Source organism: Lytechinus pictus, chromosome 3 (assembly GCF_037042905.1).
Source record: "Lytechinus pictus isolate F3 Inbred chromosome 3, Lp3.0, whole genome shotgun sequence".
In the NCBI taxonomy this organism is placed as follows: Eukaryota; Metazoa; Echinodermata; class Echinoidea; order Temnopleuroida; family Toxopneustidae; genus Lytechinus; species Lytechinus pictus.
The window spans coordinates 36,502,106-36,642,258 of NC_087247.1; the positions used below are offsets into that span (position 1 = coordinate 36,502,106).

The 140,153-nt window shown below is 35.6% G+C and overlaps 4 protein-coding genes across 6 annotated transcripts; 1 reads left to right on the forward strand and 3 right to left on the reverse strand.

The window, feature by feature from the left end:
- Nucleotides 1-58,422: 58,422 nt before the first annotated feature.
- On the reverse strand, nt 58,423-93,608 carry LOC129257339 (isoleucine--tRNA ligase, cytoplasmic-like). 3 transcript variants are annotated; one of them, XR_010293065.1, is made up of 26 exons: nt 93,290-93,608; nt 83,318-83,457; nt 82,218-82,374; nt 80,080-80,199; nt 79,562-79,696; nt 78,770-78,854; nt 77,750-77,966; nt 77,307-77,367; nt 76,458-76,553; nt 75,560-75,679; nt 73,891-74,081; nt 73,368-73,568; nt 72,609-72,701; nt 70,526-70,630; nt 69,805-69,975; nt 68,197-68,341; nt 67,600-67,720; nt 67,220-67,311; nt 66,482-66,681; nt 65,692-65,878; nt 65,108-65,395; nt 64,521-64,616; nt 63,837-64,013; nt 63,067-63,376; nt 61,692-62,424; nt 58,423-61,445 (listed from the first exon to the last, which is right to left on the reverse strand). XR_010293065.1 is itself a non-coding variant. In XM_064096948.1 (25 exons), the coding sequence occupies exons 2-25, from the start codon at nt 83,434-83,436 to the stop codon at nt 62,354-62,356; spliced, it is 3,558 nt and encodes a 1,185-aa protein (XP_063953018.1). In that variant the 5' UTR covers nt 83,437-83,457; nt 93,290-93,608; the 3' UTR covers nt 58,423-62,353. The 3 variants fall into 3 exon arrangements, 1 of the variants encoding a protein (XP_063953018.1); XR_010293066.1 differs by having other exon boundaries at nt 58,423-61,478; nt 61,654-62,424; XM_064096948.1 differs by having other exon boundaries at nt 58,423-62,424.
- Nucleotides 93,609-96,934: 3,326 nt separating this feature from the next.
- On the reverse strand, nt 96,935-107,685 carry LOC129255653 (selenoprotein K-like). Its single transcript, XM_064096950.1, has 6 exons — nt 107,492-107,685; nt 103,111-103,195; nt 102,911-102,929; nt 101,803-101,873; nt 99,826-99,927; nt 96,935-98,624 (listed from the first exon to the last, which is right to left on the reverse strand). The coding sequence occupies exons 1-6, from the start codon at nt 107,511-107,513 to the stop codon at nt 98,621-98,623; spliced, it is 303 nt and encodes a 100-aa protein (XP_063953020.1). The 5' UTR covers nt 107,514-107,685; the 3' UTR covers nt 96,935-98,620.
- Nucleotides 107,686-113,572: 5,887 nt separating this feature from the next.
- Nucleotides 113,573-118,900, reverse strand: LOC129256345 (protein artichoke-like). The gene has a single exon (XM_064097878.1). The coding sequence runs from the start codon at nt 118,887-118,889 to the stop codon at nt 116,046-116,048; it is 2,844 nt and encodes a 947-aa protein (XP_063953948.1). The 5' UTR covers nt 118,890-118,900; the 3' UTR covers nt 113,573-116,045.
- A 9,246-nt stretch (nt 118,901-128,146) lies between these two features.
- Nucleotides 128,147-138,355, forward strand: LOC129257334 (NADH dehydrogenase [ubiquinone] 1 alpha subcomplex subunit 5-like). Its single transcript, XM_054895635.2, has 5 exons — nt 128,147-128,292; nt 134,204-134,248; nt 135,670-135,786; nt 137,075-137,140; nt 137,634-138,355. The coding sequence occupies exons 1-5, from the start codon at nt 128,272-128,274 to the stop codon at nt 137,730-137,732; spliced, it is 348 nt and encodes a 115-aa protein (XP_054751610.2). The 5' UTR covers nt 128,147-128,271; the 3' UTR covers nt 137,733-138,355.
- Nucleotides 138,356-140,153: the final 1,798 nt, after the last annotated feature.

A 140,153-nucleotide genomic window follows, 5' to 3' on the forward strand; every position in this document is an offset into this window, starting at 1 on the left:
CTTAACCCCGTACTTTCGCTCTTAGCACCGCAATTGCTGGGATAACCCTGATTTTTTTGCAGGGCCAAATTATCCCGTACTAAAGGTGGGGTTAGCCCACTTTGCAAAAATGGTGTGTAAAAAGAAAGTGGGCTAAGCTTAACCCCGTACTATAGGTGGGGCTAAATGGCAATTTAGCCCCACCTATAGTAAGGGGTTAAGGAAATTTCAGCATGTGTAAAAAGGGTATTAGACAACCTGTATGTGCTGATAACTTCCATGAAACCATCCCCATCAGGAATTAGGCAAATGAAATACATACATGTTCATTTCTATTCCAGAATACTGGTATTTTACACCTCACGTGCAATGACACCATTCCTCAGATGAAAATATTATTTATTATTAACCGTATCAGACATCTGAGCAGGGCAACTTTGAAACATTGTTGCCTGCTTAAGACTGGGATCAAATGGCCGGTCAATAAAATTCCAATTGTTTATCCCGGGCCCAATTTATTGCCCGCTCAGGAAAGTCAATGAGAAAACGCGTGGAAATGTAGCGGGCAATAAAAGGCAGCGCTAATATCCGGGTATTCTACGCGTTTTTGCACGCGTCCTTGAACCGCGCAGTGCTATACGTCATAATGGTAATCAAGTTAAGACAACGTTGGATACTGCGTCCCTAGGCCAGGGACGCGTCATTTCAATTACGTCACAATGGTAAAGTTCAGAGGCCCAGTCTGCTCAACATGATGAACTAGATTCTCATTCTAAAAATTTAAAATATCTAAATTTTAACGATTTTCGCTCTAGATGTCTGATTTGGTTAATAATAGCAATATTGACTGGCCTGGGGGCGAAAGGACATATATCGCCCTCGCTAAATTGATATCACCCTCGTCTACGACTCGGGCGATATAAATCTAGTTTGGGCGATATATGTCGTATCGCCCCGAGGCCAGTCAATATTGCTTTAATATCACACTTTTCATAAAGAAAAATAAACCGAGTTGATTAAAACATGAAAGAGTATAAATAATTTTTATCAATTGTGCTCACTTTATATATATACATGTACCAGCATGCAGGTAAACACATTTTCTACTTCTTGTGAAGTAGGACATTAGGTCAATTGTATGAGTGGTGCATATATGTAGACATTATAAATAAAATAATTTCTTGTTTATATATGAATATTCCCAATACAAATTAAACTTGACATTTCATAAGCTGACTTTTTTTGCAATTATCACTAAGTTTGTGAGTCCAACATCATAAATTGCCATTACTGCATATCAATTATGCAGGATAATAAAGGGGAAAATATGAATATATTGACATGCTAAAATAAAATATTGGTATTATCTCATCTATCCATGAAGAAGAGATACATACTGTACACATGCAAACATTCTCCCACTCTGTGTAAATATATATATCAAAGATCAATATCAGATTTGATAAAAACAAAGCCTTAGAGGTTTATCATAGAAATTCAACACAGTAAAATTTGATATATCCACAGAAGATACTAAATTCCCTTTGTAAACTGATGCTGTACATTTAGGTCAACTTTAGGGGTATCAATATCATGATAAAATTGATGAGATGATATACATGAATTGCATCCATCTCTTTCTTTTTTATTAATTAAAAAAAAACACTTTTTTTCTGCTGGATGGCATCACATATTTGCAACATTAGTTAAATAATTTTGTGTAGTTTAGAATGCATAAAATATTCAAACTTAAGCCAAGAATATTACAAAGTTATAAGAAATTCTTGGCGAATAAGGTGAAAAAAATAATCAAATTAGGGCAAATGTTATAGAGCAATATTATGTAGTATGCATATAATAATTGAGAAACAATTTTTCATATTACATTTTGTTCTATTTCTTAATAGTAGTACATTCTCACTGTAGTTATTTTTTCTATGGGTATAACATTGGAACATTTATAATATTAAATAGAATAATAAATTGATTATGAATTAATTTCTTTGTCTATGAGGTGACCAAATTTCACTATGCTGTTACGGCTGGAAGGTGACAAAACATATCTTCCTCCAAAAAATACTGTAAAAACACATGATTTACACGTGTACTCTGGACATTTAAATTAAAAAAAACAAGGTGGTCAAATTAGATTCAATGATATCTCATAATAACTTATTCTCTTATGTACAAAGTGAACATGAGATTTTTTTTCACCTATAAATGTATTGTGCACAGAAGAAGGCCCTACCATTGTAAATTTTATATCCATCATCAAGTGGGATCAATGATTGGAAAATGTAATCTGTGTGGGTACAGTACCAAAGTGGTGAAAGAGGACTTGGACTTAAAGTTTGCATGAAGACATCACAAAAGATTTCCCTTTTCCTTTTTTTTTTGGGGGGGAGGGGTTAAGTAAAGAATCTACTTTCTACAGGATATCATTATTTCTTTTCTTATCCCCTATTAACATGACATGTACAGTGTACAGCCACTTAAAGAGTACATTTTGTTTTCCCCTTACGATCTTCATCAGAATTAAAAGTAGAATCTACATAAATCTTAAATCTATTGATTAACTCTGAAAGTACAAAATTGTAGTACTTGTACAGGTAATTCATCAAAGTATAATCAAGTCTGTAATTCCATTGATAGTGTCAAAGCTACTTCCACCCCCCCCCCCCTTCCCCCACATGACGTTAACTATATACGTCAAGTGTGTACCCTTTATAAATAAAAAACATCATGAATTTGATAAAAGTCAAAATGAGGGTAAAACTGTCTTAAATTACTCTTATTTGGTGAATTAGTCATTTCTCTTCATATTGTCATAAAAAATACAAATGTAACTCCTACACCAACGCATCTAAAATAAGCAAATCCCACATCTTCTGACGTCAATATCTTAAGGATTTGTAAATAGTGATCCCTCTAATCTACTTTTAGATCTGATCAGTATCGTGTAAGGTACAAAAGGGGGATTTACTCACAGAAGTTGAACCATGCTGGTAGGTCCATGGTTAAACTAAGATTGATAATTAGGTAATGTATCATTAAGGCTATTTATATGTCCCTTAAAACTTTGCACATAAGCTATCAACTCAGTGCACTTTTGTGATAAATTCTATAACCTTTGGAAGATCGCATGCTATATATATTGAACACTCTTGCGATGACAAAGTCAAATTTAGGTCAATTAAAATACAGATAGGGCCTGTTTGATAGAACTTTATGATCAATCAAAATGGCAACTTGAATATTCAAGAGCATGCATTCATAGGAAGTAAACAGGCTCAATATTCATATTAGATTATTATGCACATGCTTGAAATGAGAAAAAAAAATTATACCAATCAGAGCTTATCTGCCAGCTCGAGATACTAGAGCAGCCATTCTCAATTAATTTTGTTGAAGCGCCAAGTTTCTTTTTGAGAATCTGGACTGCTCCACTTTCCAACACGCGACGAGCGAAATATTGTGGTATTGGGGGGATGCAGGATCACCTGAAGAGCTTAAAGGTCAAGTATTCCAGAAAATTTTTGATTTGAATAAATAGAGAAAAATCACACTAGCAAAACGCTGAAAATTTCATAAAAATCGGATGTAAAATAAGAAAGTTATAACATTTTAAAGTTTTGTTTATTTTTCACAAAACAGTGATATGCACAACTCATATGAGACATTCGATGATGTCCCTCACTCACTATTTCTTTTGTTTTTTATTGTTTTAAATTATACAATATTTTCATTTTTTTCATAGATTTGACAATAAGGACCGACTTGACTGAATCATATAGTATGAAACAATGCTCATTCCACATGTTCAGGGAGGAATTAATCGTTGTCTCGCTTGACAATGAGGAGAAAATTAGAATATTCTCTATTTCATATAATAAAATACAAAAGAAATAGTGAGTGGATGACGTCATCAGTCTCCTCATTTGCATACCCACCAGGATGTGCATATAACTACTGTTTTCTGAAATTAAGCAAAACTTTAAAATGTCATAACTTTCTTGTTTTACATCCGATTTTGATGAAATTTTCAGTGTTATGCTTGTTGGATTTTTCCCTTTTTATTCACATCAAATTTTTGTTGGGGTGGACGTGTCCTTTAAGTAGAAAGCCTTTTAAATGGCCGAGAGGGGTTCTCAATCAACAGAAGATATAAAAATACCAACATACTACACAATTTATTTTTAAAAAATGATAAGTTAATTGCTCAAATTAGTGTTAATTATTATGTTTCTGTATTAAATTTTCTTCTTGATGAGGGTCGTGTTTGAAAAGCAAACCGGGTATGTTGATTAGTGGTAGAGAGTCAGCTTCATGAACGGGAGGCCGTGGGTTCAATCCCCAACAGAGTCATACAAAAAAAATATATATAGGAATGGAACCTTCTGCCTTCTTGCTCGGCGCTCAGCATATAGATTGGAGAAGGGTAGTAATAACATACATGGAAATGCAGGGCCCGCTGCAAGTCCCTAACCGAAATGGCTACCCTGAGTAAGTAAAATGTAATTATGATTATTGTTATTATTAAAATCACTGTTCACAAATCTATGTTCACATACATAGTCTTTGACTCTTTGTACCAATCGTAAATGAATACATTAAATAGATCCTCCATAATAGGGGTTATCGAATACTAGATTACACAAATCAGAGGAAATCAAATCGCATTTAGATATATCTAACGCATATATGCAAAGTTTACATGATAGGAAAATCCTGTAATTATTTGTCTAAATGTATAACCAAGGCAATATTCTTTTTCAAATTTATTAATGTCTAGTAGTTACTCATAGGTATTATGTATAGGCCTACATAAAGTATATAAACAATTAGGCCGATGGACAGTTCAAACATCCAGAATACACGTATGTGAATGGTATAATTATTGTCAGTCTTATGCAAAGACCTGTTAGCAATCTTTAAATATCGCTAATAAAGACCAACTTCCTGTATTTTCTTCCGACAATGTACCCCAGACACATCATCATCATTTCATTGCTAGCATTATTGCATCCCACTGATAATTTACAATTCAAATATTCGCTCGTTATTCAGCACCTCGTGTGCACACAGAGCACCCATCTAGGCATGTACATCTAATGAATAGCGCAGGCTCTCCTTCCACACAATCTCACGTTTCCATTTTCCACTTTTCAGTAGTATGCGTGACTTTTCACACATCAGCTGCGTGGTTGACGTAGATGGCTTGCTATAAATAGAGACCATGTTTCTCTGGTGGGTGCAAAAGGAGCTACTGTCTTTGTCGGGCCAGCCCCGACATGTGATTTTCTATCCCTGGGAATGTCACTTAATGTTGGCTCCAATAAAGGTAAAGAAAGGTCTCTCATGTAGGCGGCCTCCAAGAGCCATTTATAATTCACCTCCAACAGGGTTTCAAATCCGGATTAAGTCCAGACCAGAGCAACAGAACTGCGCTAAACGATTATGTCTTGTCAATTAAATGGGAAGTACTTTCATTAGTTACATGAGAAGTACATGGAAGTCAAGACTCCACAAGTATTCTAGCCATCTTTGTAGAATATATTCTTTTCATCTTCTTTATTCAATTTTTATGACAAGGATAATTCACCAAATAATTCATTGAAACTCAGTTAATCATATTTTTCTCCTCAATTCAAAATGAAAATCTTTGAATGCAGGTATAACATACCGGTAATCTGTATTTTGTATCTGAAATGAAGGAACAGGCAAAAGTGCTGCTTCCTTTTGTCACAGCAATGGGATACCAACTAAAGGTCACCGCACACTTTACGTCTGGGCCACGATTCGATTTTGGAATAAATCGCATTTTGCTCATTTTTTGAAAATGTGAATGAAAAGTATCTTTTCATTTGAGGTTCAAATTGTTTGAAATAATACTAATATAGCAATACGACTGCTATGACGTCATTATGACTAAAAATTACATTCGCTTTTATTCTAATAAGGAATATACCACAGTCACAGATTTGAACATAGGTATTCGTATGATGATTTAGAATATTACACAGTAAGTTATTCCATGCCTCAATATTAGCATCAAATTCTACTACGTTTTTATTCAAAAATTGGGTCGCAGACAAATCGTAAGGTGTGCAGTGGCCTTACTGAAGTAAGGCAAGAGCATACCAGAGGGTATAACATAAGGAGATACAATAATATTTTCAACTGTCAATTTTACAGAGCCAAGGTAGGACAACACCTTTGGTTGGAACGTAGTTTTGATGGCTGCAAATTCTGGTCTGGATTAAATATGGACCTAAGAATACCTCATTAACAAAATAACAAATACACCTGTATATGATTATGTATGACTTCAGAGCACTTTAAAATCAAGCAACACAGTACGTATTTACAACTAATAGAGCTTTTTTGTGCATGGAATTACTATTACCCTTCATAGAATCATTGATACAGAACTCAAGCCTGTAACATATATAGAGATGCTAGCAGTATATACACTGTAATATGTGTACATATGGTTTTATACCATAGACACAATTATAATCAATCACACAACTGATTGTATATTTCATGTTTCAAGGCCCTGATCAACTCATATAAAGTTGATGGTAAAATATTATTCTGAACTTGACATTTTGATTGCAAGAGCATCTCGCTACATTAATCATATTCACTTTTGACTTTTAGTTCATATCACGATTAAGCATTTGCGTTACATCAATTTTTAGCCAGTCCTAAAAATGAACAGCTTTCAAAATGCAAAGATTATACGCTAAAAAGGGGTGCATGGGTTTCAAAACGCAATTCTACATAAGCATGGATGCCAGAACATTGATCAAATATGATGGAGACTTCAATCATGATTGTACTAATAATCTGGCCTCCTTCCAGATCGCAATGTACTTACATATGCTCCCAAGATTGACCTTTACTTTCTGGATCAAACTCAATGATCTAAAACAGGAGGCTTAAATGAAGGGTAGACAGTGTAATTACAAACAATTTCCCAAATTAACATTGTTTGTGTTTGTTTTTGATCTTGCATAAGAAAACACACCTAATAGTCTTTTTTTCTGCCAAGAGTCATTGTTCAAATCTGCCTTATGAACTTTACATATATATGTATATTGGTATGCAACACAGATGTCTGACCTTTCAGCTCCCATCTTGGTATTCCCATTCCAATATCTTAATGTGTCTCTCAAAGCAAACTAGACATTATAGAGAAGAGCAGGTCTGGTTTATCATCCAACAAGACATGGTGCATTGAGATCAATAGATGGCGCTAAGCATATATAAGAAGCCATAAACTTGAATATGATCCCATAATCTGCTTTTGAATTGTAACAGGGGTCGGCGTTTACATGTTATAAGGCTTCTAGCTCTTTTTGTCGTTTCCAATTCCTAAAAAAAAACATATGGTATGTAGTTGTATTTCCTTGTCTTCTTGCCTTCATTTGTTTTTGTGTTTTATTAATTGTTTTTTATAATTCTCCTTTTTATGTACTCATATTTTTATGGTCTCATGTTTTCATGGTGAATGAAATAAATAAACTTGAACAGGGGGCACTATCAACCCATCATTCAATACCCTTCCTTAGTTTTGTTTTCATTCAAATTTCTACTCATGAACAAAATATTGAAACAAATGAAGACTTAATAGAATTATTTTTCATTTCTGTGAGCCATAACATGTACTCTGGTAATCAATGGATTATGTGTACTCTTTAAACAGTTTTCAATCGTGAAGTAGCTGCCACATGCAGGCCACTAAAGTATTGTTTACAAAAGAAATGACATAATGGTAAAATACCAACATACCAAATAGATATATCATTTCTACTTTCAGGGTTTGTTGGCAAATAGCCTCTATATAATGTGATCTAATTTCACATTACCTCAGCAGTTGCTCTAGATATATGTTAACTGGGATAATTTTTACTCTTGTCACTCTTAGGGGGGGGGGAGATTTTAAGACCTGAAGATCTTGGCTGCTGATTGCACAATACTATAAATCATTTATGCTTATTCATAAAATCCTAATTTTTGCTTTAACTTAAAGCTCCTAGAATTTTTTTTCTGGTATTACAACAATAAAAAAAATTATACATATACAAAATTCTGGTACCAAAATCAAGTGTTTTATGCATTTTATTGTTTTTAATTGTTTTTTGTTCTTAAATTATTTTTTTTCCAACAAAACTAGTCGGTGTTAGCATCAAATTAAATGAATGTTAATCGCTGATGTGGTTTACGGTACACCATGTGAAGTGTTATAGAAACAGTGGATAGAAGAAGAGAAGAAATGGATAAGCGAAAAAGTGGAGATTTGAGAGTAGAGTATTCTTTCTTGAAAGTAGTCCTGAAAAGGACTGTAAACCAGGAAAGATTGATGAGTTGAGAACAGCTTGAGTAGTAGAGCTAGTGAGGAGATGCTGGCTTGAGTCGGCGAGTAGAGATGATGAGTAGTAGAGAGACTCGACGTTTCGGGCAGGTTGACTGTCCGTCTTCAGGAGTGAGTGTTCGTTCGGCGTGCGGCGGTACTTATGGCGTTCGTGCGGACGTGGGGGAAAGCGCTGGGCCGGCGGTCACGGCGGGCTGACGTCTCCACTTTCTCGCCTATCCATTTCTTCTCTTCTTCTATCCACTGTTTCTATAACACTTCACATGGTGTACCGTAAACCACATCAGCGATTGTACATACCACCATGCAAACCTTCAAACAACATCTAAATGAATGTTGTCGGTAAAAGAAAAATGTAACTTCTCATTTAAGATACATATGGGTGATTCCATGGTCAGTCGCTAACGTTGGGGGCCCAGAAGGAGAACCCGGCTTGAACCCGCACCGGAAGGTTTAGCAAACAAATTTTGGGGGTCCTGGATCAGCCTGGAACTCGGAGCCACCACACAACACTGCCGCTGCAGTGCCTAGAATTAGAAGCCTGGGCTCGCTCAATGCACGCTAGCGCTAGATCTAGGCCCAAGTGCACCTTAGCATCCCGCAATGTCGGCAAACTAATTTAACCTAAATTTTTGTCCGAATCAATTCCCAAGTATCGATTTTAACCTGATTTTCAACCTCATCGAGAATCGGGAAGGCTTTCATTCATCGTTCAAATTCTCAGATTTATGGGCTCAGTCCGCCATACATTCATTTTGTGATAAGTGCTGAAATTAGCGATTACATGTAGCAAACATGAAGTCAACAAACAGTGTTGCTGCCCTCTACATTCGTTTGGCAAAAACTCGAACAAAGATGTCGAGATCAAAGCCAAAATAATGCCGTTTCTGATGCTCGATGTGGCTGAAATTCATGTTAAGGATCGATTAAGTTAGATTATTTGGGAAAATATATGAGCTCAGTTCATGCATGGAGGGAAATGGTCACATTATCTTGCTGTCTAATTGGTATTTTTTCTGAGATATAATGCCGGGCTTGGCCCGGGGGAAATCCCCCCAACTCGCCAGTCTCCTAGTTCCAGCCCAGCCCGGCTCGCAGTCGCATTACACTTTTACTTGTCTTTTCTAATGCTTGGTGCGGTCAGTTTTACAGGGGTGAGTCTTTCTGTCCAGTTTATACTGTCAATTTATCTTGACAACCGGAAACTTTAAAACATACAGAAAGGTTGTATGCTGTATATTGTGGACGCCATGACGTCCCAAAAATCAGTCAGTCGCATTGGATATGGTAAAAAAAAGACTGATAACTTTTTAATAGTTCTTTCAAATCAAAACACTTTTACCAATTTCAATATCTGCAAAACATTACTGACATAATTATAGAAGTCTCAAATGAGACATTTGAATTTGGGAAGCAAATTCGAGTTTCTTTTGTGGATACAAAAACGTTGGTCAGTCGCATTACACTTTGTCCAGCACCACAAATGTCAGTTTTAATAGAAAATTTTGATCCAGATTTGAAATTGAGTCAATATAAATATTTGGAAAAAGTCCGCTTTTGCTTGGAATCCCCCATATGCATGCATGAAACCTGAATATCATATCTGTACATGTGTCAAAATTTAGGCACAGCAAATATATGGAAGACTTGACTGTAATAAATACATTCAGTGGATATTGTCAAGAACCCTTGAATTGATTGACGTCATGACATTATGTCAACATAAGACTACAGGACCATTATAAATTTTATTTAATTTGCATGTACAGGTGTAACCAAGAATAGAACTTTGCACATCAACTGATACCAACCTCGAGTTTACCTTTCATCATGATTATACTAAGTAATATTACTTCTATTAGGACTTTATGACGAACCATAAACAGATCCAAGAAAACATTTTTTTTTATGGTCTGGAAACTTAAATACTGTATTAAAAAAGTTGCTGATATAATAGAAGGAAGTACATGTAGGCCAATTGTCTATCATTACCAATCAAGAAATAAGCATTGTAATTTAATTTAATACAATTAATTGCATCCCCTTTATGTAAACTGTATCCTCAGATAGAATTCTTATGATATCAATGTTTAGTATTGTACCATATAAGGCAATATACAGCAGTTTTCTTTCAGTTGACCCCCCCCCCCTCCACAATAATCAACCATTTCATCTGGGTACCAAATTATCCACCCAGCATACATGCAGTTCATTAACATACTAGGAACAAAATGTACCGGGAATGTATAAAGTGAGGAAAAAAAATGTTTTTAAATTGATTTTATGCATATATATGTATACATGCATTTTTTTCTTTTGATATTCTAATAAACTACTTCTTGGCAAAATCTCATAAAATCTCTTCATTGTGCAATGGACTATTGATAGGTATCACCACTTTTCAATAGACAATTGTAGTTATTTTATATGCACTTCTAATGAAAACTGATCTCTATGTTTTAAATACTACCAAAGCTCTCTTAAGTGCCTCTGGGGGGAAAAATGTTTTTTTTCAAATGTAACAAAGTTTAACCTCTCAGGACTGAAGTACATATAATCATGAAATATTAATTAATGGCTCACACCATGTATATATATTGTTAAACCTATTACACATTAGAAATCACTACCCATTGCTTCAATACTCGCTCTCTTTCTCTCTCCCTGGGCTCTCATGTGGTCATTTTCAAACATAAGTGGACATGGGGGTGAAAATTAAAACTTGCTCAAAATCAGTAGGCTTCAATGGTTTTTGAAACTAGACATCTCAAAGTATGTTTTTTCATTTCAGTTACATAAAATTATTAATTTTGTCTGGAAATACAGTGAATTTAGTGCAAGGGAAATTTAATGTTACAAAATGCTGATTTTTGCATTAAAATTCACATATTGCCTATCACAATATAAAATTTGTATTAGAAGCCTATTTGTTGGTAAGATACAAGTTCTGTATTGTATCTAACTCCTAAATAAGAAAAAAAAAATATCTGAAGTGTTTTTCTGAAAAAAGTAGATCTTTAAAGTTTTCAAAACTGGATGTCGTGTCACTCACGTTTAAAAGACAAAAAGTTTTCTAGACCTGTGTATTCTGAAAATTAATTTATCCCAGTACAGGAGCAAATACAGTTTTCCCATACCTTATTGTATATAAAGTAACTTGGTCCAATGTGTTAAGGTTAAGCTATAATTAACTGTTAAAGTTGTGTTGTGTCACTCACAATGTCGTGTCACTCACGAAATGTCGTGTCACTCACGGTCTCATATTGTGTATAAAAAAGGACATCAAATAATTCTTAAAGCATTTTACAAGATAAATTCAGGGATGGAGTCAAAATGTTGTTCCTGACATCATTTAGGCCTATGAAAGGCTAATATTTTTTTCCATTTTCCCAACTTCACCCCTATCAATGGAAATATTGAATTTGACGTTGAGTTCATCTATTTTCTTTCCTCTCCATGGTTTCCTCAGTTTCAAAAATCCTGACAACTTTCCATTCGTGTGAAGACTCGGATCCTAATTAATATTTTAATGATGTACTGAGATAAAAGAATATAACAATCAATCAAAACAAAATTATGAATATATCAAGAGAAAACCACTATACATAGTAATGAACATATTTATAGTGCATAAAGATTTGGCGATGGTTCAAGTTAGTCAGGTATGACTTGAACATTCTCTGTCTCCATTTACAGAAATGAGCAGAACGTTCACCTATCTTTTTAGGAATGTTATTTCTTTGTCTTACTAATTAAGAAAGGTTAAAAGCTACACAAGGTCAGGGATCTTATTTTGAAATTTGCAGAAATAGATAAAATATTCTTATGGTAGAAAAGAGTATGAAGAAATCTCTGTGAACACCAAACATTCTTTCAAAATCAGAAAAACCTCTTATCTTCTGATTAATTAAAATTAACCTTTTTTGCCACAAAGCATGTGTTCGAGGACATGAAATAAACAATTTTTTTGCAAGAACATCTCAGGTGAGAATACACTGAGATTTAAAGAGCATTCTGGATATTGCTTGAAGTAGCTACATGCCTGGTTCAAAATCATTCTTTGTTCGGCCACCATTCATACCCCTAGTGATGAACTAGGGTCTACACAGCAAACTACCGTGAGCGGGCCAATGTGGGTTCGGAGCAGATTTGCATTACACAAAAATTGATAGAGTAAATTAGGTAGGTACCAACAAGTCCCAACCAAGACCGAAAATTTGCATTTAAGCAACTTTGGTGAGTTGCCTTGTTTTCATGTAGATCAATTTTTCTTGGGGGGTACCCTGGTTAGAACTGAGCTGGACCTCGTGGGAAAAAGCTATAGAGGTATAGGGGGAGTATTTGATGGTTGGGGATGCTGAATTGAATTTCAGTGTAACATCCAAGGGCTCATCAAAGGAAAGTCTAATGATATGAAGTTGTACATGTAGGTAATACTAAACAGACTGTGCTGTGGCTTTTTGCAAGAATCAGGTACTAACTATGCGTCTTTCACCTCGTGGCTTTCCATGTATTACTCGTGGTTTGGTTTATTATCAGATATGATAATTAGCAATGAAAAACAGCTTGCAAGATTCCTGCTAAAAAATCATAACTCTGAATTTTGGTACAGTGCCTTTGGAGGGGTCCACATACAAGCAGTGTTCAGGAGAAAACCAATGCTTGATGAGTTGAACTTGATCCCTATTAAAGTTTCTCACGGATTTATCTATCTGAAGTGTGCAGCCAAGTAACTGTGGTTTGGTACAGTGTACAAAAAAAAAGACATTGAAGCTGCCAAGTCCTATTTGGACAAGGCCTAAAATATTTAAGGAGGATAATATTGTAATCCAATATTTCAAGAAAAAGGAGTCATACATGACATCATTGGCTACCAAACCATGCCAGATGGTGCGAGTGACTATTGAGAATACCTTTCTTACAAGGAAAAAATATTCCATCATTTGTGGATGCTGAATTGTAAACCCGTAAACTGTCAAATACAGATAAAGAGTTAAAGTTTTGAATGAAATCAGGCCACAAAAAGAATGTTTGAGTTGATGTCAATGCCAAGACCACATAACACCTCCTTCAAGTGCCTCCTCCTCCAAAGAGGAGAGTGGTAGAAGCCCGAGTGTGACAATAATGCGGTATGGTATAGGGAATGTGAGTTGATGGGCAAATATGACCATAAACCAAGAATAAATCATTAGGATGACACATTATCAACTTTGAAAAGGCAGGTGTTATGTAATTAAGCTTGTTTTTTGGTTGATGGGATTTAACTCTTGTAAATCATGCCTAAAATACTTTCGTTGTTGAGATAAATGTTGTATTTTTGCACTTGTCGTGTCACTCACGTTTTGGATGTCGTGTCACTCACGGTATATGGGAGGGCACCATTTTCCATAGAGAAGGTTTGATTGATTCTGACTATATGTGCTAAATAGGTACACTATTTACGTACATGTATTGGTACTCACAGTACTCCTGGACCGCTACTTGGGCACGAATCCAATCATAAGTGATAATGGTCAGAAACCCATGTCCAAAATTTGTCGTGTCACTCACGCATCATTTTTCAATCATATCTACTAAACAAATTGTAGCATTCAAATCAAACTGGTAGTGGCCCATGCCAGTCCTGCATTGTACATAATAGGGTAGTCATGATTGATTCATAACCTTTAAGTTTAAAGATATGAGCCCTTAACTCTCTCCAATTGTCGTGTCACACACGTTTGAAAATGACCACATATATTTTTTTCTTGCTCGCCAGCAGGTATTATCATTCCATACGGGTAGCATATGGGTGGTAAGTGTATTGAATGTATTGTTTGTAATTGCATTAGTTTGTGATTATCTTGCTAGAACCCATGAATTATGAAATACCAAACGAGGAGTTCAGCAAATGTATGCTCGTTGATAAGAGGGTGAATGCATGGCATAGAAGGTCTTTGTAACAAACTACAATGCATACATGTATGTGCTCTCCGTGGAAACGTTATAAGGACTTACATGTAATAACTTTTTGAATATATAAGTTATGATTTTATATAAAATGATTTACATATTGTGTAAATCTTATCTATTGATATAAATAACTTAAGGCTCTTAGCTCTGATTTTTCTTTGCAAGTCCGCAATTGAAATCTGACATGTAATTTGTATAGACTTATTTCTCTCTAATGTCTACTTTGTTAATATAAACTATTTCATTCTTCACATTTGAAGATGTGTAATTGACTATTTTTTCTTCATCATTTTGTATCCTTCAATTCTGAAAAAAAAAAACATGTTAAATTGCACTTTAGATGCCAAAATCATCAATCTACAATTTTTTATTTTTGTATGAGTAAAAGATAAAGTACATTCCATAATAATCAATAAAACTCATATCAAACTACAAGGATTTGTTTGGTCTATCCCTCTCTCCCAATTCATCTACATAAAATAAAGTACTGTATGTTCAACCTTATACAGGAAGAGCTCATCCATGACAACAAATTGCCCATGAACAACAAGTAACATAAAATAAATACAGTTCTTTGATAACATGAGCACAACAGTTACACTACTGGTTTTCAATTTCAAATATTATTCTTTCTTTTATATCAAAGAGGAAGAGATTTCAACATTTTTTAATATGAAAAAATATATCATGACGAATATAGATGTGATAAATGGGTGATAAGCATGCCAACACAAGACCATGTTTAAAGAAATTCACAATCACATGGCTGTTCACGAGACGAATTATGATGAAAAATGATATATTTTAAAAATCACAAAATGACTAAATGAACCAAATATATTTATAAAAGCCCTCAAATTTCTAATTCATGCATGCACTATGAAAGAAACAAAATATATGACACCACATGAATAACACAAATATTACATACATGTACAGGTAACATAACAGTTAAAAGTTTATACATGGAAGTTAATCTTACCGAGAAATTTTTTTTATGAAGCCTTATCAGAAAAGGCAGCTCCTCCTCGTCCAACCCCAACCTATCAAAATGGAGATATAAAAGATATGAAAAAAATAATTGTTTTATTATTTTGTCACATACATGTACAATTGACAATACAAGAGGATTTTTTATCAGCTTATACTCTTAATACTCAGTCACTAATGGGGTGTTGCCAGAAAACATTTGTAATCAATTGCAAATATTCTGTTGCAATTTTACAATTGATAGATCAATCTCAACTTTAGCAAATCAGATTACACTGCTTGTTTCAAGAACAAGACTAGCAATCAATTGTAAATTTGCAATTAATTTCAAAACTCATGATTGATTTAGGGACCAAAAATACACTTGTAACTGATTGCAAGTTTCTTGCAACACCAATAGATGTTACAATGCTCCAGGTTCTCGATTTCATTTTTTTTAGCCAGTGACTTAAAAATATCTATAAAGACTTAAAATATAAATAACAAGGGTTTTAATCATCATAATTCTGATACAAAAATGCATACACGTCTATTTAATGTATACATCACTCACATTCCATGTCTACTTGTGAAAATTCAATTCCAGTTCAAATGTAACTAAACAAAATCAAGCCCAAGTCATAATTACGCATATCTGATTTGCCCCTGGTCATAAGACTAAATTCTGGAAGAAACTGTCACAAGGTAATTGAGACATACAATCATGAAACATTATATGTCAGCATGCAAGAATTATTGCAGGAATGAGACAGAGAAATATAAAAAAATAGGAAAATAGCTGCTTGGGAGCGGCGCGACTGAACAATCTGGGGATGTCAATGGGGTAGGGAGGGGGGTTTCCCCTCACACAGCATATTGTGTGTGTGTTTGCAGAGTTTACAGATAATTTCATGTTTTAATGTATTTTAGAATAACATTTTTAGGGTGCGTTTATCCGCCACTTTTTCACCCTAGAATCATGATCTGAATCATGATTCAAATCATGATTCTGCAGAATCACGATTGCGTTTAGTCGAAATTGAATATAATCATGATTAGAATCACAAACATGAAACACGAAAAAAGGGGCGTTTGGAAAGACGTTTCTGCAGAATCACGTACGAAAATGTTCGAATAAACGATATCGTGATTTGAATCATGATTATATGACCTCACTGTGTCGTCGGGCTACGGCTTTCGGTTGACTCTTGCCAAGCTTATGCTCATTGTATGTACATGATTACTCTGCATGCATTTCTTGTCATGTTCAAGTTCTGTGTTGGTCTTCGCATCGTCCACTACTTTTCATTTTTTGGTCATGTCTTCAACTTCAAGTTCTAGTAAATTAATTAACTGGAGACAATGATGAGTATAGAGTGTCAATATTAAATTGGATCTACGCTGAAATTCACTTCCGAACACCATTTTGGATTAACTAACAAGATGAATAGAAGCATATGGACCCTATATGATAGAAGTAAACAAAATTAGGTTGAATTCTGGAAGCAAAAGATTTTTCGAGAGCCGAAACACGTGCGAAAAACTTCCTCTGTCAAACTGCGCACTAGTGATGCGCACTGGATTGGCCCGAATCTGAGGAGAAACAGCATTGGAATGACGGTCGTCTAAACGCTGATTCTGTGATATCGTGATTCATGTTTGTGTTTTGAATCATGATTCAAATCATGATTCAAATCATGATTCTGGCTTGAGGTCGCATAAACGCAGCCTTAGACATGAATACCGGTAACCTCTTTTCTAAGGGTTTATCTATAAACTTCTGAAATGTAATACCAACCTGATCACAGACTGTAGTTAACTAGTGCTAGTGCCATTGAGATCATTAAATGAAGTAAAACAATGGTGTCCATTATTCAAAATATTTCAACATATTTCAACATAGTTCTAAATTAGGCCTTCAGTATCCGCGGAAACACAGCCACGCCGCTCCCCCCAAAAATGAAGTCAAATCATTCTTTTTTAAGGAGTTAAAAATAAGCGGAAATTGGCAGACCATTATTTGGCCACTGTTAAAATATGTTGAGACTCTTGCAGAAAAAAAGTGTTTGCTTCATAAAAATTGAATTCAACTTGATAAATCATAACTCCAGACTCCAGAGTGTAGGAAATTACTGAACATAATTTCCTGACTTAGGACAAAAATGCCCTGACAAAAGTTGACCTTGAAATTCATCATACAATATCAGGCAGCCAACATGGTTGGATCACAAAATGAGATAGAAATGGACCGTATAATTAATCCATCAAATGACTCCTGTATAAAATTTGTAATCTATTAACAATTAGCGAAATAAGCATGGCATTCTGCTGAGTAAATTTGCTTTCAAAGCATCATTATACTAACAAGGGTATTCTGTGTTGGCAAACTTAACTGCATACTCTGTTTCAACCTATATGCATAATTCATCACTTCATAGCTATCGATTTTCAAAAGCCATGTTAGAACTAACTGGATTTAGAAATCTATGACAGTTCTAAGGCTTTCTCTTAAAATTATTGCTATCAGTAATATCACTTTTATATTTTCTTTAATTGGTGGCACGACTCATCAACAACACTTTTTAAACCTAAGCAAAACTAAAAACTACATGAAATTCCATAACCATCTCCTTTGGATTTTAAACCTGACTTCTTCTTAGAGACAGACAGACGATCTGAAAATGATAATACCCCTGGCAACCACCTACGGCAAGCAAAGGCATAATAACTATGTATAATCTTAACCTTATCGAATTAGAAGATGAGTGCCCTATATATTATACTTAACATGCTTTTCAAGAGTCAGCTGATAGGGTCCATCCTACTTCCTTTACCTCATTTCCTATTCATAACCAAACCCGATGACAATGACTTTTTGCCACTGACTTGTGATAGCACATTTCTACGTCAATGGAGGTTCCTGTTACCGATTTACACTTGTGTAGATTTTGGCTTTGTATGAATGCGGAGGTGTTATAAGCATACATAGTACATGGAAGGAAACACACAGTTCAGAGAGACAATCAACATCATGTATAATGATGGTATAATAAAAACTATCTACTAGGACTTTATAATAGGGCAATTCAACAACACTGCCAAAAATAGGTTGAGAACTAGTAGAAAAGCCTTATCATAGAATGGGTGACATGAACTGGTACAGTATACAGGATTTTTCTCTTTTTCAAGCAGCCAAATATTTTTTTTGCACTGAATTGAGTAAACAGATGATATATATTAGATAATAAATGAGATTTTCAACTTTGAAATAATAATCGCTAGAGGGTATTCATTTGTCTCACAATCTACTATGGTCAACAAGGAAATTTGTGATCACTCTCGCAAAAAGTGTGCACTAGCTTTCTAGGAAATTCGTGATCACTCTCGCAAAAAGTGTTTTCTAGCTTACAAGTTCACGAGCTTTCGAGTGCCGCTGCAACTCTTTATCAAGTGACGAAAATTATCTGACGAAAATTATCTGAATTATCCTAGAAAGCTAGTGAACACTTTTTGCGAGAGTGATCACGAATTTCCTTGTTGACCATAGTAGATTGCGAGACAAATGAATACCCTCTAGCGATTATTTCATTCCGCAATAATGAACCTATTTAGTATTTTTGAAATAATACTTTGAAAATGGTTGATGTTTCTCTACTTGCATTTGGATTTAGGATTTAAAGTTATTGTTTTTGTCAATATTTCATAAACCATTGAATTCAGTGGAAGTCATTTGTAGTATGTAAAAATACAGATCTTCTGTCTTGCCTTTTTCATATTTCATACTAAATTTGTATACAGAAGCATAAAAATATCAAAATACTTCTTGGCAGTTTTATGACTGAGATAAACTGAACTTGACCTTGAAACACACATCCAACCAGTTTTACAAAATGTATCAGGATTTTTCTCCCATGGTGAAATAAAGTAAACATCGTCTGATTTTAAAGGGGGCAGTCATTCCCTACACGTAAATGAAGTTCATATCAATATAAAACCTCTTTGGACCACAAAATTCTGTTTGATAATTTGATTTATTCAATTATTCGACTGATGGAAGGAAAACTTGTCCGCTACTTTTCATTACTCTTATGTGTCTTTTTTTTTTTACAGGACAACAAAACTAATGAGGGGGAAACTTTTCAAGATGAAAGAGCCAGGTCAATGGTCACCTGTTTAAAGAGTGGATAACCAATACAATAAGTATGTCCCCACTCCCCCTGCCCCACACCATACTCCATTTTGAAAACAAACCAATCAACCATGTCACAGTTCAGCTCCTTCTGTCTGGACATGAATGCCAAGAAGTACCTGGTATTTGAATGCCATGCATCACAGAATTCCTTCAATATAATTTTACATGAATTCAACTAATAATTACAGGAAGATAAAATCCATAAAGCAGGCAGTCTGCTGCTGAACACTCACAAAGCAACAAACATATATGAACCTCTTCTTCCATGTACAATGTACATGAACATTGCTCTCCCCTTAAAATTATTTTTAAATCTAATAGCAATGTTTGGCCAGGAGATGGCACATTGTTAACAAAATCTGCAGATCCAGCAACATGTACATGTATGTGTTTCAAAAATTTTATCTTGTTAATGACAACCAATGGAATACCGATTTGGGAGGGGGGGGGGTACACGGCCAAAAAAAATATGGGAGAAAAAAACCGGAAAAGGGGTGGAATGTAATATCAATTTCTGAAAATTAAGTCAAAATTAGATTTTTGTCTGGCCCCCCTAAATTTCCTGCCTCATTACTCCCATGATAACAACCTATACCATTATCTAAATGTTTTTATACTTAGATGAAATTCTATCACTATTATCTTAACATTATTTTTTTTTAATAAAATAGATATTTTGTGCATATGTAGCTTTTGTCATTTGGTAGCACTCCAGCACTGACTGTGCATTGAACATACATGTACATGTACAAAAGTGAAAATGAGAAATATATTTAGTCCCCCCCCCCCACCTATTTCAAAGCTTGTAAAAAAAAAAAAAGAAGCCTAGATTAAAGATGGAATTGTTGAATTATCCATGCTCCTTGTAGTTGTACACTAGGAACAGGATTTGTTTACTGGCTCACTCAAATGTAAACTAGCAGTGTAACAGAGTTCTCATTCTAATTTCTATCACCTTTCTTCTTGATTAGAAACCAATTGAGCCTAGTAGCCTTGGCCTTCATTCAAGGCTTATTGACTTGTAATCAGTACATGTGAGGCAAAAGGCTTGCTATGAATGCTATCACAGGGAAAACATTACATCAATCCTGTTACTGGAATTTGAGTTGAAATAAATTTAAGAAGGCCTACGTGTAGGCCTATACATGTATGCTGTTTGAATCACAATATTTTTTTTTACAAATTGTTCTTAAAAAAGGGGAAAAACAGAAGAACTACATCATACATGTACAATGTTGTAGTTTTCTTTGTTCTCAATGAAAATAAACTAGTTAAAACAAAATTTGGTCCATTATCTATCTTTAAGCAATTGATCTTTCAACAGTTTGGTACCTAATTCACATGTGTCGCAGTATATACCTGTAAAATTAACTGGTATATCAAATCATGGGACAATTCACCATGGCATCAGTTATAATCAAAGCAGAATAACAAAAATAACTGAACTTGAGCAGGTACATGTATACATGTAAATTCCATTGACATAGCATTTTTTTCTACAGTATTTGATTTTAAAGAATAAATGGTTCTAAAATTCCTGCAAAGTGATTCGGCAAATACAATACATTATATGTAAATTTCTAATACTGAAAAGTGAAGATTATTCATATCAAATTAACTTTTTCTTATGATAGACACTAAAACATTATATTGTGCAAGCAGGTCATTAACAATCTGATTTGCATGATTTCAGTCATGGAAACTAAAAATTTTTCAGGATCTGTCTTTTGCAGACCATTCAATGTACAAGTAAAAACATTTTTTTTTCACACACATGAATTGCTGCTTTCCCCAGGTCTTAAATTTCTGTATTTTTTATGGCAAGGCCAATTTTCTTTTGGCCACATTTCTATATTACAGTAAAAATGGGACGAATTCAAGAATGCACAAAAACAAGAGCATCAGGCGGTGCTGCACCAGCCCGAGTTTGCTCAATCTCGAGATTTAAGCCCGATCGGCCCTCTTCGCGATTAATCTCGAGATTCAAGAAACCCAATCTTCACCATCGCAAGAAGAGCGATTCCTGCTCGAGCGAGGCATCGATGCATTATGGTCTGATGCCGTGAATAAATAATACCGAGTGCGTCTGCCCCTGCGTATTAGCGGGATAATTCGTAAAATAACGCACTATTTTGCAAATAATCCCAAGTTGACTTAGGATTGCAATCTCAAGATAAATCCTACGAACTATCGCGATAATTGCGTCTCCATTACAAATAATCTTGAGATTAATCAGATCAGGATAATTTACCAGATCAGAAATAGCACTCTAATTTGAAAACTCGGGCTGGTGCAGACGGCCCTATTGAGGCTGATCACTAGGCATCTACAGCCATGGCCTTGATGGCCTTGGATTCCATTTTAGCTCTGCTATCCTATTCTTGAGTAGTCTCAGGGCGTGTTTATGCTTCCACTTTTCAGGCAAGAATCAGCGTTTCCATACGTGATTAGTCCAAAACACGTTGCGTCCATGCTTACTTTCATTTAAACGACGTTTCAGAACGCTGATCGTAAAATCACAAAAAGGTACGTTTCAAAACATTGTTAGACCAGAATCAGGGTTTCTGGGGAAGTATAAATAGAACCAAGTTTGTAAACGTGTTTAAATGACGTCATTTAGTACATGCTTCCGGTGAGATGAAAATCCGCAGGCAAATATAGTTGCATGTTTACCTTCACAGAATTACCTCTCATTTCCCTGGTTCGTAAATGACCAATATACATTTGCATGTGTGATTATTAATTTAAGTATGCTTTTCACACTGCACTTTTTGTCCTTAACCCCGTGAAATTGGTGGGGCTAAGGGGGGGGCCTTAGCCCCACCAATTTCCCGGGGTTAAGCTTAGCCCACTTCATTTTCATACTATGTTTTAGCAAAGTGGGCTAGCACAGTAAATAGTACGGTACTATCTGGCCCTGCAAAAAAGCAGGGTTAGCCGGCTTATTGTAGTGCTAGCACCACAATTGCAGTGCTAAGAGATGCAGTGTGAAACAAAACAGGGCTAAGGAAAAGTGGGGCTAAGCATTAGCCAATCACAGAAGTCGAAATTGCACATTAATTGCGCTGTCTGGTAAAATCATCAATATTCATGAGTTGTGTGATAGTTCGGGGTAAGGCATTAACCCCGGCTAAGCAAATAGTATGGGGTTAAGAAAGACAGTGTGAATCGAAAAAAAGATAGTATGGGGTTAAGGATAGTCCGGGGTTAAGGATAGTATGGGGTTAAGGAAATGCAGTGTGAAAAGCATAATATTACTACTATTCTACTTTGTCATCACGATGAATGTCGAGGGATTTACAAAAAATAAAAACCCGGAACATGAGTTATGATGAGGAGACATCGCTGAGCCAGAAGCCCCAGTAGCATAAACAAATAAATGTCTTATTATCTTATGTACACTTTTCTTTATTTGTCTCACCATGGTGGAAATTCTATGGCTATGTCAAGTAGCTCCATGCAATTACTAAAATATTGGAAATTGTTTGATGTTTAATAATAGTCAACCATAACAACACTCAGAAAAAATACACTTTCGAAAAAGAGCGAGCCCAATTTGACCTAGCTTTCCTGCTCAACGAAAATTATGATGCGAAGCCAGCTGGAGATCGTGATTTCGCCTCTGAAAAGTTAAGCATAAACAGCACTTCCAGAACCACGTTTACGATCTGCATTCTGAAACGACGTTTGAAAATGCTGATTCTGTCTACGCAAAGGAAGCATAAACACACCCTCAACTACATGTAGTACTATGGCAAAGCTAACATATAGGGCATCATTGATCAGGGATGGTGGGCAGTCCTATCTTTAAGCCTGTAACCTACATGCAAGTCCTGGGCCAAGCCAAGTTGAGGGTGTATCTGCCATTCTCAGCATAAAGTCATAGGCAAGTAATATAAGTTTAAGGCATTCCATGAGTCCGGGAATTACTGATGCACGATTGCAATAATATATACATGTAGGCCTATATAAATAAAATACTCTTCATCAAAACCAAAATGGCAAATAGGGAAGTGGTTACATGATAAATTTGATTATTCTTTGAATGGATTTTTGTCAACTTTTCAATGATGTTATTTTTTTCTGCTCTTATCAAATACCAACTGAACATACTTAAAGAATCAGATTAACTCTCAGTATACATACAGCATACTAGTTTTACCAAGATAATTATCTACAAACCTAAGGGGTGTGTTCTACTGTTCTACATTTGATTAATCTTATGATCAAACAAACACCCTGTATGTGCATACAAATTGGAATAATGATCTGTGTGATTCATATCTGAACATCTCTTTTCTAAATCACACAGGTGAAGAATGTACTGACAATCATCATCATCAAAACCCATGATGAAATTGCAGCCTGGAAAAAACTTGACCAGCTGGAGGAGCCAATTCTGCTTGATTCAGAATGCATGTGATGGGGACTGGTTTCAAACCACAGATTCACAAACCATCTTGGTGAATTCATGCCATACATGTAGTAGAGATCATATTATAGGCCATACAGTTCAGAATTATTGGCCATAGATACACAGAACTTTTATTCAGGTCTATATTTTAGCTCCTCAAATATTTATTCTCACCCCTAGTTTGAAAATAAAGATGGAGTAAGTGTCAAAATGCAGGATAAAACTTTGACTACAAATATCACAATTGGATTTTTATATGGATACAGGCCCTACAACAACACGAAGTGCATATTAATATCAGGCCAATTTACAGTATCTGATTCATTTTTATACAACTGCTCGTACTAGAATTGACCCCAAAAAATATGCTCATGATGTAATATAGGCCTATACTGTAGTGTACATGTACATATTGCAAATGCATGGCACATGTACAGTGCATAATATAGTATGCAGTACTAAAGGTAGAAAGTCATAATAATAATAATAATCCGTTTTTATATAGCGCTTTACATCGGAACGATGTGTCTATTAAAGCGCTTTACAGATGTATTATTACCCCGGTCATCGGATTCAATCAGTCATTCCCACACACAATGTATGCGCATTCTCCACTCCCTGGGAAGTATTCCAGTCAGTCGGCGGTGAAGCGCACACAGTACTGGACAAGCTACAAATGACTTTCACATCCTACCGGGTACCCATTTATCACCTGGGTCGAGAGTGGCAAAGTGTGGATTAACTAACGCCTTGCCAAAGGATGCCAGATCACGGTAGCCTTTGAACACACGACCCTCTGTTTACAAGGCGAGATTCAGAACCACTACACCACGGCTCCTCCACATCACCCACACTGCTCATCTTCTAAGGATTACAGTACATACATTTGCCAGTACTGTAACCGTACCTAGTCCTACATGTCATACAACCACTGATGCTGACATTAAGACAAATACGCATAGAAAATCAACAGAGACTACTTACCTTTGGAGCAAAAATTACTTTGGCCTCTTTAAATCATCTGTCAAAAACAGTAATCCATTTCATCTTTTTAAAAATTCATTGTACTAATTTATTAGGTCACCAGATCACCGCGCACACATGTGTGCATATTATGAACTACATGTATACATGTCTATGTTAAAAAGATACATTGATGTACACAGGCATCCTGGAATATTGACTGTGTATTCGTACTGTTAAAACCCTCATCACGCAAGCAGGCTTTCCAACTACTGCCTCGCATAGTCTTGATATGCAGACATTATCACAAATTAGAAGAATGAATGGGAAGAATATGCATTATTATTCCTACATGAAACCTTATATCAAATCCAAGGAAAACAAAGTACAGGCCTACATATCTTTAATCCAGTCACAGGCAATTCTCGCTACCCCAAATAGCGATTTCGCCGAGATCCGGGAAAAATCCCTGTAACGCGCATTGCATTATGGGATAGCTTTTCGGTATTACAACTTCCTGTTCGGAAGTCCAATGCACTGTTTTGCCATTCAGATCAACAGTGCCGTCATCCACAACAACACAACGTCGCTTTCGCTCGGAAAGTTCGTGATCACAACCCTCTTTCACGATACAGTTTAACGGCCTTTTCTGCTAAAGTCACTAATTCTGCCCGACGCTTTCCATTGCACGGTATTCCTCTGTCAGTTAAGATTTTTTTAAGTTCCGAAACTGATTTTTTATCCATTTTGTGGTCGACGAAAAATTGAACGGAATGAATGCTGTATTATTTAGCGTCTAGTCGAATACGATCGTGATGTCAGGCCGGTCGCTAAATGCAAAATTTTAAGATATTCATTTTTGTTTTATTTTTTTATAACCAAATAAAAACATGAATAAAAATTATTTTCACGTGAAATGTATTTTCTATTTTTATTCATAATTCAAATAGAATCAAAACTGACCAAATAAAATAAAAAGTATTATAATTAGTACATATTACGCTGGTTGGCATCGATTTCATCGTGGTGGAAATCTCAGTATCGCGAACCTCGCGCGAGCATGACTCTGAACCGGAAGTAGTGATGACGACCCGACGGAGTGAAAATTATCTCGTCTCGCGCATTATGATATTTTTGTTCCTATTTGGGGTAGCGAGAATTTGTTCTTCACTTGATAAAGCTCCCTCAACAAACTGGGCCCATGATGCAGATGCACTTATATTATCCATTCATTCAAACATGATAGGTCAAGTCCAACCCAGAAAATTTTGATTTTATTCTATAGAATTTCATATAATGAAATACAAAAGAAAAAGTGAGTGGATTATGTCATCTGTCCACTCATTTGCATACTGACCAGGATGTGCATATAACTGTTTTGTGAAATCAAGTGAAACTTTAAAGTGTCATCACTTTCTTATTTCATATCTGATTTTGATGAAATTTTCAGAGTTATGCTTGTTAGATTTTTCTCCTTTTATTCAAATCAACTTTAAACGGGGGTGGACTTGTTCTTTAAGAGCAACATGTGATCACTGTACTTTATTCAGGGACTTCCCCTACAAGATCCCTTGTTATTGAGGCTCAAAAGCAAACCTATAGGCTATAAATCAATTAGTTACACTACTTTGGTCAACTTCATAAATATACCAAATATTATGACTTCCAATTAACAGTTGCTATTTATTTCTCTGTTTAATTTCTGCGAAGGAAATCCTCTAATTTAAGAAATTTTGTTAAATCCAAAATGCCATCTACAATGTATACAAATTTCATGGGCAAAGAGTCCATTTTGATGGCAAACTTACAATTTTCAGATTATATTGTTTCACATAAACATTCAGCTTGTGTACTTCGCTCACTTGCAGTGAACATCCCCGTTACTAATACCGGTGTTTATTTTATCATAAGCCACTTAAAAGGCTGCTGTGGCAATTGCATTAATATATCTACGTATACATGTAGGTGCCACGTACATTATAAATCAGACTTCACTGAAAAATTTGTTCAATCACTTACAAAACAAACACAATTGCAGATATACGGATAGAGATACACATATTAGTGTGTTTAACATGCACTCTGCAGTATACCAGTCCAATGGATATTCTAAAATCTTTTTATAACTTTAAAAAAATGCACCATGAATCCCATGTGCTAGGAAGGGATAAAACTTGACTGCAAGAACTGAACAACACTTTCATCACATCATATCATTCAACACAATGATTTCAAAAGGAAAATTCATGTTAGGGAACAAGGACTCTGAGTCACAAGCAATTTGTATTGGCATAATACCCAAGGTTAGAGGCATTCTAGGGTGAAAGATTCATTGAATAAAAATATGGAATGCTGTTCTTGTAATTACATGAATAATTTTTCAAGGGTAACTCTAATTCCTTTTCCTCCAATTTTGGGTTGAGGCAATTATTGTCAAACAAGCAACTAACTCTTGTAGTTCCAATGACCAGTGACAAAGAGATACACAATCCTGAAGATGTATGTGTAGGACCTACATGTCTGTGATGACGAAAATATATTTCAAGATCAGGTCCGACAATTATCAATAATAAAAAGGAAAATATCAATCCGTATGTGATAATTTTCAGAAAACTGCATATTTTTTAAATGAAGTATACATGTACAAGTATACAGTGTATGTATCTATTAGTATTATGACACAACACAATCAATTTTTTTTTCTTATAGAAAAGAGGCATGTAAATTACAACCATTGATACAGTTTGAGGCAGATAAAAGTATTCATTCAATAACTTATTCTGGGATTATCCACTGGTACAACATGTATTTTATGCCTAGATATAAATGACATTCTTTGGTTGCTTTTGCCAGATTGTGATCTTGTCCCACATGTACATATTGATGTAAGTTAGAGAAAAAAAGGAAATACCGATATTCCTAATTTTCTTGGTACATGTAGTTTACATTATATCAAAATACTGTCATATACATAAAATGACTCAGGCCTAATCCCTTCATTATTGAAATAACAATTTGAACGAATACATGTAAGAATACATGTAAGACAGTGAAATTATTGGGAAGACCCTTTGACTGTTCATTTTCCAATCCCATTAGTTCTTTGTTAGAGTTTTCCGTGCCGTGATGTAAAACATTAAAAGATCCAGGATTTACTCCAAATAAAGGAAAGCACCGTTAAACCAACATGTACTACAAAGAGGTGTAGGTCAAGATGAAATAGGGTTTGGTGACTGAGACTATTTCACCCCTGACATTTCCATAGCAGCAGAGACTGCAGCTAAATATGGCATCCAGGCATGTTGTACTGACTCACTGGAGGCTAGCAGGAGCAAGGTCCATGGATGCACTAAGAAGTGGAAGAGATGGAGAATGAGCAGGAGGAGGAGGTGGTGGAGGTGGTAGCATAGTGGCGGTGGGGGTAGATGGAGTTCATGAGGGCTATAATATCAACCACGGGCTATGGTATCAACAACTAATAATTTTAGAACAAAACTCTGACAATTCAAATAAAACAATTTCACACCTTTTTGCCACAGATACTCTTTCTCATTTTATATGATTCAATGCTTGTTTCCAAAATATATTGTTGATTACTTCATTTTAATTTTCCCAGAGAGCCCTTCCTCCTTCCCTACTACCAAGAATTTCCCTGTTACCACCATCACTTCCCATCTGCCATGTTCAATTCCAACACTACTTAATTTAAAGGGCAGAGTGCGCTTGTAAGATGATTTATTCACAGGAGGCATCTCTCAGGTGAATTTTCAGGGCCAGAAAACCATTGCCCATTCAATGAACTGACGCATTAAGTAGAAAACAATGCAACCATGCATGATACTAAGGAAAGTGGCAGACCTGTACACAGCGATGAACATGCCACTATGGATTCACATCCTGTACTTGGACAGTAGCTAGCTCGAGATACATATATTCAGATCTGCTTACTAAATGCTATTCAGAATAAAGAGTCTTGCTTTTTAGGAAGTGGAATAGCAAATGTTTGCAGACAGCAAAATAGTATGCGGTAAATAAGTTGTATTCAGACCACCTCTATCTCCAGAATATCCGTTAAATTATAAGAACTTGTTCAGGCCTCAAAATACCCCATAATTTCTGCATTCACACTAAACCCGAAGCAGACCATATAAGCATGCGCACTGTGGTTTGATAAGCAGGCAAGGCCACAGTGTTCACGCCAAATTGCTCACACGGTTGAGATAGTTGTGGTAATCTACTTTTACACTTTCGAAATCCCCATGACCTTAGAAAAATCCCTGTGAAAGTTCTTGTTATTTCGACAAGAACCTACTATTTAGCTGGTATTTTCTTTTGGGGATATTACAAGTAATTTTCTTTCACATTGGCAAAAATAACCTGGAATTTTCTGATCGGGGTAGATAAGGGCATATTTTCCTATCAGTGAATACCTGGAACTGACGAACTTCAAGGTTATCTGAATATGCCTATCACCTCAATGAAACTGATCCTAGACCCCCAGACCAATCAAAATTAAATTATTTTGAATGTTACATCATTGGTCGATTTGGAGGTTATTTCATTGGTGTAACTGCAACATAACAGGGTAATGGACAAAATCTGAGACAGAACTACATGTACATGTTCAGGGGTTTAATTTGGGAAATTGAAATTCTAATTAGGGTATAGGGTTCCTTATGGTAATGTTTTCCTTTAAACATATTGATTAACGTTGATCTGTCTGAGAAGGCTTCTTTGATGTAACTACAACATCAATCTGCAAATTTCTATTAAATTTGTTCACTCCAAAGGCTGTTTCACAAAGAAAAATTATGACTTGGAGTCATGTATGAATGCAAAGCAAAGACTTACACAGTATTTAACAGGGTCTCAGTTTTAAGGGGAGCAAGAGCGGTCACTCACTTCCGCTCGCCTTAATCGATTTCAGGTAGAGTGATTTGTTGCTCGCCTAAGCGAATTTGATTATTTGTGAAATAAAATGATAAATGCAGAAAAACTAGATATCAAGCAACACTTGTACAACATTTCACTTCCATGTATAATCTGTACTCTGACATCACTTTCCTGAATGTAGAACAAGTGTCAGTCAATGATCGAACTGTTAGAGCCAACCTTGAAAACTTCATTCTCAGTCAAGGCTTAATAAATATTAAAAACACAATTACATTTAAGCAATTTAACACACATTTTAAAGTGAGATAAATATTGTATATATATTAAGAGCATCTGATTGTTTTCCTCCTTTGGTTGTGGGTTGTAACTTAATGTACATTCCTCTGTCCATTTTTTAATCGGAAAAAAAAAAGCTCCCTTTGTATGTCAAAAAAGAGCTTTTTTGCAGTGCTCCCCTACAACTCCTCTTAAAAGTTTTAGGAGAGCTCTTTATTGCTCCCCTTATAATTATCTGAGACCCTGATTTCATGCATAATCTCATTGATGAATATGAGATACATGTAGTGCGCATCCTCTAGGCATGATCTAACGTGATGAGTCAATCTCACTCAACTGAGAATTTAGGTGACATTTTTTAAATCACACTTCAATGTTTGTGAAACATCTCCCTGACCCTGTACATTTGAACTTTTGAAGAACAACAATCAAATGCAAATAAATTCAGAGTACAAGTCGTTAGTCTGGTTGTGATAGGACGTCATTTGATTATTTGCATTTGATTGTTGTGCTTCAAAAGTTCAAATGTTAACAGGGTCAGGGAGATGTTTCACAAACATTGAAGTGTGATTTTTTTAAATGTCACTTAAATTCTCAGTTGAGTGTGATGTACTCATCACGTCATTGGTTAGATCATGCCTAACCTACACTTAAACCAGTTTAACAAGGCAAAGCGGTTTTGAGGTGGCTTTCCAAACTGGTTTGAAAGACCAATAAGATCGAAGCTTCCAGGACCACTTCAAGAGTCCCCATTACATGTTAAAACTTGTTTCCACTAAGTCTAAACTCATTTACGGAGGTAAATGTGAACACGGAATAAAGTTTCTAAAAAATGTCCTCTGTTTTTTTTTTTTTGTAACTCCATCCCAGACAGTAAAGTTGTTTTATTAGAAGCAGAAAAACAGAGAACATTGATGAAGGTTTAACGAAAATCAATCAAAGAATAAGACAGTTTTGAATTTCTTAAATTTGTTACAGCATAGCCTACATAAATTCCATAAATTCTCATTATTTAATGGTTCACAACTGAAAATATTTCCAAAATAGAAGTGGATATACAGACAGATATGCACAAGTAACATCTTTCCCAATTTTCTCAAAAAATTTAATTTTACAGGACATAACCAATAAGGGAAATGATAGCATGCTAGGTCACAAAACTTTTAAATATCTATTTGATGGATTTCACAAAATCTTCAACAATATGTTTGTTTGTTTTTCTGCTAAAAAAAATTCAAACAAAGATTAACTCAGGGATGCCAGTGGCATATGGCTCCAGGGACTGAAAAAAAAATTTAGAAGGAAGATTATGCGAGCTTTGCGCATGACACGAGCCCAAAACGCAAGCGCAAATAAGACCCATCAACTGGGATCCCTTGAAAAGTGCAAGCTCGAGATGCTCTCTGTTGCAATCTGGGCAATATCTGAGGGGTCTTTACTCCTCAAATCTAATCATATTTAAGGACAAGTCCACCCCAACAAAAAGTTGTTAGGAATAAAAAGAGGAAAATCCAAAAAGCATAACACGGAAAATTTCATCAAAATCGGATATAGAATAAGAAAGTTATGATCATTTTAAAGTTTTACTTAATTTCACAAAACAGTTATATGCACACCCTGGTCGGTATGCAAATGAGGAGACTGATGACGTCATCCACTCACTATTTCTTTTGTATTTTCTCCTCAATGTCAAGTGATACGATTGATTTCTCATTGAACATGTGAAGTCTGTAAAACAATGAAATATTGTATAACTTAGACAATACAAAACAAACGAAATAGTGAGTGAGGGACATCATCGACTATCTCATTTGCATGTCACAGAGATTTGCATATATATTACTGTGTTGTGAAAAATAAGCTAAACTTTAAAATGTCATAACTTTCTTATTTTACATCCGATTTTGATGACATTTTCAGTGTTATGCTTGTTGGATATTTCTCTTTTCATTAAAATCAACATTTTTCTGGAGTGTACTTGACCTTTAATGGGCAGATCTCTATCTAAAAGAACGAGGCTCATATAATTTATTAACTAATTTCAAATTCTAATTCAAGCCATCAAATTTATTGTTTACACCAGCGACTCTTCAAGTGTCCATTTTTATAGGTGATGTAGTCAAATAAAGTTGAAAAAATTGCATTGTGTCAAAGTCATTACCAAAAATGCGCCTCTTGACATCTGAGCTGAATTATAAATTCATGAGGAACGTCTTCCTAATGAATATACATGAGTCATGATATTACCGGTCACCTAGTAAACCAATGAAATGTCAAAGCTGTTTCGTCCGGGGTTCGGAATACTATAGTAGTCCACTATTCTGGAGGGGATTCATTTAGTTGCGGGACACTAAAGGGGATATACCAGCAAAATGCTACAAATAGTGGTACTACTACTACTACTACTAGTACTGGCCGTAACAGACCCATCACCGCCCCAAAACTTCCCGGGAGATCGGCCTGGTCAGCCGCTGGTCAGACTCGAGTCAAGGGGAAGCAACTCGACTCCAGCATTCCCTCACTGCACCGCGGAGATCGATAATCGACGCATAGTGGAATCGCATGAAAGATTACATTTTTTCCATATCTTGTGGGTAGATTTACAAAAACATCTCGTCCTTTCAGTGCAGATTTAATTTCATCGACTTGCAAATCCTTAAATTGGTCAATATTCAGCATTTTAGAGGCATATTCAATGCTCTTTGATATTTCGTCGTCACTCTTCGCCAAGAATCCACGGGTCGCCATTCAAGATGAGCTCATGAATATTCAATATGACGTCATAGCAGCCTGCGCTCTCATTGGATGATTTTCACTGACCAGTTTTTGGTTGGAATATTGGTAAAAACAATTAAAAAAACAAAATAAAGTCGGTGAAATTCGGCTCAGATGTCAAGAGGCCCTGTCTCGCGGCGCTCTCCTTAGCTATATCCCTTGCTTCGCCATGTTCGCGCGGAAAGCAGCCGACAGGGCCTCGACAAGAGGCTAGCTCGACCCCAGTACATGCACCACCACTGACACATGGACGCAAGATGATCAAAGCAGCAAAATTAAACCCATAAGTTGCATACTCACAAGATAAATGTCCTTAACATCATTTAAGCGTGCAACAGCAAGGATCTCTAAGGGCTCCAAAGAGTCAATTGCTTGCCATAAACTTAAACAAATTCATCCAGATCTCGCAAAGAAAATTTCATGCAATAGAGATAGCTACATGTAGTTTCCATTTCAGTCATTTTGAGATATATGGCCATGCCAATGCATATGAACATAACATACTATGAACATAATGCGCAATTAAGTCACTGCAAGAAACACCCTTGGAGAAGTCTAATTTTTGTTTTGGCTGTCTCATAGTTTCTTTGCTTTATTTTTTGTTTTTTTCAATCTCTATTAAATTTTCCGGCTAATCAGTGGTGGGATCAAAGGAAAAGACTGATAATTATTGACAAAGCCGGAATTCATGGTTAAAAAAATGGATAGCCGAAATTCCAGCAATAGCTGGAAAACCGGCGTCCCTGTTAACTCTCCCTTTAATGCATAAACCAAACAGAGGATAAGCCTTGGACATCATATGCAGAAACATATATCCTACTCAGAACTACATATTCTGTGTAGAACCCTGCCGTGTTTGAGACCAAAGTAGCATTTCACTGAGTGGCAAATTCCAAAGTTTTAAAAGAATGGGAAGCTTCTCTTTGACAGAACCACAACTTACTCATGCATGAAAATGTAAACCCATACTCTATACATGTACACACCCCTACATGTAAATTAGTGAGTGAAAAAAACTCAACTTAAACGTACTGTAGGTGTAATAAACCGAGCATGTTCAGCCCTATGCATGTAGATATGTCTGGGTATGATTATTATCTAGAATCAAATATTCATTTATTTTAATTGTCATGGATAGTATCGAATAGAGCCTTTACAGAGAAAAGGCACTGGGGTCAATGAGCAAACTTTTCATAAACTTATCATAATTATTATCATAATCATCATCATTACTACTACATTTGTATTATTAAATTACATAATAGCCCCTGTCAATAATACTTACTGGCTTCTACATGCACTTATTAACTGGAATAAACAAATTTAAATCTGAAGGAAGTCTGTTGTGCTGTACATACATGTACAGGTACAATATTTCAATATAAGCAGAGAATACTGTCACCATTGTGAAGTTGACAAGCAAGTCACATTCTTAATCAGTCAATCAGCATTTGGCAACAGCAAGTAATGAGTATGATTCATCAGATTAAGAGGGTAAATTATGCATCGAAAGATTTCTACAATGTAGGCCTGCAGTACATCTACACGTACATGACTACATGTAAATTGTACATTGTATTGTACAGTTTATACTTCTTGAAGGATCTAACCAAAAAATAATACCTCACCACATACATGTAGGCTACATGTAGATCTATGCCCACACAAAGATTTTTACATCGTACTCGCCCATAAACTATTACATGTACATTTTATGCAATTGACAGGCACTTGGAATACAACCCGAGATATTTCTTTTTCGGTTTCAATTAAGGAAAGACATTATTCTTCATAATTCTACATGTACATTCTCTCAATCTTTGAAAATCATACTTCTGATTGTTATGCCATAATACACCTTGAATCAAAATAGAAAGCAGTGATATTCATCATCATAGTAAAACTTGGAAATCATATTTCTAAGCAACAATCAGACTTTCTTCCTGTATGTAGACACTAGACAATGACAAGAAGAGTTGTGAGAATAGCCCCCCCCCCCCTCACATTTTTTTTTACAAAATAGCAAGCGCAGACGCACAAGCAAGCAGACGTTATACTTCTTGTGCTGTCTGAAATTAAAGCAAATTGGATAAATGTTAATTAAAGATTGATTGTATACATCATTCAGCTGTGTATCATGTCCTATCCTCTCTCTCTCCTACAGTGGATTTCTAACAAGGCATCAAATTACAGGGACTGAATCTTTTATCTCCAGTCCGACATTTCGTCTCCTTCCATTCAATCCTCTTAATTCTAAAGTGATGAGAAGGTGCGTTCATACCCATCCAAAAATATCTGGTAACTTCTGATCAAAAATTGTACCATGATTGAAAAGTACAGTATTGGGTACATATGCAAATACCAGTGTCATCTTCATGACTTCAAGCCGATAAAGACTTTACTCCAAGCACAACGCTTACAGCAAAGCAGAATTCTGATTTTAGAATTCCTAGCATTACGCTGGAGCTGGACTTCAAATAAAATCATTTTAATTTTTTGAACTTTCACATACAATGTACATGTAAAGTTTCAATTCAATGCAATTCAATAATGGTATTTTATTTCACAAATTCAATTGTATACATGTACATGGCAGCCAAATGGCTGAAAGTTTATCATGCTTACAATAATTCTCCATCATTTCATGTTAGAAAACAGTATACAGATCTCAGTAGCATGAGACCATGATTATACACAATATTTACACATACAAACATTATGAGAAAAATAAATCTCATTACAAATTCTAATAATCAAAATTAAAGGGATGGTCCGGGCTGAAAGTATGTATAGCTTAAAGGAGAATGAAACCCTTGAAACCAGCTGAATCCATATCAAAGAGAAAAATCAAAGGAACACATTGTTGAAAGTTTGAGGAAGATTGAATGAATAATAAGAAAGTTATGAGCATTTGAATATTGAGATCACTAGTGCCATGTAGATCCTCCCATTGGCAATGCGACCAAGATCTGTGATGTCACACACGTACAACTCTCCCATTTGGACACTGAAAATATACCCCAAAACATTTCTTTTTGCTCATTCTAATCATATGACAAACGATTCATCAATGATATAATGTTGTGAAACCTCTGTACTTGTCATCTCATAAAGAGAACACCTCACCTTGTGATGGACTCTATAAAAGTGAGAATATAAATGAAATAAGTACTAAAGTAATGAGGGAGTTGTACGTGTGTGATATCACAGATCTTGGTCGCATTGCCGATGGGAGGATCTACATGGCACTAGTGATCTCAATATTCAAATGCTCATAACTTTCTTATTATTCATTCAATCTTCCTCAAACTTTCAACAATGTGTTCCTTTGATTTTTCTCTTTGATATGGATTCAGCTGGTTTCAAGGGTTTCATTCTCCTTTAATAAATAGAGTAGAATTCACTGAGAAAAATGCCGAAAATTTCATCAAAATTGGATAACAAATAACAAAGTTATTGAATTTTAAAGTTAAGCAATATTTTGTGAAAACAGTCGTCATGAATATTCATTAGGTGGGCTGATGATGTCACATCTCCACTTGTTCTTTTGTAATTTATTATATGAAATTAAGTTTATTCAAATTTTTTCCTCCAAGAACTAGAAAAATTGGATTGACAACTGATTTAGTGCATTAGATATTTATTGCTGCAACTTATTTCATATTAAGGGAGACATATTATTCACACAAGTATGATATAATGAAAAAATTATGATTTTATGTAATAACATAAGAAAACGGAAAGTGGAGATGTGAGTGTGACATCATCAGCCCACCTAATGAATATTCATGACGACTATTTTCACAAAATATGGCTAAATTTTAAACTTTAATAACTTTATTATCCGATTTTGATGAAATTTTCGGCATTTTGCTCAGTGAATTCTACTCTATGTATTAAGAAATATTTTCAGCCCGGACCAACCCTTTAATTCATAAATCAAAATTGTATCATAATATTTGTTAAAAATTACCAATCCTAAAAAGTTAACACATTAATAAACTAGAAATTTGACGTGTCCAAAGGACACAGATGCCCCCGCTTAACGCCATCAGAAATTCATTCAATATGATTGAACTTAATATCGTGCAGATATAATGAACAAATTTAGACCTTTGAACCAACCCGCATATGTAATGAGCTGTGACCTCTGACCTGTGGGACTCCGAATTAAAACTTAGCATGTATTTTGTTGTCCTACACACCCCAATTTTTTTTTATCTGTTGAATATTTCATAAGTTATCATGTGGAAACCAACTTCATATTTAATGAGCTGTGACCTTTGACCTGCGGACTCCGAATTCGAACTTAGTCTTTATTTTGGTGTCATCTAGTTACACACCAAAATTTTTTTAATCCATTAAATACTTTTTGAGTTATTGCGTGGAAACCAACTTGCATATTTAATGAGCTGTGACCTGCAGACTCAGAGTATAAACTTATCATGTATTTTGGTGTAATCTACCTACACACCAAAAATTTTAAAAATCTGTTGAATATTTCATAAGTTATCATGTGGAAATAAACTCGCATATTCTATGAGCTGTGACCTTTGACCTGCGGACTCCGAATTTGAACTTAGCCTGTATTTTGGTGTCATCTACCTACACACCAAACATTTTTAAAATCTGTTGAATAATTCATAAAGTTATCATACGGAAACCAACTCGCATATTTAATGAGCTGTGACCTTTGACCTGCAGACTCCGAATTCGAACTTAGCCTGTATTTTGGTGTCATCTACCTAAACACCAACATTTTTTAAAAGCTTTAGACTGGAAACAAATTATGAGTAATATGTGAGGAAACAATGAGTATACTTTTATATTGAAATACAAGAGTCCTGTTAAATTTCTGCCTCATGGTTAGGGCAGGTGTAAACACACAATATATTATTGGATATTTGTGATCAGGCAGGTTTGAAATTCTGAGGGACTTTTGAGCTCCCTTACACATCCTTTAATGTTTTACTTAAATATGTACATGTATATGTATCAGGCTAATCTGTAAATTGACAGATCGACTATTAATTTCGTACAATTTTCTTTTTTATTCATTATTTATTTCTATTTTTCCAACCTTTTCCTGTTCCAAAAAAATCTATAAAAAATCCTTTATCAATTTTCTTCAAAAATCACTTATGGGGACTTATCATATCATGTGTATAACAAGTTCAAGGTTAAAAGGTCATTGTGATGTCATCAAAGCGCTATATTGTAAATTGACATTATCGATCATACTTGTATCTTCATTATCATTATCAATCATCAAATATCATTCATATTTATATGACATTAACGTTATTTCTTATTTTATTGATCTATTTCAGATAATGAACAACTGTACATTAATACAGCAACAAAATCTTGTTAATCAAGCTCCATCTGAGAATAGCCACCAGTTGTGACCAAGTAGGCCTACATACATGTAGTGAAGGAAGGTTATTCAGTCTTTAATGAATTACATACATGCAAGTGGGTATCTTGCATTGGTGCAATCCTACTCCAAATAAAAAAAGCTTTTAAAGATCATGATTAGCTTTAATATCTAAAACCTGTCTACGTCAATCCAACTAATGAGAAAAGCTGTGAGACATCTCGCTATGTTAGAGCATTATTCAGACAGACCATATCAATTTCCATTCCATTTGTGTTAATTAAAGGGGGGGGTTGTCCATCCCAACATCAACACTGCTTCAGAAGGTGGTTTCAGACCGCCTCGAAGTTCGTCAGTTCTAGGTATTCTCTGATCGGGAAATTTACCCCGATCAGAAAATACAAGGTATTTTGGTAATGTGAAAGCAAACTACGCGTAATATCCTCGAAAGAAAATACCCGCTAAATAGTAGGTACTTGGCGAAATTATGAGAACTTTCGCGGGGATTTTTCCAAGGTCGTGGCTATTTTGGCAATCTGAAAGCAAACTACGGGAACTTGTATCCCATCGATCACCGCGATAAGTGAATTTCCGGTGCATAGCGCACGCTGTTCGACATGCTTGGATATGCGAGGCCTACCGAACGAGCAAGCAAGCGCCAGTACACAGTGCATGCAGCGATAAACATACGTACACTTTTCATGCGACGTGACTCGGAGTTCGACTTTGACTAGGCGGTTGATTCTTCTTCTAAAAAAAATAGTTTTACGAATTAAGAATGATATTTACCGTACCGGTATTCTACATTTTCATACCAGATGACATCGCACTGGAGTGAGGAGGACACCAAGGCCTTAATTTCAATGTGGAGAGAAATCTAGTGCAATTCTCGCTACCCCAAATAGCGATTTCGCCGAGATCCGGGAAAATCCCTGTAACGTGCATTGCATTATGGGATAGCTTTTTCGGTATTACAACTTCCTGTTCGGAAGTCCAATGCACTGTTTTGCCATTCAGATCAACAGTGCCGTCATGCACAACAACACAACGTCGCTTGCGCTCGGAAAGTTCGTGATCACAACCGTCTCTTTCACGATACAGTTTAACAGTTTTACAGCCTTTTCTGCTAAAGTCACTAATTCTGCCCGACGCTTTCCATTGCACGGTATTCATCTGTCAGTTAAGATTTTTTTAAGTTCCGAAACTGATTTTTATCCATTTTGTGGTCGACGAAAAATTGAACGAAATGAATGCTGTATATATTTAGCGTCTAGTTGAATACGATCGTGATGTCAGGCCGGTCGCTAAATGCAAAATTTTAAGATATTCATTATTTGTTTGATTATTTCATAACCAAATAAAAACATGAATAAAAATCATTTTCACGTGAAATATATTTTTTATTTTTATTTATAATTCAAATGGAATAAAAACTGACCAAATGTAATAAAAAGTATTATACTCTGTACATATTACGCTGATTGGCATCGATTTCAGCGTGGTGGAAAACTCAGTATCGCGAACCTCGCGCGAGCATGACTCTAAACCGGAAGTGGTGATGACGACCCGATGGAGTGAAAATTATCTCGTCTCGCGCATTATGAGATTTTTGTTCCTATTTGGGGTAGCGAGAATTGCAGATGATCAAGGGAACAAATGTTTTGCGCATACGATCGAGTATAGTTAGTACGTGCTAGAGCTAGGCCGGCCGCTGGCGGATCTCCCGCCCCGGCCGTCCCCCGATCGTACCGCTAAAAGCGCGCGCTTCTTCGTCTGCTACCAGACAGTACTGCGCATGCTCATAACTTCGAGAAATTTCCCCAAAGAGTGTGTTTCGGGGCGGTCTAAATGCGTCTAAATTATCTGGTATTTTTGAGCATGTAAAAGTTCCCGTAATTTAACGGGGATTCTTGTGATCGAGGCGGTTTGAAACCACCTTTATACACATTAACAAATTTAAAGTACACGTGTACACTATCATTGGAAATTTGACAAAAATCCATTAAAAAAAGATACACGAAAGAGGGACAAAAAGTCTTTATTTTTTCACTTGAAGTATGCTCCTCCAAGGCAACTTCATTATTCAAGAAATTGTTAACGATTTAACCTCAAGGTGCATGAATATTGAAATTAATCAGACATTATTTCAATAACGCTTCTGCATGTATTTAAACAAATGATTAAAATATCTTACGAAGTATTAACCATAACAATGGCAAATCATGGATTTTTAGAGGTTTTAAACACAATATATGGGCGAGTGGCTCGTGAACTACATGACGAACGTAATTCCATAATCCAGAGTTCCTACATGTGTATGTTGCAACAATTTTTTACAGTCTGAACCATTTTCACTTAGAACTGGTCTATTTACATTCCAATGATGAGGAAATATCTCCAAACATTTTCTGGCAGGGTGTCCTTTCCGAACTCTCAACAAAGGTATTACATGAATATCAATGGGATGAAAAAGCCAATGCCCATGCTGTATGCCTACTGTACATAATTTGAACTTGGAGTCTCTTGCTACATAGAGATCGTGTGCAGGCAAGCCAAAATCCAATAAATTGTGTATATTGTATCTGTAAGACTGTAAAGCACAATACAAGTATGGTTGTGTGCAATTTAAAAGCAGGATATTATTATCAAAATCAACAACAAATTCACTTTATATTTCAGACCTACATGTATAGCTTACTGTAAGTTATGTAGAAAATAACGCAACAACTGCTGCTGCACACCATGCATGTACATGTATGTATGCATGAGACATTGAAAAGTAATATTGAATTCACCATTGTTAATTCACCAAAGGCAATGAATATTTATTTCATTTCCTTCTTTGTGTTATAGACTTTGGACTACAAAACAAAAAAATGAATGGTTGATCCAATACTGGAACTTAAGGAACTTTAAAAATTTACATTTTGTGATGAGGAGTTCAGGCTTCTTTGTTAACTCAGTAAGAGTCACTGTAGAGTAATGCAGCCTTTGAAATTAAGAAAAAATCAAATGCAAACTGTAGACATTCCTCTCTATTCTCACTTGACAGCGGAATCTTTGAAGAATTTCATAAATGAGAAGGGGGCATCAAATCCTCTGGAATACATGTAGAGTCTAGATGTCCACATTGTTAAAATGTATATGAAAAACTTCTCCTGAAATTGCTCCATTGTTAATTAAGAACGTCATGAACAGCAAAGTAATGATGGGTAAATTGAAAGTCGCAGATATGAGATAACCAATACACACCGATATCACGTATGTGCACACCCATGCACCAACCGTACACGTACGAAAAGTGCATTCACTCAGCTGCATTATTCAAAGCCTCTGCGGTGTGTTTGTACGTTAAGGAAGCTCCCCTCTTACTGTACATGTATTTTGATAACACTTATCAACCCATCTTTCAAAATGAAATGATCTCAAGCTATTTTTTATAAACACTTTGATACCACATACATGTATCAGTAATTTGCATCAGCAGCTTGGGAGATCGCCGAGTGCGGGCATCTCAAACCGTCGCCCAAGCAAAATGGCAACTAATATTCTGACCATTACAGAGTACGGACCGATCGTGCAAGACGAACTTTGACTGTGCAAAACTCTTTATTTCTTTTGCTGGACCTTTTAAACAAAACGTTGCAAATTTTCAGAGAATTACTGGAATCAGATGCCACAAGAGAGTACAAGACAAACCTCAACATTGCAAATGGTTTCTAGAACCATTTTGGTCCAGCAGTAACAGGTAAATGGCAGAGCAGTAAAAAAAATGCTGATGGTGAATCGTGTTTGCATGTTACAAGCGTGACATCACAGATCTTGTTTGCATTGCCAATGAGAGGATCTCCATCAAAATTTACATATTTACATGTAGGGGTACACCAAGCTGAAAATAATGATTAAACAGATAAAGTAAAATCAGACAAACACTAAAAATTAAAGATTTTAGTGAAACAGTTCTACATACATGTATGTATGAAAATATGAAATAATTATAAATTTATGTATAACACAAGAAAAAGGAAAGTTTGAATATGATATCAGCCTACTTAATACTCATGACAAATTGCACAAAATTATTTTCATAAAATATTGCTTTGTTATTAATAGATTTTGATGAAATTTCCAGCATTTTGCTCAGTGAATTTTACTCTTATTTTCAGCCCGGAGTACCCCCTTCAAGTACATACCAAAAAGGACATTCAAATGCTCATAGACCCCTAATCTTGCTATTCTTTGATAGTCAAAATCAACTTCCATTGATCTTGATATTCTTTGATTTTTTCTGCTTTCACATCTCTAATAAAGCCTGGCTCACACTTTTGCCTACAGTATATGAGAGTATGAGCACGTTAGAGCTCATACAAAGTTGCACACAGTAATGATGTGAGCTAAAGCAAGATATTTTAAAGGTAAATCAAACACTAATGCTGAAAATGCCTGCATATCCTGCTCACTGTTGCTCATTCTTGCGCGCCCTTGCTTGTACTCGTATCGAGTTTCAAACTCCGATATTCAGGGGTACTCCTTTTTTTTCTTCAGAGCATTGCGCAGCACCAGTTGTCGCCGCAATACAGAAATATTTGCTTTTTTTAACTTGTCTTTTAAAATTTTTTTAATTTGCGAGAAAATAAATTCGAGAACTCAGAACGAAATCACTGATTTCTTTATTTTAGCTCATTTTTTGGCAACCCCGCTTCTTAAATCTGAACTAAGCCACACATGCTCTGAAAATATGTAGGATCCCGCAATTTAAAGGGCAAAATAAGGTTTTTCAGCGGGGATTTTTGGTGAGTGACAGTGCCTGAGAATGTGTTTTGTGTGTTGCTGTGATAATTGATTGTGCTGCGCTCAGTGGCTGTGCTGGCGTAACTTGTGAAATAGTTGACATGTTGACATTAGCTGTCAGGCTGTGATGCATTCAATATTTCATGTAATGTTGTAAATTGGATCAAAAATCGGATCGGCAGTTACATGTAAGCTTCTAAAATCAAAATCGAATCATAAATCGAATCGGCGATGTTTAAAACAAAGAAAATTCATCAAAATTTTGTTCGAGGTCGCGTGCATCTTCCTGACAAAGTCACAAAGACAGATGTATTGGAATGGAAGTTGCCAACATGCGCGATCGTTTGGAACATGTTTTAAAAGGGTTTTCAAATCAATTTACATGTATTACTATCTTGAGAAATGAACTTTTGATATCCAAGGAGAGATATAAAAGAAGCATCTCCCGACGAAGTTGCAAAGAAAAATAAATTGAGGTTGAAGAGAAGATGTTTATCATCATAAAGGAGGTAAGAGAGTACCGTATTTTCCGGTGTATTAACCGCACCTTTTTCCGTCGGGGAAAACCTCGAAAATGGGGGGTGCGGTTTATACACGAACACAGAGAAATCCGACCTCAGAAACTTGATTGACTTGACGAAAATTTAGCATATATAATGAATGTGTAACATGTTTGAAACGTGGACTTGTAAAAAGAATGAAATAAAACTCACTTTACATCATCTCTGTCTTTCTCTTTTCATAATTTAATGATTTTTGTCGTGGCGTTCGCGGGATGGCCAATCCATGTTCAGTGAGCGCTCCTCGGTAGCGCCTGCTGGCATGGCTGGCCGGCGCGCCGCAGCCTAGCGACAGGGAAACTGAAGGCGGAGCGTCGCGTAGTACCGTAGACGTAGTTAAGATTTTACCCTCTTCTGTTTGACCGATCTGCTAGTGTAATTGACAGCTAATGTCATACCTCTAATACTGAACAGTAGGGCACTAAATTTTAAAGCTGCCTACTATCGCTTTTCCAAACCAAAAATAAGAAAAATCCCAGAAAGAAACAGAAATCTTGCTCGAGGCCTTTCTAATGTGCAGCTAACTAAACTTGAAGACTGTACGTGTTGAAGCGCCATCTACCAGTATTGATTGCAAAATAATTACAAAATAATAATATACGATATCATTAACAAAACTATATCAAGAAGACAACAAAACAATTTTTAAAAAAATTGTATTTCATCCACATCCACATCACATCATTTTTCTCATTAAAAAAAGAAAACTTAATATCAATGCAAGATGCAATGATGCAATGCCCGATCGTCCCTTCCCACCCCCCCCCCCCCTGGCTGCGGCGACTCACGAGCAACGTGCATGCGCTCCCTCCATGTATGCTCAGAAAAAAAAGTTAAAAGCCGACGTGACTGCTCGTCTCGCTCGGCCAACAGTCCGTTCTCAAATTATTTGGTCTTGTGATGGTGTTGAGTTGCTTAAGTAAACACAATCCCAATTCGTCGTCAACAGGTAATAAGTCTGTTTTATGAGTATTTATGCAAAATTCATACGTCAGGACGAATCACTTTGGACGTACCAGAGGCAGAGCTCGGGGCAGCCGGCAGCTGCCCGTAGGCGTAGACTCAGCACCACGTACAGGCATTATCGCTCTGTATTGCATGAGCGAGATAATTGCGTCAAAATTGTCGAAGTGAAAACACTTTGCATCGAACAAATAATATCTTTTCGTATATTTTATTGCTTCAGTATCACGGAGAATGCATGAAGATATTCCTTCAAATATATAGAATATTACACAGATTTCACTATTTCTGGTTTCCTCAATTTTTTTTTTTTTTCCAAGAGTCAAAAATTGGGGGTGCGGTTTATACACGGCCGCGGTTTATATACCGGAAAATACGGTAACGCAATGATTCCGTCAGTAATACAAACTTTAAAAGTTAACGGCGGCGTCCGCTAGCACCACGAGGTTAAAGAGAAGATGTATATCATCATAAACGATGTAAGAGAGTAGCGCACTGATCTCCATCAGTAATACGACCTTTGAAAGGTCATGGCGGCGTCCGCTATCACTACGAGGTTGAAGAGAAGATGTCTATCATCATAAACGATGTAAGAGAGTAGCACAGCGATCTACGTCAGTAATATGACCTTTATAAATTTCACAGTGGCGTCCGCTATCACCACGAGGTTGAAGAGAAGATATCTATCCTCGTAAACATCGTCAGAGATAATATTGTGTCTTTCTCCCTGATCAATGCGACCTCTAAATAGCTAGCACCTCAAAAAAAATCTTGAAATATGTTCTGAACGATCACACACTGTTACAACTAGATCTACGCCGATTTTTTCTATCTGATTTTTTTCCTTCAAGGGGCATGATCGAAGATCGGTAGGTGATCGCCGATTGTGGAAAAATCTGATAAAATCTGGAGCCGATTTTAAAATCTGATACAGCCTTAATTTCATGAAATAATTTTCAAGTGAGGTTTAATCAAATAAGAAATTTAAAAATTATGAAAAGGATTCATCTAGGTACAAAATTGTAAATTAGAATGTCCTGTTAAATTAATACACAAGATACATGTACAAACAATAAACATTAAAGGAACAATGATAAATCAAATAATAATTTAACAATTACATGTAAAAACGATGAAGAAAAAAAAGGCAATTAAATAAATAATGTTATAACATTAAATGAATTTATAAACAAGCAGGACAAACTGCGATGCAAAACCATATGCGCTGAATTATGGAAAAAAAGAATGGCTCTAGAAAACTGAAAAAAGCTCTGGTAAAATTAACAAGTGGAGCACCTCTAGCAGTCTCACTGCATTACACGATTCAATATAGCAGAATGGCTGACTTTGAAACTACTATGAAATAATTATTCCCCAAAAACACCATTCATATAATGATACAATATTACGTTTATTGACCCTAAATGACATTTGACCTTGGTCATGTGACCTGAAACTCGCACAGGATGTTTAGTGATACTTGATTACTCTTATGTCCAAGTTATATGAATCAGATCCATAAACTTACAGTTATGATGGTAATTCAAAAAATACCCCCAACTTGGCCAAAGTTAATTGACCCTAAATGACATTTGACCTTAGTCATGTGACCAGAAACTTAGGCAGGATTGTCAGTAATATTTTATTACACTTATGGCCAAGTTTCATGAACTAGGTCCATATACTTTCTAATTTGTGATGACATTTCAAAAACTTAACCTTAGGTTAAGATTTTGATCAATGTTGATTCCCCCAACATGGTCTAAGTTCATTGACCCTAAATGACCATTCACCTTGGTCATTTGACCTGAAACTCAGGCAGGATGTTCAGTAATACTTGATTAACCTTATATTAAAGTTTCAAGAACTAGGTCCATACACTTTCTAAGTTATGCTATCATTTCAAAAACTTAACCTTCGGTTAAGATTTGATGTTGATGCCGCCGCCGCCGTCTCACTCTGCTATGCAGGAGAGACAAAATGGCTCTCAAAAATTGTTATGGCTCCCTAATATTAATAAATAATAATTTAAACACTGATTAAAACAAATAGATCTAGGCCTAAAGTTAGACGGTCTTTGAAATTTGAATTCCATACCACATAGACATGATAGATCTGGATCTACTAGTAATCGATATTGTACAGTAAAGAAACATATCGGGTTTGAATTTTTTAAAATTTATTTTAATCTTTTTTTCTTGCGATAATTGGGTAGGATGAATGTTCTGATTAACAGTGTCTCCGTTTATTTGTTGACGTTTAAATTGGGAAAACCACACGTGTGTAGAGCTGCCAACTTAGATTTTTAAAAATACTTGCATCGTCCGATAAATATCACGAATTGTAAAATATTTGTTTCGGTCGATAAATATCATTAAAACTACTTTATATTTATCGACCGAAACAAATATTTTATGATTCGTGATGTTTATCGGCCGATGCAAGTATTTTTCAAAATCTAAGTTGCAGGCAGCAGCTCTACACACGTGTGGTATCTAGGTATCGATAACAAAAAACTGGCGACGTAAACAGACTGGGTAAGTGAACGCTTGTGCTCTTAATTTTTTTCAATTTTACTACTATTTATTTTATAAATATTAGGAACTTTATTAAAAACTGGGAGTTAATATTGTTTTGGCCCATGTACGTTGGTTTGGGCGCAAAACAAAACGTAAAATTGGTGATTTAGGTCTAGTTTCACCGTGGGAATTTATGGCCTCCACGGCCAGATATGGGTACCCGACCCAGGCTTCATTGGGGAGTAAGCCTACGTTAGTAGATGTTTTTTACTCCCCAGAAGCCTCCAGGCTAATACGGCCCCAAAACCTGAAACTTTTTCTTGCAAGTTGCCATCTTGAATTAGCTTGGAGGCTCCCGAAGAGTAAAAATCAGTCTACTATACGTAGGCTTATTCCCCATGGAGCCTGGAATTGCTACACATACGGCCCCAAAACCTGAAACTTTCGCCCCCAAGATTTCTACTTTACCTCTAAAAGATCTAGACCTAAAATCATGTACGGTACTTGGGGTACAATTTCATTTCCGACATTTCTACGATATTGATTTCATTTTTAAGGTAAGTAAGAATTCATTTAAAAAACGAGAAAAATTTTATGAAAAGACGGGAAGAGCTTTCGGCTGTGTTTACGTCGCCATCTTGATTTCTTTGTCTTCCGCTTGACGACAGCACGCAAACCGCGCACCATGAACTGCGTTTGGCAGTGGATTTCTAACTAGTGGGTCGTGCGTGCTGGGATCTCACTTCTGGTGTCCACAACACATGACTTCTATGGCTTGATTTTTCTGTGCGCGGCGGCATGTAATGTCCCTTGGGTGGGTAGTTTCTAAATCCTTAGTTAGTTAGACTGTAAATTCGATTTTTAAAAAAGTACCGGTATTGAACTGAGACTGGACAGTGAGTTAGTCGGCGAATTGGTGGAAGTGATAACACATGCGAGCTCACACTAACGAACTACCGTCGGTGAATGGGGATTATAGTGAAATGTCAGAAATTGTTGAGGAAATCCCCAGAAACGACGGTTATTCCTGTCTAGGCAGGAGTGAGCCCGACATAGCCCTAGTGTCTGATACTAGTGAGCCGGGCCGGAGAGGCAGCAGCTGAGGCCTGAGCCCGTGGCGTGGCGTGGGAGCTACCGTACCCGTAGGCGTAGGCCGTAGAATCTACTTACCGGTAAACCGGAAGATAAATCTCAGCTTCTGTTGACTTATGCCTCAGACTGATTCATCAAAAATGTTCCTAGAATAATAGATCCACAGATAAATATTATCATGAACTTGAATCGCCTAGCCCTGTTGCTGATTAGGAAGAATAAGCGTTCCGAATTCACAGACCACAAGAACAATAGCAATTCAGAGGCAGTCTATACATACACGGGATGGAATATCGACGTGTGTTATTTTTGTACACAAAGCTAAGCAAGCTAGCAAGCTCGTGCAATGCATGTGTATAGCAAGTCCGCCGCCCTCTTTTGCGAACCACGTGACACACCTGGGATGGCCGAGCCTCTCGATCTCATCTCAAGCAAGCTCGCTATCTTTCTGACTAAACAAGCTTCACTGCCATTGGGTGATTACTCAACCGACGTGTTGCTCCAGCAACATTGACGTCATCGTTCTCTCGCCTTCTCAATCACGATATCCTCGCCCGTGATTTCACCCCCCCCCCCCCCATGGAAAGGTGACTTTTTAAAGAAAGAGATCAATTTTCCATCCACTTTTCAATGATCCACTAAACATAATTCGAAAAAAAAAATGAAAAAGAAGAAATACCCCCAGGCATATGGCTCTTTCAAAATCGCAAAATTTGTCCAATAAAACCACTGAACACTTTCATGTTTTATCCATCGATTGTTTCATCAACGTTTTAGGGCATACACATTAATGACAAATTGAGAGAGATTTACCCGTTTAGTCTATTATCACCATTTGCAGTATTTTTTTGTTCATTTATGGTAGGCCCCTAAAAGGCCCTGATGGTAAATTGTAAATGGTAGTGATTTTTTTACGGCCTAATTGCTAAGAAAGCATGAATGATTGTAAGCAAGCAACCAGAGGACCGACGGCTTAAGGTCCTCTCCAAGGGACCTAGTAAACAGGTAATGAGGATTTAAATGCCTATTCCAAAGGGCACTAGCGCATCAAGTGGGACTCGAACCCAGGTTACCAGAATCCGAAACCCCGAAACCCCTGCTCTGCCGACTGAGCTATAGCGCCTCACTAATTTGTGTCCTGGGCAGTGATTTTTTTTTCAATGAATAATCCAATCGGCCTTGGCTACCTCGTTACATGAGTCTAAATTAAAGCTTCACAAAACTCATGGGGCAAGTATTTTAGCCGAATATGTTTTCTTGTGGTTTATTAGTAACACTTTATTCTTATCTGTCCACAGCTATGAGATGGTCAGACAGACATAACAAGCATGCAGTGATGACGGTTTCGACACCACTCACCGATGAGTGGCCCATCCGGTCCAACCTAAAACGTCAGTCGTTGTCATGATAGCAATCAGAGTATTGTGACTGTGCGTTTCGGGTATGTCCCAGGGAGTGGATATTGTGCATATAGGACAATCAAGAACCCAGTAATGACAGATTATGGTGAAGCGCTAAATATGTCGTTTAAGCCCGTCACTCTAAAAACAACCGTTTAATCTTTTTAAACAACTTGTTGTTAGAGTGACAGGCTTAAAAAATATGCATTTTTTTTTTTTTTGGGGGGGGGGTTGTTTACTGCAGGGGCCGCGGAAGCGGGGGGGCTGGGGGGCTTCAGCCTCCCCCCACTTTTTTCCAAAATCGTAAAAATGACCATAGGATTGTGATTTGTTTTGCATGGTCAGCCCCCCCCCCCCCCACTTTGAAAACCGTTCCGCTGCCCCTGTACTGTGTATATCATCATCATTATTATTTGCATTTTTATTAAAAGACAGAAAAGGAGACAAGATAGGCCTATCATGGAACTCAGGCATCATACGAACGAATATATACCCTAAGAAATGAAAGGATGGAAAGGGGTAAATCGCTCGTTAAAAGGGCGAGGAGTGACAGCATTTTTTAATAAGGATGGAACCGCTGTCACTCCCTGGCCCTTTCAATTCAATTCAATTTCATTTTATTGTCCACAAGGAAATTCGTTTTGCTCACAATTTACAAACATTTGTAATAAAACATTACATATTACATATATTACAATCACATGCATAGATACAATATTATACAAAACTTGCATTAGCATGATTAGAAAGAGAGAAATACAATATTCTTTAGGACAAATGTTAATGTTTTGCAATTTTCGCCTTTTTTTTAAAGTTGACCATAAAAAGTGAACAAGGCCTAAGTTTGGAGGGGCTACAGTTTCCTTAGTTCAAAAAGTACATCGGTCTATATACCTTCAATAACGAACTTCCTCTTTCTGCCATAATAGCCCCCCCCCCCCTTGCTCTCTCTCTCTGTTTTGAGTAACGTGTTGTCACTAGAGGAAACATTTAATTTTGGCTTGCACGACGATGATGTAATTTTAGTGCTGATACGTATACATAGCGAAAACGTGGCAGACCTTACATGTTAAGCATATTTTCATCTTAACTTATAAGATTTCTATATCGGCGAATTTAAAATCAAGTTTATTGAAATCTGCTCCACTCTACTCTAATTTGATCACTTTTATAACCATACATGATAATGAAGTGGTGCAGTGAAGATGTAATATATCGGAAGAAAATCGATATATATTACAACTTTTTTTTATGATAGTACTACATAATTATTATACAAGGCTCAGTGAGGTGATTATACATGTATTCAATACTGTGTGTGTGAGTGGGTGTGTGTGTGAGGGTGTTTGAACAAATATACACGCAACAGCGTGGTTTTGTTTTACTTTTCTTTTACAACTCTATAAACTTAACCAAAACATGCATGTTTGATTTGTTACAAAATACTTCTATCGATTATGGAATGTGCAACTTTACAAACTGAGCCCAGAGACTCCCATACCTTATATATTGATACAGGAGAAGCGCGATATTATTGATTTTCATTCATAATGCCTGTTCGATTTCAACAATATCAATAGAATATTACAACATTTGACATGTAAACAGAATCTGGAAAGATGCGCAGCAAAATTTGAAGAAAAAAACAAAGAAAGACAGTATCTCTATATAACATAAAACACAAAGAAATATGTGGATTTGTGTGTGTTTAACAACCCGAACTTGTTGATGTCCTGTATAAGGCTGTTTTACTAAATGTTATCGATCAATTTGTAATAAAAAATTTCATAGTTTTGCCTGGTAATTTTTATCAAAATCACTTCAACTTGGTTTTCCCCGGATTTTGCCTTATTCTTTATTACTATATTATTCGTCACCTACAACTCACATAATGATAATGATACAACAAGCTTCCTCGGTCCATTCTAACGAAACCATATAAATTCCTCAACACATAATTATATAGGACCTCTGTCATAATACAGTACAGCGAGGTTAACCGATTAATCCATATCTTTTAATTCTAAAAATAGAATTCCTAGTCCATACAAATAGGCATATAATGTGGTTTGACGCAAATAACACATTAGTCGAAAATTATGTCGAAATCAAAATCTATCATGGTGCTATCATGAAACTCTATGATGCGGCTATGGCCAGATTGACGTCATCGCATCTTCGTAGCAAAACATAGATGACGTCATGGCTCTAGCTGTATAACTGAAAGAGTTCAACTGTTCGATTGAGGAGAGCAAGGGCGGCGGAACCGGGGGGAAGGGGGGCACTTGTCCCCCCAAAAAAAAAATCCCCGTAGGAAAAAATGGAAAATGCCCTTTTGTTTCAAAATAAAATACTCCGAGGTGAAGCAGTATACATTTTAGGTTAAAAAATCACAAATATTTCGGCTCGCGCTTCGCGCTCGCATTAATTATTGTTTAGTAAGGTACTCATTTTGTTCCTGGTTGCAAAAAAGGGCCTATGCTTATAATGTCCAGTTTTCAGGTTGGAATATCACAAATTTCAGCTCGCGCTTCTCACTCGCATTATTCGATTGGTGAGATATTTCTTCTATTCATGACTCACTAAAATATAATCTCCCACAGGTTCATTTTCTGGTCAGTATAATTTCAGCTATAGCGTTTGCGCTCGCGTTAATTCTTTAGATATATAGATACACATCTTTTTCATGATTACAAAAACTACTCGGAATGTTTACTTTTTATGACTTATTACATGAAATGTCCAAAAGTTTGAGCTCGTGATTCGCGCTCGCAACATTTCACAATGATGCCCTTTTAACAGTAATCAGAGCCATATTGAAAAAAAAAAGCGAGTTTTACAACTTCAGATTCGTAATTTTGTACAAACCGCTCTCTCGCGGAATTATGAAACAGAAATAATATATATAAGATATCTTTTTTTAATTGCTGAATTTAATCACTATAAAACATACAACTTCTTCATACAAAATGATGATAATCTCATGGTGAAAATATCATATTCCACCAAAATGTCAATTTTGACATAATTCCAGTGTCATGTTAGATGCAATGCCTTTGTATAGATAGACCAGTTCGGTTATTAATTGGTCAATACCTCCATCTTGGTTATTGTAGTTTATGAATGTTCAGTTATTTTGAAGTTATATAGGCCTGGTATTTTTAGGTGCACTTTTTTGCATAAAGTGCGAAGTGAATCATCGTGCAAGAAGGAAATAAACAACTCAAATTAATGAAGGTCAAGCAAGATAGTTGAAAGATGTTGGACGTCTAAAATGTTGATCTAACTCAAACTTTTGTCACTGTTGTATACCGATAACACGATGTTTATACCTATAGCAATGAAGGTGGCAAGGGAGAGTGTGTCGTTTTAAGTGTAAAAGGTGCTCGAGATTGGAAAGGTATAGGTTATTTTAAAAAATCACTGGTATACAGTGCGTCCCAGAAAAAAACGAAACCGAGATTAAGCGATGATTTATCATAACTTAATCACAAATACAATAGACAAGTGACCTACCATTGTAAAGCTTAGAATCTCCTCTTTCATCTGAAATTACTTAAATTGTTTCTCATTCACACATGAGTGAGCAAAAACAATTTGAAGAAAGGATACCAAAAACTCATTTGGCGGGGGGTATCTGAATTTCAACAAGAAAATCACATTCCTAAATTTGCACAAGAAGGACTGTGAAGACGTGGAGGTTTATATATCAATGCTTATCAATACATGAATGTAAGAATCATAAGCTGCTGTTTAGATATCGGCCTGTTTTACACTAAAAGTAAATGCCAATTTATAATTCAAGCCGCCCTTTCATATTTGCATACGGCCCCTCTAAACGATTATGTACGTCAGGGGCGGCGCCGGGGTATTTTGATTGGGGTGCAAGAAGACCTAATTAGAGGTAGTGCCATTTTCCTGTATTGGGTAATCGGGGCACGGCCTAAATGTCTCTTTTATGCTGTTCTTTCTTTTTACTCCCATGTGACGCCGCTATGGCGCGCCATTGTGTCACGATCCGATTTTTTGTTTTCAACCTGACACTATTATTCAAATATGAATTTCCTTAAAGGACTTTATTCGCTAAATGGTCCAAATGCTAGATACATGAATATTAATGAATAAAGGAGTGAGTTTCCTGTTTATTGAATGCATAGCTATAACGTTTCTTTTGAATTTCATTAATTGTCTTTCTCTATTTTCTCGAACTGCATAGTGCTCCAACAGAAATCAACTATCGTTGATTCATATCTCGTGAGTCGATTATTATCACAAATTAGTTTTCGTTAGTCTTTTCCAACTAAAAGAATGACATTCGTCAACGTGTACGTCCATAACGATTGACGCATGTTTCACACGTCGGCGCCTAGTACGTAAGCAAAGTAATTTTTGGTGACTAAAACTATAGGGCCTAATAGAAAACAAACCGAGCAAATAAAAAAAGTTATTTTATTATACAAACTACTGTCGGCTGTTGATCCAAAATCGTCATCCATGCTGCAAGGGTTTTTTTCTTCTCATCATTTTTAATGAATTAGTAATCTCTGTTTTTCGTGACACCCTTGTCCTACAAAGCTTGACGATGATTTCGTCATAACCAACGCAAGAAGATGATGCATTTGGCAATGTTCCACCATGGTTCCACCGATGTGGCAACGTCACAAAACAGTCACGATAGCACACAACTCATTATTAAATATGGTCTTTATCAGTTGATTTATTTAAAAAAGATATAGGTAGGGTTAATTTTGCAATAAGACAAGCAAGTCTAGAAACATGTTTCTGGCCTATACAAGATCAAGTTGACTGCAGGGTTAAAGTTTATGTACGTATACGTTCGGATGGGCAAACATTATTGATGAATGATTAGTCAAGCATAAAGTATTGAACTCCATCATATTGTAAATAAAAACAAGGAAGAATTCTGAAATCTATATTGAAACCTTTCAAACAATTGACTAAGATAGATTGGAAATGAATGAAAATGCAAATTAATAAGAATATTCCAAATAATTATTGTGTTTGATAAGATTATTTTGGGGGAAATGTGATCGTGCGATATAAGATAGCGTTTTGAACTTCATTTTCGATATGATTATAAAGGTGAAACTCTTTCCTTTTATGATATTAGGACCTATATATATATATATATATATATATATATATATATATATATATATATATGTATATATATCCAATGTTCTCTCTCAACAGAGAATCGAGACAGGTGATAAAAAAGGGGAAAAACTCAGAAAAGAACGCCTCTTTTAATATTTAGACTAATGGAGTCGCCTATAAAGATCAGCCTCAGAGGATTTCAGCTTAAAACGTCACTCAACATTGTTTACATTGAAATTTTATTTACAGCAATTAATTTATGCCCAGTTTTTATAAAAATAAGTGGGAATGCTCACTTTTTGTTCTTAAGCGAAATTATTCAAAAGTCCTCATATTATAAATAGGCCTACAGAAAAATAGAATGGAATAGAAGTAAAATCAAATGGTGTAATTAAATCGGTCAAAGTAGGAGAAGAGAAATTATAAATTCATGTAATGATTCTGATAAGATATAATTGTATAGTGTATTAGAAGTAGAAAAACAATGAAAAAATACAAGAAGAGAAACAGCAAGGAAGAAAATAAGCTGAACATAATTGAATAGGCCGTTTTGGAAAATGTGATGTTTGATGGAGTGCAAGTCTGATTTTTTTGTTGGAATTATACATTTTATTATAGTTATAGGGACAATGGATCTAGCTCACTCCGGGAAAGGTGGAGGAATAAGGTTGCGGTGCTGAAGTGCGGGGGGGGGGGGGCATTGCCTCTGTGCCGGCCTCCTGAATGGAAACAGAACGTCCTCTCTGCTTTAAATGTGGCATTTACGCGTTATGTTAAAGTTCAGATAATCGGAATGGTGTAGATGATTAGCAAAATAGTAATTAGCAAAACAGTATAGAAGTGGAATCACCTTCGACCCCCTCCCCAGAAACAAACCTGACTATTAGAGAGGAAGGTCACCCTCAGGGGCGGATCCAGCTTTCGCCAATAGGGGGGGGGGGCCGAAAAATATTTTCATCAACATTTTTCTCGATTGGCCGCTATAATCTGATTTTTTTTTCAGGGGGTAGTCCTAACTAGAGACTGAAGTTTTAAGTATATGTTAGTTTTTATTGTTATTAACAAGATAAGGTATCTCATGTGGTCTTAATATATAATGCGAGCGCGAAGCGCGAGCTCAAATTCTTTGATATTTTATGTCCTTAGACCTGAAGATTCTGAGGAGATTTTATAATCATGAAAAAGATAAGTATCCAACTAAACAATGCGAGCGCGAAGCGCGAGCCGAAATTTTATCATAGTAACGTGAAAAGGGACTCAATTAGGACTGTTTTTAGTGAAGAGGATACAAGTATCACCAATTAAATAATGAGAGTGCGAAGTGCGAGCTCAAAATTTTTGATATTCCGACCTGAAAACTGGACAGTCTAAGCGCGTTTTTATTTAAATACAGAAAAAGCTGTGTGTCTCAAACAATTAAATGCGAGCGCGAAGCACAAGCTCATTTTTTTTTATATACTGACATGATCAAGGAGCATTTTGACAAATTTTGGTAAGAATTTCCAAAGAGGATAGGTAACTCACAAATCAAACAATGCGAGCGCGCAGCGCGAGCTGAAAATTTTGATATAAACAATTTGTGTAAAACAAGCAAAATAATAAAAGCTTGATGTGCGAGCTAAAATATTGTGTGCAAATTGATTTCAGATCTGGATATAGAAGTGTCATTTAATCCTCTTGAATGGGATTCATTGGCACAGGCAATGCGAGCGCGAAGCGCGAGCGAAATTTTTATGTAAAGTTCTTTTTCCAATTCTTCCCCTCACCCTTTTCTTGTTTTCTTTCGGGGTCGGGCCGGCCGTTACGAGGTTGTAAATTACACATCCTGGGTATGATACCTCTTTCCTACTTTTCTTTAGTGTTTTTCCTTTAGTACTTTCTGCAGGTTGTCAAAAAATAGGGGGGGGGGGGGCCGGCTCGGCCCCCTCCTGGATCCGCGCCTGACCCTGAAGATAAGTTTGTTGTAAAAATAGCAGAAAATTAAATGAAAAATATTGGTGACGGTTTTAGGAAAATTCAATAAAGATTAAAAAAGCTATTATCTTAATTTTTAGATTTGTGACGTCATAAACGAGCAGCTTCCCATAATATGCAGAAGTGTCAGTTTTTTTTTGAAAGTTCGTGATGACTCAATCTCGTTTACCTTTTAGAAATGGGTGTGAAATGATTTGTCTATTGTTATATACTGAAGGTACATTAAATACCATTTTCAATTTTCTGAGAAAATGACATTTCATTGATTTTTTTCCCATACGATGTGTAGGAAAACTGCTCGCTTATGACGTCAAAAATCAAATAATTAAAGGTCTAATTACTTTTTTATTCTTTGATAGATTTTTCTCAAACCTTCGGCAATATATTTTATTTTAATGCTATTTTTACAATGAACTTTTTGTCAGGGTGAACTTCCCCTTTAAGTCTATTACGGGCACCCAAAATGAAACAGAAAAATGGCCACTGGTGAATGGGGTGGCCTTTATACATAGATAAGTTTTACCATTAAATTATTTCCAAGCGGGAGACAGGTTTTCTCTACTTGTATTGTCATACATGTATGGCAAGACAACTTTTGATTGTACACAGGCCTCCTGCATATTTTATACAGTTCTTAAGGCGTATACGACTGTCAGATCGTTCTTATTTTTAGTTCGGGGGGGGGGGGGGTGGGTGTCTTGAAGCAAATTAATTTATAATCATTAGCGTCATCGTTCGCCAGCATTCGGCAAATCAAACAAAAGCAATATAATCAGACCCTCGTTATCTTCGAGCTGAGTGCACAATCGGTTTTCTTTCTCCAGGTACCACAGAGTTACCATAGCAACGTCATTCGGGCAAACATGATGAACGTGCGAGAGAAGATTAGCTCAATATTACAGCCTAATCATTCCGTACATGTCGAATGCGTAGGACTTCAAAGGACTGCTTGTTGCTCAATTAAATATTTTCGCGGTGACGTTTTAAAGTTAGTTGTTGTACAAAGTGAATTAAGGTTTCGTCACAATTTGTTTTCTGGAGTGAAAGTCACGTTGCATCCTAGAACAATGCGTATGACATGTACATTATTGCTGAAAATAATGAATTAGGGCCACTGTTCACGATTCATATTTTGTGTGAAACGATAGATACAGAAAGATTTAATCTCTGTTAAAAACAAAACCCCAAAAATAATGAAATGTGATCTTTGGAACAAACAAAGAGATATTTGACATTCTAATCCATTGGATGTCGTCAGATATACGTAAATTTGATTTTGTAAAAAAAAAAAAAAAAAAAAAAATCCTTTTTTCCCTATTGGAAAGGGGGGGGGGGGGGGTTGATATGCTCAAGATGTACATCCCTGTGCAAACTGTCAGAACATCTCTACATTGACCGTGTACCCGCTTTCTCTCACACACCAAGCTCGTGTGTTTTTGTTTTTGTTGTTATTCATGAACCTGGTTCATTAATTACCCAAATTAGTTAGTAGTGGAAGCTTAAAAAAATAATAAAATAAAGCATGACGTGGAGTGGAGTCAATGCTATGACAAATAATTCCACTTCACGCAATTTAAATGACCCCATACCTATTAACGAGTGTGAAGGTATTTTCACATTGTGTTCCACACTGTGAACGCTATTTATGACACTATACTTCCAAGCAGCAAATATTGATGAATGTATGATAAGAATAGATTATAGAAGAGGAATTATGAAGGTCGGGGTTGGGAAGAAAAGAAAAACTGGAAAGAAAATACAGGTAAAAAGGAAGAAATAAGAATATGTATGAGAAGAAACAGAACTGTGAATAATACACTATGAAAGTAATCACGTTTCAAAGCTTTGTTGGGTTTTCCAGTTTCACCAAATTTAATTGCTAAAATGTTTGATATCACATACACAAAACATTGAACTGACAAAAGTGCAATATATTCATTATTCATCTTGACTCCTGGATATAAGGAGTACATGTTATCAATATGTTACAATTCTTTGAATGTATTTAAATAAAAGGTAGTGCTATTAGGGAAAATAATTAGAGGGAGAAAAAAAAATCATCTTGATTCCACCAGCTCAAATAGAGATTTAGTTTTAAAAAATCAAGGATTCAGGTTATATCACATCATACACATGAAAATCAAAATTGAAGAAAGTGATGACAATAGGATGAAAGAATTAAACAACTTTGAACCAAATATACTTAAAAAGGCACAAGGTGCTGAACTCTTTATGGTATAAAATCATAAAAGATTCTTTGAAAAACTGATACTATACTAAAGCATTGCAAAAAATATTCTAATTTTCCCCAAACCTCTGAAAATGTTGTCAAACAAAATCTTCAGGCCTATTTACTGGTGCCAAATGATGAAAAGAGTAGACTCCATTTCATTAAACTAAAATGAAAAATCATTTAACTTAATATGTTTCCTAACTGATAATATCAAAATTAAGTTCGCAACACTCAACAAATTGACAAAACACATTATCAAAAGGAAGCAACTTCATAAATTTTGACATAAAAATAATGGCATATTTTTTCCACTTACAAGGCAATTTGTTTTATAGAGTTGCTACTTGTTATTAGACAGCAGAAATAGAGACCTTTTCATGTATATGACATACAATGGCAATGTCATATTTACTCAATTTTTTCTTCAGATAAGAGGTTTGAATGAACCCAACTACCATCCTACATAAAGATAACATCTTGAAGAAAAACATAAAGATATGATACAAAATATACCTAGATATCTACATAAAAATGTGTACTTAAATGAATAGAATGAAATGAAACAGAATCTATCTGGTAATAACATAAAAACCTTGGTATGTTTTGAAAGATTATTTTGATAATTCTTTAAAAAAATATTCATTTATTTGTCAGTACCTATTCAACTGCAATATGGCCAAAATCTTATTTGAAGAGATACATATACTCATTACAGATTCTATATGACCAAAAGAACTATGTTCCAATGAAATGTTTGGACGTGATTTCCGACCCCTCCATGATATTACCCATAATACATTGCTGTAATATGTGGAATTTTCAAGATGAATATGAATATAAATGTCTAATAATTAGAATGTTTTACAGGTATTTAAGAACTGTTCTGCTCTTCACAATGACATAGCCACAGAAACGATTATATTATCTGCAAAATCATATGCATGATACACAGAATTATAACAGAATGGAAAGTATCTACAATAGCTATAAGATTGCCAACAAAAATAAGAAAGAAAAAAATCTGCACCCCACACTTCATTTGAACACATTGATTGATTAGTATTTGCATATCACTGATTACATTGAACACACATATCTGGTGTCAACTCATAGCTCGCTCACCAAGTACAGATTATTACAGTTTTGCTTTAAAACGTGTCCAAAATACTTTCAAAATTATTTAAGAAAAAAAGAAGTAATGGATATAAATGAAACTCAATAAACTCTTTTGTCTATTAAATTTTTTAATAACATTGAAAAAGGAAGATAAAATCTAGCATTCCATTTGAGTGTGGAATAAAATTCTTGTTTAGTCTAGAGTGGATGCAAACCCAGATTAACTAATGATAATACCACCAAGATATCTTCTTATCACACACAAAGGTATTCACTTGGTTTGATGCAGCTGTCCCATACTGGTACAGTCATGGCTCTGTAGCACAAATACATTGTAATTTGATAGGACAATTCTGATTCATCACTGGTATGGCATTTAACAAGCATGCACATACAACAACGATCTTGATTGGCTATTGCCATCTTGCAATAGATAATGGAATATTGTGTAACAGAGCCATGACCTCAAATGACATTCAACACCAGTGCTCAACATGAACTGCTGGAAATACATATTTTCTATGGTCAATTCAAACAAAAGCCTCACTTTAAGTGTTGGTGTTGTCACAACACCAACACAAGATTTTAACATCGTACTCGTAATCATCAAATTTTGAGGATAAGGGATACAACTCGCTTTTTTCTTTGAATTCGTATGTGATTTTTTTCACATCAATAGGCACAACTTAGAGACTGTTTGGGGGATAGCAAGATACTTGCCATTAATCACAGGTAATTTGTAGATCTAAAGTCAATAATTAGTCTTTCATTTGATTCAAAATTTGCTATTGATTGCTGGTATGCTTTTGACAAAAGAAGGTAAAAATTGATCAATATCAATTGCAAATTTCAAATGATTGCAAATATCTTTCTTGCAATATCCCCAATATTCTGATCCATTAAGATAGCTTTCAAATAATTGACAGTAATTTAAAGATTGCCCCCTCACAATGCATACTAAGGATATTTGCTTCAATCCTGTATAATACCAGTACACTGTCTACATGCTTGAATGAATCCATCCATTGAAACCCATTCACTCCTCATTTTCTCCCTTTTAATCTGACTTTTGCACATTTTTGGTGTTCTTCAGAAATAAATCATCCATCACTATCCTCCTTAGGATAATAGTTTGCACATCCCAGCCCAGTACAACACAATGAAAATCAATGTACACTATATGTTCTACTTGTGCTTTTTGTTCCAAAGAGGGTAATTTCACTTGATCCTACAAGGATAAATTTTCACGCCAGATTTCCTTCCTTTGTCCTTAGATAGGTTAGAGAGGGTTTCTTAGCTTTAACATGATACACATGAATAAATCACTTCATTTTGGAGATGCCTTTGAACTCAGTCAGGTTACATCCCAGAATGAGACTCTAGGGTGTGATTATTCAAGCATACAGACCTGGGTGTATTGTCCTTTGCATACAAAGCTCTATTCAAGTATCCTCATCAAGCATTATGAGGGGATTACTGGATTATGCTGACTTTTGAATACAAATAACCCTTTCATTAGTGTAGTAGCGGTACACCATGTATCTTTCTTGGGCATATGTTGGTCCTGAAAAGGACCACCCAATCTCGACGTTTCGACAAGTGTGTTCTTGTCGTCCTCAGGAGAACACACTTGTCGAAACGTCGAGATTGGGTGGTCCTTTTCAGGACCAACATATGCCCAAGAAAGATACATGGTGTACCGTGAAACCTACTACACTATTCTTCTTCGCCATGGAAACCTTCAGAAATTATAACCCTTTCATTTTCTTAACACTAGCACAACCCTTTCATCTAATCATGGCAAGTTTCCTTAAAGCCATCTTCATGAATAGGACAGAGATTGTGTGATCAAATGATAGTGGACACCAATTTCAAAAACTCAAATAAATGAAAGTTGCACATCTGACCCTGAAATTTAGACAAATGATACACTGATGTATTATCTTTTAGAAAATAGCAAATATACCCCACTGATTTTCAACAACTTCTCTCCTTTTTTGGCCCTCTATACTAAACTCCAATTAGTATTAGTTATTTTGCGGTGAAAGGTAAAAAAGATTAATGTACTCTAAATATAGGATGCAGATCAGAGAAAAACTTAACACATCTAGTATGGTTTTGTTTCAATACATGTAATATGACACACACTTTATCTTAACCTCATCCTGAACTATCCAAGCCTGGTATTTACAGAAGGTAATACAGCTGCAACATACAGAGCTGCATATCAGCACATAAGAAACATTCATTAATGTACCATTGCCTCACAACTTGATTACTTAGCTCTACATTAAAATTGAAATACATATATTTATTAACCATGGTAGTGGCATGTGCAACCCCTTCTTGGTATACAACCCAAAATAGTGAATGTGCATAATTACAGACTACGTAAATACTACACTTGACTGTTCTCATCAACTGACGTATGCATACAGAGTACTACCACTCAATGACAGAAGAGACTTGACATTGCTTGAATTCAAACCTGGCAGAAACACAGAGAGAAAAAGACAAAATTACAGATTACCAACTTAAAATGGTACAAGATTTAAAAAAAAGTGTACACATACAGATTTCAATATAAGAGACAAATAAGTATAGCAATCATTTTGTCAGGGAAACTGATAGATGAAAATAATGGCACTCGTAAGCCTTCTGTTCACAAAGTTATTTAAAAAATATATGATTTTCTTATGTTTTCTCAGATTTCTTTCTTTATGAATGTGAAATTCATGAAAATTCCTTTGCTCCCCATCCATAAATGAAAGTGAAACAATGGCATAGAAGTATCTAAAGGAACAAGAAAATCAGCCATTACTCTGATCAATCAAAATGTTATTGCTATGATCAACTAGGAAGTTGGAAAGGTAACTGAATGTCCACACAATTATGTCTCATGGTTTACAGCTTCCAGAATGACCATCCAGTAATATTCCAGTTCATCATATAGCATAACTTGGAAAAAATCACAAGGGGGGGGGGGAGGAGGGGGATCAGGTACAAATGTGCAGATCAATAAAATAAATCTTGGATGTGATGGTGAAAACTTAAACTAAAATGTTGCAGCTAATGGAAAATTCTATAAAGAATGTGAATCACACCTCCTATTTGGGACACCTTCACTTACCATTACTTTTGTTCTTTGAACGGTACAGCTGAATCTTCTTCCCATGGAGTCCAAAGATGACCCCTACATGATGGGTCAGTTGATCAACGGTCAGCAGGTAGTCACCAGGAGGGTTTTCCAGGAGCACTGTACCCCGCCCGCATCTAGCCCCAAGGGAGGGCTTGGTGTCGCATAGCTCTACATTGACAAACTTGCAGTAAGGGGTAGGGCCATTGGTTGAAGCGGTAGCAGCAGTGGCAGCCCTGGAGGAAGCGCCCGATGCTTCCTGATGACCTTTGACAATGATGAGCTCAAGACTGGGGCCCTTCAGCTGGAAGATATAAGAAAATGGTGACGCGATGAATATGTTGGGTATTAAACAAGTGGGTGAATTTTTTTTTTGCAGAGGATCAAATGAAGCAACTATTTAAAGTATCAATAACTTACAAGACACTAAGAAAGAGTAGATGATTAAAGAAATTCTTAATATCTCATGAATTGCTGATGAATAAACATATTTAGACACATATTTATGTAAAATATTAATTTTTCAACATTTGCACAGGCATTGCCTGCCAGTGTAAGGATTAACTAGGATAATTTATTTTTATTTTTTTACATTGGGCATACCATGAGGGTCTATTGTGTCCAACAGCAATTGTTGTCTCCACCATGTCAATAATAATAATAATAAATAATAGTTGATCATGTATAACACATTTCACTGATGAAGTGATGTTGAATTAAATTCATCAAAGAATAGTCAAATTAAAATGAAATTGTTATTTCACCTGAAATGTTTCTCTGATGATTTCTTCTGTGCCAGTAGGTACTGGAGCTAGTGTTAGTGGTTGTTTGATGGTGTTGAAGATATATTCCTTATGAGCTGGGATGATCTTTGTCAATCTATCGCTGGCTGGTTCAACATTGTAGAAGATAGTGATCTCATCTGTAGGCACTAGGCTTGCCTACAATGCATGGAAAATTGAAGATTTAAATGTCAGTGTAGGGTAACTTATGAAAACCAGCTGAACATCCCTAAAATCACCAACATTAATAAGCAAACATGGGTATGTGTTACCTGATACTAAATGAAATAATCCCTTTGGCAGCTCATACAGGAAACTATACTGGGATGTAGCATACCTTGTAGCATACCTTGGAGAAAAGGACATCTTGTCTTGCCAATTTTGCTGAATACTGAGAATTCTCTCATTTTCTACCAGAATTGTTTGGCACATATTGTATATTCATACATAGACAAATTGGGTGGTCATTATATCTGATTCCGTTCAAAGTAATTTTGTGGTTCTTACCACAGCGATCTAAAATGAAATTATCATGCCACGCATTATGGTTTCATGATTTTAATCAAAACATCATGAGAATTCATTATTTAATTCAGAAGAGAAAAATGATAATGTTGCTTGAAAGACCACAACATTAGAAGTCTTGAAATGAATGACATAACTAACCTTTTTCCTGAGCTTCTGGATACGATTGATTACCTCTCTGGCCACACCCTCATCCACCATAGATTGGTCTGGTGTAACATCTAGAAGCACAAGGATCTAGAGAAATAGCAAAATGATACTTTTAAATATGACTTGAAACCATCACAAAGAGTGATTTGCATCATGAAGTTTCTTATAATGAAATTTATGAAGCTAACACCATAAAATCATTTTTGTGGATAGATTACAGTGTAATATATTTCAAGCTAAAACTTTTAATAGTTTATTGTTAGCTTTGGCTGTCTTTCTCTCTCTTGTCATTGTTTTTAAACAACTTTCATTCCACTATCTTGTTGATTTGGTTTTGGTATTTCTTTCACGCTAGTACATTATTGATATTTCATTTCATTCCTACTGCTGCTTCTTTCTTTGTAAAACATTTGTATCTACATGTGTTTAGAAAGGGCACTATGAAATGATTGTATCATAATCACTATCATCATGAAGAATTATTTCTCTCCTTTTGTGGAAGAGGGAGGGGGGTGGGGGGTTACTAAATCTGTCATGAATTGACAAGGTCACTATTGATGATGACGATTGACTTATACCTTTCCATCTGAATGAGCCTGGTACTGAGAAGATCCCGCTGCAGATTCTGCCATGCTGTAACTCAACCTCAGGTCTTCCTTGCCTAGCATGTGACCATCAACCTCAATCTCACCCTTTGATATGAACCCTTGAAGCTGATCATCGGTAAGCTTTCTGATCATGTCAGAGACCTTCTTGAAGTCACCCTTGAGACGTTTGCCTAGGATCATGTGTTCTGGTTCTGCATGAAGGGAGACGTGGTACTTTCCCTTGTCTCGGGAGGTTGTGACCTTCCTCACATTCAGCTCCTGCAATCAAGATTCAAAATCGATAGTAAATTAATTATATTGATTGTTCTGTTATGAAATTCACACTAGATTCATTGCTGTGAATGGAACTGCAAAAGCTGATACAATCTAATACTGTAAAGTCAATATTAGCATACTGATATATTCAGGAATGCAACATTGTTCTGCCTGTTCACGAGTTTGATTTGGGGAAATTCTGTGGTGACAGACTCACAAAAATTATGGGAAAAAAAAAAATCAAATTTGATATGAAATCTATCACAAAACTTTGGCAAGGCAAGGTTAAGGCCTCTTACCTCGATGACATACTTCTCCAGAGACCTGACATCATCCAGGCAATCCTGATCGGTGTTGATAACAACCACCTCCTTCAGTGGATACTTGGTGGGTATGGTGGCCCTGTCTCGGATCACTCTAGCAAGCTCAATAACTGTCTGCATGTTGGATACTGCTGTTTCAATCTTGCTATCAATCAGATCTTCCCTGTACAAGCATAAAGGTGCAATATCAAAGTGATTTCTCTAGGAGCTACTTGAAACATTTAGGGCAAATCCATTTGAAGAAAATTGTCCTTTTTGTAATGCTAGCCCCGATTATTTTTTCAATCTTGACTTCAGTTCAAAAACTGCCTGAGCCATGAAAAATAGAGAACGTTACAACTGTCTATATGACTAGAAAACAAGTTTACATAATTCTAAGAATTAAACTGAAGTAGGAACCTAGAATCACACAAATTCCTGAAGTTCTAGGATCAAACATATATTACACATTTATGAGGTAATAAAAACGGCTGACACAAGTATGGTCCTCATTCAAAGAAATTGTTTAGCTCCATCAGTTAGTGAAGTTTCTATATTATCTTGTGAACAAGTTGGGTCTGTCTCTACCAGAACACTCAGTTCCTGATGTATCTAGTCAGTGAGGAAAGGGGTAATGGCCTTCAAGAGTACCATTTTGCTATCTTCTTCACTTATTGAAGTAGAGAACTTCTGTCACTGCCCCATCCCTCCCCCAGTTCCTTATCAATTACTACACTGCCCCCTTTTCATCATCCATCATTGTCCCTGTTCCCCTTCCTCCACCCACCTTGGTTTAGGCTGCATCAGGTAATGAACACTCCTTGTATCTTGTGTAGAGGTAGGATCTGTCTCTACTAGGTGTCTCAGGTTCTGGTACATATGCTCAGTGAGGAAGGGAGTGATGGGTGACATGATACGCACCATGCTGTACATCACACTGAAGAGAGCATGTAGGGCATCTTCACAGTCCTTGCTTCCACCTTCTCCCTATAATAAAAAAAAAAAAAAAAATCCAATAAGTTCCCTCACTCAGTAAACAAGGGACAAAACAGAAAGCAAACATAGAGATACAGGCCTTGTCATAATACTTCTCTCTAACAACACCATCAGCCATCAGTTGAATGGAGCATGCAACAAAATAATTTTCTTCTTCAGAACACCACTGTTCTGAAGAAAGGTCAAGGTCACAGTGACATGCTTTCATCTTACTGAAGTCCTTGTTAACGCGACCACTTCAGTTTAACTTAATCTAGGTTCATATAATTTGGTGTGTATGATACTAGCATGGATCCCAGGAATTCTATTGATTTTCAGGTCCAAAGGTCAAGTCGCCACCTTCCACTTTTTTTGCTCGACCAAAAACTCAATTTTCCGTGTTAAAGGGACCTCAATTAACACATTAATCTTTGTCCTTATCACAATATTTTCCTTCATTTAACAAGCATTTTGGATACATCATATTATTCAAAGGACAACAAAACATTACAGCTACATAAATAGAGAAACAAAATCTTGTGTTAAATACCTTCAATCGTTTCCTGTTTGACCTGACGTACCAGTTGGTCAGCATATCTACAAACTTCACCAGTCTCACAATCACTGTATATAGGCGATATGCTGTCAACAATAAAAAGAAGCAATGTCAATGGCATGCGGGTGATTCAAGGCTCAGGTATGCAATGTTGTGGCAATCATACTTGGCTGGCATTGTGCTTGTTGAACTATTGCAAATACCCACAGGTTTGCTGCATCACCAATAACATACTGAAATTAATGCTAAACAAATATTATTATGATCTACTGAAACCACACAATTCAAATGTCCAAGAAAAAATTATCATAATATTCCAGCATATCTTGTGACTTTGAATAATGTCTAGTAGAAAAATGAGTGATAGAACTCACCAGCCATCTCCTGATGAAAGAACTTTGTGAGAGACTGTGTAAAGGAAAGGATCCACCTATCCATGATGTTATCTGATGGCTTGAAGGTATGCTCATTGTGAATGAACTTTACATTCTCATCCTGAATACAAGATTTATAATAAAAATATGTGTGGATTACATAAACACAATCTCTTGAAACCCAAGTCTAGTTTGGGTATGAACTGAAAAATGATTAATAACAGATTAATCAATAAGAAGTCTAAGGAAAACTAAAATGATTAATGCACAAGAAGTGACATAAAAACCATAACAGAATCTTCCTTGGCTATTGAAATTCTGGTTGTGAACATAAGCAAGATTCTGTGAGGGTTATCATAAACCACATGTTCAGCGTCACCTGCCATAGAATAGGTCAAAATCAACCATTATGGCCTCCACATTAAGAATGGTTCAGAGCAAAATTATGAAGGAAATATCAGATTGGGAGCCTGTAACACAAAGCTTAGGATTTGATGGGCTTATCAGAATAAGAATACCTTGCAACTATCATGGTAAATCAAGAACATTTAGAACATTTCTTTCATACTAAAGGAATACTTAGAATTTGACTCTTACCCTTTCTAGTTTCTCTAAATTCTGCATGAGGAATCTGTATGCATTGAACCAAGGTAGAAAGATATCTTTGAGGACATCCCTGACTCCCGTTTCCTGGAAACGTAGATTTTCAGCTCGGACCACAGGTGAATTGATCAGGTACAGCCTATGATGCAAATGGGATAGATAAGTGAGATAAGACAGTGATCTTGAAATAGAAAGAAACTGATTCTAAGTTTCAAGTAATGGTGAAAGGTTATTTACATAGCTGCTGTGTGTGTATCTATATTTGCTGTAAGACATTGGAATAACTTTAATGATATATTGCCTCAAATCTGCTGAGCATCAGATACACTGCACACAGAAATGCATGAATGGGACTAAACACAAGTGGTTGGCCTGACAGTATTATGACCAGGTAGATAATGAATGTGACTGCATGTCATGAGCAGTCCTTGGCAGCAGACATTTGCTTTTTTATTCATATGCTAATCTTCCCAAATACCATGGATTGTTGTTGGTAGGCCTTTCAACAATCCAATATTCCCAACAACTGTAGGGCCTTCAGAATGTTGGTCTATCATAGACTATAAAAATTTATTTCCTTCACTTCATTTACCAGTAAGATGTCTCTGCTACCAGAAATGTAAATGTTTAAGCGAACAAGTTTTGGTTTACAACATCTAGGCTCCATAAAAAGGAATTTGGCCATTGGTTGTAGAACAGATGAAATAATGCCTTGTATTAACCCTAGAGTACAATCACAGGGTTCCCAGTTTTTCAAGAAAACAAAATTCCCTGATTTTTTCCCTGATGAAGTCCCTTGATAATTATTAAAACTCATTCCCAGTTTCGCATGTTTTCTAAGTTGTTTCAGTGAATTACATGTATTTTCAGTATTAAAAAAATAACCAGAAATATTGTGATTTGCGAGGGCACGCAACAGAATTGTATCGAAACATCATTGTGAAATGTCTGGGATGGAATAACACTTGTCTTAAGAGCCTTGCACATAAACTTTAATGTTGACCTGAAAATGATCTTTGACCTTACCATGTGACCTCCGACTGCAGCATAACATGCAGGTCGCCTAAGTCCATCTACCATCCAAGTTTGGTTGAAAAGTGACTTACGGTTGCGGAGTTAGGTATCATAAGACAGTCTTGCATGTAAACTTTAACGTTGACCTGAAAATGACCTTTGACCTTACCATGTGACCTCCGACTGCAGCATAACATTCAGGTCTCCTAAGTCCATCTACCATCCAAGTTTGGTTGAAAAGTGACTTACGGTTGTGGAGTTAGGTGTCATAAGAGTCTTGCATGTAAACTTTAACGTTGACCTGCATGTAAACTTTAACGTTGACCTGAAAATGACCTTTGACCTTACCATGTGACCTCCGACTGCAGCATAACATGCAGGTCCCCCAAGTCCATCTACCATCCAAGTTTGGTTGAAAAGCGACTTACGGTTGTGGAGTTATGTGTCATTAGGTTTGTGACGGACGGACGACATTTGGATCCCCAAGTCTCGCCTTCACCTCTGGTGGGCGAGACAAAAAGGAGAAACACAACCCCTGTGTCCTCTTGATCTGCACAAATTGTAGAGTGAATTAATCATTGAATCTACCTGAGAGCATCTGCACCATACTTGGTGACGACGTTCATCGGGTCAGGATAATTCTTCTTACGCTTGCTCATCTTCTGTCCATCTGATGCTAAGATCAACCCATTGGCTATCAAGTTTTTGAAAGCAGGCTTGTCAAAGAGTGCCACAGATAACACGATCAAGGTGTAAAACCTAGCACAGATATGAAAATAAAAATTTATGATCCTCTGTTCAGTGGGTGAATAACCAAATGAAACAACTATTAGAATAAATTATTTGTGATTTATTACCGTTGCTTTGTGGAAATTAGTGTCTGCAGCACTTGAAAAATTGGATTTGAATGTGTAATAAGTTTAATTATATTTTACTTTTGTTTTATGTGCGTCAGGACTAACAATTACAGTGTAAATGCATTGCTTTGTAATTATGAAAATTAAACTGAACTAAATTGAAATGAATTTGCTTTACATTTATTTGAGACTTCACATTTATTTATTTGCTATCCCAAACATATTTGAACCTGAAAGAGTGGAGCACTCATCTGCTGCGATGTCCAAATAAAAGCTGGAAATGATGCAATCTAAGATGTCTCTGACTTTTCATAATCATGAGTCACCAGCAAAAAAATATGCCAAATTATTGACAAATATTTGTTCTTCAATTAACATTTAATAAACTACTAACATATGATTTAAATTCTTTTATTTTGAAGGGAAACAGTTTTAATAATAATTTTCCTTACCATCCTCTAGTCTGGTCTATACCCTCAGCAATGAAGTTTGCAGGGAAACTCTCTTCAAACTCCTTCTTGTTCTCAAACGGGTAATGCATTTGGGCATAGGGCATACTGAAGTGAAATCAATAATGACTTCGTTATAAGGGATGTGAACAATTTGCATGTACAAAGTATGAATATCATATTCAAGTAATAACAGAACTAAAACCAGTGATGCACATCAACAAAACGAAACATGTATCAATCCAGTCATTCACTCATATGGTCAGAAATCATCCTCTTCGTCCCAGGATGCCACTTAGCATTGATAAAAGTAACTGTGCTTGGACCTTTTTGTACAAAAACTACTAACATACACAGAATGGTATGGCGGTACATGTAATGTAGAAAGAGGATTTATTTCTTCTGTCTGACCAGTGGCATCCCTGACATCACTAATCCTCAGGAAGCTAATGCCTCCTGGAGCAAATCGCAGGAAAAATGGAGCAGTTCAACAATCCTAAAATCATACACAAGTCCTGAATACACTGTTATATAAGAATTGTAGGAGCAATTACATTTATTTCATTTATTTAGTTATTTCCTCTTTAAGGATATTCACAGCATGATTACGAATATTCCAGAATGTCTCATAGCTTTGTGAGGCATGCCTACGCCTATTTAAAGTCTGAGGAATGTGGTTATTTCTGAATAGAGACTACAACACAAAGAGATTCCAAGTAGTAGTGGAAATGAACAATGGGATTAGCTATGCTGTTTACAGTACATTGTTAATTTCACTGAGGTCATTCAAGAGTCTTCTAAAATTAGACTGCTATAGAAATTGGCAGAATGTTCTTTTTGTAGACAATACTAGAAGCTTCCAGAATAGTGAATACTAGAAGCTTCCAGAATAGTGAATAATTTGTATATAAGCTGGCAGTTTCTTCAAGGACATCATCACATCATATCAGATCAGAACTCCGAGTTTCACGCCAGACTTTATGTCAGAGCAGAGTTTATTTCCACCTGGAATATTTATCTTCTGTGGAATTATTTGCACGCCATCAATGAACTGTTTGCAGATACTTTGAGAGAGAAATTTTCAGTTCTCATCGAGATCATCAAGCTGTTTTAATGAACACTTTTCAACCCATGGATTGCTGAAATTGACTGTTAATCATCATCAACATCGTCTTCACGGACATTTCAACTCGTTACAGTGACTCTTGTTATTCATTGTGCTTCAACATCAGTTTCATCATCGCCATCATTGTGAACTCTAAATTAAGGAATTTTTGCCAGCCAACTTGGATTTTATCTGGATCATAACTTTAGATTATTATCAGCACTTCAAGAGATGTAAGATATTTTATTTTAATTTTGTTGATTTACATGTATTTCCTGTAATAAAAAAATTTTAAAAACTAAATCTCCATTGTTATTTGTTGCATTATCGTAACAAATAATTTTGGGGGCTTGTACGGGAAACGAAAGTCAATTTGCAAAAAAAAGCCAATTTGAGACAAAAGTCAATTTGAAACAAAAGCTAATTTAAATTGAAACATTTTTGAAATTTTTTGAAAGTTCTAGAATATACTGTACTGTGTTATTACTTGATTGTATTTCTGTATATTCCACAATGGCTACATTTGATGTTGAAGAATTTCTTGCAATGACAGAATTGTCTTGTGAGCATTTGAAGTCACTTAAAAAGATGATGTGATAACAGTTTGTGATCATTTGGGAGTATCTCTAGCCCCAGGTTTAAAGAAGGCAGAGATAATTGTCTTGTTAGCTAGTCAAATGAAGCTTTCAGGAGTCTGAAACTTCTATCCATATGTCAGATGATGCTCGGATCCAACTGGCAAACATTGAATTGGAAAAGGAGAAAATCAAACTTGAAAAGGAGGAAATAAAAATGAAAGAAAACCTTAAAAAGGAAATAGAAATGTAGAAAATGAGATTGGAATACCAGTTAAAGTTGAAAGAAATGGAGTTAGCTTTCTGATAGGTTAAAATCAAAGTTGCCTTTGATTTTTGGAGTTGCTTTAGATTCTGTAATGGGTCCTAGAACATCTAATCCCAAGACAAGACACAGACTACATACCTGCCACTCTCAAACCAGCAGTCAAAGACTTCTGAAATACGACGAAGGGGTGGTTTACCAGGACGCTTTGATGGGATGGTCAGCTTATCAACACTAGAATACATAAATAGTGGAACAGAAGTACATATATTTATCTTGGAATGTTAAGGATTACTGGGGAAGTTTGATATTAGATATTAATATTTCTAAATAAGATGGTATACTCGATCTGATAAATAAGTCAGAAAAAATCTTGAAACCAGTAGGATTTAAACTTCTCATCCACTGATTGCTGTCAGCGACTCTACAACCAGGCCATCACTATGATAAAAGAACAAGTACCTCAGTATCTATATATGTATATTATCTTCTATCAGTTGCATGAATGCCCCATGAGGAACAATGTATTTTATTTTGAATATAAATACCCAAATATATTTAAAACTACATTCAACTCTAACTGTACAAAGATAATTCACAAAATGAACATGCCTGCAAATAAACATTAAATAAATTCTATTCCATGGTAGTTACATGCTCCTTTACTGGGCTACAAGCACTACATTAAGCCTTTCATCTTTAACTTAATATGAGAGTAAATGTCAGATTATGTTTTGGCAGGAACAAAGGCCAAATGAAAAACCATTATATAAACATTTAGCAATACTAAAGGATACGAAACGCATTTCAACACAATCAACCTCAAAACTTGTAAATCAATAATACAAAAGAATACAAACAACCTTATGCAATAAGTTCCAAAGCTACAGACATTCTTACTTCTCTCTATGTAGATCGGTGGTGTCCACGCCCGTCAGTTCATTGAGCTCTTGGATTGACCCAACACAGACAATCTCTTCAAAATCCTCGCTCACCCACAGAGGGATGGGGGTACCAAAGTATCGGTTCCTAGAGATAGCCCAGTCATGTGCATCACGTAACCAGTTAGCAAACCGCTTCTCCTTCACAAACTCTGGTACCCTGTGTAGAAGGTACATTGGGAGGTTCATGAAATGGTGTATGGGGTTGTTTCATAAAGCTGTTGATAAAATGTACACTGCTTTTAGGAATGATGGGAATAAGACAAGCTAAGTGGGTTTCTCAATTGACAAAGCATTAGCTGAACTTAAAGTTATGCAAAAGTTGATCAACTTTCATCTTGTTAATATACTGTTAACTTATGTTTTTTATTGTACAAATGTAATTTCATGGAATACATGTATATAACGGAATGGAAGAAATGTCACTTCACACTTTCCTTAAGAAGGTAAGGACTATTTGCTACATTGATTCATTGACTTACCAGTATGTGGTCTGGTTGTTGGCCAGTAGACGATCTACCATGGTTTCCACCCTGATAAACCAGCTTGGTACTCCCTTGTAGATGAGTGGAGTATCTGAACGCCAGCAGAATGGGTAGCTATGCTTACAGGAGCTACTGTCTACTAGGCGACCTAACTCTTTCAGTTTTTTTATGATGTTCTTGTCAGCATCCTTTTAAAATTGTTGAAAGAGAGACACAATAAAGAGAAGGAAGAGCATATATAAATTTATATTATTTTAAGAACATCCACCACACCATCCACAGTCATGGAATTTGATTTTGTGTCTATTCATTGAGAGCTACTAGCGTAAAGTCTTCTAAAATTTATTTGACCAATTCTCTTTTCTTCATTGACACATAATCTACTTAAATCTTTACTTACTGAAATCAATAAACATAGGAAACCTGCTAACTTATTACATAAGGTACTATATTTGCTTAATACCTAAATGAACAAGTGGAGCGCCTCTGGCAGTCTCGCCAGCATTACGCAATTCAATATAGCAGCAGTGCTGACTTTGAAAATGACTATAAAACAATTATTCACAAAAAACACCATTCATATTATATGCTTTTATGTTCATTGACCCTAAATGACATTTGACCTTGATCAAGTGACCTACGACTTGTGCAAGATGAGCAATGATACTGGATTACCCCTATGTCCACATTTCATTAACTATATCCAGAAAACTTTCAAAGTTATGATGGCAATTCAACAATTACTTACAACATGACCAAGTTCATTGACCCTAAATGAACTTTGACCTTGGTCATGTGACCTGAAAATTGCATAGGATGTTCAGTGATACTCAATTACTCTGTCCAAGTTTGATGAACTAGCTCCATAAACATTAAAAGTTATGATGGAAATTAAACAAATACCCCCAACATGCCCAAAGTTCATTGACCCTAAATGACCTTTGACCTTGGTCATGTGACCTGAAACTCGGGACAGGATATTTGGTAATACTTCTTCATCACCCTTATGTGTAGTTTTATGAACTCGGTCTATATACTTTCTAAGTTATGATGACATTTAAAAAACTTAACCTTAGGTTAAGATTTCGATATTGATTCCCCCAACATGGTGTAAGTTCATTGACCCTTAATAACCTTTGACCTTAATCATGTGACCTGAAACCACGGCAGGATATTAAGTAATACTTGATTACCCTTATGTTCAAGTTTCATGAACTAGCTTCATATACTTTTTAAGTTATGACATTTCAAAAACTTAACTTTGGTTAATTAAGATTTCAATGTTGACGACACCGCCGAAGCTGTCGGTAAAGCGGCGCCTATAGTCTCGCACTGCTATGCAGGCGAGACAAAAATGAATGAGTGAGTGCGTGAATGAGAGAGATGGTAAACAAATAAATATATAAATTTAAGAAGGTAATAAAAAAAAATAGAGAAATTAAACCTGTCATATGGTTATAGTATAACCTTATCAAATAAATGACTTCTCAGAAATAACTAAGAATTTCCTCATAATTTGAAATCCAAATTATACCTATTTATAATATAAGCGATGTTGTGTTATTTATGCCTATATGTTATCATATAGGCATAAATCTGAATTTCTTCATGAGTTTAATACTGCCCCTATTCAATCTCATTGTTGAAACCGACCATTAAAACTGACCTTCACATACTGGCCAACAAAGTCAGTAACCTCACTGGTGAACCGACCGCTGGCATCCACTGGGCAGACGACCTGCTCCTTGGAGATTATACCATGTTCGATACACACCCGGTAATCATCCTACAAGAAAAAAAAATACAGAAAATTAAGAGATTTATGTAACATTAAACAGAGATTGATTAGCAATCACTAAAATAGATCTGGTTGGGTAGATGGAATAATAACTTACAAAATTGCAAAATCCTGGGGAGTATCCCATAAAAGGACTTCTCAGAGGTTTTATCTGACAGTTACCATGGTAACTGTAAGTCAGCTGTGCTTCTCAGCCAATCAAATCAAGGAATATCATCAGATTGGATGATTGATGAAATTCTCTCCAGTAATAAACATCCACAGGAAATCAGGAATATACTCTTATTGTTTGGCTCCTAGTTTTACTTAAATCTAAATTTATCATGGTCGAGTACATAAGGGATTAGGTCATGCTGATTATTCCTAACACATTGACATGTATACGATCACTCATTTCCAAAACATTAATTTAAAAAAATTGCAAGATTTTTACATGTAAAGTCAGATTTAGGATATAAAAACATGTAAAAATATCATTTATTATTGAATCGAGAGCATCTACATCAACAAAGATAAATAAATTTGATATCAATCAATTTTTCAGGCTTCCATAATGTAAAGATCTCTTCTGGACTGGTAGGCATCTAGTTGTTTTCTCTCCCTTCTTTTCTTTCATTGGTTTTGCAGTGGCAGATCATGCAAAAAAAGGGGGGAAACAAAGAGAAAAACAAGACGAAATGGTTGACTACTGTTTTGGTAAATCAATAAAGAAAGCTCTTCTAAGCTTTGTATATCAAACTAACATGGCAAGGAATCTTATACTCACCTGTCCAAAGAAAGCTGCTTGATGGACAACTCCTGTACCACTGTCGTCTGTCACATAGCCATCGGTACAAATCTTGAAAGCACCAGTCTCTTTCAACTAGACACACAAACAAAAATCCTTCAAATTAACCTAGAAATATCAGTTTCTCTCCGCTCCTTATAGAGGAGAGAAAATTCAATTATCCTTTTTCACATTATTATTGTACACTAAATGGATTCTGCATGCACACAAAATTTACGCCTCTGCCATTGCCAGATCAAGAGTATATTACACATCTACAGTACCAGTCACAATTCATTGAATCACTATTACCTGTTTCAACCAGAGAATAGATTTAGTCCACTGATTCTATTGTTCTCTGGCTGAAACAGGTAATAGTGAGTCAAAGAATTGTGACTGGTAGTGTAACTTCTAGAATTTTAAAATATTGACTTCTGTGACCCCCAAATCTTATCAGATCATCATCACTTACATATATACGAAAACAAGATAAATTGTGAGATGGCCAGACAATGAAATGCCTTCGGCTACCACCTACAGAGGATGGAGTTGAAAGCATAAAACATTATATGTAAATGCATTACAGATTGCAATATGATTGCATGATCTTACGAAATCACAATTTACATCTATTATTGATTACGTTATACTTTGCACAAAGTTTCTGAAATGACACAGATATTAACACTACTTATTTTTATTATTTTTTTAATCATCAGACAGATTTGGACCAGAGTAAAATATATATTTTTTTATTAACAATGACAAGTGCATTAGTTCATCCTTTAAACCTCCTATCTCACACCCATTTCTGTAACAGTACTTGATAATAAACTAACAAGTGTTTACCTGAGCAAAGTATGGAAAGAGTGGTTGATACTTCCTACCCTTGAGTGTGTTTCCTTTAAATCTGTAAATGTACAATATGAAAGGAATATTAATCAATCAATATGATAGTAATTGGAATTCAGGTAAATCCATCCTGAAGCCCAAGTAGTCTTGATCAGGGAAACCAATCGAGTTTACTTACTGGGTTTGAAAAGAAGCAAGAAGGTGTGAAAGCCCCATATGTGCCATACATAATAATGCCTGAAGTAAGAAATGGGTAATTGTCAGCAAAATGTCAGAAGACTGGCATCTCTGCTTTACAACAGTAGCAAAATGAGAGACTTTCAGAGAAGTTTGGTGAAAATCCATTAAATTACAAAATGCTACAGCTTTTGAAAAAAATCCTATATAATCACAGCAGCACATCTCATAATACTATCACACGTTGCAACCAATTATCTTACTTGGCCAAGATCTCATATTCTTTCTCCTTCTTGAACAAGGCACCTAGTCTAGCCTCCATCATGATGTAGACTTTGCCATCCTTCTTGTGCTTGATCTTCACATAGTCCATAGCAGGGTTGACACACAGGGCCAGGTTACTGGGCAGGGTCCACGGGGTGGTGGTCCAAGCAATCATGCTGACTCCTGGCTCATCATCAAACGGGAAATTCACAATCACTGGGTGATAAGGAACATGGGAATAAAAGAGTTTTAAATTGATATAAGAATGAATATTTTTTTCTAGACTGCATAAAATGTTTGGTTTTCCATGATCAGACAAATGCAATCGCAGTTTGTGATTATGATTATCTTTACATGGAGTACATGCAGTTAAAGTTTTGTTTGTGCAGAATTATATCCCCTCTCCTACCTGAACAGGAGAAGTAATGAACAAAGTTATGCATGAATGGATGCACGCATTCAAATATTTGTGCACTGTGTCGCAGACCTGTTTTGTTTCTGCGATTAAGAATTATTTCAAAACAGTATTCTTGTTGATATTTCAAGGAAAACTAAAATGGATTTTGACTGAGTGCAAATATTTTTTACGACAATATTAATCAAACGCTGTCAAGGTAAGTAATCAGAACTTAATTCTTTCACTTGTATCAATATAATTCAAGCATCATTCAATGTAATATACAGTCGATTCATCCATAAAAATAATTATTACTTACAGATTAACACAAAGATAATCTAAGGGGCACGCTTTACTTGAATACTTATATTAATATATTTATATATTAAACATGACAGTTTTAATATACATTCTTTTCAAACAATGTATAACAAGCAGGTATTTTAAATTATTTTTGATTGATGAGGACATATGTTTCTCTTCCTACTTTCAAAATTTGTCAATGGGAAGTGCTTTCATAAAGAGCTGCATTTATCTAAACGCAAGCTTCTAAATGGCTGAAAATGAAGATGAGCTTGATTGACCAGAGTTAAAGGTTTTTGATATATTGTTCTGTACTCACCAGCAGGATCTACAACATCCTTGTAATTCTGTCCACTCTCAAAATTGGAGAGAGGGGTGTTACACGCAGTGGAAAAGGGCATCACCTTGTAAAATCAAAGAGATAAATGACCAAAGTGTAACAGTAATGGACCAACAAAACATTGTACCTTTAGAGAGTGATTTGTTCACAAAGGAGACACTGTTTCTAGTGGGTATTCCCTTTGCCCTGGAGTATTGGCACCGGGTTCATTTGTGTTGAAAGATGTGAAAATCTGTGATAGATTATCTAGTTATTGAAAACCAGTGTCTCCTGAAATTGCAATATGAGGCCCTAACACTGATACCAACAACTAGTATTCCCAGGGTAAATAGTATTTCTCATCTGAGGTTAATCTTTTAAAAGATTTTATTGATGTTGTTGATCCATCTTAAAAATATACAATATGTTTTTGAGAACAAGAGGATATAGAATAAAAATGAAAATTTATACCCCAAGTGATTTGGTTTGAGCGAGATCAAAATGCTTTTCATGTGCTATTAACCACTTGGAAACTTAAGAAAGAGAAGAGTTCCACCAGCATTCCTCATATTCAATTACACAGTTTGATATAGATGGAACATTACACTGCATAAAAACTTTGTTTAATATTCTCCAAGATATCTAGAAAAAGACACTAGGGCAGCATGAAATAAAGTATCAAGTAATAGACATGCACATAAAGAAAATGCAATGTAAATAGGAAAATACACATTTATACCAAATTCCAAAAGAAATCCATCAGGAAATGTGTGTTAACACAATATAACATACCTTGAAACCTCTGTAGACCAATCCCTTATCATAAAGCTGTTTGAACACCCACCACACGCTCTCCATGTACCATGGGTACAGGGTCTTGTAATCTTTTCGGAAATCTATCCAACGGCCAAGACGGGTGACTATTTCCTGAAAAGCAAAGTATCAGTTTGCATCAGCAGTGGAGGAATTACATTGTATCCCCCAAAAAGTTTACAAATGAAGATTAACTTTGAAATATAAATGAATTCTTGGCCGAATAAGTAATTTTTTGTTAAAAATCAAATACTCTATTTGATTCACAGAAATTGAACAGATCAAATTTACTGCATGGTGGATGAAATCTATAAATTAATTTGAACTTACAACTACAAGGAAATAATTATTTCATAAAAATCCATCAATATGAATGTTTTGTTTATAATTAAGATTTACAGTAATAAAAATAATGCTACTACTACTGATGCTGCTACTACTTACGTAAATCTCTATAAGTTTCATACCATAATAACTCCAGTTAGATTTGAGCTTACCTCCCATTCGCCAGCATAGCGAGAGACAATCTTCCTACACTCATTGTTGTAGGTTTCAATGCCCATCTTTGCCACATCATCAGGTCCAGTGATGCCAAGCTTCTTGTCAATTTCATACTCCTGAAAAAAATACAATAACGGTTTGCAAAGTTAGCATGAAGATTAAAATAATTGCACAAGCATCTCTCAGTAGAATGATTTGATCACATAGGATACAATCAACTTGCCAATAGATAAAAATTTCCCAAATTAGAAATGGCAATACAGTTCAAAACTAGAGATGCTCGGCGGGTCGCGCGGCCGAGCACATGTATCCCCCAACCCACCGCGTCATCTGTCATTGCGATATATAGAGCTCACACAGATATTTGACAAATAAATACAATTGTCATGGCGACAATGACCCTGCTCACATTTTGCCTGTGGGCACCAAATTTGATGACAATAATATGACGTAGCAGCATGACTCTGCAGAACCTAAAATATTGTCCAGTATCACCTGTTGGGGAATACAATTATAGAGTAATCTGGATATGTTTTATAAGCCTAACCCTAAGACCCCCCACCAAAAATGATAGGCATCTTCGCTTCACCTTCTAATATTGCTTCTGTGAGCCAACTATTATGACAAACTGGAAAAAAAGCAGAAGTTACAGGTTTTACCCAATTTTCCACAAAAATATGGTTACCATGGCAACCAAATCTCCACCCACTCCAAAATCATTAGGCTGCTTTGCTTTACCATAATGGACCTTCATGACAAATCAGAAGATAATTGGAGAAAAAATGCAGCCAATAGTGCACTCACAAGGAAATCTCTGCTTTTTCCACAAAAACTCTTGTTACCATGGCAATGATGTCTCCGCCCACACCAAAATCAATTGGCGGCTTCACTATACCACACTCAACCTTCATGCCACATTTGAGAATGATCGGAGAAGAAATGCAGCTGGTAGAGCGCTCACAAGGACATCTCTGCTATTTCCACAAAAACTTGTTACCATGGCAACGATGTCTCCGCCCACACCAAAATCGATAGGCGGCTTTGCTATACCACACTCAACCTTCATGCCACATTTGAAGATGATCGGAGAAGAAATGCAGCTGGTAGAGTGCTCACAAGGACATCTCTGCTATTTCCACAAAAACTCTTGTTACCATGGCAACGATGTCTCTGCCCACACCAAAATCGATAGGCTTCTTTGCTATACCACACTCAACCTTCATGCCACATTTGAAGATGATCGGAGAAGAAATGCAGCTGGTAGAGTGCTCACAAGGACATCTCTGCTATTTCCACAAAAACTCTTGTTACCATGGCAACGATGTCTCTGCCCACCATACTCAACCTTCATGCCAAATTTGAAGACGATCGGAGAAGAAATGCAGCTGATAGAGCGCTCACAAGGAAATCTCTGCGGCAGACGCGGCGGCGCGACGAGGCCAAATCCATAGTATCCTCCGAACTCTGTTCGGGGGATACAATTACTGCAGTTTATTTCAATCATAATCTGATTCTGATAAAAACAATGTACAAGGGGCCTGTAACATAAAGGTTTGCAAGCGATCAAAAAATATCAATTGTTAATTATTATCACCATTGCAAGCACATATGTTGTTCAACATAACCACTATCAACCATCAGAATAGTCAATAAAAATTGATTGCACTGAAGTAACACACATGTCTTTACATTCATGTAAACAAATAGGCCCGTATTCTGAACTCGGGTTTAAATTAAACCCTGGTTTAAAGTTGTGGTTTAAGTATGGAGAGCCAATTGGAGCACAAATCCCTTACAATACACATTCAATTTACTAACTCATTTGACACCCAAATTGTTCATAATTGTCTGGGAATGGTAGCTGAAGTATTTTTCTTCGTTATGAAAGGAAAATGAAAAAAAATAGTAAACATAAGAAATATACAATATAAACATAATATTTCGGATTTGTGGCTCCCCATAATTTTAACACAGAGTTAGACCGTGGTCTAAGTTAAACCTGACTTCAGAATACGGGCCCATAGTATCTAAATAAATTCACTCCACTGCTAATGAAATGTTAGTTGCCATGCAAATAATATTTGAAAGGAGAAAAACTGAAATTTTTAATTTGTAATAAACAACAGTTTCTTACAATTGGAAGACCGTGGCAATCCCATCCAAATCTTCTTTCAACATGGAAGCCACTCTGATGGGCATAACGAGTCACAACATCCTTGATAGTTCCAGCCAAGATGTGGCCATAGTGAGGTAAACCAGTAGCAAAGGGTGGCCCATCATAGAAGGAGTACCTTGATTTGATGATAAAGGTTGCTTTCTATCAAAATTTTACATTTAAGGAAAACTTGATACCTTTTTGTGTAATTGCCCAATAACAGGTGCTGTCAATCACATAGAGTGGAATGGAATGTTATGACCAGTAGACAATATGTAATGTTATATATAACTAAATCCATTGCCTCTAGTGGTAACGAGTATTTACTGCGGTATCTCACTTTCCCTAGCTCGATAATGCCAGAAGCAGATTACAGAATGTATATAACTGGATGATCACAAGCCCCACACATGCAGCCAAATTATAATTATCCAATGCTTTTCACATGGTGTTAGTAAATTTTAATCAATTCCCTCAGGATTTTGGTAACTTCAGCAGAGAATCTTGACTGTGAATAAGCTATATTCAGCTCATTATCAGACCTTTTCTCCAAAAAGACAAATTGCTCAAATTGCAACAGTTCAAGAGGAACTTCATCTTGATTTCAAGTTGCTTTTAATGAAGTTTAGATTAACAAGTCAATAAAGATTTGGTGAAAATCCAAAGGATAACAGAGTAACAAATCTTTAAAGTCTTCATTTTTTATGCCACTTGCAAGCTGCTCCCCATATACATCTACAATGTAGATGTGTTATATATTCATTTATGGTTTAATCTAGATCAACAGATTTGTGTTTCTCAGAGAATGAATAGAAAAATATGTGATTTTATTCAATTTTCAGGTAAGGTCCTTCAAAGTTTCAATTAAATAGAGAAAATTTCTAAAATTGATAGTAAACGGATTAGAGGGCACCTTGCAAATTATGTCATAAAATGAGACAGTTAAAAGAAATTCTAATTCTCTTATATCATGACAGATTTTCATTTTCACCCTTTCAATGATGCTCCTCTTTTTTTCCTGATTTCATTGTAATATTGTAAATACCTATAAAAAAAAAGCTTTGATTGGGTAAACGTACCTTGGTTTTCCTTTGGATTGCTTGAGGCAGGAATGAAAAGCATCCAATTCTTTCCAAAGTTGAAGGATCTTTTCCTCCTCTTGAGGAAAGTTCATATGATCAGGAACTGGCTGCACCATTGTGACAGGATAGTTTTCCACCTTAAAGGTAAATATAATAATAAAAACTTTTGCTTTTACAACTACACCAAAACATTATCCAATATTATAAAATATAAAGATCACTTATCATTAAGTCATTGTAGAAAAGATTATGCATTTATGCACAAAAAGTTCGTAACAGCCAATGTACAAAAAAAATGTGTCATGATTTTGTGACATTTTGCTCTTGATACTGGGTAGTGTAATTCAAGAGTATTTGTTGGTGAGTGTGAAGAGGAATTTTAAAACAAACTTTATATGATTTTTTAATAAAAATTTTCCCTTAATCATTCCATTCTTTCTTCATTGTTTTTAACACTACCCTACACTACAAATCAGACCCATCCGAGAATGAATCAACAAAAGTACGCCAGGCTTCGCAATCTGACATGAGAGTTCGTAAATCATGTAACAAATTATTTGTATCCCTACATTGTAATCAACAATTTTTATTTTTAATTCATCTGTTAAGTGTAAATTTTTACGAAATCCAGCTTTGCACTCTCCCATTTTTCCCTTGTGCTGCTTGCATAATATTACCTTTTCTCTAAATCATTTATACTGATTATTCTTAATTTTTGTAATCTTTTCCCAATGTCATGTCAGCCTCAATTCTTTGTTCAATGAAATAAAAATGATAACATACCCCTCTTTTTTTTAAGAGCAAACTTTCCTACTTCACACCACCCATCAAAACACCAATATTATTTAAAATGATTTGAAAGACTATTCAAAAATAATATTTTGAAACCATATTTCGCCAATTTTGAATAATTAATCAAATATAAATCGACTCGGCAAGCAATCGCAGGCACACGCGACCAGACTCATAAGGCTCAACTCCCAAGTATTTTCACCTAATTCCAGTCTAAATGCACCATCTGAAGCAAATTTTAATCACTCAGACATGCGATATCCCGAGTCTACACTAAACAAAACAAGGCTAGTCTGTGCTCATATTCACAAAGTGGATTTGCAAACTGGCACTAAAGTTTGTCCATGATCATGCCAACGAACCATGATACTATCAATTGTTTAATTTTGATTTGAACTGGACCAGAATGTTAATAAAAAATAATAAGATCAAAAGTCGAGACTCTAGTTTCAAAAACCAAAATGTCAAGAGCCTTGGCTTCATGATGCAGATCCAGTCAGCAAGTCCTCAAAAATTAGCTTCATTTATTCTAGTGATATTCATGACTAGAAATGTTTTGCATATTTAATGAGCCGAGTGCAGACCAAAACATCTCTTTTTTTAATTGCATGATGGGAAAGAGTTCCATATGCACCCCCCACCAAAAATAACAAAAGATTGTTGAGACTTCCGGTTCTTTCACCTTAGATTTTTCTATAATTTTTTTTTACCGTTGCTTACTTTAATTGGGACTCGAACTCACCTCGTTTTATCTGCAGTCAAGACCTCTTCCCGCTATGCTAGTGAGAAGCGCTGATACCGGAAGGGGTATTTTAACGATTATCAGCCGATAGTTCGACGAGATCTAGTCTAGACTCACAGACCCTTTACTGACTAAATAAACCGATGTCTATGGACAATTACACGCACTTGATCCTGCTAAAAATTTGACGGAATAAAGCCATATTTTGGTATGTATTTCCACTCCCCCATCATATGTTCTATATTATGGCTAGATATATTATTCTGAACCTTCTCCATGGCATGTTTTTATTTTCAATTTTAGTGGGGGGTGTATACACCTGTTTAATGTTGTAAATCGGATCAAAAATCAGATCGAAAATCGGATCGGCAGTTAAGCTTCTAAAATCGAAATCGAATCGAAAATCGAATCGGCGATGTTTAAAAACAAAGGAATACATCAAAATTTTGTTCGCGGTCGCGCGCATCTTCCTGACAAAGTCACAAAGACGAATGCATTGGAATGGAAGTCGCCAACATGCGCGATCGTTTGGAACATGTTTTAAAGCCAGGGGTTTTGAGGTGTTATTGCTTTAAAATAAACCGAGTGATTTTTATTAGAAAGATAAACGAAAGACGCATCTTCCGAGCAAAGGCGCAAAGGAAAATAAAATGAAAATATTTCTCATAGATCACAGGTTAATGAACGATCGGCGGGACATCTTTTAGAAGTATTTTTAGGTGCTAGCGATTTAGAATTATTGGAATGATCTCTTACGACGCATCATCTTAAAGTCGCAAGTGCAATTAAAATGAAGTAGACGACGCAAGCACGCACGATGATTTGAAATATGTTATTAAAATGTTTTGGGTAGCTAGCGTTTTCAAATCAATTTGAAGTTCACGGCGGGGTCCGCTATCACCACGAGGTTGAAGAGAAGATGTCTATCATCATAAAGGGGGTAAGAGAGTAGCGCAGTGAGCTCCGTCGGTAATACGACCTTTCAAAGTTCACGGCGGCATCCGCTATCACCACGAGATTGAAAATAAAATGTATATCATCATAAACGATGTAAGAGAGTAACGCAATAAGCTCCGTCAATAGTACAGTCTTTAAAAGTTTATGGCGGGGTCCGCTATCACCACGAGGTTGAAGAGAAGATTTATATAATTATAAGGGAGGTAAGAGAGTAGCGCAGTGAGCTCCGTCGGTAATACGACCTTTCAAAGTTCACGGCGGCATCCGCTATCACCACGAGGTTGAAAATAAAATGTATATCATCATAAACGATGTAAGAGAGTAACGCAGTGAGCTCCGTCGGTAATACGACCTTTCAAAGTTCACGGCGGCATCCGCTATCACCATGAGATTGAAAATAAAATGTATATCATCATAAACGATGAAAGAGAGTAACGCAATAAGCTCCGTCAGTAGCACGATCTTTAAAAGTTCACGGCGGGGTCCGCTATCACCACGAGGTTGAAAATAAAATGTAAATCATCATAAACGATGTAAGAGAGTAACGCAATGAGCTCCGTCAATAGTACGACCTTTCAAAGTTCACGGCGGCATCCGCTATCACCACGAGGTTGAAAATAGAATGTATATCATCATAAACGATGTAAGAGAGTAACGCAATAAGCTCCGTCAGTAGCACGATCTTTAAAAGTTCACGGCGGGGTCCGCTATCACCACGAGGTTGAAAATAAAATGTAAATCATCATAAACGATGTAAGAGAGTAACGCAATGAGCTCCGTCAATAGTACGACCTTTCAAAGTTCACGGCGGCATCCGCCGCTATCACCACGAGGTTGAAAATAAAATGTATATCATCATAAACGATGTAAGAGAGTAACGCAATAAGCTCCGTCAGTAGCACGATCTTTAAAAGTTCACGGCGGGGTCCGCTATCACCACGAGGTTGAAAATAAAATGTAAATCATCATAAACGATGTAAGAGAGTAACGCAATGAGCTCCGTCAATAGTACGACCTTTCAAAGTTCACGGCGGCATCCGCTATCACCACGAGGTTGAAAATAAAATGTATATCATCATAAACGATGTAAGAGAGTAACGCAATAAGCTCCGTCAATAGTACAGTCTTTAAAAGTTTCTGGCGGGGTCCGCTATCACCACGAGGTTGAAGAGAAGATTTATATCATTATAAACGATGTAAGAGAGTAGCGCAGTGAGCTCCGTCGGTAATACGACCTTTCAAAGTTTACGGCGGCTTCCGCTATCACCACGAGGTTGAAAATAAAATGAATATCATCATAAACGATGTAAGAGAGTAACGCAATAAGCTCCGTCAGTAGCACGATCTTTAAAAGTTCACGGCGGGGTCCGCTATCACCACGAGGTTGAAAATAAAATGTAAATCATCATAAACGATGTAAGAGAGTAACGCAATGAGCTCCGTCAATAGTACGACCTTTCAAAGTTCACGGCGGCATCCGCTATCACCACGAGGTTGGAAATAAAATGTATATCATCATAAACGATGTAAGAGAGTAACGCAATAAGCTCCGTCAATAGCACGATCTTTAAAAGTTCACGGCGGGGTCCGCTATCACCACGAGGTTGAAAATAAAATGTAAATCATCATAAACGATGTAAGAGAGTAATGCAATAAGCTCCGTCAGTAGCACGATCTTTAAAAGTTCACGGCGGGGTCCGCTATCACCACGAGGTTGAAAATAAAATGTAAATCATCATAAACGATGTAAGAGAGTAATGCAATGAGCTCCGTCAATAGTACGACCTTTCAAAGTTCACGGCGGCTTCCGCTATCACCACGAGGTTGAAAATAAAATGAATATCATCATAAACGATGTAAGAGAGCAACGCAATTTAAGCTCCGTCAATAGTACAGTCTTTAAAAGTTAATGGCGGGGTCCGCTATCACCACGAGGTTGAAGAGAAGATTTATATCATTATAAACGATGTAAGAGAGTAGCGCAGTGAGCTCCGTCGGTAATACGACCTTTCAAAGTTCACGGCGGCTTCTGCTATCACCACGAGGTTGAAAATAAAATGAATATCATCATAAATGATGTAAGAGAGTAACGCAATAAGCTCCGTCAATAGTACAGTCTTTAAAAGTTTCTGGCGGGGTCCGCTATCACCACGAGGTTGAAGAGAAGATTTATATCATTATAAACGATGTAAGAGAGTAGCGCAGTGAGCTCCGTCGGTAATACGACCTTTCAAAGTTCACGGCGGCTTCCGCTATCACCACGAGGTTGAAAATAAAATGAATATCATCATAAACGATGTAAGAGAGCAACGCAATAAGCTCCGTCAATAGTACAGTCTTTAAAAGTTAATGGCGGGGTCCGCTATCACCACGAGGTTGAAGAGAAGATTTATATCATTATAAAGGGGGTAAGAGAGTAGCGCAGTGAGCTCCGTCGGTAATACGACCTTTCAAAGTTCACGGCGGCATCCGCTATCACCACGAGGTTGAAAATAAAATGTATATAATCATAAACGATGTAAGAGAGTAACGCAGTGAGCTCCGTCGGTAATACGACCTTTCAAAGTTCACGGCGGCATCCGCTATCACCATGAGTTGGAAGAGAAGATATCTATCCCCTTAAACATTGCCATAGATAATACCGCGACTTTCTCCCTGAATAATGCGACCTTTTAAATAGCTAGCACCTCAATAACAATCTTGAAATATGTTCTGAGCGATCACGCACTGTAACCAGATCTACGCCGATTTTTTATTTTCGATTTTTTCCTTCAAGGGGCATGATCGAAGATCGGCAAGTGATTGCCGATTGTGGTGAAATCGAATGGAATCGGTTGCCGATTGCAAAATCGGTTACAAGCTTACACCTGTTCACTGCAACCATCCTGCCTGGGGGGAACTACTACAGGTAGGACTATGGTATGCCAATGCTGTACATAGCACACACTTTAAAAAATCATTAAAATATCACTTTTGTGACCAAAATTACTTATTTCCATACAGTTGCAATGTATTTTGTATTAGTAACTTGAAAATAATTTTTGTATTCACCAGAGCGCTCAAAAACTTGAATTTTGGGCATATTTTTGTGTACGCCCTCTATTGGTGGAAAGTAATATGGCAAGAAAATTTTCATTTTTCAATCTCTATTTTTAATTAAGAAAATATAATTCAAAGAATCAAATTTACATAAGAGCCAAGTTATATGATGAATAGCTGTATTGGAAACTGACAGTGTAAGAAAAAAAAAGGCATTTGTCCCAAAGAAAAAGAGAAAATAAGCCAAAATTGCCACACATGAAGATGTAACTACAATGTACTGAGAAAAAGGTTATTATACTTATATCCAAGGCTCGACATTAGCGGTGGCCCGGGGCCACCAGAAATTCACTTCGGGCAACCATTATTGATAAAATGTTAAGTTTTGGTGGCCCGAATCAGGCAACCAATAATTTTCAAAGTAGCGCAATTTTTCTCCTGATTTTGCACGCATTTATCAACATTCTACAGTTCAAATTGCAAGCCAGTTAGTCATGCGCCCTTTTTGTTGATCTACACACAAATACACACACACAGAGTTTGCATATTAGGCCTACAGCTATAGCATACAGTAGCTATTATCCAGCCAGCCGCGCCGGCCAGCTGGCGTGAGTTTGCATGAAGCCACTGCATACAGCTGTGCTCTAGATCTAACTCAGCCTATTCAGACTCTGGGAGCTGCAATAAAAAATGTTGCTGCTAAGAAATCTTCCACAGAACTTTGAAAATCTAAGTCAAAGTCACATTTTACACCAATGAAATGACATTCTACAGTCTATATTACGAAAATTTGGTGTACCCTGGGGCCGATTGCACGAAAGGGTCTTTCCAAAGACCGTCTTTCGTGTCGCCCATCTTTTATGATGCGCTATAAGCGGGGTGTTTCTGAAATTTATAATAAACAAATAAAATTCGTAAGCTTGCTTTTAAATCAAATTTTATGTAATTTCATGCGATATCAGATCATTTTATAAACAAATATTTTGTTTATTTTAACGGACAAATAAAATGTATTTGCAGAAAATTTATTTGAAATGCGTTTCACATGGCGTATCATAAAAGATGGGCGACACGAAAGACGGTCCTTGGAAAGACCCTTTCGTGCAATCGGCCCCTGATAATTTGCAAGCATTAAGAAGAGGAATTATGACCTCTCTTTTGACTACAAAAGACAGATTTCCAAATGAATTAATACACATAAAAACACATAGGCAAGTACATCACAGTCCCACATGTGCATTTGTATGTATGTTGATACTTGGTTTCTTTCGAAGCTGTGTCTTTTCTAGCCAAAAATGAACAGACAGTTTCTTTCTTTCTTGTTTATAAATGACTTCTTAAACCACTCTTGAGAAAGTAAATACTTTGGGAAGGCATTTCATCGATATGAAATGTGAATTTTTCCAACAATTTGGCAAATATAGGGAAGGACTTTTCCCACAGTCACACTTTTTTTCCAGATATAAGTTTTATAACTTTTGCCGTTTTCTTATTTTTTTTCTTTCATTTTTTTTTACAGTGGTTAAACCATTTATACCCCTTCCCATTGAATATGCCTGATAAATAAATATGTTTCTACTGAAAATTAAATAATACAAACTAAAGGATATAAAAATAGAAATGTGCCATTCCCAGAAGGTAAGTGAAAATTATTTGCTTGGCTTTTAATTATATTCCAGTCAGAATAGACTGTTGCCACAGCTGTTAAAAAACATTCGTAATGGCTTCTTAATTTTCCCCTTTTCCCCATGTTTATATTAATTTTGTTTAATTCATTTTTCTTTCATTTTTTTTTTTCTCTCTAATTTTTTTTTTTCCCTGTTCTTTGTTTTTTCTTTCTTCATTTTGTTTCTTTTGTTTTATTTCACTTATTTCTTTTATTATTTTTGTTTTCTTTTTGTAATATACTTTTTGAAAATTATTTTCATTTGTTTCCCCCTTTTATGCATTGTTCTAATTTTGCAGCATATTTTTCTGTGATTTTCTCCTGCTATAATATGCTGCAAAAGAGAAAACAGAAATAAACTGGATTTGGGGCCTGCATAATCTAGGTTTCAGGATTCAAAGAGGAAGAAATGAAAAACCATTGTTTTGTACATCTATCTGAGTTTGCTATGCACTATTTATTTACTTTACCATTATGAGTGTGTCTGTGTGTGTCTATACGGAGATAAAAAAAAAGTCCACACAACCTGCGAACAATAAAATTCATTTATTCTCTTTCAATCATTTCATTTTTACAACGATAGAAACAATTAATATTTTACCACAAACCAATGAATTAGCAAAGTAAAATAACAGCAAACAAGGTTTACATACAAGATGATAAAGTGAAAGTAACTTAGTGGTAGTGGCTGCAGAATTAATATTTCAGAAGTTTGTTTTATTAATTTTTAATGTTTTTCTTTATATTTTTCGGGCCACCAATATCGGGCCACCACCAAAAAAAGTTAATGTGGAGCCTTGTTAGTTTTAGTAAGGAGTGATATTATTATATTGTATTGTTTATAAGAAATATGAAAGGATATGCTTGTACAAGTCTAATGTGAAAAGAATATATATATATATATACATAATAATGTATGATATAATATATACAAAATGATATGTTCTGCACATATAACTAACAAAGCCCACAAGTGTTTTCGCCTTGTTGTTGTTGGTGTTGTTTAAAAAAAAAAAGAAACAAATTATTTTAATGTTTAACCCATCTGTAAGCACAGGCACACTAGCGCCCCCTCGTCTATGCATGGGTGACCTAGGCATTTTTATGTCCGAAAAATCGGCACAATGTACCGTGCTGACCGGTATGATTGCATCTTAGAAAGGGCAGGGCAAGCGCAACTAGTTGGAACTGGGCTGAAGATAGCGGTTTGTTTTTGGTGAAGATTTGTTTATATGCCATTTTGACAAGAGTTAAGACAAACTTTTGTAGACCGGTATACTATATTCATCATTTTTATAATAGAAGGATGCACAAGAAAAATATTTCATATATGTATACATCATATTGGTAATAATATGAGAAGTGAGATTTTATAGATAAAGTCAATGGCGACAATAGTCAAATATGACTAATTGCCACTCAAACCAACATAAGAAGAAGAAGAAGAAGTTATATCATAACCTGTCCTTGTTCACTGAATGAGTGGGTGCATATCATATGGAGCTCTTGCCGCTAGACCAAAAGCTTCAGTCTCTGTATTTTGGTTGTTCCGCTAAACTACGTTGGCTCCACTCACCATACATAGACTGAAGGGGATGGGGCCCCGTACCTACAGCCAACGTATAGTGAACTAGCGTTTTATAGATCGCGATTTAAAACTGTTTTTTAAGCAAAATTGAAAGTTTCATGGTTTCCATTATCAGGGAAATATAAATAACTTAAGTAATTGCATACCTTGGGCCGGAGTTATTGAAAAAAATCCTCTGGATGATTGAGAAATCTGTCATCTAAGACATTTTCACCTGACCTGACGGTTTTTCTTGCAAGTTGCCATCTTGAATGACGTCATTATCGTTATTAACTTAATGTCTCGAATCGATATGTCGCGATTATAACTAGTACTAGTACTAGTATAACTAGTATCGTTTATCTTCGGTTTCGATCGCATATGGAGCAGATCGTATAATATCGAAAGCAATATCGATATCACATTCGTGATTGTTGACGTTCGTTTGTAAATATTTTATAGTTTGGCTGCCATTTTGACAATTTTTATCGTGTTCAACCCAATTAAACATCGGTAAAGTATATTTTTCATGCCTTTTTCATCTAGGCCTATATCGTTTAAAGTATTTAAATATTAAAATATTAAATTTTAAGTTTGTTGTTTATACATCCTTAGATTGTAAATTCGATGTGTAAAATTACATCAAACTTTGGACTGTGAATTGACAAAAGGGAGGGAATGAGAACACATGCGAGCCCACACGTACACCCTACCGTCGGTAAATGGGGATTACAGTAAAATGTCAGAAATTGTTGAATAAATCCCCAGAAACGACGGTTATTCCTGTCTATCTTGCCGCATGCTCTGAATAGATCAATATTGGATTATTGCTATTGTTTCCAAGAGGAAGAGAAGAATCACGTGGAAATATTCCCATCCGCCACCCTTGAGCCCTCTCCAAACTCCCCTCTCTCATTTTCCCCAATATGTTTTATACACAGTCGCGTGCCGATATGCGAAGGTTTACTTACTCAACGCTATATTGGGCGCCCTTCTTCAGGAGCATTTTTCGGGCGTTTGGGAGCGTTTCAAAAAATCGCCGAAGTGTCCGATCTTCCACTTGTAGTGTAGTATCTTTGCTTTATCCTATCAAATCATTTCAAAGCAATTTCTACTGATTACATCTTTGCAAGAAACCCCGATATTACCAATCACAATTTGTTTTTTAAATTCCATTAACCTCATATAAGGATGAAAATAACTCACCTCTTTCTCTCGAAAGCTGGTCGCTGTTCAACTCGGGTTACTCAGCTCAGCACACACGTGTGTATATATTACTATATCGTTCAGAAGTTAAGTCTGAAGTTAGAGACTATGAATTTTACAATGGACAATTATAGCTTGATGCGGTGCTTAATTTTTTTTATCCATATGCCCAGCAAATAGTTCGAACGTACAGTATCATACAGACGAAAAAATGATCAATCAATTACTAGTAACCTTTCACTCTCTTCAAATTTTCACACGGTTTCATCATCTTTCAGATACCATTATTGGTAACTTCAGTTTTGCCCTTTAAATCTATGGTAGCTTCAATGTTACAAAATACATGTATTGTGTTGTGGAATTCACGGGTTTTTATGAAATGTGAAAAACCCTGCTTGCTTCGACAAGCTAGGTTCTAATATTTTTAAGTATGACATTTGAGGGGGCGAGATATGGCCTTTCGGGCAACATCTTGAAAAAATTTTTTCTCTGACCAAATTTGCTTTTGACCGCACAGAAACATAGCCCTAACAATTCGCTAACAGAGGCCCTGTTACAACCGGCAATGTGACAGCAATGCGTAATGTTACATCAATGCATTACTCCCATTACTCACACATTGAAATAGATGTTTTTACTGCACAATCCGAAATATGGGACTGGGTTTACCGTTTACTGCTATAGTGGTCTGTTAGGCTAACAACGTTTCTGTGCAGCGTGGTGTTTCGAGCTGCTGCCAACTTTTTTTTTTTTTTTTTTTTTTTGGGAGGGGGCGGGGGCGGGGGCGGGGGGGCAATTATGCCCAAGGGTCCCCCTCCCTGTTTTAGTCAAACATACTTATCAGAAATCACTTTATTCAAATCCAGACGACCTAAAACTGAAAGTTTTTTTTTACTGAATAATATCATATGGGTATAGTATAGTTATACAACACATATTTACCTCTTGTTTCCATACTTTTCCTTCTTCCCCACCTCGAATGGGGATATTGTGAACATATAGGCCCTACTTTTTTGTTTTACTTTTATTCTTCATTTTCTCTTACCCTCATTTTTTTTTCTTCTATTACATCATCTTGAAAAGTAGCAGCTGCCCTTTGCCACTTCCCAAATCCTTATTTTGATGAAATGCATCAATTCATTTTTCTTCTTAATTCAAAGTTCTGATCTCATGCCAAGTTCCCGGGCCAAATTTTCTTGCTGGAAACTATGTAAATGCCACCACATGTTGAATCACCATTTTTGTCACTATTATACCACCCAGTTCTGTAAAAGTGTGATCCCAGCCATGGAAACGGGCCCTTTTCATGGAAATTTATTACCAAAACAGCAGAAAAGATGAACTAAGAGCAATCAACTATATAGTGGCATTATTTTCGAGAGAGTATGAGTTAAAAAACATACCTTAATTGTATTCGGATTTTTTTATATAAAACAAGTGGAATGCCTCTGGCGGTCTCACCTGCATCACGCGATTCAATATAGCAGCAGTGCCGACTTTGAAAAACACCATTTAAATAATTATTCACAAAAAACACCATTCATATAATGATACAATACAACGTTCATTGACATTGGACCTTGATCATGTGACCTAAAACTTGTCAGTGATACTTAATTGATTACCCCTATATCCACATTTTATGCACTATATCTATAAACTTTGAAAGTTATGACAGCAATCTAATAATTACCTCTAAAATGGCCGAAGTTCAATGACCTTAAATGACGTTTGGTCATGTGACCTGAAACTCGCATGAGATGTTCAGTGATACTTGAAGACTCTTATGTCCAAGTTTTATGAACTAGACCAATATACTTAGAGTTATGATGGTAATTCAATGAATACCCCCAACATGGCCAATATCCATTGACCTTTGACCTTGGTCATGTGACCTGAAACTCGCACAGGATGTTCAGTGATACTTGATTACTCTTATGTCTAAGTTTCATGAGTCAGATCCATAAACTTTCAAAGTTATGATGGTAATTCAACAGATACCCCCATTACGGCCAAAGTTCATTGACCTTTGTCATGTGACCTGAAATGCACACAGGATGTTCAGTGATACTTGATTACTATTATGTCCAAGTTTCATGAATCAGAACCATAAACTTTCAAAGTTATGATGGTAATTCAACAGATTTGGCCAAAGTTCATTGACCCTAAATGACCTTTGACCTTAGTCATGTGACGTGAAACTCATGCAGGATGTTCAGTAATACTTGATTAACCTTATGTCTAAGTTTCATGAACTAGGTCTATATATTTTCTAAGTTATGATGACATTTCAAAAACTTAACATTAGGTTAAGATTTTGATCAATGTTGATTCCCCAACATGGTGCAAGTTCATTGACCCTAAATGACCTTTGACCTTGATCATGTGACATGAAACTCAGGCAGAATGTTCAGTAATACTTGATTAACCTTATGGCCAAGTTTCATGAACCAGGTCCATATACTTTCTAAGTTATGCTGTCATTTAAAAAACTTAAGATTTGGTGTTGACGCCGCCGTCGGAAAAGCGGCGCCTATAGTCTCACTCTGCTATGCAGGTGAGACAAAAAGGGTTGTAAGTTCACATCTCTACTGGCAAAAATTACACTCTTTACTCATTGTTTGTCGTAGGCCTTCATGTATACAGTGGACCCCCCCCCCCCCCCCCCCCATCATTGGCTCAATTTGAATGTTTGTATAAGACAGATGTTACGAACATCAGGCTGGGTAAATTATGCTGCAGCATTGGCAACCTTCCAAGCATTTGACACAAGTCTCAACATTACTGCTCTTGCTATTCCATGTACAAGTCTCCTGCCGATCTAACTTCATGAAAAACCTGTTAAATGTTTATACATTGAACTCAAAACAGAATGCCAATCCTTTTTCGCAGGTCAACAATTTCAAATTAAAGATTTAAAGATGATGAGCTATATTCAAGAATGGATAAAAGCAGGTTTATTGAAAACTAGAATTGCACAATATTTTGTTATATATCGTCATCCCCGATGAATCAATGGGTGTCAAACATTGTCAAGTAACGTTCACAAACATACCATTTTTTCAGCTAAGCCTAACAGAATGGAGACGAGGAATAAAACATTGGTTATGGATGGTATTCTTTGACCCTTTCCATTTGAATCTTGTGGGTTAGATTGGATTAATACAGAGGGCAGTGGGAATAAGGGCTGTGATGTTTAGCGTTTCAAGGCAATTTCTCGTCTGAAACGGATTTTAAGTTAAAATTATTGAATGGACCCATGAACCCAATACCACAATGATTGTTCATTGATGTTTAATGGCACAATATTTCAACATTATGGTCATATTATGCCGCCCTAATGTACACTTGACATAAAGAAAGTAACCCAATTTGTTATTGATTCATTCTCATTTTCAATAAAGAGTATCCCATTTCCTGACATTGTTCTAGTTCATCACTAAACATACTAATTTTCTCATCCTTACTGTTCGTTTTCTCTCTTAAATTCATTTAATTTTCCCTCCCTCATTTATTTTACATTATAATACATTGATTGTAAACATATCACAAGAGTTAAACGTGATAAAATGATAGCACTTTTGTTATGTATGGAAAGATTTTTGCTGCACAAACACCACATACAAATAAACTGACACATCTTGATTATAATTGATATATCTATTTCTATTCATAAGTTACAGAATGAATATATCTGTTTTAATATTCACATGTATGTACAATATAACAATGCATTTGAACAATATCATCAAATAATCATCAGCCCAAAGCAAGCCAAAAAATAAGCATTGAAGGAAAGAGGAACAAAAGACTTAGAAATAACCTTCACAAAATTGAGGACAGTATTAAGTTATTACATTTAATCAAGCAAAATTCATAAAATCTAATAAACACATTGACAAACATTGTAACATGGTAAACTTAATGAAAATTTTGATAAAGTGATAAAAAATAAAACACCTGTAACATTTATGAAAATATTTATTAGAATCATCATCATCCTCCACCTCCTCTTCCTAATCTTAATCATCATAATTACACTTATAAATCAGCAATATTAGAAATGATTTCATCATGGGCTTTTTCATTCTTTACATTATATTGATGAAATAGATGAAATAAAAATGTATTATCAAAGAAACATCTCAATGGCTAAGATGAAAATAGGGCACTATTAAACACAAATTGTTAACTTCACATGTAAATGGAACAATGGGAGAAGTAATAATCTATACATGTCCTGCAGCTCAATACAATTAATTGCTTTGGGAGTATTGTTTGTAAACACAAGTAAACATGACAAAATAAAATATTAAATCTAAGTCAAGATTGAAGTGCATGATGAATATAACAAGTATGAATGAACAAAAATTAATGCAAAGCCTTACAATAAAAAAAAAAATAAATATAAGGGAGAAACTTGGGCACAGACCTCGCCCATATCCCATACAAATATACCTATAATTTAGGATTTAGATATTCAAAAGTTTCAAACTACCAGTAATTCAATTTGTACTTGTTTTGTTCCCATTTCTTTGATATTCATGTACACAAATAACCACATACTTCAAGAAAAAATAAAAATAACATGATATTTTCTTCAAATTGATATCCTTTGGAGAAAATATCATGATATACTGTACATAATATATCATGTATCCATTTCTTCTCAGTCAAGCTAGTCTCAGAAATGTGAGTTTACTGGCTTAACGTCATTATCAGATACACATACTGCAAGATATTCAATAGTGGACCACTCAGAAATATCAACAAATTAAATTACTTCGATAAACAATACTAGAACATAAACAACCATCTTATGATAAAAAAGTAAAGTTATTATCATCTAGCAATTCCAATATATCTAGTATTGCACTTGGATGCAATGGTTATGCAAATTTAAATGTAAAGCTCATTTTTTTATCATTATTACTAACATCTTCTTTTTTATGACACAGCATATTCATGAAACATCATCCCCTGGATCATTACTAACATCAAAAGCTTCATAAAATATATCTTGTTATCTTACATAGTTTTACATAAAATACAGTCCCCATAATTCATCAGAGAAGAAGTGCTTATCACCTTTCATGCTTGGCCTAAACTCAAGTTCCTTGTTATTTAAATATCTAGAAATGGCTTTAAAATGAAATAAAACGTTTGGAAAACCCACACTAAAGCAATAATAACCTTCAGAAAGTAGAACAGCAGAAACAAGTCATCGAGGAATGGAAGACTCTCTGAACATCTGGAAAAAATTTGTATCTGTTGATGTTTCTGGTGGTACCCTATGGCCTACTCCTTGTGACTAGCAGAAGAAGTAGGCATTTACCTGTGAGCAAAGGAAAAGAAATGAAGAGGAATTCAATTCAACTGCATGACAGAGGTCCATTGAACACGGTTAAAACATGTAATGAGAAATATCACTGTTCAAAGGTCATTGATGATGGCTTGTACCATCACATTGAGTTATTGTGTCGGGTCGGGCAATCACGTAACCCAACCATTCAAGAAAAAGGCCCCCTAAATTCCTGCAAGGTTGGGTCCAGTTTACCTGACCCATTAAATATTCAGATTATAATTTTCATAAAACATCGGGTAAATTGGACCCAAACATTCATAAATTTGACTAATAATTTTCACAATGCTTTGGGTGAACTGAACCCAACCTTTAGGGAATTTAGGTGGGCTTATTATCGAGTGGTCGGGTTACTTGATTGATGGTACAAGCCATTGAGGATCATATGTAACAAGCAATTATAATGGCAACTAAGTAGCCAACATATTTGGAAAAGGTCTTTAAACCAAGATAAATGTGTGCAACAACTGCCAAGTCTCATTTGGGTGAAGTTTATTTTACCCACTGCTTTTCTTTTCTGCTTTTCTACATGCATATCACTTGTAAGCTAACAGTCCATCCAGGGCCTGGATGAGACCAGGTACAGGTATTACAAAACAAAATTAATAAAATGATTGTCTGTGTCAATTACTGGTGTACATGTATTTCATTAGATCATTTTATGGAGGGATAGGCCTAGGGCAATAAAAGTGACAACATGAAGAGTTCAGGCCTGGATGAGACCAGGTACAGGTATTACAAAACAAAATTAATAAAATGATTGTCTGTGTCAATTACTGGTGTACATGTATTTCATTTGATCATTTTATGGAGGGATAGGCCTAGGGCAATAAAAGTGACAACATGAAGAGTTCAGGCCTGGATGAGACCAGGTACAGGTATTACAAAACAAAATTAATAAAATGATTGTCTGTGTCAATTACTGGTGTACATGTATTTCATTTGATTATTTTATGGAGGGATAGGCCTAGGGCAATAAAAGTGACAACATGAAGAGTTCAATGAAGTAATTTGGCAACAATGTCAGTCGCAGTATTTGGAAACACCTGAAATTCTTACACCTAACTAGCTAAGGGCAAATTTAGAAAAAGACAATCACTAACGTAACAATTGGTAGCATTCCATGCCCTAATCACATTTCTGACTATAAAACATTAAATAAGATGCTACTCGCCTTCCTCATCCACCTCCAGCAGCAGGTGGTGGAGCTGGTCCTGATCCTCTGCCTCCAAATCCTCCCATTCTTCTCCTAGGGGGAGGAGGAGGCCCTCCAGGTCTGCAAGATAATAAACTTTGGTTAAGTAAACTTGCAATGACTCCCAAATTATATATGATCAATTTAAAGATGATTCAACTTTCATCAATGTGATGCATGCTCAACTTTGACTTTTCTTGACAGAGATTTATACAGATATCTAACCTTTCATAAAATAGAAATGCCATGTTAGCTGTGAGTCTATAGCAACTTTTCGGATGGGTTACCCATTGAGTTTTATGATGGCATGGTATAAAGATTTGCTATATTCATTTAATAGAGTTCTCTTTTTCTTTTCATATTCTTCCTCAACCTTTGCGTACAAGTAATATTACTATGTTATATCAAAAGATAAAGATCAGTTACTTCTAAAAACTGGTGCCCAATATCGCTTCTCAATAGTGAGTTTAGTGACTATAAGATTTTATCAAAACTTCTTTCATTAAGATTTATGAAAGCATCGAGATCTATAATAACCAATGATCAATAGTTTTATCAGTGTTTCATTGGAGGAAATTTACGATTACAATATTGACATCTGTTAAGTTTAAATTTGGTTTAGTTTCTTAAGCATTTTGAAAAAAAAGTTTCATATGAAAGACTGGAATTTTATGTACAGCGCCCTCTGCATTTTTTGTTTCAACAGATCGTCTAACTTGTCGGTATCACTATCAATATCAAAGGACAAATCCACCAACAAAAATTTGATTTGAATAAAAAGAGGAAAATCAAACAAGCATAACACTGAAAATTTCATCAAAATCGGATGTAAAATAAGAAAGTTATGACATTTTAAAATTTCGCTTAATTTCACAAAACAGTTATATGCACATCTCTGTCGGTATGCAAATGAGGGAACTGATGAAATCACTCACTCACTACTTCTTTTGTATTTTATTATATGAAATATTCTAATTTTCTCCTCATTGTCCTGTGAAACAATTTTTTATTTCTCCCTGAACATGTTGAATTACCATTGCTTAACATTTTATGGTTCAGTCAAGTTGGTCCTTATTGTCAAATCTGCAAAAAGTGAAATAATATTTAATTCGAATAAAAAACAAAAGAAATAGTGAGGGACATCATTGATTCTCTCGTTTGCATGTGACTAAATTGTGCAAATAACTATTTTGTGAAAAATAAGCGAAACTTTACAATGTCAGAACTTTCTTATTTTAAATCCGATTTTGATGAAATTTTCTTGTCTGATTTTTCTCTATTGATTCAAATCAACACTTTTATGAGGTGGACTTGACCTTCAAATTCTATAGGATTACAATATCAATTGAATAATTGTACATACCAATTACAAAGAATTTGTAATGTATTCTCAGCCACCACCAAGCCCACACACATCATATAAATCTTTCCAAATTGAATAATGAACTGCTTTGTCTATCTATAAACTAAGGCTAGGGCCTTGGTGGCCCGAGTGAATGGCTTCAATGCTCCTTCCATTGTTTATTTTTGTGGCCCATTCTTTTATTTTTCCATTTGTTCTGTAATATAGAAATGTGTCTTATTGAAAAGTTGCCTTGTTCCCAAAAATACTGAATTTAAGGCTCTATCTCTTTTTTAAAAGATTTTAATTTACATAATAATTGAACATGAAATTATTTCTTTAATGCTTGATTGTTTATTTTTATATTGTTTATTTTTCCCTTTCTCTCTTTTTCATCCATTTTCTACTATGTCACTCTGATACCACATCTACAAATTCATTTTTTTAACAAAACTTTTAGGGGCTCCTAATTCCATGGCAATTATGTATGTTTTTTAGGATTGATTGAATTAAAGTTGATTTGAACTGAATTGAGTCTTAGTTATTTTGCTGAAAACCTCTTTGTTAAAAAGTTGTGAGATTTATTTATTTGGGGAAACTACATTATGTCTTACCCTCTCCGGTTGCCTGTCAGGCCTTGTCTATAGTCTGTTGTATAACCACTCCCTCTACTCGTTAATTCAGGCTGCATAGGTAAGAGTTGAGAATGAGATACAAATACAAAATTTATAAGATATATTTGTGTCATCTACAAACAGAACTTTATAGCAAAACGACAAACAGTTTGTTGTATCGTTCTCTTATTAAAATATTCAATTCCCACAATAAATTTAAAAAAAAATAGAAATAAAGAAATGGCAAAGAACATGTTTGAACAGTAATATGAAATTTAGAATGATCATCTTGTTAAATGTACATAAAGCTTTAGTTTGAGAAAAGGCTGATTTCATGAGAAAGGTTTTAAATGAATGGTTTTGTGGCGTTTTACCAACAATTTTTATAGTTTCTGTGCATTTCAATTTCTATTGAATGATCTATCCCACTTGTTTTGCTATGTAATTTCAACTTCTATGAATGATTATGTGATATTATAATTGTCAAATTTCGAGGCACTTTTGCATGTCATAGTCTACGCATGTGATATCACAAGTCACTAGTGATCATCAGAATAATCGGGTTTGAGCTAAGATTTCATGATTTACCAAAGATAAGTTTACTTTAATGTACCAGATGTAGATATATGATGATATTTTGACAATTAACTTTGATTTTAAAGACTTTCTCATGAAATAATTGTTTGCTGCAACTACTATCTTTTACCTTTAAGAAAGAAGTTATGACAGGTTTAGAGGTGTCATAAATATTTAGTCAGGTTATTGTTCCCGATTTTGGCAAAGAGGGCTTCGTGAAACGGTTAGCGGACAAGTTGCTCACAATGCTAGGCTTAAGTCAAACCGACCAGTCTAAGATTCATGCAATATAATATTCCCTTATGGTACTCTTAATATTTTTGGTATCCCATTCTGAGCCATCCAATTATTTTTAAGCCCCATTATAACAACCCCCCTCCCCCCCAAAAAATAGGTCTACTTCTACTACTACTAATAAATAAACTTAGAAAAATAAATAGATTTAGAAAATATATGACTACAAAATAAGTAATTAAAATTAGATAATAAAAGAACATAATAAAAAATTATACGCAATACAAAGTTAACTTACCGAAATCATTGTCCTGAAACTAAGAGAAAAATTAGAAAAGAAATAAAGTATTATTTAATATAAAAACATAACATGAATAATTCTATAAAATGCATACATGCCATGGTAATTGTATTGTATTAAAAAAGAAACAGATTATTCAGTCCTAAATCATGATGATAACATTTTACCGATTTAAGAAAGAGAATGATAATACTTACAAAAGCACTATGAAGTTAACTATACTCCAGAAGAACTCTGGAATGAATGATAATCGCCATGGTGATCTAGAGTCCATGACCTGTCCTGAAATCATAAAACACACAATTGAATGAAATATTAATACAATATTTATCTTTAAAATGCGAGTCTGATTATGAACCATCAATTTCCACAATGAACAAGTTTGAAGGGGTGGCCTACTAGTCTGTGCACATAACTAGGTCTACTAGTTAGGTTAATTTTAAGATTGATTTCCTTAACATTTCAGAAAATAATTTTCCTGGTCTCACATTACAATATTTCCAAGACTAACTTACAAGTCTATACACTAACAAAGCGCATTTTTACATCACCCATATATAGGCTAGGCTAGCCTTCGCTAGGGCCTACATGTAGGCATGCCATAGGACTAGGTCTAGTAAGAAGTAAGAAACCTCTAATTTTTCATATTTATACTAAAATTTTTATCCCTTCATACGCATTATGCATATGAAGGTTCATAGATAAATAAAATCAAGAGAAACAAACCAATTTCACCCTCTAATTATGGATTTCCTAGGGAAATCCATCCTTGTTGAAAAGTCTCGCTTATGCATATACGGCAAGCATTTCAAGGCTCCGTGATGAAAAAGTATGGTGGTGTGACCTTAATTCACGCATTACCTAATTTTGCGCAGTCGAATATTTCTTTATCTAATTAATATCTTGAAAAACTGATATCACCAACAGAAAAAGCAATTACTCAGTATAGTAATTTTTTTGAAGGTAAGGTCTCAAATTGTGAAAATATTGGCAAAACATCAGTGAATTTTGTTACCTCTTGTGTCCGCTCCAAGAAAATCTAATCTTCTTGACAAGCATCAAGAAATTACCAGTTTGCAAGCAGAGGTCTACAAATAAGTAAAATGTGATACCAACCGAATTTATGATATAATTATCTTACCTTTGTCTGCTTGATTTATTTTCTAAAGCTTTGCAAACGATTGTGCGCAAATTAAGGTCACACTTTTTTTATGACACTCTTTATGACACCGAGCGCGCACTAGTCGATCGCCATGAAATTTTGAGATACGAGCAAAACCCTTGACCTACTATATAATTCTATCAAGTGAATTTGACTTTGGGATCATGCCTTTGGTATTTATGATTCTGATTAATTTTGTGTGAACTGTGAGAAATTTTTGATTGAAAATCAACTTCAGCCTTATTTTTCACTATTCAGGAAATTTTGACTCGGTAGTCAGTTTTGAGCAATGTCTGTGATAATAATGCTCATAAAGAATATATTAAGGTAGACCCTAATGCTTTTTAGTAAAAATGCTGTTTAGTTTTTGTTTTTTTGTCCTACCTATTCATTATGCTGCATTGCTGACACTTTGCTTTTTTTCACTGAGTGTCATGGCTGCTAGTAGACAGGAATAACCGTCGTTTCTGGGGATTTATTTAACAATTTCTGACATTTTACTGTATTGGTGAGTGGAGCCAATCAGCCAACGTAGTTCAGCGGAACAACCAAAATACAGAGACTGAAGCTTTTGGTCTAGGCTGCTAAGTGCCACTCAAGGGTTCATTACCATCCTGCCTGTGGGAAATCTACAGGCAGGACTATGGAGTATGGTTAGACAGCTGGCAGCCGTCTGTTTCGAGTTTTTTAACATTTTTATTTTTTTTTAATTTCTCCATAAGGGGGTTAACAATGCAAAATCCCCAGACGGGGCTCATCGATTTGTCTTTATTTCATTAAAATATGTAAAAGAACTGTACCCAAATTATGATTATTATTCTGTTTTGGCCTGAAATGCACCAAAACGGGAAAAATTAACTTAAAAGGGGAAAAAACAGTGACTAACTTTGGCTGTCGCGCAACTTCACTTCCCCTTTTTATCCGAACTTAATACATAAACATATGGCCATTGAGTCCCCTGTACAGATCGAGCTAGAACTTCGGTCTCTGTATTTGGTGAGTGGAGCCAACGGAGTTCAGCGGAACAACCAACATAACAGAGACCAAAGCTTTTGGTCTAGACTATTGTATGCCAATGCTGTACACAGCACACAATTTAAAAAATCATTAAAATATCACTTTTGTGACCCAAAATACTAATTTTCATACAGTTGCAATTCATTTTTCATTAGTTAACCTGGGTGTAATTTATGTATTCACCAGAGCGCTCAAACTTGAATTTTGGGCATATTTTTGTGTACGCCCTCTATTGGTGGAAAGTAATATGGCAAGACAATTGTCATTTTTCAATCTCTATTTTTAATTAAGAAAAAATAATTTAAAGAATCAAATTTACCTAAGTCAAGAGCCAAATTATATGATGACTAATGGAAACTGACAGTGTCAAAAAATCAAGCATTTGTCCCAAAGAAAAAGAGAAAATAAGCCAAACATTGCCAACCTTATTTCACCACACAGGGAGTAGTGACACTATACCTCGGGCGAAGTTCGTGCAGGCTCCACTCCACTAATTCGTGCAGGCTCCACTCCACTTCACTACCGCTGTAGCGGTAGTGAAGTGGAGCCTGCACGAATTTTGCCCGAGGTAGTGACACTACAGAGAACTTACCAACCAAAAAATTACACGGGGGCGGCGGGCGAATTCGCCCCGGAAAGTCCAAAAAGAGCCCCGGAAAAGGGCTAAAAACATTCACACGAGGGCGACTGCAAAACTCATAATCGCCCCAGTCAACACTGTATATTTATTTATGTAGCATTTCATGCATACGTACGTTATTGCATTTAAATTATACATTATACATTATATTGCATTTAAATGTGTACTTGTTTGCACTGCTGACCAGCATCCCTTCAATGTGGCACACACACACACCCACACACACACACAAACGCAAAAAAGCCGCGAAATAGCTCCAGAAATTGTAGCCCTGGAAAGTGGAAAAAGAGCCCTGGAAAATGAAAAAGTAGCCCTGGAAAATTTTTAAGTTTCTCCAAAAAGAGCCCTGGAAAGAAAAAAAGTAATTTTTTGGTTGGAACTTACATAACCTTATTCATCATAGAATTAGTGCTAAGTAAGTGCTAGCTTTTCACTTTTTTTAGAGACAGAGTCAGAGAGAACAGGGGCCGATTGCACGAAAGGAAAGGGTCTTTCCAAGGACCGTCTTTCGTGTCGCCCATCTTTTATGATGCGCTATAAGCGGGATGTTTCTGAAATTTATGATAAACAAATACAGTTCGTAAGCTTGCTTTTATGATGGGGGGACCTAAAGCTACGCACTTTGTTTCCAAATGATAAAAACTATGCCAATTGTAATATTTGAACAATTATTTTTCACTAATTTGTAATAAATATTCTAAATATCCTTAACCAAGAAGAAAATATCACAAAACTCACTAATACGAAAATCCCGCCGTGTTTTCCGAACACCTCTTAATTTCGCCGCCCGATGTAGAAGGGGTCCTAAAGCTACGCACTCAATTTATCATGCAAAGAAATAGTATTTCCTGTGCCTCAATTTCTAAAATATGTCCGTATTATTATAGGAAAATATGAAATCAAAGTGAATATAACTCCGAAATTCCAAACATTTGCTGGTTTTCTCTGCATTCAAGGATTTATTGCAGCCTCTGTAGAAAAATTGAATAGGGATCGTTCGTCACAGCTTCACACACAGAGCTAGAGTGCGCATTTATTTTGCCATTGGAATTGCATGCGCGATGAGTGGTGCGTAGCTTTAGGACCCGCGTAGCTTTAGGACCCCCAACCATAAATCAAATTTATACAATTTTGTGAGATATCACATCATTTTATAAACAAATATTTTGTTTATTTTAACGGACGAATAAAATATGTTTGCACATGATTTATTTGAAATGTGTTTCTCATGGCGCATCATAAAAAATGGGCGACACGAAAGACGGTCCTTGCAAAGACCCTTTCGTGCAATCGGCCCCAGCCCCAGGCCAGACTGAGTCAGTGAGTGAGACAGAGTCATGAGAGTCAGACTCAAAGTTTTAGCTAGTTTATAAATATAATTTCTCTGAGTCTGATGATGAACCAAAATTCTTATCAAATTTGGTGCGAAAAAAATGTAAGTTGTAACAATGAAAGGGCCTAGATCTAAGGCTAAGCCTAACTTAATTTAAATTCAACACTCACAAGTCACAACAGTACACCTACGCCGCCAACACAGAAACGTGATACGAATAATGCAAATAGCATGCATATTAATCGCACGCGTCAATAATACGGCTTAGTTTTACCATTCGGCATTTGTGAGTAAATTATCATTTATACTAACGACGACGTTGTAAAAGCCCCCTAGTTACCCTAACTAATACTTGTTTATCTGTAAGATTAAAAAGATAACAGTATATGACATTGTTAAAGATTTGGCATGCCAAAGATTTCTTACCGTTTTGGGAGAGGTATGGCATTTTTAGATGATAAAACAGACGAGTTAACCACCAAAATTAAATGCAGTCTACTACTGCGTGATGCGATTACGTGTACAAAATAAAAATACGGCCAAACAGGCGAGTAGTATAATACCGAAGATAACCTACTCGGGTGCACTTTGGCAGTAGCATGCACAACGTTTACTAGTGTATTCGGCATGCATGAGTTCTTTAAAAAGATCAAAATTTATGTTGCCTTGGTGATGCTTGAATTAGATTTAAAAAAAATATATATCGATGTTGCAAAGGGCCCGTTGCCATGGCAACAGCTTATTTCCCTCCAGAATGGTAAAAAAATGATACAAATTTTGAATATGATCATCCATTTTCCATAATTTTACGTACAGTGCTAAACGGAGATATATGTTTGTGTCAAAGTATATAAACATAACATCTTAAGCCATTTCAATGGCAACCAAATAACATTTAATTAAAAAAAAAACATGGATGACAAGCTTTTGGACAGGTGGAAAATGCAATAAAAAATAACTTAATCTACAAAGACTACATGCATAAGGTTTGACCTTAATTTTTGAAGAAAAAAAATACAGTAAGTGTTCTGCATGCTGAACTCATTAGAATTACAAAAAAAAAAAGATAAATATCAATGTTTTGAATGGCCCATTGTCATGGCAACAGCCGATTTCCGCCATAAAAGATCCAGCTTTGATGAAAAAGACTGTAGAATATGATTTTTCTTTCATTTCCCCTAATTTTAGGGTGCTATAAACATGGATATGTTTCCTGTTAATATACAAATAACACTTAAAGCCATTTCCATGGCAGCCAAACCAAATAACATCTTAATTCGAATAAAGACCAAAACATGGATGACATGATAATGGACAGGTAGAAAATGAAATAACAATTAACTTAAGGTTCAATCCAGTCATTTAATTTTGAACAAAGATTACAGTGTTTCGCATCAGTTCATATATAGAATGATAAAAATTGAGGTTGATTTGGTAATAAGCTTGAATTTAATGATAAATATCAATGTTGCACATGGCCCGTTGCCATGGAAAATACTTTTTTTTTCTTCAAAGAAAAGTACCAATTTAGATGGAAAACAGTTTAGAATCTGATTTTTCCCCATAAATTTCCCTAATTTTACGGTGTAAAGCATGGATATGTTTGCTGTTAATATACAAATTACATATCAAGCCATTAATTGCCACGACAACCAAATAACATCTAATTTCAGTGACTTTAATCAAGTGGTTTATTTTCAATGGTTTTAAGGGTAAAGTAGTACAATGGGAAAAGTTACAAGGACAGCCAGTGGTCTGATGTGTAAATCTAAGGGTGTGTAATCAGTGTTTCAGAAGTCGTTTCAGAACACCGATTGCAAACGTGATTCTGCATGGAGGTGCTGTTTATGCCTAAAGGAGAATGAAACCCTTGAAACCAACTGAATCCATATCAAAGAGAAAAATCAAAGAAACATATTGAAAGTTTGAGGAAGATTTAATGAATAATAAGAAAGTTATGAGCATTTGAATATTGAGATCACTAATGCCATGTAGATACTCCAGTTGGCAATGCGACCAAGATATGTGACGTCACACACGTACAACTCCCTCATTACTTTAGTACTTATTTCACTTATATTCTCACCTTTATAGAGTCTATCACAATGTGGGGTGTTCTCTTTATGAGAGGACAAGTACAGAGGTTTCACAACATTATATAATTGATGAATCGTTTGTCATATGATTAGAATGAGCAAAAAGAGATGTTTTGGGGTATATTTTCAGTGTCCAAAAGGGGAAGAGTTGTTCATCTGTGATATCATAGATGTTGGTCGCATTGTCAATGGGAGGATCTACATAGCATTAGTGATCTCGACATTCAAATGCTCATAACTCTTCTATTTGCTAGTCCTATTTTACTCAAACTTTTGTTGATCTCATTCTTTGAGCTGCTTTCACAAAAGCTAACTTGCTCCAAGAGTTTCATTCTCCTTTAATTTTCCAGAGGCGAAATCGCGATCTATCTGCAGCTGGCTTTGCTTCGTAATTTTCGTTGAGCAGGAAAGCGAGGTCAAATTGGGCGCGCCCTTTTTCGAAAGTTTTTTTTTCCGAGTGTTGTTATGGTCGACTATGTTAACTTTTAACAATTTTCGATCTTTAAGTAATTGCATGGAGCTACTTGACATAGCCATAGAATTTTCACCATGGTGAGGATAATAGTAACATAAAATAAAGAATATTAAACTATACATAAGAAAATAATAAGACATCTATTTGTTTATGCTACTGGGGCTTTTTGCTCAGTGATGTCTCTTCATCATAACCGTCATTTTCCGTATTTTTTTGTAGTGACAGTACTTAAAGGACAAGTCCACCCCAACAAAAAGCTGATTTGAATAGAAAGAAAAAATTCAAACAAGTTTCGCTTAATTTCACAAAACAGTTATATGCACATCCTGTTCGGTATGCAAATGAGGGGACCGATGACATCACCCACTCACTATTTCTTTTGTATTTTATTATATGAAATATGAAATATTTTGATTTTCTTGTCCTTGTGATCATGTGAAATGAAAATTTCATTCCTCCTTTAAAAAAAAACTTTAACTTTTATACTTTCTCTTTTGTGACATCATTTTATCGAATTCTATTTATAACCTATTATTACGGTTCCTATGTAGCCCTCCCTCATGGCTGCTATTGTTTCAAGCAGTTACCTGCTTATTATAGCTGGTCCCTGCATTTTTACCCACTTTACTATTTTACGTGCTTCATTTATGTATTTTTCAGCCTTATTCATTATTTATATTTTCGATTGTCACACAAAAATGTACTCATTTATGTCATTGTTATTGTATCATTCTATTTTCATTTGTTGATTTATGAATAAAATGCAGAAACTCCTGCAAAAAAAAAAAAAAAAAAAAAGTGGAATTCCATTATTTCAACATTTTGTGGTTCAGGCATGCAAGGAGTTTAATTGTCAAATTCATAAAAATTGAAATATTGTATAATTCAAACAATAAAAAACAAAAGAAAAAGTGAGTGAGTGACATCATCGACTCTCTCATTTGCATATCACTGAGTTGAGCATTGTGAAAAATAAGCGAAACTTTAAAATGTCATAATTTTCTTATTTTACATCCGATTTTGATGAAATTTTCCGCCTTATTCATGTTTGATTTTTCTCTTTTTGTTTAAACCAACTGTTTTCTGGGGTGGACTTGACCTTTAACTTAATAATCATACATGCAATAATAGAATCAGAGAGAGATGAGAGGTAATTCCATGGAGGTGAGTCCCTGTTAGAACCATATATGCGACTGTATTGTCCCGCGGATTTTCATCTCACCGGAAGCATGTACCATCCAAGTTTGGTTGAAAAGTGACTTACGGTTGCGGAGTTAGGTGTCATAAGAGAGTCTTGTATGTAAACTTTAATGTTGACCTGAAATTTACCTTTGACCTTACTGTGTGATGACCTCCGACTGCAGCATAACATGCAGGTCGCCTATAAGTACATCTACCATCCAAGTTTGGTTGAAAAGTGACTTACGGTTGCGGAGTTAGGTGTCATAAGATATTCTTGCATGTAAACTTTAACGTTGACCTGAAAATGACCTTTGACCTTACCATGTGACCTCCGACTGCAGCATAACATACCGGTTCCCCAAGTCCATCTACCATCCAAGTTTGGTTGAAAAGTGACTTACGGTTGCAGAGTTAGGTGTCATAAGAGAGTCTTGCATGTAAACCTTAATGTTGATCTGAAAATGACCTTTGACCTTACCATGTGACCTCCGACTGCAGCATAACATACAGGTCCCCCAAGTCCATCTACCATCGAAGTTTGGTTGAAAAGTGACTTACTGTTGCGGAGTTAGGTGTCATAAGAGAGTCTTGCATGTAAACTTTAACGTTGACCTGAAAATGACCTTTGACCTTACCATGCGACCTCCGACTGCAGGATAACATGCAGGTCCCCCAGTCCACCAGTCTACCATCCAGATTTGGTTGAAAAGTGACTTACGGTTGTGGAGTTAGGTGTCATAAGAGATCAAGTCTTGCATGTAGGCCTATACTTTAACAATGACCTGAAAATGACTTTTGACCTTACCATGTGACCTCCGACTGCAGCATAACATGCAGGTCCCCCAAGTCCATCTACCATCCAAGTTTGGTTGAAAAGCGACTTACGCGGTTGTGGAGTTATGTGTCATAAGGTTTGTGACGGACGGACGGACGGACGACATTAGGATCCCTAATACCTTGGTCACATTTGCTCTACGGCGCGCCGTCGCGGCGGTCGTACGGCGAGTCGAAAACAGCCGTTTTAACAGTTTTTTTTGTCCAACTACGTATAGGTGGGTTGAATTAAAATGGATAAAACGGCTGTTTTCGACTCGCCGTACGGCCGCCGTAGAGCAAATGTGACCAAGGTATCAGTCTCGCCTTCACCTCTGGGGCCCGTTGCATAAAACATTTTTCATGAGAAAACTCAGGTTGTTTTTACTGGAGTTTTTGCCCTGTGTTAAAGTCAATGGCAGAAATCAGACTAACCTTAGTTTCCAGTTTTTACCAGAGTTTTCTCAGGTAAAAAGTTTTATGCAACAGGCCCCTGGTGAGCGAGACAAAAATGGACATAGCGCATTTCATATCCGCCTGGGATCATTGTGTTTTAGACCATGCTGGTTTCAATGGTGAAATAAGACAAGTTACGGACAGTCAGTTGTCCAGTATATTAAAAAAAATCCAAGAGGGCTTCAAAAAATGGAGTCTAAAATTGCTGTTGCTACATAACAAACCGGACCGTTAAGTTTGTTAAATATACTGGAATATGATGTCTATGCCATGGTTAAATAAAATGGGTCACATTATACATTAGGACAAGCTTCAAGGAGCTGTCCAAAAGTCCGATTGTGGCTTCCAAAATGGAATATAAAGCCGCTTTATACTATCGATAAATGGACATATTTTATGTAATATCTGCCAATGGCATATTATATTGATATCTAAACCATGGTTTTTAAAGTCAGAAAATACATTGAGAAAGTTACATGAACAGTGAGTGGTCCACTAGTATCCAAACATCCAAGATAGCTTCCAAAAATCGGAGTCTAAAATGACTTCTGTTATACTTAAAAAATGACATGCCATGTAGTTCATTTAAAATCCACCTGACCCAGGAGAAATGATTCTAGTTTCGAGGTTGAAAAAATACGTGCAGTTGTCCATTTTGCCTAAAAATCCAAGAGGGAGGGTTTTTGAAATGGCATCTAAAATGACTCCTATCACCAAGAGGAATGTCGTCAAAGGGATGGTCCGGGCTGAAAATATTAATATCTTAATACATAGAGTAGAATTCACTGAGCAAATTAAAGGGATGGTCCGGGCTGAAAGTATTCATATCTTAATACATAGAGTCGAATTCACTGAGCAAATTAAATGCCGAAAATTTCATCAAAATCGCTTCACCTTTGACCTTCTGACCTCAAAATCAATAGAATTGCTGATATCTATGCTAGTACCACACACACCAATCATGGATGATCTGATGGGGACACTGCTAAGAGAGATATCCCCCGGAGATATCCTTTTCAATCCATAATCACTGGGTTTCAACATGTGTCAGCTTGACTGAAATCATGCCAGTAGATTGGATGAGAGCAGATTCCAGAAATGATTGCTGCCTTTGTATCGACTTTTTATATACGTATAGCACAGTGTTTTATGAAACAGGGCTCTCTGAAGAAATGAAGTAAGCCTCATCTCTCTATAAATATTGGATTGTAAACATTTCAATGATAATCTATTTAGGCATGAAAAATTTATTTGTTCAAGGGTTGTTCGCTGTTACTTGAAGATTAGGAGTGGCGCTTAAAGGGGAGCAAACTGATAAACTGTGGGGTCTCTCAATGACTATGTTTTGAGATAATTATTAATAATAAAGATAATTAGCTTACATTTGTTTTTTTTATAGAGAAACTAAATATCTTTAGAAGAAAGGTACTTGTGTAGTAGCTACTTGGTATCTAGAGAAACTAAATTATCTTTAGAATTGATTGATTGATTGATTTTATTCGTCAGGAATATCACAGAAGATTACAATGAAATTGAAGAATACCCTGCATGACAGGATAGCCCATGAAAGCCGAAATGCTTATTTCCTATGGGGTCCTATTGTTAGTATAAAACATTAATACATTGTAACAAAAAGTATAAACTATGACAAGTACTGGAATATGGTAAAAAAAATACATATCCATCAGTCAAATAATTTGCAAACATCTGAAGCAAACAATAATCATCCTAATATATGATGCAAGATTATATTTTAACATACCCTATACATTATCTACAATACTACTGTACAAAATGTGTGATTTTTACTGGTAATACTGTTCTCGAGTAGCTTCCAGTTTTAAAAATTGAGAAAAAAACTAACAGCTTTTACTTGATTAGGAAGAGCATTCCAAGATTGGATGCCATTAAAATAGAAAGTGCCCCCTATATGTCCTTCACATTTTGGTAATACAAAATCAAAATTACTATTTCGAGTATCGTACCTATGGATATTTGATACACGGGTGAAATTATTTGCTATATAGTAATCCAATGTATCCGAATAGAATATCTTATGCACGTGGTGTAATACTAATTGTTGTGATCTGTGATCTACATGAAGTAATCCTGCCTTTTCAAGTTCATTACATCCGACATGTGCTCTTGGTCCTAAAACACTTATGTATCTTACAATTTTATTTTGAATTATTCTTAGCTTTTTCTTATCCGTAACACCCAGACTACCGTACCAAGCCGCATTAGCATAGTCGAATAGACATAAAGCAAAGCATAAAATACGTCTACACTTCATATTCAAACAGGTTTGATATCTATACAAACATTTTAAGCGTGAATTTGCCATTTTGGCGATTGAGTCTACCAAACCCGTCCATGATAGGTTACTTGTTAAATTAATTCCCAAATATTTTACCGAATCTTTTCTGTCAATTACCTGATTATTACATGAAACCTTGAAATCGTGTGTATATCTTAACTTTCGTTTCGAACAAAATAAAATGCTGTCCGTTTTCCCAACGTGTAAAATAAGCTTGTTGTCAGACATCCATTCGATGCAATTTGCCAAATCTGCACTAAGTTTTTTATCAATTATCTTGGGATTTGTATCTGAATATAGCAAGACATTATCATCAGCATATAAAATTAATTTAGATTTATTAATACAAGTGCACATATCATTGTCGATGTATAACATAAAAAGAATGGGGCCTAAAATGCTTCCTTGAGGGACTCCGCATTTAATAGGCAGTGAATCAGAAAGAACCGTCTGCATGGTATACTACTTGATGACGGTTAGATAAACATGATCTAAACCATGTCACACATGCAGAGTCTAAACCCATCACTTCTAATTTCTTTAAAAGTATGTTATGATTTACAGTATCAAAAGGCTTTTTGGAAGTCTAGAAGAACCATTCCAACCACGCGCCCATGTGAAATTTCATTCTTGAAAAAATCTGTTAAATGTATTAAACAAGTTTCAGTGGAATATCCGTTACGAAAGCCGGACTGAAATTGATATATTAGCTTGCTTTCTTGAAAGTATTTCTCCACTTGAGCATGAACAGATATTTCCAAAATTTTTGACACTACACATAATACACTTATAGGCCTATAATTACTAACGTCAGTTTTATCTTTCTTTTTATGTAATTATTTGCTGAATATAATGAAAAAAATTATCTCATTATTAGAATTTAATTTGAATAGGCAATTTTTTTTTCAGGCTCGCTGGCGGCTTTTTACAAATTTTCCCCCGTTGCTATATTAATTGTGCCCCCTCAAAATATTTGGTTCATTACGCAACTGCGTTTAAAAAATGTGTTGTGTAAAAGCTACATTCTGTATTTACCCGTAATTTGACTAAAATACCGGCAATCTGCAAGGTTTAAAATGGCTTTGATATCAAGAATTACCGGTGCTGCGCCCCGGACCCTTACCGCATAACACTGCCGTATAGGCCTATGATTATGGAAGGGTTGAGCCATGGTCCCCAAAAGTTCTAGTACCAAGAACAAAAAGAGGAAAGAAAAGCAAAGGAAAAGTGGAGGATATGATTTTATTTACTGAAAATGATGTAAAAAAATATCTCAAAGCAAGATTCTCATGAAAAGTTGATTTTTTTTGTCGCTCGCTCGATCGCGACTTAATGTAAATTAAGCAGCGTTTTAGCACATAAGCCATACTGTGCCCCTCGCTTTTTTACTCTTAATGCTACTGCCGCATAGAGCTTAACGCACAATCATAAAAAAATGCACAGTGGCGTACAGACCCCCCCCCAAAAAAAAAAATAGAAAGGAAAGAAAGAAGGGTAAAACTGTTTTTCTGGATATCATGTCAAAATCTATCACAAAATTGGATTTTTGTTTGTTGGCTGTTTTTTTTTTATATTATTTTTGCCGCTATGAATATACAAAAATACACCCCCCCCCCCAAAAAAAAAAAACCTAAGTGCCCATCAGAGAGGAATAGCATTATTGACAGCCTTATTAGATCTCATGCTCTTCTCAAACTGAGCCCAGAAAAGTTCCTGCCCATCTTCATCATCTGTCCACAGCATGTAAGGTTTGTTCTTGCTCAGGAACAACCTGACAAGATACGGCAGGTTCTCGTCATCAATCTCCTCCACAAAGAGCAAGACGATCTTGTCTAGTCCTGTATCGTTGATGTGCTCAAGAGCCATACGAAGCTTAGTCATGCACCAGGCATCATCAACTGACCGGTTGCTGATCAACAAGACTGTCTTGAAGCTGTTGTCCAGGGCATGGAAGATTGCATTGATGTAGAACATCCCAAGGTGCAGGTCTTTGTCTCCATAGATGATGTTCCGTAGATGTGGCAACCTCTCCTCCAGGGCAGGTCTCATGACCCGATCCACCCACTCCTCTTCATCTTCATGGAACATGAGGTTGAGATGAAACTCATAGTGATCTGCCTCAAAGTCCTCTGCCATCTCTTTGTAGCCAACCACAGCCAATCTCAAAAGGAATATCTTGTGATTCAACCACCAACGTCTGTGATATGCAAGTATCGTTAGCAGGCAAATAAAGATGCCTGCGAAAGACACACCTGCAATGAGGAAGATGTTGACACCACAGTAATCTTCGGGATGAAAGGACAGTATTGGTTGTTTCTTAAATCCTTTCAGAGATGTACCCGAGCAAAGCGTTTTATGTGCATGTTTGAAATCTATGTTAGCTGTGTCCAACCACTGCCTGAACCATTTCAAGGAGCAGGTGCAGGATAAAGGGTTGTTTGAGATGTCCAACCGGAGTGAATTATTCCCTGGTAGAACTGTTCCAGGTTTGATTGTGCTGATTTGATTCCCAGGGAGATAGAGGTCAGTCAGTTCTAATGTCTGTGCAAAAGTCTGCGGGTCCAGACTACTCAGGATATTGTTCTGGAAGTAGAGGACTTTCAGGTTGAAGAGCCCGTTGAATACATCTCCAGGGAGTTCCACCAAACTGTTCTCACTGAGGTAAAGGTATCTTAGAGAGATGAGAGGACTTAACAATCCCGATCTTAGTGTATATATTCTTGAGTTGGTCATGTCAAGATCGACTAGCCGTGAAAGGTTCTGAAATACCCTGATGTCAAGGTCATGCAAATAATTGCCTTTGATTCTCAACTTGTACAGTGAAGAGAGACCTGCGAAGAGCGACTGATTTTTGTCCTTATCGTATAAGGTAGTATTCTCCAGCTGTGCATTCTCCATTCGAAGTTCACCTAAACTACTCATATTTGAAAACTGCTCTTGGGATTGAATTGATAGCCTGATGGGTGCGTTCGATATATCTAGAATAAGCAAGGTCTGTAGTTGACTAAATGCATCTTTCAGATACGTTGTGGCTTCATTTTTGAGGTACAGCTCCTTTAAGTTCAAAATGTTGGTGAAAGCTTTGTAACTGTAGTAATTAATATTATTATCAGTTATGTTTAGTATCTCCAGATTGACAAGGCCATTGAATCTCTCCTGACCAATACTAATTAGAGCATTGTGGGATATGTCGAGCATGCGCAGTGTCTTAACTGTCCACAGATGTTTGCCATTGTTCAGATCTTCGATTCTGTTACTCGAGACTGTTATGGTAAGAATGGATCGCAATCCATTAAAATATCCTGGCAAAAGGGCCTGTAGTAAGTTTCCTGATGCATTCAGCACTTTCAAACTCTGCAGGCAGGCAAATGTCGCATTGGAGAAGGTGGTTATTTTGTTATAGGAAATATCCAGTTCTGTAAGTGACTCCAGATGACACAACGATCTGTTTGTGAGGAGTTTGATTTTGTTTAGTCTCAAGGCCAGCACTTCAAGTGTGGTGAAGCCCCAGAAAGCTCCCACTGGCACAGTTTCAATTTTATTACCAGACAGCTTTAAAGATCGAATGGTTGGGTACGTGACAGACATGTTGGAGGCTGTTTCAGGTGGTAAAAGTTCATGGATCTGGCATCCGTGCAACGATAAATAGTCAATGGAAGTCATGCCTAAGAAAGGTTGAATGTCAAATGATTGAAGTTGATTCCCATCTAGCAAAATTTGTTGTATGGAATTTAAATGCAGGAAGCTTTGTGGTTGTAGAAGTTTTATTTTGTTGGATCCGAAGGTCAGACTGTGTATTGTTGTGTTCTCCAGAGGTAGAAAGTCATCCCGCCCAATTTCCTCAACTTCATTTAGGTCAAGGTTGATTCTTCCTAGGTGAGACCAATGTGAACATCCCTCAAAGTCAAGACTGGTTATTTTATTTCCATTAAGCAGCAGATTAGACAGGTGCGGTACGTCGGAAACAGCTCCGTGGGGGACAGATGCTAAGTTATTGTCATTCATTAGGAGCTTTGTAAGTAGCACGTTCTTCAAGAAAGTTCTTGGTGGTATTAACTGTAGGTTGGTGTAGCTGAGTATTAGAGTCCTGAGCTTTGTCAAAGGCCAGAATGACCCACTCTCAAGAGATATTATTGGGTTGGCTTCCAAGATGAGGATGATCATGTTGGGAACATGGTATAAAGAATCATTGTGCAGAGCGGTCAGCTTATTTGCAGACAGGTCAAGCTCAGACACACTCGAAGGCAGATCTTGAGGAACTTTCGTTAGTCCGAGATGCTGGCAGTTTGCAATGACTCCATGGCTGGAGTTTACAAGCTTACATTTGGGAAAATTCTTGGCAGTTTCTGCCTCAGATGATTGCACATGCATGACATGGATCCAAATAAGCCAGAATGCTAATAGTGAAAGCTGCAGACTATATACACTTCTGAATTTGCTACGGACGCTGTTAACTGCCATCCTTCTCTTGGTGCAAGTATGCATATGTGAGTGTTAAGATCTGCAATTTTACAGTTTCCAGTAGAGCAAGAATTCATAAAGAGTATTCACCAAACATATTCTCCTTTTCATTTGCACACCCCAAAAGTGAAGTCTTAATGTCATTATTGGCATTTGTAGTCTGTATACAATTAAGTGTAGTAGGATGCAGGGAGGATCACCAAAGGATGTAGACTTGAAATTATTGTTTTGGAAAGGAATATTGGTATATTTGTACAAGATCAACTACATCTTCATCTACGTGCCAGACATGTCAGGAAGGTTGGATTTCATGTGACTTCCTGCTACTTTTTCCTCTTCAAGCTCTCGATTATGGTATCTAAGAATTTGTTTGACCCGTTCATATTGCTAAATTATAGAGTGTAAAATGTATAATTTGTAAAATATAAAATTTTGTCTTTTCATTGATTGGTATTCTTCAAGTACATAAAACACATAAAAAGTTATAAGATAAAGATAAATTTGTGTATTATTCTGGAGTTGTATTGGTCTCTTGTGTACAGATCACAATTATAATATTAACCAAAAGATCGCTCCAATATTGAAATGAAGCAATAATGATTGATCACTATCTGTAAATTATCCGGCCAGAGGCGGCGGAACGTCAGGCTCATACAATGAAAGTGGAGGGCACCTATTGTTTTGCAGACAAAAGGTGCCCCTCCACTTTCTTTGTCCGAGCCTGATGTTCCGCAACCTCTGATTATCCCTTACACCCTATTAGAATCTGCATTCAGTTTTCAATATACATGTATATATTCAGTGAATACGGAATATTTTTGATGTAGATTATTTCCATGGAAGGTAGTCCTTCAGGCAAAATGTCCGCTCTTAAATTTACATACAAAGTAAGTGTAAAAAAACAGAAGAGACATTATGGTCTAACATTGACTGTTGTAATATCAGAAAATACAAAAATGAAAAATAAAAAAACAAACATGTATAGATGATAATATCTTGTATTCATTAAAAACCAACTGTGAAAAATTATTTGACGTAATATGTTTTTTTGCTTGCTATCAAAGATATAACATGGTGCACACAATCCATCGATGACTGAATTCTGTATTTCTTTGTACATGCACCACCTAGACTTGGTAGAAAATATTTCTTAGAATTCAAAACAATTCCAAACAAAAGTTTGGTGTAAAACGATACTCAATCATTTCTTTATTAAAGGGGAGGTTCACGCTGACAAAAAGTTTATATTTAAAATAGCAGAAAAAAAAAAGGAAAATCCATCAAGGATGTAAAGAGTCATTAAAGATTTTCTTTAATTTGTGACATCATAATTATGCGAGCAGCATGCCATGTATAGTGAATTTAAAAAAATAAATGAAATGTCATTTTCTTTAAAAACTTGAAAATTTGTTTTATTGTACCTTCAATATATGTCAACAAACAAATTATTTTTTACACCCGCTCCTGAAATAAGAAATTTTTAGTCATCATTAACCATTAAAAAAAATGAAATTTATGCATTTTAAATTACATAACATATGGGGCAGCTGCTCGTATATGACATCACAAATCAAAATCTTTGATAATAACTTTCTTTATAATCTTTAATGGAATTCCTCAAACCTTCACCATCATTTTGTCTGTTTTGTTTTACAATAAACTTTACGTCAGGGCGAACTTTCCCTTTAATTGCTATTATTCATATTAAATATTAAATAATGCATTTAAATCATGGTATCATTTGACCCTGCATCAGAAAATGGTCTGAACAGTATGTTAGATCCTCAGTGTTTATAAATATCTGAACAGGATGTTACATCCTGTTCAGAGTCAGAGAATTCTTTTCCTGTTAAAGGCTTTTTCTGATTACTGAAAAAGATAAGAAAAAATGTCATCAAATGCTAAGTATTTGAAATGTGCATGTAGGTTGAATTTATGCATAAACTGTAAATGAATCTTATGAAATTTAAACAAAATATCTCAAATGAATATTGTGTTAACTGTTTCATTTTGCATTGTCATTATTGAATCGTTGCATGCATGACCCCCTTTCCTCTCTCTCTCCCTCTCACCCTCTCTAACTCCCCTCTCTTTCTTTCTGTCTCTTCCACTCCCTCTCTTCCTTCCTCTCTCACTATGTTTGTCTCTGTCTTTGTCTCCCCTCTTTCACCCTCTCACTCAAACTCCCATAAACACACTCTCTGTCTTTCCCTCAAACCCTCTAAACATGTCTCTCTCTCTCCCTCTCGTTTGTAAATTATATCTTAATTGGTTGCCATGGCAATGGCTGAATATGTTATTCATGTATTAACAGCAAGCATATAAGCATATATATGCTTAAAACCCTAAAATTAGGGGTAATAAAAGAAAAATAAGATTCTACAATGTTTTCTTTTTCATCAAAGCTAATAGTTTTTCTTGGGAAAAATGAGCTGTTGCCATGGCAATGGGATATTTGCAACATTGATATTTGTCATTAAATTCAAGTATTACCTAGGCAACATCAATTCATTATTCTAATGAACTCATGCAGAACACTCACTGCATTTTTTGTTCAAAATTAAATGACTGGGCCAAACTTTACGCATATTGATTTAATGTTATTGCATTTTCCACCTGTCCATAACCTTGTCTTCCATATGTTTTTTTTTTAATTAGATGTGATTTGATTACCATGGTAATGGCTTAAGATGTTATATTTATTCATTTAGCCACAAACATATCTTGATTAGTACCTTAAAATTAGGGAAAATGTAATGATGATCATATTCTATATTTTTATCAATATTTTTACTTTTCTGGAGGGAAATAAGCTGTTGCCATGGCAACGGGCCCTTTGCAACATTGATATTTTGATTAAATTCAAGCATTACCAAGGCACCAAAAAATGTTATCTTTCTAAAAAAAACTCATGCAGATTACCTACTGTAATTTTTATTCAAATGGGTGGGTCAAAACTTAAGCATACAGATTAAGTTAATTCTAATCGTATTTTCCATCTGCCCATTGTCTTGTCAACCACGTTGTTTCGTAAATTAGATGTTATTTGGTTGTCATGGAAATGGCTTAAATGTTATTTATACATTTAGCAAGCAACATGTTTTTGTTTACCACTGTAAAATTATAGGAAATTAAAGATAAATCAGATTCAACAACTTTTCAATTAACTTTTTACTTTTCTGGGAGGGGGGGGGGGGAACAAGCCGTTACCATGGCAACGGACCAATTTGAATTATCTCAGTGATCTTGAATATTTCTAAATTTCATATGTATTAAATTGGATACTTGAAAATGATAATTTCGGTCATCTATACCATGTTTATTTAGCATTAAAATTGGAATGTATGTTATTTTGGAGAAATTAATCCGTTGCCATGGCAACGGCCGAAAATGGCATTTATAAATTGATCTCCCATCATTGAAATAAATCTTACGGCATACACTAATGCTTGTGAAAGTTTCATGCTTTAGTCATAATTTGCACAATTTTAAAATGTTCTTAATTGCTATTAATTAAACCTTTTATTGAAGGGCAAATTTGATCAGATTTTGAGTTCTGCATATTGGTAACACTGGCATTTTCTTTCTTTGCTGCACACGTTCAACAAAATTAATGTCTCTAAAATTCATTTACAAATAGATTAACTATATTTAGTATTACGTTCGCCAATTCATATGTTAAACTTTATTTATTTCTGTGTGATTAACAAAGTACTAATGTAGTATGACTGCTTACTGAATCATCTTGTTCTATTAGGAGAAAATATTAATGTATGTAACTATAGACCGATAGCTTTATTGCCTACTTTGTCTAAAGTTATGGAAAGGGTGATCTTTACAAGATTATTAAATTTTTTGAATAAATATAATATAATTTCTGATTTTCAATTTGGATTTCGCCAAAAATATAGTACATCTCATTCCACTCTCTCATTCATTGACAAAATAACAACAGCTATTGACAACTTTGAACATACAATAGGTGTTTTTCTTGGCCTCTCCAAGGCCTTTGACACTATAAATCATGAAATACTTCTCTACAAACTTGAAAATTACGGAGTTCGTGGGAAGGCCTTGGAGTGGTTCAGAAACTACCTCGCAAATCGTAAACAATTCGTAAGCATAAATGAAAAAAAAATTCTACAAAATTTTAACTGGGGTGTTCCCCAAGGCAGCCTCCTGGGCCCACTTTTATTTATAATCTATATAAATGACATCCAGAACTCATCTGAAATATTATCTTATGTCCCTTTTGCAGATGATTCAAATGTACTCTACTCTCATCCTAACCCCGATATTTTAATTAATGTACTGAAGACTGAACTGGACAAGTTGGAACAATGGATTAGGGCTAACAAATTGTCAATTAATGTACAAAAACGAAATGCATGCTTTTTAGCGATTCTTTAGAAGAATAGCCATTTAATATTAAACTGAACAATATCGACATTGAAGTTGTTACTACAACCCAAATTTTAGGTCTCATAATAGACAACAAATTATCTTGGAAAACACACATTGACTTTATATGTCGTACAATTTCACGCAATATTGGTGTTATCAACAAAGTTAAGTTTTTTCTTCCAACTTCCTCCCGAAAAATGCTTTATTCAACATTAATTTTACCATATCTAAATTATGGAGCAATTGTTTGGGGAAGTACACACTCAACCTATCTAGATAGAATATTGCTTTTTACAAAAGAAGGCGTTGCGTGTTATTTTCAACTTGTCCTGGAGATCCCACACAGATCACTTGTTTTTCAACAATAACATTCTAAAAATAAAAACAATGTACCAATATATATTAGGTCAATTCATGTATCTGTTAAACAATAACATGTTACCACCCATATTTAATTATTCATTTAACACTAACTCTTCACAAATATCCCTCACGTCAATCAGATGAATTCCATTTACCTCTACCCCGGACCATCCTTGCAAAATCAATTTTTACTTTTGAAGGCCCTAGACTCTGGGGAACTATTAATAATAACATCAAAGAATCACCAAGCCTAAATTCCTTCAAATATAAGTTCAAAAAAGATAACCATTGAATTAACTCTTCATTACTCAAACTCTTATATTTTTTAATCAAACATGATTATCATGTGACGTACACTTTTCCATCTCTTTCGTTTCCTGTTGATCAACGAGGTCCGTTTGTGAGTACTGGGGCTGGATTCTGGAGACCTTTAATCTCTCTTTTCTTATTTCCTTTTCAATCTTAATTTCCCCTATTTCTTTTTAATTTAACTGGTTTATGCTCAAGTTATTTTATTTTTATATGCTATGTAACTACAAGAATATTTATTAGGAGGCTGCACTCTACAAGCTCCGCTTTTTAGCAGCCTCCTCCATTTCCAACCTGATATGTAATAATCTTGAATATATTTTTTGTACAGGGATACTTGAAATTTGTTTTGTTATTTGTATGTCAAAATGTACAAAACAAACTGTAATTGATGAAAATGGAAATAAACGAATTGAAATGAAATTACATTTTTCCATTTTATAGTTAGATTTGGATTTCACTCTGTAATGATAATTGAAGTTCTTCCTCCAGTTCAACCCAAGATGCTTAACTTAATTGGACCTCCTCTATATTAATTGAAAGAGAAGTCTGCTATGAATCAGTTGTTTAAATATATTTCATCAATAAACTGATTGGCTTTCAGTGTGAATATAGGCAGTCTAGCTGTACATACATACAGTGGCGTACCGTGGGTCACGGCATTGGGGGGCACCATAAAAAATTTTGAGTCACCTATAGTGAGCCCGCGAAGCGGGCTCAGTTGCCAGGTATACTGACCTAAAAGAGACATTTTAAGGACAGTGACATTAAACGGATATGTATATCACTGACCAAATAATGCGAGCGCGAAGCGCAAGCTGAAAACTTTTGATATTCAGATCTAGAAAGGGACATTATAAGCACATTTTTGTTATCATGTTACATACCTGTCTCGCTAAACAAACAATACGAGCGCGAAGCACAAGCTGAAATTTTTGTATATATTGACCCCAAACAGGGACATTTTAAGGACTATATTTTAGTAATCAATTAAGAGTATACATATCTCACCATATTCATCCAATGCGAGTGCCAAGCGCATGCTGATTTTGTTTTATATTTTTTATATCTAAACACAGAAAGCACTTCTAGTCATTGTAATCATGACTAACATTCGCATCTCGCTAATCAAATATTGCGAGCGCGAGCTGAAAATTCAGGTGTATAGTGACTTGAAAACGGGAGGTTTTAGTACAACAGGGTTATATATCTCGTTAAACAGACAATGCAAACACCAGGAACAAGGCCCTGAGCAAATTATGTTTCATAAAGCTATGAAAAAAAGTATTTATGTAAAATAACATAACATAATTGAAATATAATATAACCTTATAATGAACAATAATTTCTTCTTTCCCACTTTGTTTCTCTCCCTTTCTCCTTTTCCCCGTTTTTTGCCAGCCGATGGGGGGGGGGGGGACGTGCCCCCATGCCCCCCTAGTTACGCCACTGATAATAATAATATGCACATTTACTTTGCTATGGTAATACATGGCCCTCGATCAGAATGCTGTTTCAGTGTGTTATATGGATTACTGTTCATTTAGGGGAAATAACAACTTGAAAAAATGTAAGTTATGAAAAAAGCATTAAAATATAGGTCTATTTCTCTGAATTATAATCTAAATCTATCCAAAAAAATATATGTTTTACAAAATGGTCTATTTATGGTTTATAATGTTACAACACTGAGGCTCTTAAGTCTTGATCGTTCGATAAATAGAAAAAAGATCGATTATACTATAAATATATATACTCGGAGCCAATATACTATTTATAAGAATATACTAACAGGGGTCATCCGTACTGCTAAAAAGGCATATTACCATGATCAATTTAATCAATGCAAGAATGATCTTAAAAAAACATGGAAATTGATCAATTCTACCATCAATAATGGACCAAAGTTTTCAAAGATAACTAAGCTTATGCATAATAATTCTATTATTGAAGATAAAGTTCAGATGGCAAATGTTTTCAACAAAGACTTTTCACAAGTTGGATTTAAGCTCTCTAGAAGTATACCAACAAACTCCCATTCATTTCATCAATATCTGGGGGATAGAAATCAAAGTTCTATGTTTTTCTCTCCTACGAACGCACAGGAGATAATTAAAATTATATCTAGCCTAAAATTAAATAAAAGTGCAGGATTTGATAACATTGATAACAACCTTTTAAAGAAAACTATGAATTATATAATTGACCCTCTTATTTATATATTCAATTTGTCATTATCATCGGGAAATATTCCAAAATCAATGAAAATTTCTAAGATAATACCAGTCTTCAAAAAGGTGATAGCTCTTTACCAAGTAACTACAGACCGTTTTCATTGCCTACAAACTTATCTAAAATTCTTGAAAAATTGGTTCACATACGAACCATATGTTTTTTTTTAAAGCACAACATCCTATCCGATACTCAATTTGGTTTCCGGGAAAAGAGTAGCACTTCCCACGCAATACTTTCTTTAGTTCAAACAGTTGCCAAAGCTTATGACAAGTCTTCGAATACGATTGGTTTGTTTTTAGGTTTTTCAAAAGCATTCGATACAGTTGATCATAACATTCTCCTTTATAAACTTTCTCATTATGGAATAAGAGGGGAACCGCTAAAGTGGTTCAAGAATTATCTAACCGGGCGTTCACAGTTCGTTTCACTTGATTGTAATATTTCTGAACGTAAACCTGTCCTTTGTGGAGTTCCACAGGTCAGCATTCTTGGCCCACTTTTGTTCATATATAAATGATATTGATATGTCATCTAGATTGCTTCAATTTATACTTTTCGCTGATGACTCTAATATATGTCTGTCGCACCCCGACCCAGAGCAATTGACGCAAATATTCAATGACGCACTAAAAAATGTTTCTAATTGGATAACAGCTAACAAACTCTCTCTTAACCTAGAAAAACTAGCTACATGCTATTTAGCAACAAGATTACGGCTGTACCAAAAGATGTAATTTTAAATGATACTGTCATTCAAAGAGTGCGATCTACTAAATTTTTGGGACTGATCATTGACGAAAAACTTTCTTGGAAAGCACATATTGATAATATTTGTAAAATCATTGCTCGCAACATTGGTGTCATTAGAAAATTAAGTTACTTCTTACCCCATTATATTTTGTTATCATTGTATTCAACGTTAATTTTACCTTACTTGAATTACGGAGTTGTTGCGTGGGGTAATGCAGCGAATTCTCAAATTAATAGACTTTTTATTTTACAAAAAAGAGTGATTCGTATTATTAGTCATGCAGAATTCAGGGCACATACAAATATTCTGTTTTTGAGAAATAAAGTCTTGAAGGTTAAAGATTTATATTTTTTTCAACTCGGACAGTTAATGTACAAGTTTATGAATTATCGTTACCTTTTAATAATATGTTTGTAAAAAACGATACAATTCATAAGCACTTCACTCGCCAGGCGAGCTCCTTTCATTTACCTCTGAATAGAACATCGTTTGCACAGAAGACATTTGTTTTTACTGGTCCAAATTTATGGAATTCTTTTTCAAAGGATATTATACAATGTAATGCAATACAAAATTTCAAAGGAAAACTTAAAAAATATCTTCTGAATTCATATTAGATTATCGTTTTTTCCCAAAGTAAAATTCAGAACTTAATATGTAAATGTGTTTATTAATTTATCTTTGTATATATGTTTAATCGTTTTATGATTTCTGTATACAGTGTATACTGAATCATTTATTTTTATTATTATTTATTTATTTTTTTTATTTTTTATTCCATATATATATATATATATATATATTGTTTATTTCTTTATTTTATCTTATTTTTTATTCATAAAATTTACTTATAAAAGGGGGCCTTCACCCTACAAGCTCTGCTTTTTAGTTGGTCTCCTTCACTTTCGATTTCATGGTATTATTGTATTATAAAAAATGATTTAAATGTTATATTTTGTAAATATGTATATTGAACTATCATTGTAAATGTAAAAAGATTGAAAGAGAAAATAAATGAATTGAATTGAATTGAATTTCATGGAATTTTTTAAATAAAATTTCCATTATTGTCACAGCTTCTCGAAATTTGAAGATAATTGCAAAGCGCAATGATTATTTGTCGTTTGACAGCATATACTACTACTCTAACAGGATCACTGATATACTGGTAACTGATCTGTCCAGAGGTGATCTCTCCGTTTGACTATGGACCTACGTAGTACTACAACGATATGCGCTACGTTAACCACTCTTCAATTCGTCTCCTCTTGGCGCTGGATGCTAGCATGCATGCTGTGCATGTACGACCGACGGCCGACTGAAGCTAGCTGAGCGCTATCCATCATGTCAGGTGCTATTAAAAAGGTAAAGTTGGTGGAAAATTGTATTCTTTTCTGCGTCAAAAGTACCTCTTATGTTTTTGGTCTATTAAGCATGAAGATTTTTGTGCGTACGGGAGTTCTTAATGTATTAAATACATGTAGATTAGAAGCGCATTCTGAACGCTTCTACATGTCTACCGGCTGCTGAATTTGACATGAAAGTGAATGTGTGGGACCGTAGTGTAAGACTAGTAGAGCTAACTTTTACTTTACTCTAAATTAGAGTTAGCTGGCACTTGGCAGCCGTCCGTTTCGAAGAGTTTTTAAACATTTCAATTTGTTTTATTTCTCCTCGTACACAGATGGCTCACGAAGGTGTAGCCGCCATTAGGGGGTTTGCAATACATTACAAGTTACAACCCCCCACTCACATCACACTACTCACGACACAGTGTCACTAGCACTGAGTAACGTTAGCAGTAGAGGCGCATGGCCAATATTGGAGACTGTCTCCAATGGCAATGTGAGAGATTATCTCCAATATCAGAGACTTTTGTAAAGAATTTGGGTATCCAATTTCAGAGACAGTCTCCAGTTTTGGAGACCTATTTCCTTTGTTTACATTTGCTGCAAAAGGATAACATTGGCGGCAAATAAAAATGTGATAAGCAGATTCCTCATGAAAAATTACCCCTTTTTACCGTCTACTTTAAAAATTCACCTTCTACTTTTGTTTTGATAAGGATTTTTGTTGTCAATCACACACAAAACAAATGGGCTTCTGACCTCAGTGAGACAAAATTTTGGGTGGAAAAAATCATGCTTTTGTTGGTGTTGTTTCTTTTGTCCTTTTGCAAAGCAAGTCTCCAATGTGAATGTGGGAGATTGTCTCCAATGTGAATGTGGGAGATTGTCTCCCCTATTGGAGAAAGTCTCCCATATTGGCCGTGCGCCTCTACTGACTAGATCTTTAGTTTAGAACTACGAGCACGAGGTAGTACAGGACTCGGGAGCCGCGGAACGGTTTTCAAAGTGGGCTGACCATGCAAAATATCACAATCATATGGTCGTTTTTACGTTTTTGTACCCCCCCCCCTGCTTCTGCGGCCTCGTGCTATACTAATCTCGTAGTCGTATTCTGAACCGCGTTTGGCCCTGGATTTCTATTCTACTAGTTGGCAAACATCGCTTCATTACAGGAGTAATATTTGCCGAAACTCCTCGCTACTCACTGGGGCTCTTTCCAGTCAGTAGCCATACAATCTTTTTTTTTTAATTAAAAAATAAAATTCATACCAAAAAGAGCAAATTTGCTAACATTGGCCTGGAAAGTGACTTCGCATTCTACTTCTACGGAAATAGAAGGAAGCCCGATGGTGGCGCTAATAAATTTCACAGCCTTGATTTAGCTTCTCGGTAATTTTATAACTGTCTAAATTCTTTGAATGCGCAATTCTTATGATTACTTGATTAAATATGGGCACCAATAAATGAAATACCTTCTTAAACATAATTTAAGATTATTAATAGTATTGGCGATGATTACACTTTTTTGGAAATGATTTAAAACAACAATAACACTATAACAATGACTAATTTAAAAATAAATAGAAAAAACTCTACGTACCTGTCCTTGAACGAAACCAGCAGTACAAGCTTTGTTCGTTTGTCAATAATATAATATGGTCTACCAAAGTCTATACAATGAAAAGTTTGGACACTTCACAGACTTCGCGTAAACGCTTTGCGTCGATTTGCGTGTAAGATAGTTAAGGTGCCTAGTCTTTCCCTTGTGTCTTTGATATGAATATAAATCGCACGCCCTCTTTAGGCCAAAAATTGATGTTGTCACCGTGGTACAGGCAATGACGTCAAGAGCAAGAAAATATGAGGAACGGTGCTAAAAGGAGTCACCAAAGGACTTTTATCGATTGGTAAAAGAAATGGAACAATTTGATTAGATTCAAGATTTCATGCAATCGCATGGATGTGTTTTATCTGGACTCCAGGAATCTCCAAAGAAGTCGAAGGATCAGTTCATAAGAGAGAATTGCATGCATCGTGCCTTGATTTTCTCATGCACAGCGGCATGTAATGAATCCTTGAGTGATACAACCCCTCCCCCCCCCCCCCCCCCCCCCGGTGGGGATCTTTGATTTTTGAGATAATTAAAAACATTTAGTCTAGATCTAGATCTCCTGCATTTTGGCTTTTGCAAGTAGAGTCTACTCCTACTACCAGCATTGATTGATCTAACAACAGTAAAGGTCCAGTCCACCCCAGAAAAATGTTGATTTTAATAAATAGAGAAAAATCAAACTAGCATAATGCTTAAAATTTAATGAAAATTGGATGAAAAATAAGAAAGTCATGACATAAGTTTTGCTTATTTTTCACAAAACAGTGATATGCACAACTCAGTGTCATGCAAATAGTCAGTCAATGATGTCCATCAGACCATCACTCACTATTTCTTTTATTTTCTATTGTTTGAATCATACAATATTTCATATTTTTTTTTACAGATTTGACAATAAGGACCAAGTTGACTGAACCATATAGTATTAAACAATGCTAATTCCACATGTTCAGGGAGGAATTAATCGTTGTTTCACTTGACAATGAGGAGAACATTAGAATATTTCATATAATTAAATACCAAAGAAATAGTGAGTGGATGATGTCATCAGTTTCCTCATTTGCATACCAACCAGAATGTGCATATAACTGTATTGTGAAATTAAGCGAAACTTTAAAATGTCATAACTTTCTTAATCTTATTTTTCATCCGATTTTGATGACATTTTTAGTGTTATGCTTGTTGGATTTTTCTCTTTTTATTTAAATCAGCTTTTTGTTGGGGTGGACTTGTCCGTTAACTGTTACTGTTAGGGCCTACAGCACCATTCCTTATGAAAATTGACAAAATCATTATGTGCGTATGTCTAGATCTCTAGTTGCTAAAAAAGTACTGCACCTGTGCTGTGGACTGTGGTCCTGTCTATAGCCTAGGCCCTAGGCCTAGATCTATTGCATGATTATTATTCTGTTTTGGCCTGAAATGCACCAAACCAGAAAAAATAAAGGCCAAGGCCCCCATTCCAGAGGGGAGACCCTAGAAAGACCTTTGAAAGACCAAAAATTGGCTAGGTCTTGCAGCAGTCTCCAAGGTCACTGAAATTTGTCATCTATGTGGAATGGCTCAGAAAGACCCCTCAAAGAACTCTTAAAGACTGATTGATATTTCTTGTCTTACCGGACTTAGACTTGTCCTATAGATAGATATCAATGGTCTTTCAGAGATCTTGTATGCAACAATTGATCTTTCAGAATTCTTTCCATGGACTTTTCCTTGTATTTCAATGATCTTTTCACAGATCTTTCAATGATCTCTCATGAGTCTTACAGTGATCTCCGCAAAAATCTTTGAGAGACTGTCGAAAGATCATGGAAAGACTATTAAGAACCTTGAAAGTCCATCGAAAGACCGCTGAAAGATCACCAAAAGACCATTTTCTTGAAAGACTGTTTTGAACCATTTCGAAAAGTTTTGGGACTCACGAGGACTACAAAGACCATTGAAAGATCCATTAGGAATCGTGAAAGACTTTGGAGATCTTTGAAAGTTTGTTGAAGGACCTTTGAAAGACCCTTGAAAGCAAGTTTCATGGTCTTACAGCAGTCTTTTAGAGGTCTTGCTCTCTGTGGAATGGAGGTTCGGCGGCTGTCGCGCAACTCCCACTTCCCTGGTTTATCCGAAGGCATAAACATATTTACATATGGCCATTGGCATTGAGTCCTTGTACAGATCAAGTTAGAACTTTGGTCTCTGTAAATACAGTGTAATTGGTGGGTGAAGTCAACAACCAGAGACTGAAGCTTTGGGTCTAGAGTTGATTAGACGAGATGTAACGTTAGACTCTTAACGTTAGGCCCCGGGTCTAGGCCTAAATTTTTAGGTAAAAATAAAATAAATAGAATCTGAATGTTCTGTCAAGAAAAGAAAAATAAGTTTCAATTTCATGATTTGAATTTTGGAGACACACAAGCAGACTATTTTCACCAATTTGGATAGGCCCCTAGCACGTTTTCATGAAAGAGTAACTTCAACTGCCATGGCATGGGTGATGGGCATGGGAACTACTAGTACTAGTAGACCTAGATGGCTAGAAAATATCAATTTGTTTCACTGCCACACTGTCACTGCATGGGATTTATAATTTTGTTTTCAAATTGTCAGTGACGCACAACAAGATCTATGTCCCTAGGTGGATCTACAGTCCCGATCTTGGTGCCATCGACAAGATTGCGAGATAGATCTACTTTTGTCTTGCCATGTTGACATAAACATGTACCTCAAGTGATGTTCGTGTAAGCTCCACTTCACTACCGCTACACTACGTTACACCTACCCGAACATCAAGGTACAAAACTCGCTCTGATACTCCGAGTGACAAAGGTGTGACTTAGTGTGTATAAAACGTAAAACTCATGCAACAACACGACCTTTAAAAACAATAAAAACTAATATTCTTACATTTCACAAAGTTTCACTTTTCCACGCTTCTATCAGTCTCAAAATTGGTGATTTATAGCCAGTAACAGTTTCCTCACACGTATTAATTCACTGCCGATTCCAAAACACCGCAAATTGCGCATGCGCAGAAATCGCAGTTCAATTCATGAATATTCATGATAAGACTATAGATCAGAATCGTTTCGCTTTTGTATCAGATCTTGTATCAGAGTAGGACTGTAGATCGAGATCTGATACAAATGCAAAACGATCCCGATCTATAGTCCTTTTCCAGGCACCCTTTCCTTTTCCAAAAAATAATAAAACGTTTTAGCTTCCGCGCTTTGCGTGGAGTAATCATTATTTTGATTTCCTCCATTTTATCCCTTTTTTGAGCGTTCACAATCACTTTTGAAAACAAGGTTCAAATCACATTAAAGTCAATTGAATTGGATCTTATATAGGTACAAGAGAGATGGCTCCTTTTCATTTTAATTTGATGAAAGATCGAAAGCTACGTGCTTCATGCGGGAGGGGGGAGGTCCCCCTCCCTGCACCCATCCCCTAGGGAGCGTGCATTTACCGCCCCCTCCAAAATGAAAATCCTAGCTACGCGGTTGTGTTTAGGGTTCAATACCAAATCTACTCATAAATTGCAATCAACTGAACCTGGCAAGATATATGTTGATGTACCTCACCTTTTCAACATATAAACTTGGCGAGATATCCATCTCGCCCAGTTGACATAGGTCTACATGTAAAAGTCTTTTTTGACTGACTTAGCAAGATATAATATCTTGCCATGGAAACATAATAAGGGTCCAAAGTTGTCTTTTTGTTTACTTTAGTTTAGTACTTTATACTTCTAATCAGTCCTTTTAATGTAAATTGAATTAGCATACATCCCTTCATTCTAGAATTGTATTAAAATTAATTAAATTAAACTTTAACACTTGCCTCAGTTTTTCATTCCTATCCTATGCATTTATTCAGCAAGTCAAAGCCATATTTATCCCACAGCTCAACATAGATGGAGCTGGAGGCATAATATTTTGGATTCATATGTCTGATTTTGTTCTTGCAATTTCTACACAAAATTGTTGTTGTTTGCTAAACTCTAGTTTGTTTTGTAAAGCTTATACACTCTGTGTGTGTTTTTGTTTTTTTTAATGGTTTTAATAGTGTACATTTTGCACAAACTAATACAGGCCTTAAATTTCAGTATGTTACATGGCAATGACACTTTCCCCATTTCTATATTATAACACAATGGAAAAATAAAAGGGCAATTAACAAATCTTGCCAATGAGAGGAGCATCAAGGCCAGCAAACAGCATCAAAGTCCAATTGGATCAGACCATGGCCTCCAATAAATGACCTTTGGATTAATATAAGCATGATTATTCTAAATCATTGATTACTTTTTTTTCTTTTGTAGACCACTGGTTTGGTTGGAATAGCAGTTGAGGCTAAGCCTCATGAGGTATGTTTGATTGGTGGACTAGCCACTAAACAAGCTCTTGAACTTTTAAGATTAAATTTAAAGGACAAGTCCACCCCACGAACAGTATATAATAAAAAGAGAAAAATCCAACAAGCATAACACTGAAAATTTCATCAAAATCGGATGTAAAATAAGAAAGTTATGACATTTTAAAGTTTTATATGCACATCCTGGTCAGTATGCAAATGAGGAGACTGATGACGTCATCCACTCACTATTCCTTTTGTATTTTATTATATGACATATATGAAATATTCAAATTTTCTCCTCATTGTCAAGTGAAACAACGATTAATTCTTCCCTGAACATGTGGAATTAGCATTGTTTAATACTATATAGCTCAGTCAAGTTGATCCTTATTGTCAAATCTGTAAAAAATGAAATATTGTATAATTCAAACAATAAAAAACAAAAGAAATAGTGAGTGAGGGACATCATCAACTGTCTCATTTGCTTGTAACTGAGTTGTGCATATCGCTGTTTTGTGAAAAATAAGCAAAACTTTAAAATGTCATAACTTTCTTATTTTACATCCGATTTTGATGAAATTTTCAGCATTATGCTAGTTTGATTTTTCTTTATTTTTTCAAATCAACATTTTTCTGGGGTGGACTTGACCTGTAATAAGTGTATGGATTAAGATGGTAAGAACAAAAAGATAACTTCAAAGATAAATTGTATTTCATGAACTGTTTGGCAAGTACATGTATATTCAAATGGTATTTATCGGTCTTGAATTGATAAATAAAGATTTTCAAAGTAGATTATATTGGGGATGTGATAGGAATCTAGTATGGTACTGAACAATGACAGTTATCATTGAAAGACATTCTTGAGCAAATTGATCACCCTTATTTGATGTGACGTCTGTTTTTTTTTTTCATTATTAATATTTGTATTATGTTTATATGTTGCCTTTAAGGCTTTATTTGCAGCATAATGAAATTAAGAACCTTATAAATTTACCTATCAAAGAGTGAATTAGTACCACTTTTATAATATTTTCTAATAATCTGTACTTTACAAATCTTCACAATGTTCCTAAAGCTTCAGCAGATGAAAATAATTTTTTAGGTAAACTTGTTTCAAAAAGTTCATGTTTTGTTGTTCGTGATTGAATTTAATGTTTGATTACTGAAGAATCAAATAAAACTGTTAGTTAAGGACTCTTGAATTTGTGAGATTATAGAAATATGATAGTGTAGTTCAACAATGATAAAGTGCAAGGTAATGATCAATATTTAATTATTATTTTTCATTGATTGCAGTCTCTTTGTACACTTTGTGAAAATAGTAATAGAACACTATGAATGAAAGAAATCTAAATCCATTTTTACCAACATTTTATTTGTACATTTTTATATATCCTTTTGCATTTTTTTATGTTTGATAATGTACAGAAATTGAGGATATTGTATAGCAAGATCCTGGCCTCTTTACAACAGATGCCAAAAGAGGCATCTTACAGACAGTACACTGAACAGGTTGTTAATGACAGGCTCTCTATTGTGCAATCAGTAAGTTAACCATCCTCTTGATTACCATCAGTAAAAGAATTTAGGTTATTATCGTTTTTAGGTTAAGTCAGGTATCACTGGTCTGTAGAGTTCTTGAAATAAAAAAGAAAAAAGATTGAAAGTCTTGCATTTGATGCAGGTACATGTACCAATATGAAGTGAATATGTTCCTTAACAAGAGTGTCGCTAGGGCGAGCACATAATACGCCGCCTGTAATGTGGAAAATGGAGCTATTGGTCAAGCAAGAAGAGTGAAAGGTGGCGAACTTGACCTTTGACCTTTTGACCTAAAAATCAATAGGCTTCCTGGGATCCATGCTAGTATCATACAAACCAAATTATATAAGCCTAGGGTACGTTAAGTTATCGCGTTTACAAGGACTTCAGAAGGGCAAGATGAAAGCATGTCACTGTGACCTTTACCTTTTGACCTCAAAATCATTAGGATTCCTTGGATCCATGCTAGTATCATACACACCAAATTTGTGAGCCAAGCTTAAGTTAAACTGAAGTTATTGCGTTTACAAGGACTTCAGAAGGGAAAGATGAAAACACGTCACTGTGACCTTTGACCTATAGACCTCAAAATCAAAAGTCTTCTTGGGATCCATGGTAGTATCATACACACCAAATTATATGAGCCTAGGTTAATAGGTTAAGTCAAACTGAAGTTAGCGTGTTTACAAGGAAAAGTTAACGGACGGACACCAAGCCTGATGTCATAATACGTCTTGTCTAGGACGGGTGCATAAAAATGACAATGGTATTGATTATATCATACCAAAACCTATATTTCTGGATTAATATCCTAAACAATGGGATTTTCCATAATCAGTATACTGTATCGATATGTGTTAAACTGTTATTGCTGTGGATAATATGAAATAAAAAATGATGGTTGTAGTTGTACAGTATATTGTGTTGGTACATGGAAATTTACTTTTGTCATGAATAGTCCTGACCCAAATGAAAATAACTAGATTTTTTTCTTTTTAGGCTTTTTCGGTATAAAACCTGAAATATGTAATCCATCAAAGAATAAAAGAGTTAAGAATTTTGATAATTATGTTCCATAAATTATGTAAATTCCATAGATTTCCTTTCATTAATGGAATCAAGATTCATGATGACTGAATATAGTTTTCTCATAGATAATGTGTATGATAAAATGGATGCACAGGTAAAATGGTTTCTAATTTTTACAGGAAATTGTATTTTGACATTATCTGTGATCTTCACCTTTCAGTTGTTCATTATTATCAGTATAATTTTTCATTCTAATTTTCAGGAAGGAGATGTCCAGAAAGTGGAACAGAAGCTCAATGCAGGCCAAATAGAAGAAGTTGTTTTACAAGTAAGATACTAGCCTTTTGACAAACCTCCACAATTATGTTTTTCTTACTATTGCATTGCACGCCTTTTGATTCCTGTTGGCAGGGTAAATACATGATTATTTGTTGCTCTCTATTAGGGTACAAAATTACAACAATTGACCAGCCAAAATGATAGACACATTGTGGATATGTGTAAGATAAGCAATCATCTGACAGAGAGCTTCTATAAGTAATGGATTTAAAACAAAAATTCCCTACCCCAAAAAAAGTAATAACAAAAATAACTTAAGCATATATTAAAGTTGTTCATGAATACATGTGTAGTTCTTTAGATCAGTTTGATGAAACAGCCTCCCAGGCCTTCATTTTAGGAAGAAGCCAGGCTCTCACTTGCTAGTGAACCTGTATTTTGGCATTCTAAATTCTAGTGTTGAATAGTCGTTAAGTCATGGGTTACTTTTATAAACGGCTTTGTGAAACCCCACCTTGGCTCTTTGTCTTTATTTCTTGCAGGCAGAAGCTGAACTCTCACTTGCAAGGAAGATGGCGGACTGGAAGGCATGGGAACCTCTTAGAGGAGACGCCCCTCCTGGACAATGGAAGTGGCCTTGAACTCTTATATTGTAGTTTTATTGGGTTCTTGGTTTAAAATATGATGCAGTGAATGGCAGTGATGTTTTATGCATAGTAATTGCATTGGGTTCTGCATGTTCACCAAACTTCAGACTTGACTTAATGTAATCTACCAAGTGATGAATATGTTGTGTTGGAGGGATTCATTTATTTAGAAAACTGATGTTATTCTTAAGTTCAATAATTCAAAGGTAAAATATAATTCTTTGTCTGTTTGAAGTAAAATATATCTGTATTATCAATCTTGCAGTCTACATCAGTTTATGCAAGTATTTTTATTGAGTAGAAATAACCACAACAAATTGAATGTAAACATTTAACATTTCTCTTTTGATCATTATTTGCTAATGCCTCGCGTTGAGTTATTGCAATAAACTTTTTAAACGTGTACATCGGTTATCAACTTTCTGAAGACATGTTCCCAAGAATACATTGATATTTGTAGCCTGGACTTTCATCTCTTGCTTATTTGTATTTCACCCAATTTCTACAAGCTTTTGTCCACTTGAACGACATGTATATTCACCAATTGATAAGTATTACATATGGTGATTTATTTGCGTGTGTATGATATACTAATAAAAAATGTCTGATGAAGCTGATTGATCTTGTGTACTATAATTTTTCATCTTGTAAACCAACATAGTGATGATGCCTCAGATCTATAGACATGTTATAGCCATGTTATGATTACAACAAAGAGTTGATTTGAATAAAAAGAGAAAAATCCAACAAGCATAACACTGAAAAATTCATCAAAATCGGATGTAAAATAAAGTTATGACATTTCAAAATTTTGCTTAATTTCACTCAACAGTTATATGCACATCCTGCCATAACTGTCTTATTTTAGATCAGATGATTTTAATGAATTTTTGTGCTTGTTAGATTATTCTCTATTGATTCAGATGAAAAATTGTCTGTGGTAGACTTGACATTCAAATAGACCCATGCATGGCTTCAACAGATTTGCATGAGGTATTTAATTATTTATTTTTTATGGGGGGGGGGTAATAAAGAGATGCACTCGAATGTATTGACATACACCAGTATCAGAAAAAAATCAATTAGTAAATGGAGTGGTTTCTGTTTGATCCAAAATGTTAATGACATGTTTCATACAATATTTATAGTGTCTACAATTCCAAAATCAGGGGAAAAGAGAAGTTTCTGAAGTGAAAGCCCATTTGAAATTTTAGGGAAAAAAGGGTCATTAAGTCATGTTTTATAGGGTACATGCTCTTCCCCATATTCTGAATTTTCGTGGCATCTAGAATTCATTAAATTAACGGTTGTGTTTTGTAGGGTTACTCCTTTGGTGGTATCCCCTTGGCATATGATAATGTGTGAAGAGAGTGTAGTGACTTGACTATATCTTTTTATATATCTACATCTATATATTCTTTCCTTGTATATATTTTCATTTATATTTCAACATTCTGTATATGTATATAAATTCTTTTTTTTTTTTCCAAGTTCATATATTCTCACTTGTTCACGCCATGTGTATGTACTACAATACTGTACATTCACAGAGCAAGACAATTTCCTGTCCAAATCTACTTGGCAAACACATTCTTATATTGAGAAACAACCTTTCTTTTGTTCCTAGACTTGGAGCAAACATCCTTTCATTGTTCCTTGTTTATTGCAATGAACTTGCAGGTATTACAACATCACTACAGAGATGCTTGCATGTTTGCTTTTCTCACAGTCTACCCCTCTCTTCTTTGTTCTTTTCAACTGCGTTTTGCCACCTCTTTTTGGCGCTTATTTCTTTGTCTCATCTTTTCTGATGTTGGTAAAAACAACTTGTTTTCTCTACCACATCATCACTCTACTCTCTGCCTTCGTCCTGTCCACTCATGCTGACCATCTCATCCAGCTGCTAGTGAGGATTGAATCAAATCTTGTGGAGGATCAACTTAATATACTTAATTATTTCTCTGCATTTTCCAATCTTATTCCTTACCGTCACTTCCACTCATTCGAAGTCTATATTCTCTGCATATTTAATGAGCTCATTACTTCGCGAGACATTTTGTGACATCTGTCCCTTTTTCTAATCTATTTGAAATTGTGAAGTGTATATATTTCTATTCACGGATTTGTGCAATTTATCTGAGATTCTGAGCGGCTGGATCCCATTCTATCTTCTGGCGAGCAAGAATTAAGGTAGGACCTAACTTTTATATAAATATTAGGAGATCGGCTTTGCCAATTTCCTAAACTGGTGACCCCGACGTGATCCTGAATCCTTAATTTTCTTTTATCGCCCTTTATTCATTTCTCTCACTTCGCTATTCTCACTTCGCTATTTTTTTGTTTCCTTACTACTCCTCAATTTTTCTTAACCCTACAACATGACTATCCCTAATGTTTCTTCTACTCCTGAATCTT

Bases quoted from the DNA above. Each gene is read 5' to 3' on its own strand.
- LOC129257339 (XM_064096948.1), bottom strand. From the start codon at position 83,436: ATGGTGCAGCCAGTTCCTGATCATATGAACTTTCCTCAAGAGGAGGAA. The intron at 78,855-79,561 runs GTATGTTATATT...TGATTTTACAAG, and splicing joins TGGTCTACAGAGGTTTCAAG to GTGATGCCCTTTTCCACTGC. The intron at 73,569-73,890 runs GTAAGTCAATGA...CCTTCTACACAG, and splicing joins AACAACCAGACCACATACTG to GGTACCAGAGTTTGTGAAGG.
- LOC129256345 (XM_064097878.1), bottom strand. From the start codon at position 118,889: ATGCATACTTGCACCAAGAGAAGGATGGCAGTTAACAGCGTCCGTAGC.
- LOC129257334 (XM_054895635.2), top strand. From the start codon at position 128,272: ATGTCAGGTGCTATTAAAAAG. The intron at 128,293-134,203 runs GTAAAGTTGGTG...TTTCTTTTGTAG, and splicing joins TGTCAGGTGCTATTAAAAAG to ACCACTGGTTTGGTTGGAAT. The intron at 135,787-137,074 runs GTAAGTTAACCA...TCTAATTTTCAG, and splicing joins GGCTCTCTATTGTGCAATCA to GAAGGAGATGTCCAGAAAGT.